Consider the following 121,896-nt stretch of genomic DNA (forward strand, 5'->3'; position numbering starts at 1 on the left):
CATCTGGCTGTGATCCTTACGGACACACCTTAAGGTGCTTTCAAGTATAAACACCTGTTCTCTAAATCTTCTCCATCCTCTTCTACAGGATTATTGTGTGTTGCAATGCTTTAATGAATCTTTAAATCTCCTCCTAGGCTGTTTTCTACAAGGTTCAGCGATTTAGGCTTTTCCTTTTGAAGAAGATAAAACCGAAACACAGCACTCTAGAAAACTGGGAAAGATTAGTCAAGAATAAATTAGGCATGTGTGGCAAAAAATAACAAAATCTTAAGGGCAGACAAAAAGAAAAAGGGTTTTACTTTAGGCAATGTTTAAGGATCCTTTACAATCTTATAGGGATCCCAAAATAGTATGGTTTTAGGACCGTTGGATTAATCCAAAAGGGGATGAGTGGTCACATTAGTTATGTCTCTGTTAATTTAAATGCAAAACTGAATACAGTTTCTGTCCAAAGTAACAGAACATGGATACTGTTTGGGTGAAGGTCCTGAGCTAAAGATGTGCCTTCAATCTGATCAAATAAAATAACTGATTTGGTGAAAGAAAATTACTGAGTTCACAGAAGCACTGCAAATCTGCACGGTAAATAGCATATGGTAATTCTTTTTTTAGCAAAATGGTTTGAAATGGGGTCCTGCATGACTTTTGGAAGGAAATATCAAAAGGGTTTCAAGTAGCCCTTATGGGCTAAGGAAAGGTGAGCCTAATGAGAGGCGACAGCAGGAAAAGGGGGCAAAGGGGATCTTGTCGAAAATATGATGGAGATGGGTAGGTCCTTTCCAGCCTCAAGAGTGAATTGGGGCACTACTCCCATCAACCTTCAATTTGTCTTGCTTCTTTCCTTCTCCATCAGAATGGGCGATCGCAGAGGATACAATAAGTTTGGTGGTAAGTGACAAACTTTTTAAGGAACTTCAGGGGTTTAAAAAGAGCCTGGTCAAAAAGGGAGGAGTGGGTGTCTGGTCGTGTCACAGAAAAACCTTTTATTTTGTAATAGAATACACTGAAAAGAATGTGGTAACCACTTGGTGTGTGTGGTCAACAACTATACTTCAATAGATTTGGCAACAGCATGCTCATTATATTATTATGACGGTTAAGGAAGAAATATAAACTTAACTGAAAACTATCGTGGTAAAAAATATATATTAAAGGGATATTTAACTTAAAAATTAGAATTCTGTAATTCACTTACCCTCCTGTTTAAATTACATTTTCTTCTGTGGATTATTTTTAGGTGAATTATTTTTTGTAACTTCAATGTTTCAACAAACACTTTCTCATTAATGTCGCTACACACAAGAGAAAATATTCCCAATATAAGGAACAAATAAGTAATATTTAGTGATTTTCAGTGTTTAAAATTGTTGGAATATTTTGAGCAGATTCTAAAATATGGTGAAAAATGGTCCAAAAGCTTGTGACTCCAAATGGATTGTTGCGGTTCTTCTGTTTATGCACTTTTATCAAAAAGCGGCTTACAATGCAATTAAGGTATTGCATTTTTGTTAATCAATATGTGCTTCTGTAATATGTGCTCCCTATGAATCGAACTAGGCACCATTCTTTAGATATGCAAAAACAAAACAAAAAATCAGTTGTGTTCTAAAAAATACTTTTTCAATGCTTGCACCTACTGTGCCAGTATTGTTTTGTGATGGCTGGACAGTAAAAGTGATGTGCACATAACTTTATCAGCTGTACTGCATGTAATGCCTCCAGAAGTCCGGGAGCATGTTTATATTAAAACATTAATCAAACCTAAATGAAAAAAATCCTGTACCGTTTGCTGATCTTAATTTTGCGTGCCCAGGTGTTTTTTTGTTTGTTTGTTTTTTTTAAACACTCAAGCAATAGTATTGTTGGAATTTAAATTTTCTCTGTCTATTGCACCCAAATTCTAGTTTGAGGACTTTTGCTTTATAAAAAAAAAAAAAAAAGGTGGATTCAGGTGGCCCACAGCTATTTCTGGAGGAATAATTCAACACACAAAAAAAGAAAATGATTTAAAACAACAGTAATGGAGACCTGGAGATGTAAGGAGTCAACATTACATAGCATATTCACAATTTATATGTACCACATTTTCATAATTGTTTGAAATGCTGGAAACCATTGTCAAGTTACTTCTTGGATTTCACACATCAGCTTTGCCTCTAACTTGACAAGGGGCTTAGTCAACCACGGACACAGGAATCATCTCAAAATGGCTTTTACTTTCAATAAAGTTGCTTGTGTTCTCTACAGTGTTTCTAGCTGGTAACTACGTCAGATGTCATCTTAAGGTATAATAAGGTGTTGAAACTAATCTGGCTATCTCAAATTTGAAATGAAGCTAGATACAGTGAAAATTGTCATGGGTTTGCATGGAAGGAGTATTTGCTGAAGATGGCAGTTTGTATGGTGAACCTATGTGATTTCCAGCTAAACTTTGGGGTTAAAGAACATCTGTTAATTTCTAATAACCATTTGGGTTTCAGTATTATTCTTGTTTATGTCTTTGGAATAGACTGGTGAAATGTTTAAGATGGTTGATCTTTGTAATCTCTTGATCACATCATTGGTGTTGGTAACTATTATAATGGTTTGCCAAATTACTTGCCGTTATATAAAAGTTATGAATAATGGTTGCTTAACCTGGGAAAATCTAATATCTAGATGTACTCACAGAGCAAAAGCAATGACAAACCAGTGTCAGACCGTTTGGTAATCTGCCTTTGTGAATGAGAACCTTATCATATGGTCTATGAACATATGGTCATTGATGTAATGTGTCCTAATATCACGTATTACTGTGATATTCAAAATGGAGATAGTCCGCATTAAAAAGGGTTAATGAAAAGTTGCATTCAGTGGCATTTTAAAGTGGAATATTAAAAGTTGTCCTTATTAGCTATGAATGTTTTGAAGTTGATCAAATACCTATAACTAATAAACATGACAAGACCCCCCCCCCTCAAAAAACAAACAAAAAAACAGCCACTCTTTTTTCAAAGCAAAGATTAGGCACATATTGCATGGTTTGCCGCTTTCCAGAAAATGTGAGCCAAAAAGCCAGTACATGGAGTTGTCTGATATGTATTTCAGATACCCTATGAGTATAAATAAAGCTACAATCAACAGTATGAGAAGAAAGAGTCTCTCACTTGAATGCTTGAAATTATTAAAATGTTGTCAGTTTTGAAAATGTGTAGTGTTTGGCTGATGCTTGCAGTGTTCCTCTCTCAAATATCCTGCTACACTTTCGCTTCAGGCCCTGTTTTTTATATTTGGAGCATACATTATATAGAACTGATGGTACAGAAGTATATGACCCCAAAAAGGAAAGTCAAAGGATTATGAGTTCTGTGTGTATAAACTCTGTGTTTGTGTACACTCGTAATATTAAAGACTGTTCCTTTCACTTCAAAGGGCCTAGGGATCATGGAGCTGGGGGGCCCAATAGTAAGTCATATACGGAAACTAAACTAATCATTTATAACTTGCATTATTAGACTTTTTATTTTATTTTATTCAAGCCTGATTATAAACTTCATTTTTTTTTTACAGTGCAGGAGCAGGATATGTAAAGCATTATATGCTATAGCAAATCTCAACTGGCAGCTTTAACAATGTGTATTGTGAGTTTAGTGCTATATAAATAAATGTCACTTCAAATTTATATTTTCTAAACTTTTATCTTGTGTGTGGGCAGAACTTGTGGTAATTTGAACTTCTCATGGCGAAATGAGTGTAATCAGTGCAAAGCTCCAAAACCGGAAGGAAGTGGAGGAGGAATGATACCGATGGGAGGTAAAGAGAAACATTTCTGCAAAAAAGAACAAGATGCTGCAGTAGTTTGTGACTTGAGTGAACTCAGACAGTGGCTTGCTGCTTTAATGCATCTGTTTTTGTAGATGGTTTTGGTGGAGACCAAGGTAGAGGTGGTTTCCGCGGCTGTGATGGTGATCGGGGGGGCTTCAGAGGAGGGAGGGGAGGGGACTGCGGAGGATTTGGACCCGGCAAGATGGACTCGAGGTGATTACTGAATTACTGATGATGATTCACATGATTCACATTCTAACACATCTTAAAATCTTATTTAGTAAAAAAAATATTTTCAGTATACTGTACAATGTTCAATAGTGAAAATGTATTTCAGCGCTTATGTTATGTGTTTTTCAGAGGTGAGCACAGACATTACCACAGAGACCGGCCTTACTAATGGGAAATTCTCTTTTGTCCAAATAAGCCTTTAATTCAGTGTGGGACCAGTATTTACTTCACTTCAACATGTATTACTTTGTTGCTCATGTTTTGTGTTGTATGTTGTTAAAATTATCATTTTTAAGTTCTGGTAATGTTATATTTTTGTTTCATTCTCTCTATATTCTGATATTCTTAATCATGAAATGTTTGTTCATGCTTTCTGAATTTGTTGGCGTTTCGGTCAGTTGAAATATTTGTGTAATTTATTAAAATGTACTTTCTTTGACTTTTTTTTTTTTTAACTGGTTTAAAATGAAAAATGTTTGAAAAATAGCTAACTTGTGAAGTGGCATTACTTTATTTCAATATCTTTTCATCCACATTTCCAAGCCAAATCATGGCTTGGAAATGTGGAAGCCATGATTTAAACTCCGACATCCAACTTGCACCCAAGAAGTCTCTTAGGTTGCCAACAAAAGCACAGATAAGAGAAATAAATTGTTCTTACCTACCATTATGTTTACTACCTTAGTGTAAAAAAAATACCCTCCAATTTTATTTAGGAATAATAAACTATTGATAAATGTGGTTTAATTACTTAAGATTGTAGCAGCACCACCTGCTGTCCTCTAACGTATAGGTGTTTCTGAATTTGTGGATAGAATTAGAATTAGATTTATAAATAACATATGTGCAACATCTTCTAGATTTGTTGTTTTTACTGTTTAATAAAGAAAACATTATTATAAATTTGTCATAAAATTGTTATGTATTTGAACACATTCTTGCTATACAGGTGCTTCTCAAATCAGAATGTCAAGGAAAAGTTTATTTCAGTAATTCAACTCAAAATGTGAAACTCGTATTAAATAAATTAAATGCACACAAACTGAAGTAGTTTAGGTCTATAGTTCTTTTAATTGTGATTTTGGCTCACATGTAACAAAAACCCACAAATTAAACAAATCTCAAACTAGAATACTTCATAAGACCAATAAAAAAACATTTTTAGTGAATTGGCCTTCTGGAAAGTATATTCATTTACGGAACATGTAATCAATACTTGGTAGGGGCTTCTTTTGCTTCAATTCAATTACAGCCTCGATTCGACATGGCATGGAGGTGATCAGTTTGTGGCACTACTGAGGTGGTATGAAAGCCCAGGTTTCTTTGACAGTGGCCTTCAGCTCATCTGCATTTTTTGGTCTCTTGTTTCTCATCTTCCTCTTCACAATAACCCATAGATTCTCTATGGGGTTCAGGTCTGGTGAGTTTGCTGACCAGTCAAGCACACAAACACCATGGTCATTTAACCAACTTTTGGTGCTTTTGGCAGTGTGGGCAGGTGCCAAATCCTGCTGGAAAAGGAAATCAGCATCTTCAAAAAGCTGGTCAGCAGAAGGAAGCATGGAGTGCTCCAAAATTTAATTGGTTTTGAAAAAACACAACGGACCAACACCAGCAGATGACATTGCACCCCAAATCATCACAGACTGTGGAAACCTAACACTGGACTTCAAGCAACTTGGGCTATGGTTTTCAAGTGAAATACAAAATTTGCTCTCACCTGAAAAGAGGACTTTGGACCACTGGGAAACAGTCCAGTTCTTCTTCTCCTTAGCCCAGGTAAGAAGCCTCTGACGTTTTCTGTGGTTCAGCAAATTCCTTCACACGTCTGTGTGTGGTGGCTCTTGATGACTTGACCCCAGCTTTAATCCATTCCTTGTGTAGTTCACTGAAATTCTTGAATCAATTTTGCTTGACAATCTTCATAAAGCTGCGGTTCTCTCAATCAGTTGTGCATCTTTTTCTTCCACACTTTTTCCTTCCACTCAACTTTTTGTTAACATGCTTTGATACAGCACTCTGTCAGATTCTTTGAAAATGAATGTTTGTGGTTTACCCTCCTTATGAAGGGTGTCAATGATTGTCTTCTGGACAACCGTCAGATCACCAGTATTTCCCATGATTGTGTAGCCTAGTGAACCAAACCGAAAGACCATTTGAAGGCTCAGGAAACCTTTGGAGGTGTTTTGAGATGATAAGCTGATTGGCATGTCACCATATTCTAATTTTGTTGAGATAGTGAATTTGTGGGTTTTTGTTAAATGTGAGCCAAAATCATCACAATTAAAAGAACCAAATACTAAAACCACTTCAGTCTGTGTGTATTGAATTTATTTAATACAAGAGTTTAACAATTCGAATTGAACTACTGAAATAAATGAACTTTTCCACGACATTCTATTTTATTGAGATGCACCTGTGTGAACCTAAGTACACGCAGCAATATCAAGTTCGCACTTCGATGACGTAAAATTAATCGAAAATGCACATTCGCCAAAAATAAGTCACTGACTCTTACATTCCTCATAAATATGTTGAGCTGTTCTAAAAAAGTAAAGTCGGGAAAATATTTTAATGTGAATTTTATGAAACTAATAACCACAATCTATTTTTAACATTATGTGTTAAATATTGCATAGTAAAGGGAAATAGCCGGGAATTATGTGGAAAGTGCGAGTGCCAATGCAACGGTTATTATTTCTAGTGACTGATGGCGAGCAGGCGAGGCTCTCAGGTTAGTTACGCGATGGCCGCTTACTGTATTATGTTATTCTTTTTACTATATTTAATTTTCTGGCGAAATCTGAAGACGTTTGCCGCATCGATATTGCACCGGAATACAAGCGACGCCGTTTTAGACCGGATTTAGGGCCCATACTTTAAAACGGAGCTAGATTTTAACTAAGGATCGTCTGTTTCCCCGTCCGATACAGGCCTAGCTGTAGCGAGCTAGCGGGCAATCCTCCTCGAGACGCGCGCGCCGTTGCGTGAGTCTCCATGCACACCGTGTGGGAATATTTCTGTTTAGTATTGGGAATGGGTCTAAATTTGTTTACTAGAATTCGTTAGTATTTGCCATGTATTCTACTGTCACATCGTTTTGAAGTTGAACTTGCGCTGTGAGCAGCTAGCAGCTTCAGTGTTTATGATGTTAGCTTGTTGTTGTTGTTGCTAGTCGATATGTCAGATAGTACAAAATACACAATATCTGCAGTGCCTTTTGTTTATTACTCCGTAAAACACAGCGGAGAGCCGTGCTTTTATTTTCCACGCTTTGTGTGTGATAAATGGGACATTTTAAGTTGAATATATCATATTTTTCTAACTCTGATATAAGTGACGCAAAAATCAGCTTGTCAGGTTGATGATAAAAAAATACAGCCCACTAAATAGAAACATCTTTGTGTGCGTGTTTTTATTTTTATAAACAAAGTGAAAACTTTCCTTGTGGAACTGTATCTGTCACGCTGTTTGCTTTTATTGTTTTGATGATTACAATGTAAGGTTTTAGAGATGGACAGTTGATAGTTGAAATGCATGAGCCTTAAGTGAAAAGCTTTTCTTACTATACTTTCAGCATGAGTCATTGAGCATTAAGAGCATCTGCACAACATCTTGCTATGGTCTCTTTCTCTGCAGTGATAGCATGGATCCGGATTGTGGGGCGGACTCTCAGCAAACTCTCAGTCTGCAGTGGAAGAGCTATAAGCTCGTACAAGACCCTGCTATCCGACGGGTTACTCAGAAAATTTACAGATATGATGGGATTCACTTTAGTCAAACGGTATGGACGTACATATACACCTAACGGTCAAACAGACCGTAGTTACACTTTTGTGTGTGCATACTTGATGTAAAGTCTGTGTGTTCTGCTTGTTTTTAGGATTCAGGATTCCCGCCTGTGGGGGACTTGCGTGATCCAAGACCCCGCAGAATCTGGTCTAGACACACAGAGCTGTCACTGCCAGTTCCCAAATTCAAGGTATGCCTCTCTTTGTTTATAATTTCAACTTATTATGCTGCTTTTCTGGTGAACTCTTTGTATTAGTCTATTTCTCTGTTTTACATGCTAAAACATTTCCTCACGTTCTTTTCGCTCTTCATAGTTGGACGAGTATTACGTAGGTCCTATACCACTTAAGGAAGTGACGTTTGCGAGGTTGAATGATAACATCAAAGAGCCGTTCCTGGCAGAGATGTGCGCTAAGTTCGGTGAAGTCGAGGAAATGGAGATTCTGTTTCATCCCAAGACACGGAAGCACTTGGGCTTGGCCCGCGTCCTCTTCACCAGCACTAGAGGGGCCAAAGACACTGTCAAACACCTGCACAATACTTCTGTCATGGGAAACATTGTCCATGTCCAGCTAGATATCAAAGGTGTTTTTCTGTTTGATTTTTTTGACATCTCTTTATTTCTTGCATGTATGAAACATAATGATAATGAAACTGTAATGGATAAGTCGGAAATTTCCAGTATTGCAATTAAAAGTGCCACTCTAGTTGGATTTCTATTGTGTGTTTTCTAGGCCAACAGAGGATGAAGTACTATGACTTGATCGTGGGTGGCTCATACACCCCTCAGACAGTGCCAACTGGAGGCAAAGCTCTCACCGAAAAATTTCAGCCCCCTGCCCCGACTCAGCCAGATACAGTGAGTACCAAACAAACCTTAGCTCAGCCGTACTGGAAATAATGCTTTGATCACCTATAAGTGTGTTTGGTTACCAGACAAAGTCTCTTGGTGTCCTTGAAGAGCAATGGCCTTCCTTGGATTGAGTTGTACCCACTAGTGGACCACAAAATGTCTAAAAGTAAAAGAGCCATTAAGCCTTGCACAAAGCATTGAGATTTTCCAAATGCAGATGAAAACTGTTTGTGTCTGTAGATGGTGGCTGCTGGCATTGAGACTCTACTGGCGTTGGGGCTCATTATCAGTTGGCCATTTTTTTCATATGTCATGTTTGTGACATGTTTTTCCCGTTTACAAGCATTATGATGTTTAGTGACCAATCTTGTTTCCCCTCGCTTATCTGTAGGAATTTTGGATTGCTTGTGATGATTGCTTACGTTTCCCTCAAGGGGACAATTATGTAGCCACACCCTTGTAATAATAAAAATATGAGCTATAGGGGATTTTATAAAACATTTTTTGTCTTAATTTGAAAAAAAGTTATTTTTATAGCCATTTTCCTAAATATTAACTGGGCCAGTCACAGTTCAGGGCCTTATATTTAATATAACTGTGGCCCTGTTTAGCACACGATTTAATGTATTTTTATTAGGAATGCAGCAGTATTGAAAGTAGGGCTGCACAATTGATCAAATTTCTAATCGTGATTACAGTTATGGATGCCACAATTACGTAATCATTCAAGTCCATTTATGTTATTCTGTGTGGCTAAGATGTTTTTTTTTTTCTTACGTCATCTTAAGGGTTTTTCTAATTTTATTTTCAGTATTACACTATAATACCATTTATGTATATATATTAGGGCTGTCAAAAATAGCGCGTTAACGACGTTAATTAGTTGTTTGTCATTAATTACATCAAATTTTTTAACGCATTTCACGGAAGCGCAGTGTGACAAATTATTCAGGTCAGGAAAGTCTCGTCGATCTCAGCGAAAACAGCGGCGAGCCCCGCGACGAAAACACAGAAGAAGCTTAAGGTTTTACCCCAGTTACTCTCAAATACATTCATGCCAAGCTCGATAAACAGAGACGACTTTGGTGATAAGCTGGAGCTTCTTCCTGTTATAGCGTCCTGCGTTTCACACTGCGCATGCGCAGAACGCCTACATGCAATGCAGCGAAAATTACAGCTGTTTGGGAAAGCATATGCATTTTTACTTGGTTTTACTGGCACTTGAAGCCTTCAGAACGTGAAAATATCGATCCTAAAGTATTGTGGCAGAGCAAATGAACACCTCCTAAAAACAAGAGTGCCCAGAGTGCAGAGGGCGCATGTTTGTGTTTCTGAGTTCATTCTTTCGAGTTTCTCTATGCATAATTTCATAGATATGTGGCTATATTTAACCACTGGTTCCCCTAAAACTCTTACACTATCTGTAGTTAAATGGCTTGGTTTGATATAGTGCTCAGGTAAATTTGATCTAAGTAAATGTTAAACTTTTGAAATTCAGAAAAAAAGAACCACATATTGATGAATCAATACATGAAAATTATGTATTTGTGTCCTGTTATTTATCTTTTGGTATGCATTTCAGAAAAAAAAAATTGGTTAGGATTCAGGTGTAATTGCAAATAGTGATTAATCCACTGAAAATTCTGATTAATTTGATTAAAAATTTTAATCATTTGACAGCCCTAATATATATATATTTTTTTATAACTTAACCTGTTAACTGTCACTCATGTTTTTGAAGATAGACATAAATGTGCATGATACAAACATAATTTTTTATAATTCATGACTGAAAACATTTTGTAACATGAATTTGATGTACCATTTACATGGTAATGCAATGTCTGACCTTTCCAACGATATATAGTTTGTCAAGATTAGATTAGATTTGATTGTAATATAGTATAGTCAACGTAGGTGTCCCGTATACGGGACGGGGTGACAATTAACAGGTTAAAGAAGAAAAAAATCCGATGTATAGTTGACATTTTAAGCTTTAATACTAAAGAAAAGCACTAAAAGTTTTTCAGCTTGTTTATTTTCATATAATAATACAGTATGCCGTTGCATCAAACGCATAAACATGTATAAACATCATTCAGTGTAAATTGTCATAATCGTAATTAATAATCACAATTTCAAGGGAATAATCGACAGTTATGATTTTTGTGATTAATGGCTGAGATCAATTCATGTGAAAACTACATACATACACTATTAACCAATACCGATAATTGGAAAAATATAACTGATAATGTGTATCACAAATTTTTATTTTTACCCTCTCTGAATGAATAATTCTATGTCTTTTCTTCTTTTGTTAGTCGTCTGATATCCGGCGGAGACTCTCCACAGACCAGATGTCAGCTCCTGCTGCACCTCTAAACTCTGGCAGCACCACCCCATGTTCTGTGGACACTGGATTAGGAGACCAGCGCGTAGACACCCCTCCATCCTCATTGGGAGGAGCCTTTACGCCGGGTTCCTCTGCTTCTTCACAGGGCGGTGGCACCCCTTACACCCCTCGCTCTGGAACCTCTTTCTCCCAGGACTCGGGATACTCTGTGGGCAGGTTGGCTCCGGATTTACATAAAACCTTGATTAGAAGTTGCTCTGTTAAGTTTCTTTAACGATTTGGGAAAATATCCTTTTGTTTCAGGCACGGTGGCTATAGCAGCACTCAGAGTTATCCCCAGCAGGATATGCTTCCATCTTCCTCCTGCTCCTCTTCTGCAGTCTCCTCATCATCAGGATTCAAGCCCCCTCGCTTTCATGAAGACTCAAATGTTCCCCCTCTGCAAGAACCCTCTGTGTTCCACAGGGGTCGGCCGGGATATCCTCCATCAGCCCCCTTTAGACCTAACGAACCTCCTTATCCGTATCCCAGTGTTGGAGGTTCAGGGATGCCCATGCCGCTGCATCCACCCATGCCACCTCCAGGGCCTCTGTTTGAGCCACCTCCGCTGTCCGATAGAGAGAGAGACCGAGATAGAGAAAGGGGACACAGGGATAGGGATCGGGAGAGAGACTCAGGCGGGCGCTATGGAGGCGGGATAAGCTCCCGACGTTCTTCTTACCACTTCCAACAGGATACAAACTCCTCGTCAACCTCCAAATCCTTCCATTCACATCACTTGCATCATGCTGATCGGCGGGAGGAAAGGGATGGCAGGGGCCACCGGCGCGACAGCTCAGGCTCCCGCACGGGAGATCACGGAAGGCATCGGAACCACCATCACTCACACAACCACCACAGCAGCAGTGGAGGCGGATCGAGTCGGCGGAGGAGCAGCAGAGATCGGGAATGGGAGCGAGACAGAGAAGGAGAATATAACAGCTCTGATCCACGTTACGGAGGCCACTCAAACTCCAGCCACCACTCATCCAACAGCCTCTCCCCTCCCTCTGCCACCTCTTATGGAGGATACTCATCGTCTAAAGATCTGTCCCCCTACGACATAACTTCTTCCTCCCGGCTTGAGCCCTCGCCAGCTTTCCGTCCACAGCAGAGTGCAGGCGAGAGTAGTTTTGGGATGGGAGGAGGCATGGACAATGACTTCCGTGCTCATTCTCACCACATGCCTCTGGCACCACCGCCACCACCTCCTCCCCTCCCGCCGGCCTCCGTCATCGCAGCCGCTGTTGCGGAAACGCTCAGCTCTCTTGACTTTGGTCAGGACAGTCCCGTCCGAGAAGAACAGTGGACCAAACCCAAACGCTACCCCAGCACCCCACCCCATCCTCCTCGGACACCTCCAACCTCCTCGCCACCTCATGCCTCAATCCCATCATCCTCCACCTCCCCATCCTCCACCTCCCTGCCTCACCACCTCCCTTCTTCAACAGCATCCCTCTCTCCGCCTCCTCCACAGCGTGACTCCTCCCCGGAGCCTGACTCCACCAATGAGAGCCTGCCATTCATGCATCACAGTAGCAGCTTGGATTCACGTATTGAGATGTTGCTGAAGGAACAAAAAGCCAAGTTTTCCTTCCTTGCCTCAGATGATGAGGACGACGAGAAGGAGGAGGACCGAGAGAAAGGAAAAACAGAAAATGGGGGAAACAGACTCCGAGAGGAGAATGGTGAAAGGCCTAGTCATAAGAGACAGGGAGAGAAGGAAGGAGGCCCTCAGAGGAGGAGAGGAGAGAAAGATGGACGCCGCAACAGGGGCAAAAGGCAAGGTGGTGTTGTGGGTGAAGGCAGGAAAACGCCTCCGGAGGTGGCCTCTTCTACTCCCACTATCCACAGTTTAGTGCCAGAGTCTCTACAGGGCCAAATGCCGCCGCCGCAGGAGGAGCACATAACCTCTGACTCACACAGGGCACCACACACACCACCCACCTACAATGGAGAAGCACAGGTGAGCCCTTCTGGTTACATGTTACATGTAAAACAACGGTAGGTGCTATCATTTGTAATTCGAATCTGCTTGTTATTTTTGGTGTTATGGGCCACCTTTTCCAGGTCCCAAAAGATCCCAAAAGAACTCCACAAACGGCACATATATTTAATCATGTTTTTTTGTGGTACTATCAAAAAAGAAAAGATATCTTGTTAAAATTTTGATGACTGGGACATCGTTAACCTGAAGACTGTAGTGTACACCAGAAGTAAAAAATAAATTGAGGTGTTTGTTATAGATGAAGAGTGCTCATAAATGACTGTTGAGAGTATTCTCACTTAAAATGGAGTAGAGGCTTGGAAAGAGTGACAAAGCCACAAACGTCAAGCCTCAACCAGTAAATAGCAGCTAATTATTCAAAAGTCTCGCACATCCACAAGAAGCTTACATTTGCGTTGAACATTATGGTAGATATATTAGTGCTAAATTACAAAATGTTCTGAGATGTTCACACTCTAAGATTCATGATTAATTTATTTGGCAGTGCTCAGCAACGAAAGATAAGGGAAGCATTCCATCCCCTCTTTTTTAAAAGCTGATATGCCTATTTATTTCACTATTATAACTATGCACTATTATTAAATGGTTAGTTGTATTTGCATTAGGATTGTTTTTCTGCTGTTCTTGACCCTATCAGAACAGACCTGTTATCCATTATCATTAATATAGATGTTCACTGTTGATATAAAGCAGTATTATGTGCATTAATATCTTCATGACTTCCTTAAAAGGGTTAATTAGTTCACCCAGAATATGTTGTATATCATTTAATATATCATTGTATTTCATTTAATCACTTTAGTTTGGTTCCAAAACCAGAAGACTTCAATTTATCTTTAAAACAAATAAAATTTATGTTGATGATGATGGCTCTGGACATTTTTACTCTGTATGGATTGATCTAATAGCCCGTCCCGCAGCAGAAATATGAATGTTGGGGTTTGTCTGATACACTAATTCAAACACATAATGCTAACAGTGTTTTTAACATCTATAGCTGTGTTTACATGGGCCCTAATAATCCTGTAATAGGACCAGAAGCACAATCAGAATAAAAAGTCACATGTAACCATGTCAATTGGATTGAATTGGCCAGATCCGATTTAAATTTTGATCTAAGTGTAAGGAGTGGTAAGGATGACATGTAAACACTTGATTGGAATGAAAACTTGAATCTGGCAAGTACTGCGCAAGTGCAGTGATGTAAAAATAGTATAATGACGCTCGGAAAGAGTTGTTCTTCCTGTTAAATAAAGTGTCATAAATGAGTGCCACCTGATTCTAAAATTCACTCTTCACTTAGTGTCTGTTAAGGGGAGCAGGACAACAACCACCAGTCATTGTTTAGGACTCATGCTGGTCATTGCCTAGTTAGGACCCGAAAAAGATAAATATCAAGTGTGCTTTTTAAAACGGTATGCGACATTCATGCAGTGTGCGCGTGTCAAAAGATTAAATCCGAGCAGAAGCTTGTGACATAAACATCAACCTGACCACGTTATTTAACATTCATGTAAAAACTGCGTGCAGATTTGTCAGTCAGAATGAATTTATTCCAGTGGAAGCAAAAGGTGTCCATGTAAACGTAGCAAGTGTCTCAATGCGTTTCTTTTGAGAGATACTACAATCAAATACACTGAAACGGAATTATATTCATGACAAACCATCTCGTTAAATCAACTGAAAATCCTTGGAATGAAATCCTATCTAGTTGCTTGAGTATGGTTGATATTTAAAAATATCTTCATTTGTGTTCCAAAGACAAACAATATTCTTAAGGTTTTGGAATGCATGAGGGTGAGCAAATGATGCTGGAATTAGAAATCTTGGTGAACTATCACAGTTGAACTCGCATTTTATTTTTATAAACGTTAGTAATTCTGACATGACGTAAATGATCCAGTAAGTTAACAGAAGTTAAACATGCTTTTGCTCTTTTTCATGCTCTGGTAGACTTTGACACGTACAATTCTGTAGCTCAGTGGTTCTCCTTTCCAGTCCTGGGGACCCACTGCAAACCCCGTGGGTTTAACTTGTATTCTCCACTCCCTCTTCTCTCCAGCCTTCTCCTCACTCCTCCGGGGAAGATATGGAAATATCCGATGAAGATGACAATGCCATCACCACAGCAACCCCCCATCCCGCTGCCTCTTCGTCCTCTTCACCGGCCACCACCTCACAATCTGCCCTCCCCTCCCAAACCCCAGATCCCTCGGCGAGTCCTGCCCCGGACACCAGCCAGCACTTTAGTGCCACCATGCCACCTCTGCCCATGCCATCATACCCTCCCCACCTCCCTCCTCCACCTCTTCCCGGCTTCTCCCTGCAGCCTCCGCCACCCCCTGGCATACCACCTCCGCTTCCTCACATGGAGCTGCACCCAGAGTACCCTCCTCCCCTGCCACATCACATGTACGACTACGCCAGCTCCATGGAGCTCATGAGCCAGTACTGCGGAGGAGCACCCATGTCATTCCAGATGCAGACACACATGCTCAGTCGTCTCCACCAGATGCGAATGGCCTCCTCCAACAGCTCTACGGCACCCACTGGAGAAGTCCCGCCCGCCTCTGAATATCCCCCATCATTTCACCTCCATTCAATACCCCTTACGCATGCACCTCCGCACCACCCACACCACCCATACATGGACCAAGACGGGAATGTTGCCACCCACTATGACCAAGACCACCGCTACATCCCCTCTCACTTACCATACGCCTACCCAGACCCCCACGCCGCACAGCTTCCGCACCATCACGCCATCCCACCGCCCCACAGCCCCTGGCCGCCTCACCTCCTGCCCCAGCAGTTTCCTTCCCACTATCCTCCACCTGGCTTCGGCACAGTGTCTGGCGTAGATGGAGAGCTGTACGGAGTGGCAGGTGACCAGATGGCCGTAGTAGGCCACAACCCCTACGAGTCAGTAGTTCAGCAGGTACTGGCAGCTTTGATCGAGGAGATGAAGAACATCATGCAGAGGGACCTGAACCGCAAGATGGTGGAGAATGTCGCCTTTGGCACCTTCGACGAGTGGTGGGACCGCAAGGAACAGAAAGCTAAGGTAACGTCATAGAGCTTTCTGTGTGGTTTTTGTGAATGACCTTCAGTGTTCATGAACTGTACCACCTCTTGCTCTCGTTTGCTCAGCCATTCCAGACAGCCATGCGGGGAGTTGCAGTGGTGCGCGAGGAGGACAAGAAGGAAGAGAAGACGAGCAACCGACCCCGGGAGCCGCTCATGTCTCTGGTGGACTGGGCCAAGAGTGGAGGCATGGAGGGTTTCTCCCTGCGGGGGGCCTTGTGTTTGCCTTCTTTTAAGGTGCTTGATCTTATTTCCCACCTATATAACATCTCAAAACTGTTTCCAACATTTGCGAGTTATTTCACCCCCTAGAGGCCATCGTAAGGGAACTTTCATAATGGTCCTAAAGCAAATTGATCTTTATCCTTCATTAAGGGTTGGGTGATAAACAATATCACATTGCAATTGCCATGAAAATTTATGTTGATAAGCTCTGGACATTTTTACTCTATATGGATCTAACAGCCTGTCCCAGAGCTGAAATATGGAAGTCACAGTTTTGTCTGATACTCAGACACACATATGATTCTAACAGTGTTTTAAGCATCTGTGCCTCAATATTTGAGGACATGGACACACAACTTAATTTCCACAGCTGTTCTGAGATTCATTCAGAGAAATTTCTGTTTCATTTTAGAAAAACTTTGCATTAAATACTTAATTATAGTCACAAGAAACCATCAAAATAAAAGTTTTGTTTGACTTGAAGAAATTATAACTGAAACCTAAATATTTTCATTTAATTTGCATTAAGACTGGTGCACTTCATTACCGTGATTTGAAATAATCTCATATGAAAATGGTGTTACTAATGAGGAATGTGTTGTTCAGGTGAAGAGGAAGGAGCCTCAGGAACTTGTCGAGGGTGGTGAGCTGAAGAGAGCTAGGCCTTCCACTCCACCCGATGAGGAAGATGAGGGTACGACTCTAATGCTGTTTTAGAGCTGGATTAATGACATTAGTGTAATTCTCTCAAATGTTCTGTTTCTGACGTTTACTTAATTGTACTTCTATAACCTCTATATATATTCTTCCTTTGCTAACTATTCTTTTTCTCTCGCTCTCTCTCAGACTCGTATCAGGGGAAATCTGCTGACACTGCTGCAGGAAGAACAGAGGAGAGGCGTGTGGCAGACAGAGGAGCAGCCAGGAGAAGGAGCAGAGCCAAGGCGCGCAAGCCATACGATCTGGACAGCGAGGGAGAAGAAACATCAGATGGTTCCTCCTCTGAGAAGGTTGGTTTCTTTACCATTCTGTCTGTCTTTTGTGTGAGTCTGTGTCGTAGTGGGCACAGTCTGGTTTGGAGCATTCTATTACTCCTTTATAACTCAAGCTTCATTTGCCCTGCACGAGAGGATTGCAGAGGCTGATGGTTTTTATTTTTTTTATTAGTGCTAGAACTTACACTTATTTAAAATTTGTTCAATTTAATTTGTGGTTCACATGGCTCCTTGAAATCCTTGAAAGTTTGTGAATATGATTTTTTTTTTAAGGCCTTGGAAAGTTTTGAAAATAAACATACATTGATACAGGTCCTTGAAAGTGCTTGAATTTATTTTGTGCAAGAAGTTTTCTGGAAAAAAATCCATATTATTCTGTTAGGTCCGCTAATGTTATTTCGCCAACAGTTCGTGGCCTATACATATACGCTTGCTTGATTTACATTAGTTACGCACATTTACGCATTACGTTAAGTGTTTCGCAAGTGAGGTACTTTGTGTTGTACATTGCCATGACATTAGAGTGACCATATATCCTTTTTTTTCATGGACATTTCCTTTTTGGACTACAAAAAAATGAGTCTGGCCGGGATTTCTGAATTGCCCAAAATGTCAGGAGTTGGGCTTTTGGTTTCTACAGTCGCCAGTGCATTTTTTTTGTATCTCCGAGGGACTGATTTCTTAATCCCGCTCCCACTGAATTTCTGACCATTATTGCCCGCTCCCGTGATTTTTGTGTCCAATCCCTCTCGCTCCCTGCAAACATATTGCATAATTTTTGCACATCAGGGAGCCGCTATTAATACATTTAAATCCCTTTTGAATCAGCCATCTCTCTCTCCTCAACCCATGAACAGTCGAATCTGACTCCTGCAGCTTGTGTTGACTGCAGGTTTTTTTTTTCTATGACTACTTTTCAATTGTTAATGGGTTGATTTTTCCCATAGGTTAAAGGTTTGAATTGTTGCTTAATTACATTTGATTAAAATGCTTGTATTGAAACATTTTGCATTCTGCTTATGATAAAACTGTGCTAGATGTTAAGTTTTGTGAAAGAGGGCCACTGGTAGGAAGCTTTTTAGCTGTGTTTATGATCAATATGCATAACAGTGACTAAATTATGTATTTTAGGTATGGAAATTAAATTTTCAGTTTTGATATTTGAGATCTGGTCATTGTATTACTTTGGGTACTACTTTAACCACTAACCAACCACACCCCAGCCCTCCCCTCCCCTCCGTCCCGCCTACACCCACTGTCCTCTTTTTGGAAAACTAAAATATGGTCACCCTACATGGCGTTCATGCGTGCACAAAACTACAAGGATGGTACCATTATGTTTCACAGACACACACGGAAATTAATGTTAAATTGCTTTGCTTGTTAAGATAATGTAAACCCCTGAGGCAAGAAAAACTGAAAGTATATTCTCTCACTTGAAATTTGTCCCCACATTAAGTCTTTGAATTTGAGGGTACTGGACCTGGAAAGTCCTTGAAAGGTCCTTGAATTTGAAGTTAAAGGGTTAGTTCATCGAAAAATGAAAATTATGTCATTAGTAACTCACTCTCATGTCATTCCAAACCAGTGAGACCTCTGTTTATATTCTGAACACATTTTAAGATATTTTAGATTTAGTCCCAGAGCTGTCAGTCCCTCCATTGAAACTGTGTGTACAGTATACTGTCCATGTCCAGAAAGGTAAGAAAAACATCATCAAAGTAGTCCATGTGACATCAGAGGGTCAGTTACAATTTTTTGAAGCATCAAAAATACATTTAGGTCCAAAAAATAAAGTCTGAATAAAGTTGTTATTTTTGGACCAAAATGTATTTGTCATTATTGACACAATTTTCAGTTTTGGGTGAACTTACCCTTTAATCTAGGTGTGGGAACCCTGTTAATTTTTTTGGTAATCCAATACTTACATTTTATTTTCTAATTTATTCCAGTTAAATAAAAAAAAAAAAAAACCTTTAGTTAATGATAAAAGCACTGTTTAAAATTATAACTGAATATTCAGAATGAAAAATATATATATAAATTGAATAATGGTAATATTTAATTCTTTATATATATGTGTGTGTGTGTGTATGTATATATATATATATATATATATATATATATATATATATATATAATTTTACAAAGAATAAAATAACATGCATAACATCTCTGGAATTGTTTCCATATCTACAAATTTAAATATTTCTCTGTTCATGAGTGACAGATCAGTGTTAATTTAAATCGTTACAAAATATGGTACAATGTCATCAATATTTGATGTGAATAATATTTTTTTATTTCTTGTCACAATGCAATGTGTGATACCTATAAAGCAATAATTCTATCAAGGTGAAAATATGATTTTTTTTGCAGAATATGTAATACTTGTTATTTCAACGAATAATGGCTAGATGGCAGCATTTCTTTTCAAATTTCTGTGTAGCAAGTCTCATAACTCCCAACAGATGAGTGCAAACATGTTATTATGAATGGTGTTTCCTCATTGTTTTATGTTTAGGAGGAGGATGAAGACAGTGACAAAGTGGATGAGTCAGAAGGTATGAAGCTGTCTTGTTTTTTTTTGAACTGTGCTTATTAATTTGAGTCCTTGTTGCTATGTGCTCTTTATTTTAATTTATTTTCTCTGTTTCTCATGTTTTAAGATGAAGCCCTTAGCGCAGACAGTGATGATGAAAGCATTTCCTCCTCCTCTTCTGAGAGCTCATCTGCATCATCCTCAGCATCATCCTCTTCCTCCGATGAGGAAGATGAAGAAGACGGTGAACAGGCCGCTGAGAGTGAGTCCTTGGACACAATGGATGAATCTACGATGGACAGCGTGCCGGCTATAGATGCAGAGAAGGATGGAAGGTACATCCCTCTTCGAGAACTGATAGTGTGAAGAAAGTTGTGTCTTCACAGATATGTTGACATGCATTATGTCTGTGTCTTACAGGGACAAAGCAAGCATTGACCAATCATCAGTGATTGCTGCAGAGATCAAACAAGGTCAGTTAAAGATCCTTTCCCCCCCAAAAAAAAAAACATTTTAGGGAACCAATAATGAAAATTGTTATCACTTAGGCCCAATTCCATTTGGCGGGCTGTCTGGCCCTTCCCCCTACATTTTCAAACAAAAGAGAATCAAGACAGCGCTACCTCTTCAATTGAACACCGTAGGGGAAGTGTATGGTTGATGGGTAAAAATGGGGTGGGGCCTTACTCACCACCTTACTCTCATGTCATTCCAAACCTGTTTGACTTCCTGTATTCTGCTGAACACAAAATATATTTTGAAGAATAACGATAACCAAACAGTTTCGTTTCCCATTGACTTCGATTGTATTTTTCGGCCATATAATGGAAGTCAATGGAAACCAAAAAATCTTCTTTTGTGTTCCACAGAATTAAGTCAAACAGGTTTGAAATGACGTTAGGTTGAGTAAGTAAGAACCAAATTGAGTGGACTATCCTGTTAATGAGCTTAAGTTTAAACTTCCTTATTTTTTTATTTTTTTTAAAGTGTGATGTTTTGTTCACTTGATTCTTTTTCACTTCCAGAAGAAGAGAAAACGGTCACAGCTGTGCCTCAGTCTTCTCCATATCCCCGTCCTCCTTCACCCATTCTCCTCCTTCCCCCACTCAAGAAACGGCGCAAAACTGTTTCTTTCTCAATGGAAGAGCATGAGGTTAAACCCTCCATTCTGTCATCATCTTCACCCTCTCCATCTCCCACTCCTGTCTCACAAGCCTCAGATGTTCCTACTTCCGCTTCTCCCAGAAGCACGCCCACATCAACTGCTCCAGCCGGCTCCTCCAAGCCCATCCCGATGCTCCTGCCGTTTGCTTCTCGTCCCAGCGAGAGTAACACCCTTTCCTCCCCTGCTTCCCCTTCTTCCGTTCTTACCGTTCCTCCACCGGTGCGTTCCCTGCGGCCTGATGAACCCAAAAAAGGTCCAGGTCTCCCTTCATCCCCACAAACTCTCACTGCCAAAACCTCCTCCAAACGTGGCAAAGACTCTCCCAGAACACCCCCAGCACCCGTCTGCCTCACTGTCCAGAACCTTCCGCTGGACCATGCCTCCTTGGTCAAAGTGGCCTACGAGGACCCCATCCATATTTCAACCACACAGAAGGGTCGTGCACGTGGTCGCCCTCGGACACTCAGCCAGTCGGCTTCCGCCCCTCACCTGCATCCCGCTCTGGAGGAAGAGGAGGATGAAGAGGAGCTGGAGCAGCGGCTGAAACTCAGGGAGCAGCTGGGAGTGTCCAGCCTGCTGCAGCTGGCCTCTGCCCCCAAGCCTGACCTGTCGGTGCTGGCTGATGTGGCACTGAAAATGGACCCGGAGGCAGATATTGACTCTGAAGAAACTGAGACCTCCGATGAGGCAGAGGAGCACAAGCTTGAGGAGGAAGAAGGCGACTTCTTCGCCCCGCACCCACGCCAACCACTCCTGGATCCAGAGGGTCTGTTCATCCTGCAGGAGCACAACTATTCTAAAACTCCTGCTCCTCTGCACCTCACATCTCCGCAAAAGAGGACGAAACATGACCCCACAGTCCTGCTCCCTGCCGACCTCAACCAGCACGGTGTTCAGGAAGCCCCTGAAGAGGTCATCGGGGATGCTCTAGCCGCAAGAGGAGAGGCCCCAGAACTATACGAGGACCTTTCTGAGATGGGCCTGCTGTGCGACTCCAGGGACACGGCTGAGACGCAGACCAAGACAATCGGGCCACCGCACAAGAGGAGAGGATCGATTAGCAAAGAGACGGAGATGGAAGAGAAGGGGAAAGGGAAGAGCAAGAAGAGAAGTAGGAAGGACAAAGAAAATGAGGAACTGCAAATCTCCAAGAAGCAGAAGGAGAAACAGATCAAGAAACAGAGGAAAAGGAAGTTAGAGGTTTGTGCTTCTGTCTGGTTCTCATTAAAAAATTTGAATTCACCCTTAAGCATCAATTACAGTAGTTGTACATTTTTTAAAAACATTTTAGAAATGTTCCACTAACAAGCCACTACTTCTCAACATGTAGTGATACTTTTTTTTTTAATTCTAAAACTCCAATGAATTATCTTTTATAAACGCCTTTTAAACCTCTGCAGCAGTTCAGTTTACCACTTTTTGAATGATAAATACAGCTTGGATTGTAAAACAATTATAATCCGAAGTGTATATGTTATAATTTATTATAGAATGTTTAGATGAGGGGAACCGACCTACCAGAATGTTTAAGATATCGCACTTATTAAAACACCTGTTTCATCAGCTTCTTAGTTTGTTGAATAGGGAGACTAAAACATTTTGTCAGTGAGCCCCAAGGACTGTGTTTGAGAAGCACTGATATAAGATAAACAATACTGTTCAAATGTGTATGGTCAGTAAGAAAAAAGTCTCTTATGCTCACCAAGTCTCCATTTGTATGATTAATCGAGGAAGTATAGTCAATCAAAATATTACAATACTCACGTGTATCGATATTTTCTTACACCCCTAATATTCGTGCAGTGTGCACATGTCAAAAGATCAAATGTCTACACACTCCGTTCAGATTCCTCAGTCAGAAATAAAACTAAGTGCTCAAGACCATAGCCAGTGTCATATGATCCTTTAGAAAACATTCTTAAATACTTTAGTATTATAGAAACACTTAATATTTTTATCAGTGTTTAAAACAGTTGTGCTGCTTAATATTTATGTGGAAACTGATAAAAAAGATTTCAGGATTCTTTGATTCAATAGAAAGTTCAAAAATGTAACATTCTAAATGTCTCGACTGTCAAACAATTGAATGCATCCTTGCTAAATAGTAGCATTAATTGATTTTTAAAAAACTTACTGATCCCAAACATTTTAGCAGGACTGTAATGCCTCTCAAATGTGTGTTTTGTTAGTAGCTTTTAGTGTAACTAATGTTTTTTAAAGGGTTGCTTGACTGTAATTTTAGGTTTAAATAACTTAAAGCTTGAAAAGCTCATTTCACTGGTCCTTGCAACATCTTAGATTGTTTGTATATATATATTTTCTCAAAGGTCTATATCCTAGTTGAATGCCACTGAGTATTTTCAGTGTAGCACTGTTGAAGTAATTTGACCACGCTGGAATGTTTCAGGCTGTTGCGATATGACAGTTTCTCCTACAAACCCACAGAGCTTGAACTGCTTCCAACAGTTCTGCATTGTTGGGCAATACTGTTAAGTTTGTCAAATAGTGGCAGAATATCCCCCATTTGGTCTGCATTTTGTGTGCATTTTGTCAGTTTGCTTACATTTTCCTAACATACTCTATTGTCAGGAATATGAAGAAGTTGTGGATGTGGAACAGTTGGAGTCTGGTGAGCTTTCCAGTTCCAGCTCAGACTCAGGAGACTCTGACTTCGGTCTGGAGAGATCGCTGGAGTTTGAAAAGGAAGAGGTTAGAAAGAGCGAACGACTTTTCCTGCAGGAAGCTGGCCTGACCCCCTCGACTCAGCGACGGCCCAAACACATGCCCACACCAGCTCCCGCACCATGCCTCTCTTACAAAAACCGTAGCGAGTTTGAGCAGATGACCATCCTGTATGACATCTGGAACACAGGCCTGGACCAGGAAGATTTGAGGCTCCTGAAGAGCACCTATGAGAAACTGTTGCAAGATGATCACGGCACGGACTGGCTCAACGACACACACTGGGTCCCTCATACCAATATCCTTACAGCTACCTCAGAATTTAAATGCATGGTTTATACCAGCAAACCGGTGCTTCTATTATTAATGCAGCAGCCAACAGTATTATCAGTACTGCAATACCAAATTTAAAGAGTAAACAAGTGTATAAGCGTACAACTTTACACATTGATGCTGCTTTAAAAGTGCATTTTTCCCAAGGTTTGCTCCCTTAACCTCTTGCCTCTACTCACCAACATCCCTGACCCCCGGCGAAAGAAGAAGACCGCAGATAGGCAGCTAAGAGAGCACGTCACAGGCTGTGCTCGTAGTGAAGGCTACTATGCCATCAGCCGCAAGGAGAAAGACGTCTACCTTGAGCTAGACCAGCCTGTGACTGTCCAGGAAGCTGGAGACTATGATACTGCAGTAGGTTCACCTTATGGTTTAACTCAAATGTGTGTGGCACTTGTAACTGAAGTCTTGTTTGTTTGTTTTTTTATTGTGAAGACGTGAGATTTAAATGAACATACTGTAGTTAAAATATTTTTGACTGAATTAAATTACTTTGTTCAGCATGAATATGGGAGAAAGTTTGGGTCAGTAGTTGGTATCCATCTGAGCAGCTCTCTCTCTCTCTGTCTGTCATAGGGCTCGAATCGTGTGCTCTCAGAAAGGCGCTCCGAGCAGCGGCGTCTCCTCAGTGCTATTGGCACTCCAGCAGTGATGGACTCGGACCTGTTGAAATTGAACCAGCTGAAGGTAAAGTTCTTTAGTTCATTGACACAACCTTGACCTCGATCATACGATCAACACTTTTATTACATTGACCTCACAACTCCTTCAGTTCCTTGAACTCCCCTCAGCTTGTTTTCAGTTGTAGTAATTGATAGCGTTCTGTTCAGGGTTTAATGTAAGTGCAATGCCCGTGTAGTGGATGGCATCTGTGGGCACATTGCCCTGACATGTCTATTTGTAGTATAATTCATACTCCCCCCAATCAGATCAGTAAAGTCTACTGACTCCTGTGTCAGTGACCCTGACTGGCTGAGCCTTATCAGTGGTTCTATCTGTTGCTATGATTGACAAGATAAAAGATAAAAGGTGTTCCTTTAAAAGCAGGTCTTATCTTTGGATCGCATTGTTCTTTGATGAAAGAATGAATTAATACACTTCATATGTTAGAAAAGGGCAGACATAGGTCTCGTTGGTTTATTATACAGCAGGTGTGGAGGTACTTCACACAAAGGCTTCATATGGGCTGGAAAAAAGAAGTATGTTTATACAACAATGTTTAGACTGATAGGAATGCTCCAGCCCAGGGACATCTTGTGTTAATCAGTATTTTCTGTCATCATTTAACCACCCTCATGTCATTCCAGTAAGATCATTCAGGAAGATTTTTTGTGTATGTGTTTATATTGTATCATATTTGGTCTAGGAAGCATTAAATGGATCAAAAGTAACAGTAAAGAGATTTATAATGTTATAAAATATTTATATATAAAACTTTGTTCATTAAAAAATCCAGAAAAAAAGGTAAATTTCCATAAAAATATCAAGCAGCCAATGTTTTCTACATTGATAATACTTTTTTCTTGAGCAGCAAATCAGCATATTAAGAATGATTTATGAAGGATCATGTGACCCTGAAGACTGAAGTCATGCTGCTGAAAATTTGCCCTGGCAGGAAAACATTAAGTTTTTTAAATATATACATTTTTCAAATTAGAATATTTAAATACTACTTTTCTTAACCTGTATTTTTGCATTTTATTAAATAAATGCAGCCTTTGAGAGCAAAGGCTGCTTTTTTTTAAAAAACATTCAAAAATCTTACTGACCCAAAACTTGTGAACAGCAGTATAAAAGATAATGAAAAGATGTGTGCATAATCCAAATTTAAATCCATCGGTCTTATTTAGAATGTTAATAGCCAAAATATTATCTTAACCATGGTTATTCATTCTGAAAATGGCCAAAAATGGGGTTAATGTTCATATGGTATTCTTGTGCTTTTAAACATAGTCAGTCCTATTGGTGTTTACATGTCTTCATGCTTGTAATTCATCTGCTTCCAGTTTCGTAAGAAGCAACTGAGGTTTGGCCGCAGCCGTATCCATGAATGGGGCCTGTTTGCCATGGAACCTATCGCTGCAGATGAGATGGTCATTGAATATGTGGGACAGAGTATCAGACAGGTAAGCCTTCAAGCTGAAGGATAAGTTACATCTATTAAATGGTCTATACCAGGAAGTGAGTTTGGTTCCTCTTGAGGAAAACATACTTGTTTATTTGTTGGAGGTAATTGTGTGATTGTTGCACCATTTGTAGATGGTTGCTGATAATCGGGAGAAGCGATATGCCCAAGAAGGCATCGGGAGCAGCTACCTATTCCGTGTCGATCATGACACTATTATTGACGCCACCAAGTGTGGCAACTTGGCTCGGTTTATTAACCACTGCTGCACGGTAAGTACCCTGCTAGTGTTGCATACGTATCCATTTATATAAACCCACCATCAGTTTTGCATTAAACTGAAGGTGATCTAGGTTAAAGGAACACTCCGACTTTTTGGAACTTTAGCTTATTCACATTATCCCCCAGAGTTAGATAAGTCCATACATACCTTTTTCATTTCTCTGCGTTCTGTAAGTGTTGACGCACCCACCACTAGCCTAGCTTAGCACAAAGACTCGATGTAAATGGATTATTATTAGTATTATTACCAACTTCTCAGTGTTATTGGTAGGTTTTTTACAGAAACACTAAATGACCAACAATATCTTAAGCCCTACTAACAGTTCTAAGTTCAGTAAAAATTACAAATATGCATTCATACATGGTTACCAAATTGTATTTCTAATTACTGAAGTTCAATGCTTGACTGACTGATGTTAAGAGTTTACTTTTAAATATTTAAAAAGCTGTGCCATTTTACAAACATAAGCTTTATGAGGAATGAGGAACACGCTCAATTTCTACCTTATTGAAAGTAAAAGTGACTGACATACAGCCAACTGTGGTGACCCATACTCTGAATTCTTGCTCTGCATTTAACCCAATCCAAAGTGCACACACACATAGTAGTGAACACACACACACCGTGAACACACACACAGCAGTGGCCAACCATTTACGCTGCGGCGCCCGGGGAGCAGTTGTGGGTTCGGTGCCTTGCTCAAGAGCTTCTCAGTCATGGTATTCTCAGTCAGCCACAGACTTAAATTCGCAACCTTTGTATTACGATTCCAAATCTCTTACTAAAACATAACTTCTCTTTATCTGTGCCAGTGACCATTCCCTTAGCTGTTCCAAACATCTTTCATGCTGACCCTTGTCCATGAGATAGTCCTTATTGTCAAGTCCTGTTATAAATATGAATGTTCACAGATTGTTCACATATCTGCAGATTTTTGTCCTCCATTTAATGTGCTTTCCTGCAGCTGCTGGATGTTCTTATTTAGTTCTGATAAGACTTGTGTAAAGTCTGGTCTGGTCTTTACATAGTTTGTAAAAGTGAAGAAAAAGGCAAATTTTTTTTCTCCTTCTAGATGTGAATGGAATTTGTGTTTGCATCATAATGGTGACCATCACCTTCAGCAACAGAAAATGAGCTCACACATAGAGCAGGATTCTTCAACTAAAATTGCTTGTAGTCCAGTAATAAACACACTCCTCACCAGCCGAGGTCTGGACAATTCTAGACCTAAAAACATGAATTGATCATTTTGCCAGACCAGTATATCTGCAGGATATTTAAAGTCAAAATTAAGACTTTTTTAAGACCTGCATTAATAAAATTTAAAATGACTGTAAAAAGCATGATTTCCAGTTCGGAAACATGTTTTCACATAAAGCAAAAGTTTTATAAAATGATAAATTGTACATTTAAGCCTTTTAAAGCATTTTTTTTTTTTTTTTAAGAAAATGGAGTCAAAAGTATCAATTATTATTTTCATTTAAATTACCAATAAATAATTATATTAAATAACATACAAATATGTTACTGTTTTAATTGTTTACATTTTTATAATGTATTGTCAATCCACCAGTTCACATTTACAGTGTGTTTGTAATGTTAAAGCATGCATTGATTTTCACATCGGTCTGAAGGAAAACCGCAGATGGGCTGATTGAAATGACAAATTCATTCTTTGCAAGCAGGAGGCGCTTTTAGAATAATAGAAATACAGCTGTTTCCCTGGAAAGCACATCAGCAAGCTGATTTTGAAACTTGCAGTGCTCATATTTAGCCAATGAAATCATTGCCTTTTGAAGTTTAATCCTCACACTAAGCCGTATTAAAATAAGTACTCCTGAAAACATAATTTTATTAGAATCATCGATTTTATTAGAAAATAGCGTTTAGCATTTATTTATTTCATTATGTCAAAAGGCTTCGCGGTCCGGATGGACGCATCTTGCGTTCCGCATTCACACTGTAGTCCACCTGTTGGAGACCCCTGCCATAGAGCAGAACAGAACTGCATCATATAAATTACCCAACTCTCCTATGGGAGAGAATGTAATTCAGGAAGCCCATATATGTTCTGCATCTCATTGATGGTTTCATGTACTATCTCACAGCCCAACTGCTATGCCAAAGTGATCACCATTGAGTCCCAGAAGAAGATCGTCATATACTCCAAGCAGCCCATCGGTGTGAATGAGGAGATCACATATGATTACAAGTTCCCCATTGAAGAGAACAAAATCCCATGTCTGTGTGGCACGGAGAACTGCAGAGGAACCCTCAACTAAAAGTTTCCAAGACCTTCCCTTGATACATGACTTGCCAATCAACTTCCCTGGCCCACAAGCTACCCTTCTCGGCGCACAACAATGTAGGTAGTGTATGATGGGAGAACATCAGACTCTTTGAAAAGCTTCTATACAGGCACAGATGTGTCGAGATGTTTAATCAGATGTTTGGCCCAGGGTGATTGGGATCTCAGCACTGCCGCAACACCTCCAGTTCCACCTGTTAAGTTTTTTTTTTTTTTTCTTCTACCCTGACTCTTATCTAATTTTGTTCCTCCTGGTGCAGCTGTGTTGGATGGTGTTGTTTTGCCAAGGTCTATGCTTTGAAGTTTTTCAACAACTACACACACATATTCCGCTCACTTATGCACAACGTTTGACAGAGGCAAACACCCTTAAAATCTGGGTCTTTTTCCAAGAGCAAGGGACTTTTCACCCCTGCTGTGAGAGAGAGAGTAATCATTTTAGTTTATTATTTATTGTCCCTGTTCTGATGCCTGTCTGTTAATTTAGATCAGAGCTGTTGCTGCACCTTTTTCTGATTATCTGCATAGTCACTTGCCTGATTTTTTTTTTTTTTAAGTTGTTTTGGTGCACATGTTTCTCTCAGAACTGAAGCAACCTTAATTAAAAATGCCTCCTTCTTTTCCATCATAAAGCGCTGGTATTCTCTAACTTTACAAATGAAAATGTTCTAGTATTGTAAGTTGTTACATTGTACATTAACTATTTTATTTTTTTACAAATTAGATGTTACAATGCCAGTACACTGTAAAAACTGTTATTCTGGAGATTATCATGTACCTGCCATCATTTTAATACACCCCTCATATGAACTGATACCACTTTCGTTCATAGTTTTTAGCAATACGAGGAGGACAGGACAGAGAAGGTTGTCTTTTTGGTGTGCTGAAATATATGTGCATTGATATTTTAGCAAAATAATGGAAATATTGATATTTCTTTTGGCATTGATATTATTGTAGCCAACTGAAGAATTGTGAAGGAATGGGACACGTTGTGAGACAAAGCACGCTATTGCGGGGCTTGTAACTACTCTGCTTAGGAGAATATGATCATAAAATGTATATTTCCTCATAGCGCATTTGTCGAAAGATCCAGAATCCAAAAATTGATGTGAATACTTCACCACAAAAAGGATGTCCCAATTCCTCTGAGAGATGTGCATGTGCAGAGATGCTGTTCCTTCTGTTCTGTCCTTTTCGTATTACTCTGTAATCTCTCTCTCTCTCTGCTCTGCCATATAGTGGACGTGACATTTCATCTTTGCTCCCTTTTTTCCTCACCTTGTCAGAGGACATTGCCAGCATTGTGTTCCTTTCAGAGGAAGACCTGTAAAATATGTAGATCTACCGCAGTCGTTCAGTAAAAACTGATCCACAGAAGTGTAACCATAAAAACAAAACGAAAAGGACAAAAAAGATAAAGAATTACATGTAAATAATGTAGAGGTGTTTGTTTCTCGTAGAAACACACTGGTTCTAGTCTGTAAATATGTTCATCCTTTTCCTACTTCCCATTGCAAGAAAATAATTGTACATACCTATCATTCAGTTATCTTATTTGTTTTCATTTGATTTAAAGTTTTAATATTATTTGCAATATTTCTCTTGTATTAATGCGTTGGACCCTTTATTAATGGTGCATTAAAATATTTTTTACAAAATAATTGATGTTCAGTGTTTTTTTCCTCCACCGTTCAGAACAGGTTGAAATCTAACGTGTTTGTGTGGGTGCATGGGTTGGCAAATGACAGGCCGTCACAGCACCCCTTGAAATTTCAAGCTATTTTAGATGTGACTGCTGCTGTTTGTATTTTTATACTGTAGTTACACGAAATATGACCTATCCAGCTTTAATACATTCAGGCATGAGCACTGCTGTGGCATCTGCTGATTGAAAATGAATCGCGAAAAAAAAGGCCTGTCTAAGGTAAAAAAAAATAATTGCTGAGATTTTTGTTTATATTAATAAGATATTTGCCACTGCAACATAACCTAACACTGAAGCTGACTATTATTTGTTTCACAATCCACTTACATCACTCCAATGAAATTCAATGCAACAGCATTTTAATGCAGTCTGATGGCATTCTCCACTTTGTTAACCGTTAAAAGTCCGTGACATCTGTTAACCAGTTCAGTATTTTCCCCAACACTTTATCTCCTGCACAGAATGCATTGTGCACTAAACTGAAGTTTAAGCTTTCAGTCTGCATCATGGCTCCTGGCCAGCGTTCCAGAGGGATTTAGTTGGATGAGCATTATCTCTTTTTCTGTTGACGGGCAATAGAAGATAAAGGACTGAGAAGGAGTGAGTAGCATTTCTAAACTTTATAAAATGCCTTCAGATTTATATAGATTTGGGCTATTGTTAGAAATAATAGACTCTAAATATACTGTAGATGTTTAGGATGTATATGTTTGTGGTTTTATGGATGCAAACTTATTTTATTTTGATCCTCTAAAGGCAGTATTAATAACCTCTCTCTATTTCTTCCTCTCCTTTAATGTGTTCCTGTATTCGAGCTGTCAAATGTGAGGCGGAAGCATGCAGCTTGCAGAGAGGAAGACACGCACCACCTCTCAATAATGACAGGAAATTAAAAAAACAAGGCTGAGCTCACTTGATTCATTGAAGAAATGAGGATGTTTACTGAGGTAAGGGGTTATTTCATAGTAGCTTAGGAATGGATTTGTTTGGTATTGACCACCTGCTTATGACGAAATTTTCCATTGCTGAAGATGAACTTATTTTTAAGACATTTAAGCAAAGATATAGGAACAAAGAGAGAGTGAGGATACAATTCGGTTAAAATATTAAGGATGTATTTATTTTGGATTACAAGTAGTTATTTTTAGTGTACAGAAGTTGTCCGACCCACTGTGCGAAACGTGTGGCTGCTGCTTCGAGTAAATTCTATTGCTGTGAAGGATGCTGCGGAACAGTAGCCGCAGTCTCCGTGGGTCATCAGTCTGTGACTGCTGGAACAACCTATTTTTCTGTGAGGCAGGGACGCGAGGGGACTGTTTTAGCTTTCACGGAAACTGAAACACTATACCGCTGAGCTGAAACATTGTGCTCATTCTGAAGAGGAAATCTGAGAGCGGGTAATGATGCGGCGTTAAGTGTTGTTTTGGCGGTGAACGACAGGACATGTCGACACAAATAGAGCATTCATTCATTCAAATCATTCGTCTCTTCGTGTGTGTGACGTCATTTCAGGTCAGTGTAGTACGTAAGCGTCGCAGATTAAAGGGACGGTCTCGCGCATACCCTCTAATAATAATGTTGTATATTGTAATATAACTTGTCGTGCAAATTAAATATTTTTCTCTTGGTATGATCATATGAAGTAAATAACGTCGATCTGTCAGTACAAGATGCGCACAAGCTCGAGCAAGTTTTTATGATTTTTCTTGCAAAATGGTTCAAGCGCAAATTTTGACGTTCGTTTAAAAGAAGACAACCAAAGGTAAGATATTTCCTTGATTCTAGTGCAAAGGCATTCCCCTGAAAAAACTGAACTGTGTATGACTGAGGGACGATACTGAGATCTGACATTATCCTGTATATCTGTGACTTTGTGAAATAAAAATAAACTTATTTGAATGGAATCCATGTAGAAGAATGCCCCTATAATCCAAGTTATAAAAATCAGTTTTTCTACGAATCTACTGAGCCAGTGATTCAACTATCCAGTCATAAAGATTTTTTTTTTTTTTTTTTTTTTTTTTTTTTTGCCGTTTTGAACATCGTTTGAGTTAAATGATTCAGTGAATCTTTATTAAATCAGGGAATTGCTGCCATCTACTGCTGGTTTAATTGTCCTATTTATAAATCATAGTTCATTTCAATATAAAAAATAAAGTTAACATTTTATTAAATATAAATTTCAAATTACACATTTTGTAATCATTGTGTAAAGTTAGCTACAGGGCCCCAGGCCCAACAAATAAATACTTGACCATACCATCCCTTTGAATTATTATTATTATTATTATTTACAATTCAACCTCTACATATACAGTTGTGTTCAAAAGTTTACATACAGTTTGCAGTATCTGCAAAATGTTATATATTTGACCAAAATAAGATCATACAAAATGCATGTTATTTAGTTCTGACTATTATAATATATTTCACTTAAAAGACTTTCTATAAATAAAACTCTCTCTCTCCCTCTCCCCCTCTCCATACATATATGTATGTGTGTGTGTGTGTGTGTGTGTGTGTGTGTGTTTATTTATATATATATATATATATATATATATATATATATATATATATATATATATATATATATATATATATATATATATATATATAGAATACTTAAGTGATTACTTTAATTTGCAAAGCTGTTGCTTAGTAAATTAAAACCCTAAAAAAAATCCAGTGATGCCTTAAATTGACCTTTTACACATTTCTGTGTTTCTCAGCAGCGGAAGTCGTCATGGTTGGGTTAACTTGAAGAGCAGTGAATTGGAGAGTACCACTAATTTTTTCAGCTCAAGTCAAGTTTGCAAATCCTCTTGCTTAAATGTCCTTTAATCTACAGTTTCCTCTCATGCCGTGTTAAAGATTATGCAAGAAGAAGCAGTTTTAAAAGTGCTGGTAGGGTTATTTCTTTATCTAGTGAAACTTATTTAATTTCATTATTGGTGACTTCTCACTCCTAAAGTTGTCACATGTTCTGTTTTAACAGCTTAAATTGCATTTTATATTGGTTAAATGGTCCTGTCCTTGACTGGAGATTGTTTCTGTGATTTAAAGTTATGATCATTATCACATAGTCACATACACTTTGTGATTTAGCAAGTTACTGTGCAGAATGTTTTGTCCTATCTGTGTCAAAGCACTTTATAGATGTGTCTAACATTTCTGTCATACTGAAACAAAACTGACTCACTTTGGTTTTTCCAGACATGTTACAACACCATTACAGTATCGGAACAAATCACTCTTAATTTTGAGTTTTAAGTTTTGAGTCATATTATGGGCTTGTAATATGTTATCTGAGATTTGTTTAGAGCTTTACCTGAATAGTAGACTAAATGTGATGGTGGATGAGTGACCATGCACAAAAAACACACAAAAATAATTAGCACCAGTGGGATGGATAAGCTCCAGGTTTTCGTCAGTATTTGTTTTTTTGTGCATATTAGAGTCATCAATATTTACGTAACAGACATACGTTTTTTTAACACTGAAAGGTTGAGACATAGAAAAATCTATCAAAGTGTTAGAGAAATGTATAAGCTAGGGCCTGTAACTAATCATAAATTATTGAACTAGTTTTTTTTTTTGAGGCCTGAAAAGACCAAATAATAATAATAATAATAATTAAAGATATTTAAGAAAAATTATGAATAAGGTGTATTATTATTATTTCTCAGACTAAACTGCCGCACATTTCTGTGAAAATGCAATATATTATGTCAAATAACAAAACTAAATTGAAACTGTAAGACAAATCCTAAATCAAATAAATATTCTCCAATGACAGAAAGATTTTCCCTGTGCTCTTTCCTAGATTGTTTAACAGCAGCGATTCAGCGTTTCCATGGTTACCGCAGTAAACAAAGCAGCGCAGTTTAATGAGCATTATTAAACAGATGCGAGATAAAAAAAAAATCAAAACTTTTCTGCAGACAAACAAACAGTATCCCTAAGAGATATAAACCCCAACCTGCAAGTGTATCGCGTTTAATTTAACATATCAACCCACTTGAATCGTAAAATATTTTCATCGCTTTTACACCCGGTTCGGGATGCATCGTTATATCTCTAACAGCTGAGTTATAATAATTTAGGGTTTGTGTTAGCTAATGACGTCCCTGCTAGGAGGAGTGTTCATATAAGTGTTCATATAAGCAGTCAGACTGTCATACATGAGTTTATGTCTCCACAGTAGTATCTTGTAATTGAGGAGATGTGGTGATTCTGAGCTTGTGCGGTTTAACTCACGTTATACAGATTGTTTTTAAGGCAGGACTTGTTTGTCTGTTCTGTTTCGTTCGCAGAGAGGACCAGCAGACACTGACGGATAAACACTTCAGTCAATACCAGGAGACGATTCAACGAAGTAATACTATGTCTGATGAGAAGTCGAAGTTAACTTACGTGATAACCGGAGGATGCGGTTTTCTCGGGCAGCACCTGTTGAGGGTTTTGCTGGAGAAGGAAGAAAATATCAAGGAGATAAGGCTTTTCGATAAAAACATTTCCCAGAGTCTACAAAGTCACAGTACTGGTAAGAAACACTTGAAACTAACTGTTCTTTCTATGATTAAGAGTTTGTTAGTTCACACAGTCATTTGAAATGGTTTTATAGCAATTGTAACGCTCACCCGCTGACTTAACGTTACCCGTTCATTGCGTACGTGCATGTTTTTTGAAGAACGCCCTGGGTCATCATAACCAGATGTTCCTTCATTACGTTTCTCACTTGTTCTAGTTTATTTAGGTAAAGTTCAACAGTACATATGAATCATCGAGGACGTTATTATGTAATGTTTTTTTTATTTTTATGTAATTAACATTTCAATTACATATCACATGATTTATTGTTTTTGTGATAACATTCTGTGATGTAAAAGAAATTTGAAACATTTTTGGAATAAAATCACCCACTCGTTTATACTGCTGCATCATTTTTTATCTAACATGTATTGTTGAATATGTTGACCAAGTACAAAGAATATTGCCTGGAAAGTACATATACCTTGATCGTTCTTTGTTTTCTCCATCATGCATCATATTTCATGTCAAGATGCTCTTTCATTCTCTGTAACCAAGTGCTTGTGTTGTAAATGACGCCACGAAACTGAGATGACTGAGAAAAACTGTAGAGACACTGAGTAATCTCTCGTTTTAACATCATATAGATGGAAATTGTTTGCATATTCTTTCTTTAGATTATCATACTATGAAAAATGTAATATTTTAAAGTTCCCAACATTAAAGAAACGCCCTATATTTTAAATAGTTCCTGAAAATACGCCTTTATTCGTGATGTTTCAAAGTATAGGATGTAGTTCCTGTAAGTGGCCAAGGGAAACATCTGCTGATGTATCTATGACTTCAGTAACGGGAAAGATCATTTTATGACAAAGGAAATGGAAAGGCTCATTCATGTTATTACATAGCCTTGACTTTATTGACGTATGTTTGGGCTTGGTTCAGTTGGTAAGGACAGGCAACACCAGTCATTTCCATCCAGTCTCTTCCTTTCCACTCACCAGGATGCTCTTTACAATGGTATTTTGGGATCTTATGCACTGTATTCACCAGCCCTCACTCATTATGCTATTGTGGATAAATCGATCTCTCATTTTCAGCAGTCATGTAGCTCTAGCTGAAGCACAATTTCCTGCACAATATAGTTATGCGACGTCAGCCACAGGAATAGATGCATGAGGGAGGTTAGACTTTGAATTTGGTTATAGCTGGATCTAATTTGTGTGTCAAATGTTTTTTATTAGCCAGAGCTTTGTTGGCTCTTTTATCTAATGGATCTCATACAACGAGTATCCATAGTCCTGGCCAAATGTATTCTAGTCCTCACATACTTTCTAGTTATCCAGTGGGCTAATGGGGGAATGATGCTTGAAATTGACTACAGCTTGGCAAGTGGTCAAAGTCCAAATGTCATCAGAAAGAGGTTAGAAACTTATCAGAAGTGAACATTGACCTACTTGCACACTGCTCTAGTAAGAGGTTAGTTTTTTGTATATGACTGATTTTGTGTGACTACCTGGAAAGCTTGTGCTCATAGGCAGACCTTCATATGTTATTTTATGGCTCAGTTAATTAACCATCACAAAGATGAGAGGGATCCTGGAGGCGCATTTGAACATCTGCGGTGCACAGCAGCTGATACCCTGTCACAGTAATTGTTGTTTGTCTTGTGTAGTGGTTCACAAACCTGTCATTCTGTGGAGTTGTTAAATGCATATTTAAGGAAACTTAAGAGATCCGACATACAAGATGGCAAATCTTTGCAGAGCTGTTATGTATGACCGTGTTCATTGTTTGAAAAAATAAAATAATTGAATAAGTGAGAATGAGAACAATGCATTTTTTGTTTACAAGGACGAGGGTGTTGCTTCCACCAAGTAGATAGAGTTTATTGTTTTAGATAGTTGTGTCATTGTAATCAAAATATCACTTGATCCTTGAATTTATATCTGGAAGCTGCCCAAGGTAAATCATAGAGATAACGGGATGGAAGTGACCTTGGTTACACTCACACTCGCTCATTCACTGATACATGAAGCACACATACCCTGCACACATTGTTGTGCTACAGAGGAGACAGATTGAAATCTTTTTTTATTATTTGCACTGGTAGTCACATCAGTTCTTAGCTGCCTATCTTTTTCAATGCCAACTACCTTATTTGACATAAAAAAAACCTTATAAAGATATTCCTGCATAACAAAAATATAACAACTCATACTTTTAACAAGATATATTATCTCTTTGTCTTTTATTCACAGAGCATGTGAAAGTGGTGGGGATACAAGGTGATATAACCGATTATAGGAGCGTACATCATGCCTTTCAGGGAGCAGACCTGGTTTTCCACGCAGCTAGTTTGGTTGATGTTTGGTATAAGGTCCCTGAGAATGCTATCTATGCTGTCAATGTACAAGGTAAGTGAACAAAAGAGATAGATAACAATGACTTTGTAGAAGTGAAATCTTTTTTATTGATTTTTTTTTTTTTTTTTGACGAACTGAATTATTGATTATTTGATGAACAGAAAGGTTAAAGATTTGCATAAAAAAAAAGATTTTAGAAAACTTGAACACACCCTTTCTTGAAAAAAAATGATGTATTTCTTTTAAAAACAGTAGGGTTTTTTTTTTTTTGACTGCTAGAGTAAATGTCAGTGGGTTGTTTTGGTTACTGCCCTGTTTTTCTTTGGTGATATTTTCAGTAACCTTCCAGAAATGCATCATTTACTCTCAAACAATGCGGGAATTCATGTATTTTTTTAGTGCATGAAGTGAGCATAATAAGATCAAAATATGCGTTTTTTAACTATTGTACAAGAAAACCTCTTGCTAGTCTGTACAGATCATGTGGCTTTATGAGAAATAGAGCATTTGCAGTTTACCTCATGAAGCTTATCAAAAAGGTCATCTCTAGATTTGAAAAAAGTCTGACATTATGAATGCATTCAGCATCACCACCTGCATGAGTGAAAACGTCTGGACTATCACAGATATGATTATTTGTTTATGTGTTCAGATCAGTCTTATTTCTTTCATGGTTTCATCCGCATGTTTTCAGTTTTTTGTGGTAGTAGACCTTACTGGTTAAGGGTTCCTAACATGTCTATTAGGTCTTTGCCAATAGAGCCTTAATAGATACAGACAAACCCACAGGATACAGATGAAAACAAGAGCAGGAGATTATGTATTTTTCATACTGGAATGTTCCTTTAGTGTGGATTCTGCCCTATCACATCATTTTTTCCATTGCTCTCACATTTACATTCCACATTACTTCTCTAGAAATCTCCTCTTTGAATACCACTGAATGGGTCTGGATAATAATTTGGTTACCTTTTTTTTTTAACTTCAGAAAGCATTTGAATAGCTGATGGGTTTCTCATTCAATCTATCTGGTTCTTCCTGCTGTATCACAACATTACTTGGAAGTTAGGCGTTACTGTGTCATCAGTTACAAACTACTGTATTTTCCGGTCTATAAGTCGCACTTTTTTTCATATTTTGGCTGGTCCTGCGACTTGTAGTCAGGTGCGACTAATTTATCAAAATTAATTTGACATGAACCGAGAGAAATGAACAAAGAGAAAACATTATCATCTACAGCCTCGTGAGGGCGCTCTATTCTGCCCTATGCTCCTGTAGACTACACTGAGCAGCATAGAGCGCCCTCTTGCAGCTGTAGACGGTAATGTTTTCTCTTGGTGCTTGGTTCTAAATAAATGCGACTTATAGACCAGTGCGACTTATGTTTTTTTTCCTCGTCATGACGTATTTTTGGACTGATGCGAATTATACTCATATGCGACTTATAGTCCGAAAATTACGGTAAAACGATTTTCATTAATATCAGTTAAAGCAACACAAACAGCTTCGTTTTAGGTCTTGCATTTCCTTTGGTAAAGTTCCTGTTTTCCTCACCTTTTAGTTTGTTTGTCTTTTTTCTTTTTGGATGTTCTCCTTCAGGGACAGAGAATGTAATAAATGCATGTGTGGAAATCGGTATTCAGTATCTGATCTATACAAGCTCCATGGAGGTGGTTGGTCCAAATGTAAAAGGAGATACTTTTATCAGGTAAGTGTCTTTATTTAAAGCTTTTTAATATATGTAAGAAGTATTTATTAAGTGATATGTTTTTGTAGCAGCTCGAATAGTTCCTGTATCAAATGAAGGCCCGCCTTCTGGACGAGATGTGCTGTGATTGGTTAGCTGGGCCAGTGTGTGATGTGATTAGCACATCTCTTGTACACCTCAACCAGGTCTCGTCCCATTCGTTGATCTTTGTGATATCACAAAATCCTGAAAAAATGCGTTGTAGTGCTAACGCGTCATTCGTTGTAGTTTTCGAAAAGTGATTTCTGTTAAATAAAATATCTCCTTTTGAAGTGGGGTTTGAGCTTTGTAGCTTTGCAGATATTTTTTATGCTCAAACAGCAACAATATAGACTGACTAAAGTTGAAAAAGTGTTAAATAAAAAAAAGTAAAGAATATAGTTATGTTTAGTAGGAATATACACATCAGATATGCATGAGTAGACGTATTCTAGTAATAACCAATTAGTAAATTTTTTATGAATAAGTACATATATTAGTACTCCATGTACGATATTAATACATATTAATATAAACTGATGTGTTTCAAAGAACTTTACAGTTCTCACTTAGGATGCACTTTGTACACACTCCCTAACTCACAAAATACACAGTGAAATCTTAAATTCACGTAACTCACCTAATACCCAGTACACTGATATAATAATAATTTAATTAATTACCTTTTATATATGTGCTTTTTTTCTTTTCTATGCACTCGATGTGCTCTACTTTGTGACGGGGGTATCTCATCGTCCACCGCCAATTAACCAGGTTATAAAGTCTCATAGTGAATATTTCCCAAAAAGACGGTATAAAGTAAATTTTCACTGTCTTATGAACTATAAAAGTAAAACCTTAAGACAATTTCAATAAACAGAATATTAACAAAGTGGGCGCAGTCATACACACAAACACACTCACTCAACCCCCTGGTGCAGGCCTGAGGCAACTCATCAACTTTGCTGTAAATATACTATACTGTATAAGCTTCCCTGATAAGGGGATTACACCTTAAATATTCTCTAAAAATAAATGATTAAGTGTTTAAAGCATGTAGTTGTCATGGAGAGAATGTGTGATAGAACTGAAAGGGTTTGCACATGTGGAATGCATTCTGACACGACAGCAGAATTCCACTACGTAGACAACGTTCCATCTTGATGGAATACCAGGCCACATTCTAGGAATGTTATTCCCCCATCTATCAAAAGTGTCTTATATATAGAGAGAGTTTCTGTTTCTGCTGTTTACCTGTTAGTCACATGATTGACAAGTAACAATCCTGTGTCTCAAAGCACATCTTCTGAACTTATGTGTCATCTGATGTTCCAATCTCTGAATTATCAGTTGGCAGATTTGTAAATAGTCAGCCAAGATGAAATCTGGTGATTTTTTTTTTTCTCCTCCCATATTTTTTGAAAGGATCTCATGAATTTTGTATGTTATGATGTTAAAATATGGTTTTAAAAGTACTACGCTGTTATTAGCATAATACATTTAGCCAAAATATGTAATAAACAAGCATGCAAGGGGCAGAGAGTGTGTAGGACTTTGTGAATGTTCTGTTGTGGTTTGGCCTAGTAATCAACAAAAGAAAAATGTGTCACTCAGTCATATCAGTGTAGTTTCACATCTGATTTTGCTGTCTTGCCTAACTTAAATCAAAAAAGCACACAGAGCAAAGGTTGAAACATTTCCATTACTGCCACGTGCTAGAAACATTACAGTTTTCCTTAGAGAGTGACTAACACGCATGCAAGTTTTTGAGATTTTTTTTCCCCCCTCAAATGGAATTATTTTCCTATCTTTTTGGAAACATAATAACAAACACGCACATATGCACATTGAAAAGTAATTATTTAAAAATAATCAAGATTATATTTCAGCCGTCCTTTCTATCCCCCTTTCTATCTCCTTTCTATCTCCTTTCTATCTCCTTTTCTCCATAGTCCCTGTTGAGTGCAGTGGAGCTTTGATATTTAATATGATTGCTAAACATCAGTTGCTTGCCATGGGTAATATCTATCTACGGTCATGAAAATAAAAATTGTTTTTGCTGGAAAGTATTTGCTTTCATAGGCAACTATTTAAAAGAAAAAAAATTGCATTCTGATGAAAGCCTCTAAAAATGTGTTGCAATATCTGTGTTTCTTTTACATTGTTTAATGCTACAGTAAAATTAAACAAAATATTTATATAAATGATTGTCATTAATAATAAACTCCAACCCAACTCAAACCCCAAATTATACCTTAAAATAACTACTACTAATACAAACATACTCAAATTCAAATATTTTACTAAACATTTTAGTTTTACACTCACTCTGCAAGGACAAACAGGGATAGGGGTCAACTTTGTTTAAATCTGTTATGTTTCCGCCAGCTCGAGATATAATGTAATTTGTGCATGCATTTCACATTTTTTCTGTGCAAGCTGTAAGAATGCATACATGTCTACTCATTTAGAGATAGAGGAAATACAAAGAGAGTGATCATTGTGGGTATGAGTTTGGATATAAACTTCACAGCACTTGTTGGGTCAAGCACTTGATTTCAGAAAAGGATCTGGGTTAGTCTTCCACATAATACTTCCTGTGTATTAGTAGCTCTGCCACCTATTACTAAACTATCTTTAATTTGCCCAGATTTTAACTGTTGGTGTTGTTCTTCCTTAACACAGAGGAAATGAGGATACTCCATATAATATATTCCATGAGATGCCCTACCCTAAGACCAAAGCTGCAGCTGAGAAAATGGTGCTGGAAGCCAATGGCACAAAGGTACAACACAGTCTTGTGGACTGCAACAATAACACATTGATTAAGAAAGGACCCTGACTTTTCCATTTTACAATGTTTAGTCGCATTGAGTTGTACAACAGATATTTACAAGCATACAGAGTTTTGTGGAGGAAGCTTTCCATTTTTTAGCCTTAATAAAACTGTTTTCTATCTTTAGAAACATGTAGGACGTGAGATGATTAAATGGCCGTTTTTTTTTTTTTTTTTTACTACTACATTCAGGAGATGACCACTACACTTTTGCAATTTTGCAAATCTAGCAAGCTACTTCACGTTGTCTGCAAATAATTTGTAATTTAAAAAGAAAATTATTTTATTCTTTCTAGCATTTATACATAAGCTAAATTTTTAGTTTGATAAAACAGACATTTCATTACTGACATTTCGATGAAATTGTAACTCATGTTTCTCATTTACAATGGCCTATTTGCTCTTTGCCAACTTTGCACAACACTTCACCAACCCAAACCCATGGGAAATGAACATCACATACCATTCAAGTTGGAAGCCTTAAATTATGGCTGGATGGATTTAGTTACTCCTTTGCTCTTGGTGTTTCAACATGCCATGCATTCCTTGATGTTTCCAAACACTATAATTCTTCAGAATGCTGTTGATGTATCTTCTGCATCTGAGTGACATGTAATGTAATAAAAAGACAAACTATTTGCTTTTCTACTGTAATCAATTATTGATTTCTTTCTCTCTTCTTTGTCCCACTCTTCATGATTAGGTAAAGGGAGGGAACACTCTCTACACATGCTCTCTACGGCCAACAGGTATCTACGGGGAACAGCATCAGCTCATGAAGGACTTCTATCTGAATGGGGTTCGTACAGGTGGTTGGATGATCAAGGGAGTTCCACGGAACACAGAGCATGGACGAGTCTATGCAGGTAACCAGCTAAAACCAGTAACCATGGCAACAGTGGAACAGAAAATCTTTTTTATTAATTGAATTTGACACCATCTAGTGTTTCTGGCAGCCAATCACAAACAGACGGCGAATCAGTCGGCGTATATAAAGTAAATGAGTCAATCACACTTTCGATCACAGTTTATAGAACTGAAGCAAGTAAAGCTGTCATCGTATGCCTTTAGGGTGTTTAATACACAAGTAGGAAAAGGGGTCTTGAGAGGGGGTTCTCACATGTCTGTCTGATCACTTTTCTATTTCCCCTTTTCCTCATGGTTTGTTGTTTTGATATATTTTACCATTACAGAGGAAAGATAAATAAATGAAATTATTTTCATATAACTGTTATTTCTTGTAGCCTACTTACTAACCAGTGGTGAAATGTTACTAATTACATTTACTCAAGTTCTGTACTTAAGTACAAATTCAAGGTACTTGTACTTGAGAATGTCCATATAATGCAACTTCATACTTTTATTGCACTACATTTTAGAGGCAAATATGTTACTTTTTTATTTCAGTACAGTTTTAGATTACAATTTTTCATATCCCACATGTCCATATTTGGTGACTTTCAGATAAACCGAAGGTTGAAGTGCTCCTTTATGGGACATTTAAAGGAACAATAAGAATCAAAATAGAAACAAACAAACAAAAAAGTATAAACATATTAACAGTGTTTGGAATAACGGCGTTTAAAAGAACGGCGTTAGGTAACGACGTTATTTTTTCAGTAACGCTGTAATCTAACTAATTACTTTTCCCATCGTTACAACGCCGTTAACGTTACTGAACATTAAATGCGGTGCGTTACTATGCATTGATTTAATAAACTATGCAATCCGAACGCACCCCTGGCTCACACAGTTACTTTTTGGAATAAGTAGTGAGTAACTATAACTAATTACTTTTTTAAAGTAACGTTCCCAACACTGCATATTAATACTACACAAAAGGGTAGTCTTTCAACTTTTCCATGCTAAACTTTAATTCCCAACTTTAGTAAATGTGTTTTTTCCATACCAAGATAGGTGAGAAAAGGGTCCCATATCTTATAGAAATTGAAACGTTTGTTGGTGGACTTCGAGGGCAACTCTGCAGACTGAGAAGGGCGGAAAGCTCTCTGAAACGGAGGAAAGAGAAGGCGGTAAAGTGGGCTCAGTTCATAAAGGACCCATACGGGTTTACCAAAACCCTGCTGGGGGAAGCAAGATCTGGAAGATTGACCAGCCCTAAGGAAGTTGTAGAGGAGTTCCTGAAGGAGAGCCACAGTGACGCCCTCAGGAACCAGGCCTGTGGGGTACACCCAAAGATCAGCAGAACTGCTGAAACTCCTGAGGAAGAGCTTGATACCAGTGAACCAACATGGAGAGAAGTCCAGGACATTGTGCAGAAAGCCCATTCAGCATCTGCCCCAGGACCAAGCGGTATACCTTATAAAGTATACAAGAGATGCCCGATGCTCCTCCACAGGTTATGGAAACTGTTGCGAAGGATATGGACTCTTCGGACATCAGTCAGTTCCAAACCATCTCTCTCCTAAGTGTCGAATGCAAGGTATTCTTTTCTATCCTGGCAAAAAGGATGAAATACCTGCATGGTGAAGAATAGATGTCGATACATCAGTCCAGAAGGGTGGCATTCCAGTTTTCTCCGGGTGCTTGGAACATATTGGCATCTCAATTAGCTGTTCAGGGAGGCCAAGGGGAGCAAAAGAAATCAAACAGTTGTCTGGCTCGACTTGGCTAACGCATATGGTTCAATCCCACATGGCCTCATTAATACAGCTATGGGACACTACCATATCCCCTGCCACACCAGGGGTATAATTACCAGCTACTTTGGAGGATTCAAACTACGGTTCAAAACTGCCCACTTGCGCTTAGGATCTGGAAAAGGGAATCGAGACAGGCTGCATCATCTACCCCATTCTGTTTGTCATGGGAATTAACCTGCTCATAACAGCTTCAGAAAAGGAATCCAGAGGGCCATCAATGGAGTGTGGCATCCGCCAACCTCCAATAAGAGGTTTTATGAATGACCTTACTACCATGTCCAAGCAAGATGGATCTTGAAGGCTCTTGAAGATGGAGCAACTTGGGCTCGAATGAAATTCAAACCAAGGAAATCAAGAAGTATGGTGATTAGAAATGGGAAAGTGACCAGCAAGTTCCAGCTGCAACTACAGGGGGAGATGATACCATCAATTGAGCAAAATCCAATTAAGTGCCTAGGGAAATGGTACGACGCATCCCTGACCGACAGATGCAATGTTTTTCCCAAGACAGAGAAACAGGCAGATGCATGGCTGAGTAAGATTGAGGGGTCAGGATTACCAGGAAAGTTCAAGGCCTGGCTCTCCCAGCACGGCCTGCTACCATGGCTTATGTAGCTACTGACAATCTACGAAGTACCTATGACAGCAGTGGAAGGAGTCGAGAGGCGAGTGAACAAATACCTTTGCAAGTGGCTTGGAATCCCACCAAGCTTCATGTCAGTAGGGCTATACACCAGGTCTGGTCAGGTACAGCTGCCCCTATCATCAGTGCCGGCTTGTGATGATGTACCAACTCTACTGATGAAAAAGTCAGAAGAGCAGGTGTCACTACGAGATCAGGACGCAAGTGGGTACACATCAGTGGAGCAAGCCGAAAGTGCATTGAAGCTGAAGGACATCATCGGGAACCCATGTGTAGGGAGGCAAGGATTCAAATCCACCCACTTCCAGCAGCCCTTTCATATCTACTTCCTGCTCACCAACAAACCTCCACAGATGGGGTATGAGGGAGGACCCATCGTGTAGGCTATGCGGAGGGAGAGGAACAATGGCGCTCCTACTGGCAGGATGCAAAACAGCCCTTAGCCAAGGAAGATACAGGTGGCGCCATGACAAGGTTCTCTGTGCATTGGCTGACATCTTGGAGCGGGAGAGGCAGAAAAAGCGCCAGACCAGTACAAGTCCAAGGACATGCATTCAGTTCATCAGAGAAGGGGAGAAACCAACAGCCCCCAAGAAGATCAAAAAGAGCCTCTTGCAAGCAGCACAATCCTGGGAGATGGAGTGGGGGTGCCAAACAAACTGTCTCTTTCTGAATATAGCGGATCTACACCCCACTCATCATTAACGGAACCCCAGTGGAGAGAGTGAGCAGCTTCAAATACCTTGGTGTACACATTTCTGAGGACCTGACCTGGACTAACCACATTCAAGCTCAAGTTAAAAAAGCCAGACAACGAATGTACCATCTGAAACTCTTGAGAAAATTAAAGGTTTCCCCTGGAATCCTGAAAACTTTCTGTATCTGGGCTATAGAAAATGTTGACTCATTGTGGTATGGAAAAAGCTCAGCGCAGGATCGTAAAGCCCTGCAAAGAGTAGTGACCTCAGCTAAGCACATCTCCAGAACATCTCTCCCCTCTCTGCACATTAAACACATTAAACACACTGCACTTTAGAGACGCTGGTAGTGTAGGGTTACCTAATAACTCTGCACACTGCACTTTTTTAAGATAACAACTATGCAACTCATCCTCACTGCACATTGTTTACATCTCTGCCAGCTGTGTAGCAGTTTCTTTGGAGCATCTCTACATATCATCTATGTATTGTAATATATTGTGTACATTTCATTATTTGAATTTAATTATCTGTTTTTATTATTATTTTTCTGTATATTTCATTATTTGCATTTAATTTTCACTTTTTTGTTGTTGTTGCACAGACCAAAAAAAAGTAAGCCAGACCTCACTGTAACTGCCTGTTGCATGTCATATAACTTGTACGTGACAAATAAAAGCTTGAATTGAATCTTGAATCTATTATGTACACAAACAATTGTAGGAGTACTTGTCCAGTGAGATATTTAATCAAATTTGCAGATGATAGTGCACTAGTTACTCTCTTTGAAGGGGATGAGGACAATCATGAACCCTTTTTAAATGAATTTGTTTCTTGGTGTGATGTATTAAATGTCAGTTTAAATGTTTTAGTTGATTTGTTTCAATACTGATACTTAAAAAACAGTCCTCAGCAAGTGCAGATTCAGAGGGTAGAAGAGTATAAATACCTTGGAGTTGTTTTAGATCACAAATTGAGGTGGGATAAATGGACTGATGCTGTGAACAAAAAGGTGCCAGAAAAGACGGTGCAAAGATGGTGTCATTTAGTGTAAGCCCTCCAAGTTTTATAACACTTATCGAAAGTGAACTGACCTTTTGTATTATTTGTTGGTTCAGGAGTGTTTCGGTGAAACAAAAGTGTTTGTTGTTCAGGAACATTTATACTGCGATTAAATTACATGGTATTCCTATGATGGGTTTACAACAAATTTATCAAACTAGATGTCTTAAATGTCTTAAATATTATCTGATAATAGGCACCCACTGTATGATTTGAGCTTTCTGTCCCTGACACAAGTTTAAGTACATTATCTTTAAATTATGAATATGCCATTTTGGTAAGGGTCATAGGTGGGTCTTAAATACCTAAAAGGACTCTTCTCATCTGGGCTGCTGTTAAAGTCTGCTGGAGGCTATGCCTCTCAATTACTTAACCCCTGCAATCACAATTAGATAAAACATCCAAGGTTGAGCTACAGCACATCACCAGAAGTGAACAATACATTCATGCAGAGAAAACAAATTTCTACATATGATTTATTTTAACATATAGTAACCAATGGAACTGTAAACCAAGTATGCATAGGTGTAGTGGACACATGATGCATTATTATTATTATTATTATTATTATTATTATTATTATTATTATTATTATTATTATCTCTGAATCTGAAAAAACTGTTTCACAGGACAGGTCTTAGTCTAAGACGGAAGTTTTTAAACATTTCATTTTATTGCCACAGAGCCCCAGTTATAATCATCTCCATGCAAGGGTAGCCTTCATAAAAAGGAAAGCACATATTTTTGTGAAAAAAAGTAAATTATAAACAAGTGTACATTGTCTGGAAAATTTCTGTGTATCTTTTTATGACCATAAGATTACTTTTAAAACATAAATAAAACAAACCATGATATAGAATAGAATCAGTTAATTGTGATTTAATTTTTTTTTTTTATCTGGTCTTGAGAGAGAATTTTGCATTTTTTATATTTGATATAATAATAATAATCCTATTATTATTAATTTAAATATATATATTTTGGGGCTTAAAGCTGCGGTAGGTAATTTTTGACGCTCTAGCGGTTAATAAACAGAACTGCTTGCGTCTTGCAGAAGAACATCGTAGCCGGAACTACTTCTCTCTGTTTATGTCTATGAAGAATCACAAAGGTACTGGGTTACTCCGCCGCGGTATCCCCGAAGCAATCTAAAATAGTCTGAATATAAACACTTATTATAGGTGCAGCCTAGTGATTCAGGACAAGCCAAAAACACGGTTTGGAAAATAGATTCATGGTGTACTCGCTTATTATATACATTTTTCTACATTTTGAACACAAACAAAGTTACGGACTGCAGCTCTGATTGGTTGTTTCTTACCGGGAGCGGTCTGTAACTGCAAATGGCAATAGGACCACTGGGAGGAGCTTGATTTTTTTCATAGATTATCTGTCTCTTAATCTACTGTCAGGACATAATGACAGGTTTAACAAATATGTAAAAAATATATTTTTTTTTACGAAAGTTACCTACTGCAGCTTTAATTCTTTCTGTAGTCCCTCTTAGTACTCTTGGATTTATTAAAAGAAAAATATCAGTACCTAAAACGTGAAATTATCTGTGCTGTTTATATATTTATGTAATGGCTTTAATTGCTATAATAACTTTAAGTTGTTTGAGACTCTGCCCTGTCTCTTGAATAACTTGAATGTGTTTTTGTGCATGCAGGGAATGTGGCATGGATGCATTTGCTAGCAGCACGTGCTCTACAAGAACATCCCGATAGACTGGGTGGGGAATTTTATTTCTGCTATGACGACTCACCGTATAAGAGCTACGATGACTTCAACATGCAGTTCTTGTCGGCCTTCAACTTTCGCTCATTGCGTCTTCCAGTGTGTTTGCTGTGGTTCATAGCGTGGATGAACGACCTGATACGCTGGCTCCTGAAGCCGTTCTACAACTACACACCACTTCTCAATGGATACACACTCGCTGTGGCCCGCACATCCTTCACTGTCAGCACAGACAAGGCGTTTCGTCACTTTCAGTACCAGCCGCTGTACAGCTGGGAGGAGTGCCTGATCCGCACACAGAGCTGGGTCAACACCTTCCCTTTAGAAACCAGCACGAAGGACACCTAACAGCTGCTTCAGTGTCATGAGGACACTGTTTATAAACACATCTGTGGCCAAATATGAAAAATGGGAGGTTTTATGACTCTGTGTCATGACTTTTCAACTGATGATGAATATTTGAATGCTGTATTGCAGTATTCAGTGTGTTTTTACATAAGTAGACTTAATCATAAAATCACAGCTGTCATCTGTCATAGTTGATCTATCTATTACATGAATCATATTTTAATCATTGATGTTATAGTAACAGCTGTGGACATAATCATTACATTAAATACAAGCACTTTCATGCAAAATGCACAAGTGAGGCTATTTTGAGTAATCTAGCGATGCAAACCGTATTGTTTCTCTTGATCTAGTAGTCGAAGCACAAGTGTTTGAGCTGAATGTACTTTATCAGTGTTATATAATCCACCACATATGTGTATATTTATTCATTTCTTTTTCAAATGATTTCACAGAAGCATTTGATGTTTAACTTCTTCAGACAATTCTGTGCTGATGAACACATGCTTTTAAAGTAATTATTTGTTTGTAAGAAACATATTTAATTGTTCGTAAGAAACATATTTTTTCTGTTAACAGAGTTCAAAATAAATGAAAATACTCTATACAAGTTCTGAGCTTTCTAAACTCTTTTTTTTTAACGCGCACAGTGTCCAAGGAAAATATTTAGCTTTCAATACATTGGATCTTTCAGTTTGATAACTTCAGTGATTGAGAAGAATAAAAACTATGGCTGTCAATAGAATAAAATAATTGTGATTAATCTCATGATCTCTAACTAGTTCTTAAGCAAAAGGAAAACTTGAGGCTAATTTCATTCATTTAATTTATTAAATTTTCCATGTATTTACACTTTATACTAATATTAGACCTGTATTGTATCCTAGCACGTTTGGAAACAACGTAATTGCAGTAAACCCCCTGACCCCCCTTTTGAGCTCCAAACCACATTAGGAATTTATTACAGTGACTAACAAAACCCACTCTCATTCTCCTGAAAACTCAGATCTTCCATCACTGCCCGGACAAGAGCTCACCATGAGGCCAGATTTTCCACATCAGCTTCTATTGTTGTAAACAAGAGGTATCATAGCAATCCTTTTGCATATGAGATTTCTATCGGTTTTAAGTTGGAAAATATTATTTTTTCTGTGTGTGTTCCACAGATGAAAGAAACTCATCCAGGTTTTCTGTGACATGAGGGAGAAATAAAAGATGACAGTATTTTCATTTTTGTGTGGACTACTCCCTTGAGTGTATATAGAAACTTTACAAGGGCAGGGAAAAGTAGAAACCTTGAAAGATCAGAAAAAAACAAGGGTGTTCCCAGCTGGCTTCAGTTCAGGGGAATGCCCTTCAAATGAGCATGAGTATGACTATGGGACTATGGGAGTTCCTTATAACAAGAGCCTCCATAGTGACAGTATTTATTCTTATGTAATGGATGAGAAGAATTTCAGTTTAACACAACAACGCTAACTTTAACTAACTAAAACTAAGTTTAACCTCGAGTGAAATACTTTACTCGTTATATTTGAAAATTAATTTACTTTCTTGTGTTGAACATAAAAGAAGATATCATATAACGATATAATCAAACAGTTGGTGGTTGCCTTTGACTTCCACAGTAGGAAAATAAAATACTATGGAAGTCAGTGGGAACCAACTGTTTGATTACCAGCAATCTCCAAATATCTTCTTTCATGTTCAACATAAGAAAGCAACTCATACAGGTTTGGAACGACATGAGGGTGAGTAAATGACAAAAAAATCCCTTTAAGCGACAGATGCAAACTGTATGCCCACTGCGACATCTAGTGGTTAATTTTATCAAATTAACTCCGAGTAATTCACACCGTTTAATAAATTTCATAAACGAGGCAACATTTCGCTCAGTTTCCACTCACCCAAAAGATTTAAAATGTTTAATCAAAATGTGAAGACCAGACGTCTCTCTCTCTCTCTCTCTCTCTCTCTCTCTCTCTCTCTCGCTAATACAATGTTTCTAAATTACCTTTATATACGATTCCAACTTGTTTCCTTTTCCTTACACCTGATCTGTAAACATAGTTTTGCTCAGTAAAATTGGCCCCTTTTAACCCTTGCATACTCAAGAACATGCTTCAGGTTGGTAAATGGTGAAATTTAACTAGATATGATTAATAATAATCGCTTCACTGTATTGTCAATACTCTCGTCATTATATACAGGTGCTGGTCATATAATAAGAATATCATCGAAAAGTTGATTTATTTCACTAATTCCATTCAAAAAGTCAAACTTGTATATTATATTCATTCATTACACACGGACTGATATATTTCAAATGTTTATTTCTTTTAATTTTGATGATTATAACTTACAACTAAGGAAAATCCCAAATTCAGTATCTCAGAAAATAGAATATTGTGAAAAGGTTCAATATTGAAGACACCAATCAGCTAATTATCTCAAAACAACTGCAAAGGCCTTTAAATGGTCTCTCAGTCTAATTCTGTAGGCTAAACAATCACGGGGAAGACTGCTGCATGACAGTTGTCCAAAAGACGACCATTGACACCTTTCACAAGGAGGGCAAGACACAAAAGTTAATTGCAAAAGAGTCTGGCTGTTCACAGAGCTCTGTGTCCAAGCACATTAATAGAGAGGTGAAGGAAAGGAAAAGATGTGGTAGAAAAAAAGTGTGACCAACTTTATAGAGATGCAGGTTTCATTTTCCAACAGGACTTGGCACCTGCACACAGTGCTAAAGCTACCAGTACCTGGTTTAAGGACCATGGTATCCCTGTTCTTAATTGGCCAGCAAACTCACCTGACCTTCGTTAGACCATGAAAATCTATGGGGTATTGTAAAGAGGAAGATGCGATATGCCAGACCCAACAATGCAGAAGAACTGAAGGCTACTATCACAGCAACCTGGGCTCTCATAACACCTGAGCAGTGCCACAGACTGATCGACTCCATGCCACACCGCATTGCTGCAGTAATTCAGGCAAAAGGAGCCCCAACTAAGTATTGACTGCTGTACATGGTCATATTTTTCATGTTCATACTTTTCAGCTGGCCAAGACTACTAAAAATCCTTTCTTTGTGTTGGTCTTAAGTAATATTCTAATCTTTTGCGATACTGAATTTGGGATTTTCCTTAGTTGTCAGTTATAATCATCAAAATTAAAATAAATAAACATTTGAAAAATATCAAATGTGTGTAAAGAATGAATATAATATACAAGTTTCACTTTTTGAATGGAATTAGTGAAATCAACTTTTTGATGATATTATAATTATATGACCAGCACCTGTATGTATGAATTTATTATTGTTATTATGGCTTTAATATATATAAAAAAAAAAAAAAAACCAAGACTTTTTTACACGTTACATGTAACCTACTTACCAATACCTGTAAATCCTAATCCCAAGAAGCCTGTTATTAATATTACTTAGTAGTTATTTGTGTAATTACCCTGTAACAAAGCCACCTTAAAATAAATTGTACCAAAAGAACAATTATTATTTAATTAGTTTATACACTATATACAGTTTTTATATTTATTTGTTATTGTCAATAATGTTTCCCTTATGTTAATTTTCCTAGGATATATAGCTTATTAAAAGATAAAATTGCTCTCAGGGATGAAGAATATCCATTGTTAGTGTTTTTATTTATTTATTTATTTTATTAATGCTCAAAACATTATACAGACAATAACAATGAGAAGTAAAATAAAACAGAGAGAATAGACACAATAGGAATTAAATACAGTGATGTAAATAAAAATACTCACGCTTCTTGAAAACTACAAGTCGTTAAATAAAAAATAAATAAATAAAATAAATAAATAAAAAATTTAACTTGTTAAAGCATTTCATTCAATTTCAACACGAGTGTTTTGCATTGACCTGGCTGGGCGTCTTTGCGTCATTCCAACCACCGCGTTCACGCCTTGCGTCCCGGGTGCGCGCACGTCGCTGTCACTCGGAGTTGGTTGGTTGTAGGAAATGCAGACACGGCGAGATGTCAGCAGGGCCGTGTTTATCTCTTCCAGCCAAGGATGATACCCGTTTGACATTTCAGATGGTTTCCTAACTTTTTTTAAAACGCAACGCACAAGTGAACTCAATGCCAACAGTGATACGGATTTGTTTGCGCGCGGATGAGTGGGAAGCACGTACGGAGCGGCACTGTTTAGCTAGCACCGTTAGCCCAGCAGCACACCGCCCTCCACACTCAGACCCCCAACCGTACTTTAGGCTTTATCATTAGAACTTTTCTACCGGCCCAGCGGCTTACCTCGCTCGCGCCCTTGCATCCGTTCAGCAGCGGGGGGGCGGTCACGGTAACCGGAGCAGACAGGAGCCCCCCCGGGACGGACGGACGGACGGACAGATCCCACAGCGGCGGGTGAGTCTGAATAATAAGGATGAGGATGATAATGAGCACACTCGTCTCTTTTATCTCTTCTCATATGGAACAGATGTGACAAAACAGATGAACACCGTTAAAAGCTAGTCCGCCGTAAACCGGGAAGTTGAGCTGATCGGTTACTGTAGACTCGAGCTAGCAAGTTAGCAGGCCACATTCAACAGCTAAATATATTACATTAAGTTACAATAAAAAATAAAAAAACTTCTCAATTTCATACACATTTTATGAACCATAAGAGTGAATCGCGTATCTCAGCACAATACGGGCACGTGTGTTGAGAGGATGTTGCGTGACAGATCAGACAGCAGCTTTAGGATAAACTTGGCAGTCACATATCCAGCGTCAGGTGCTATATGCTCACTTCATGACCTTGTGTGTTTTATGACTGTGGTCTTGCGTTTAAAGTCATTATGTATTTTGTGTATATGTTGGCCCTTTTAAACGGAGGTTTCACGGGATCCGGTAGCGAATTATTGTCCATTCACCTCACATGTGGTTAATTACATCACAGCATTCAGTTCATACTTTTACATCATTGCCTTTTTAAAACCTGGCACTGAAAGCTCACATGTGTGGTTTGTTTACAACTCATTCGTCCTCACACTTTAGATATTATTAGGCTTGGAGACCCGGAACGAACACAGTTGCCGTGTATGGGTGGAGTCCCACAAAGTAAGCATTGTCCAATTCATGAACGATTCCTTCTTTCGAATAGAATCTTTTTAGTGAATCGATTGAACCGATACGAATGAGTCATTCCCGATTTGGTCTTTTTAGTCGGTCCGAGCTGTTCGCGAGTCAACAGTTTACTGACTGGACAGACTGACTCCAAGAGTGTTTGGAGGATTTGACTGTTGAGGGAAGAAAAAAATACATTAAGAATCAAACAGCAGCTTAAATGTTACAAATGTATGACAGGTTTATCATCACATTACGTTTTTCAGCCAGAATGTAAATAAATATTGGCCAATGAAAATTATCATTTATATTTAGTTACCAAATTAACTTGGTCTTTTTGAGCTGACTCTATAGGAGCATGATTAATTACACTGTGTCAAATGATATGTTTTTGCACCCGGTTAAAAATAAAATAAATAAAGATTTGTTAGAATTAGTAAGGTTTTCTTTCTTTACCACAAAAATAAAGAAAAAAAACAACAACTCCTGATGAGTTTTGCATTGAGGTTTATTAATAGCTGGTTATGAGATAATGCTTTATAACACACTACTTTCTGTGAATGTGAATGTTCCATCAGCTTTTTTTTTTTTTACCTTCACACATGAGCTGTGAGTCCAGACCAACTGAGCTGTCTGCCTAGAAGGCGTTTGAGCTTCACAGGCGTGTTCGAATGTTCAGCCACTGTGTTTCTGTCAAGGAACCACTTCCTTTTCATCTCCTGTCAGCATCTGTACTCAGACACATTTATATATAGATCATGCGGAAGTCTAAGAGGCAGATCTTAGTGTAAGAGGAAATAGTGGTACCCTGTTCCTATGTATCTAAACTGGACCTGTTTTACTAGTGCAGCTTTACACTTTAATCAAATCATCACTGTAGTTTGTCTGCGTCTTCAGAATTCACTAAAATCTGAATGGCTGCATCTGTACATACCTTCGAGAAGCCTAAGATCTGGTGACCAGAACCTTTTTTTAATTACCCGTCTGTTTTCATTGGCCTATTAGGTTTTATATTCCTGCCTATTATATTTTCTATTTGCCTTTTATTTGGTTCTGGTTCTTTGCTTTAGTCTGTTTTGTGTGTTCTCAATACTTTTATGATGCTGCTTCTCTTGTGAAGCACTTCGGTCAGTCTTGTGGTTGTTTTGAATGTGCTATACAAATAAAGTAACCTTGAAACTGTAAATGAGACTCTTTGTGAAACAGTTGACCATTGTCTTTACTGAACAATACAAAGGTCCTCTGAATGTTTCTTACTCTTGAGGATATGGTTAAATACAATGCGTCATGTCACATGTTGTTACCTTTCATTTATTTGAATTCTTAATTTAAGTATAGACAAGTTGTTTATGTGGTATAACTTTTGCATAAATGGCTAGTTGTTTCATGTTCATCATCTGCTGTATTGTAATTTTTATTTTGTTTCTTCAGAATCTATAAAAACGTAACTTTTAATGTGGTCAAAGTGACTGTTTAAAGGTAGACTACTAATCAGTCAGATTTTTATTTTAATGTAATATTTATTTAATTTTTATTAATTCAGTTAAACTGATTAAGACCAATTTAATACTCAGCAAGGAGCATTGGAAGTGAAAAAGTTGCTTAATAATAATAATGTTACAAAAGTCCATTGTAAGTGCAATATATTTCTAAATATTTACCTTATAATATAATATATACCTTTAATATAGATAATAAATGGTAAAACAAATATAGAATCTACTGTGTTCCCCACAATCTTCACAGTACCTTGCAAATCACAAATGAATTTAGTCTTTGATTTGGATGAGAGCTGCTCTGTCCGAACAGATTGCACTATATTTTCACTGTTTTATTTTTATTTAATTTTTTTTAAATCATTTTCTAACTGTTTTTAAATGTTTTAATCATTTTAAAAGTTTTAAAATTGCTTGTTTTATTTTTGTTAAGTTTGTCTTCATGATTATTTTACTTTCTTTTATGTAAAGCACTTTGAATTACCATTGTGTACGAAATGTGCTATATAAATAAACTTGTCTTGCCTTGCTCTCCAAACTGCATTTCTTTTGTGGTTTTACTTGAGATTAGATAAATGTACAGTCTCCCACCACATGCAGCTCTTCTCACACAGGATTTACATCCTTCTGGAGAGTATAAAGGCGGACTTATGGTTATTGTGAAAAAGAGATGTGGCGGAGGCAGAAGTTTTGATCAGGCCTGTGAAAAAGTGAGCAGGCACTAATGGATAGAGTCTGACTTAATATCCAGGCCATTTCAATCTTCTTTTCTTTCATCCTATTGAAAAATAAACTGTGGAACACAGTAGAAGACATGCATAGTAAAACTACCATGTCTCCATCACAGTCACAAATGTCATTCACAACAGCCCCAGATTACAACCCGCTGCTCGAACTATAAGGTTAGAAGCTGTGTAGAGAGAATCCCTTAGGCCAGGTCGCTAATGCACGTCTGCTCAACTGATACGAATATGAAACACAGACGTGAACTTTCTATCAGCTGTGGCTTAAGTCACAGAACATCGACAAACTGTAGCTGTAACCTGTGCACATAAAACCTGAGAAGCAGTTAGAACGAAAATTATTTATTCCAAAACAGAAGTCGTTTATCTGTATATTTTCATTTTCATTTCATCAGTCTACATTGAATTAATACAGTAAATACAGTTTACTGATTAAATGAAACAGAAGTCATTTGTCTGTACATTTTAATTTTTCTTTCATCTGTCTACAGCAAATGTACAAAGATAGCTTATTCAAGGCGCCGTATTTCCTCATCATATTTCCTCAGACATATTAGATATATTAAAAGTGTATCAATTATTTAATTCAGAAATGGCATGTTTCAGATTTTTTTAAATTTGTTAATGCATTATTTACTTTAATAGGCCTATGTATTTGAGAAAAAGTGCAGTTAGTCACCGGCGTCAGTTGCAAATATGATAAAAATAAAATAGTCTTTGTGAGGATAGCAGCTGGTCTTAAATTCTTTAGACACTACACACATGAACGACTTCAAACAACGACTGAAAACACAGACTGAGACCAAATTAAATTCATAATTGGCCTGACAGGGGTGTGTTCCCAGCTTTACAGAGTGAACCAAGTCAGAGCTTTGATATATATTCATAAAAAAAAAAACCTTGCATAATTAAGTAAAAAGTACTTTTAAATATCATAAGCCTGCAAGAACTCATTAAGAATTATGCAGAACCACATTTTATTTATTTTAATATTTAAGATGTTATAATAATTTTAATTGTGTTAAAATAGATTTAAAAAATATTTAACAAATATTATATTTGCATATTCATAGTAGATGCAAATTTCCTATGATATCATGCTGATCTATAATCATGAGCCTGTTCATCATAGTGGGCGGGCCTATGCCCTTCAGGCCGGTCTGCTGGCTACGCCCCTGAATCAGAGGCTCACAGATCGTTTTAGGCAGCACCTCTTTAGTTGAATGCTTTATAGGTGTGTTATGTTATTATTTTGGTGTAAAACAAATGAGAAAATTGTTTCTTTGGAGAGCTATGATGTGAGACATGCTTGTGGATTTTCACAGAGGATTTATTTTAGAAACAATTCCACATGAGTAGAATTTCCTGCAAACTGTCACATCTAAACACCTGCATCATTGCAAACCGTTTACGAATTGGGTTCATGCTTTTTAATGATATCCCAGTGTTTGTTCTTATTCCTGTCCTCTAAGGAATAATTACTGACTATATCATTCTTGTTTCTCTTTTGATCAGTTGTATCGGTGAGGAGCAGCCATGGCTGAAATCACCGCCCTCACTCCCTCTCCTCCCGGTATGGCTGACCCTCCAGTCCCTGCTCCCACCAGCCCACAGCCTCTCCCCTCTGAAACTCCCATCCCAAAATCATCTCTCTATGGGGACCGAGCCGTGATGGGGAACCCAACATTACAGGCAAGCGGAAAAATCTCTTCTTCTAGGGAGAGCACACCAGTCAAAAACAGTGGCGCTCTCGATTCAGCAGCATCAGTGAGTGCTGCTGGGCCTCCTGCAGAGGTACTAGCTGCTCCAGATGGAGAGAGAAATGGGAAAAATGATTTAATCGACCAAACGGAGCGACACAGTGAAGCACAGGAGCAACAGATGCCATCATCGCCTGAACTTAACCCCAGTCCTAATCTCTATCCCAACGTTCAAGTCAGCCAGACCTCCAGTCCTGTTCCCCCCGTGGACATTCCTCCACAGTTTACACCTCCTGTTCCCATCTCCAATCCGGCCCCCTCTTCACAAGACTTAGAAGCACAAACAGTCCCCCAGCCCGAGTCGGCCCAGAACCCCGAACCTAACTCTCCCAGCACTGAGCCCCCTTGCACACCCTCCAGGGCTGAGCCCCCAGCTGTACTGGTGCAGGAGTCCAGTGGGTCCTGGGTTCTGCCCTCCTCTTACTCGCGACCAGCCCCGGACACGCTCAGCTACCTGGAGTCAGCCAGCCTAATGTCCGGCACGCTGGAGTCTCTGTCGGGGCTCGGCGATGATGGCAGCTCTTTTGGATCAGACTCCGAGGTCAACGGTCCAGTGAAGCGTACTGATAAATATGGCTTCCTGGGAGGAACACAGTATAGTGAGGGCAGGTGGGTGTGTGTGTGTGTGTGTTTGTGTGTGAACTGAATGACTCAAAACCACATTCTCACATGCTATTTTTATGGTTTCCTTATTAGCACTTCGAGCAAAGAGATACCGCTTCAGTTTATAAGAGCATTTGACATATTTCAGCATGTGAATATTTGTGTATTTTCCACTGTAAAAATGTACACCTTTCCTGTAAACATATCGATATTTTCAGGATTGGAGTTTCGACTATACAGAGCAGTCAACTTAAATAATTCTGAGATTAATAGTTTTTAATAATTTTATTTAAAATTAATAAAGTTAATGTTACTCAAATTAACATGGAACACTTCACAAACCATTTTTCTTTCACAATCTGATGTGTTTTCAAGTGATTCAGGATGCTCATCTGATTACAGCAATACTGTTTTACTGTATTTGACCATTAAGTTTCCTAAGGACCAGACTAGTTTTGTGATCTAACCCTGTCTTCCAACTTGCATTTCTAGTTTAAGCTTCAGTAGCAAGAATAGTTTTAACGCCTGTTTGCACCAAGAACAGTAACTTTAGTAACAACTATAAAAATAACTACATTAGCATCCGCAATAATGCACAACAACTTTCTGTTTATTTTAAGTATATGCTGCGGTTATGTTCTTTGCCATTATAAATGCCCATGCTCTTTAACATCAGCTGGAATCTGATTGGTCAATGTTTTTTTATTGCCCATCAGCTGGAAAAAGTAGTTCTGAAAGTGCTCTAACCAGTGTGCCGTTATCATTGAGTTGGTGAGGTTGACTTCCCTTCTCATGAAATTAAGCTATTATTAGATTATTTAACATTATAGTTACAGTTCTTCCTAGTTTGTGAACTGGCCTTAAGAGTTTGTAAATTTGACTCATTTTTAGATCAAATTAAACTGCAAAACTATCACTCTTTTTCACAGTTCATCATCACTGCAAGTATTCCAAGAAATCTAGTTTCCAGTTTTTTTTTAAGATATAAGATTTTTAAAATAATATTGATTTAATGCATTAGTAAAATAAAGTAGGTAAATTTTGATATTTATTTTATACTGTCATTTATATGTATACATAAAATTGAAAGTGATATATTTTGTAATTGTTCATTATTCACATTCTTGTGCCTGGCTCTAGTTCATTCCTTGGTTTGATGAATCAGAATAAGCATGTATAATAGATGTGAATGAGGGGGTAATTGGCAGCACCTGATGTGAATGCTGCTGGGATATTAATAATTAATGTCTACAACAGAGAGCAGGATGAGCATTTGGTGCATTCTTCCTGTACCCTCCTCTCTAGCTCGCTCTCCGTGTCCTTCATGTGTTTGTTGTGAGTGACTCAGATCGTGCTGAGAGGGCTCGTCTGACTCAGAGTGCACTGACTGTCTCACTTTTTGTCTCCCTCTTCCCCTGACTGTCTCTGCTTTATCTCTAGTACTGACTAATTCTGCTAAAATGGGCACGAACACTGTCGTTTACATTTGAACGTTTCCTTTTTTTATTCCTGTTCAGCATTAACTTATTAACCACCACATGTTTTTCCAGCTATTTCAAATTGGTCGGTGAGGGTTAGCCTTAAATTAGACTTTCTCATTTGGTCTGTGTACTGTGAATTAGTTTTCTGCTATATATCATTATTATTATTATTCTTATTTTGTAAGCCATTGTATCAATCAGACATAGCTAAACAAATCTAAAAGCCTGTTTACTAAAAGTCTCACATTTGCTACATATTTGCTATATATATATATATATATATATATATATATATATATATATATATATATATATTTATTTATTATTATTATTTTTTTTTTTTTATATATATATTATTTTAGGGTATTTCCTTGTTTGTCAAACTGGTAAAGCAATATGTCCAAATTCATATTTGTTACCTCATTTTAGAAGATATCTCTATTTTTTATTAGTTGTATTAAATTCAGTACGTCTAAACAGTGTAGCTATTTTCAGAGACATTATTTCTTGCCTTTAAGATACTGACTTGTTCACAAAGTTTTTAGATTTATACTTAAGAAGTCAAGTGAAGGCTGACGTTAACTGTTAAGTCAAGAAATTGTTTTGTACTAAAAGGTTTCCCAAATAGTGTAAATACTGGCTCTGTGCTGTTATTAAAGCTGTGTGCTGTGTCTGAGCATCACGACCAACACCAAATAATGACATTGGCTTACTTTTTTTACAGTGATAGGCTAGAATGACAGTGTCTGTCTTTATAAAACATTATTATTTTTGCAGTTCTGTTTGATGGCACAGAAATAGCATATTTCGCCTTTAAGTAGCACTCAAATCCAAGCCTCAGATTGGAGTTTCTATCTCTGGTGTCACTACGGTGCAGTGTTATATTTGTATAATTTGGTAGACATAAATTCTCAACAAAGCTACAAAGCTCTTTGGCATTATTATTTCACCAATAAGAGAAGATTTCAGGGGTTTCTGATTAGTTTTACAGCTGTCTGTTTTAGACTCAATAGTAACCCTCTCAGGTTTTGAGCCATTTGTAAGCTCGACATTATCTCAGGGCATGAGTGGGTGTTTATAGGTTTATTTGTTGTGTGTGGTGTATGTGTTTATGAATCCCTCTCTGTGTTGAAGTGAGGCGGAGATCGCTGTGGCCGTGGCGAGGCAGAGAGAGATGAAATGGTTGGACATGTTCAGAAACTGGGACAAATGGGTATCACGACGCTTTCAAAAGGTCTGTTTCTCACTTTAAGTGTCATGGAAGGCATAACTGACTAGGAATAGGAAATGCTGTGCATTTGAAGGTTTATACATGTTGAGTTATGTTTTCTTTCTGCTGCAGGTGAAAATGCGCTGCAGGAAAGGAATCCCCTCTTCACTCCGATCTAAAGCCTGGCAGCTGCTCTCCAACAGCCAGGAGCTCCTCGATTCCAATCCGGGAAAGTTTGATGTACGCTCAGGTTTGATACATCTTCTGTGAAGACAGTCGTGGTGCTAAATCAACTTCCTCCAAGTTCATATGCTGCTGCACTTTATTACACTGTCAAGAAGAGTAGTCAAACAATCTGGAGCTCTGTCTCACCTTTTAAATCTTCTTGTATGTACTTAACATGTCATGTAAATCTCAGTTTATCTGCTCAGCACACTCTTCTTTTCCTTTTTTTTTTTTTTATACACTTTCTTATATTTGTTTCACTTTTCTTGTCTCTCAGGAGTTGGAGCAAGAGCAGGGAGATCCGAAGTGGTTGGACATCATAGAGAAGGACTTGCACAGGCAGTTCCCATTCCACGAGATGTTTGCTGCTCGGGGAGGACATGGGTAAATGCAGATGAGGGTTTTATCAAGGGAAAGGGCAATCTAAGGCTTTTATTTAGAACATTGCACAATCTGAGAAACTGAAGGAAGGGATTTTGTCCCTCTTTGTTTTTAGTCTATTATCTGTATTATCTGTCTGTATTCACTGCGTAGTGTGCATACTGATACCAGATAGCCTTTGTTTCATACTTCCCAACGCTTTTACTTCACCTCTGCTTCTAATTTTTTCTTTAATGTATTTGGGGATATATCTATGCCTAATATCTAAGCAAATTATGTTTTTCCCAATTCAAACAGTATACCAATGAATAGTTATAATAATAATAGTATTATCTTTTACATGTATACCACAGAAATAAATATCAGCAGTTTTTATCCAGACTTCCATTAATCAGTTCATTTTACCTAATGTCTGTGTGTCTGTCTCTGTGTGTGTGTGTGTGTGTGTGTGTTCTCAGGCAGCAGGATCTGTACCGTATACTGAAGGCCTACACCGTCTATCGACCAGAGGAGGGTTACTGTCAGGCCCAGGCACCAGTGGCAGCCGTGCTGCTCATGCACATGCCGGCTGAGGTAAGACAGGCTTTAACAAAGCTGTCTATTTTGCTCTGCTAGGATGTTTTTCTTTAAAAACAACAGCAGGGAAAGAAATTATGACTTACTGGAATATCACAGGATATAAAACTGTCACCATCTTCACTGTCATTTTCTTCTAGCAAGCCTTCTGGTGCCTGGTGCAAATCTGTGAGAAATACTTGCCTGGATACTACAGTGCTGGGTTGGTGAGTACTCATAGCGACTCTTTTCTGGATCAGAGAAGAGGGTTCTTTTTTTTTTAACTCTTCTTTCTTCTCTTCTCCTGTCCCTCAGGAAGCCATTCAGCTGGACGGAGAGATTTTTTTCTCTCTTTTGAGGAGAGTTTGTCCCATGGCTTACCGGCACCTGAAGAAATTTAAGATCGACCCCATCTTGTACATGACAGAGTGGTTTATGTGCATTTTCTCCCGAACACTGCCTTGGTCTTGTGTCCTGCATGTCTGGGACATGTTCTTCTGTGAAGGTCAGTCAGACACATTAGAGAATAAAAGCACCTGCGATAAGTATGGAGTTAAAAATCGTTATGTTTGTGCAAATTACTTCTCTATGTTTAAATTGAATATGACTTCAAATTATGAAATAATATAATATAATGGTAATGTTTTTTTAAAGGTTTTGAAAGAGATCTTTTATGCCTACTAAGGCTGCATTTATTGGAGCTTAAATATCGTGAAATATTATTACAATTTAAAACAGCCATTTATTTTTGTCTTGTTTATTCCTGTAACTTATAAACAATTTATTCCTGTGATGACAGCTGAATTTTCAGCAGCAATTACTCCTGTCTTCGGTGTCCCATAATCTTTCATTCACTCTAATATGTTGATTTGATGCTTAAGAAAAACTTCTTATTTTAAATATTTTTATGCGAACCGTGATGCATTTTTCTTTCAGGATTCTATGAAAAGAAACAGAAAGTGAAATCAAGTTCAGAACAGCATTTATTTGAGAGAGAAATCTTCTGTGACATCATAAATGAACTTTTAAACTCTGGTACATCCTTGCATGTAAAGAAACGTGTGTGTGTGTTGTTTGTCAGGAGTGAAGATTGTGTTCCGGGTGGGTCTGGTGCTACTCAAGCAGATGTTGGGGTCTGTGGATAAGCTCCGGGAGCTGCAGGGCATGTACGAGACCATGGAGCGACTGAGGAACATCCCACCTGAATCTATCAGAGAGGAAGTTCTGGTGCAAGAGGTGCGCGCTCTTACGAGAGAACACGCTATAGAGAAGTAGCAGTAGAACATGCCATATCCTTCCTCATACTCTCTCTCTACTCTGTTTTCAGGTGGTCTCTCTGTCTGTGACGGAGTCCCTCATTGAGAGTGAGTGCCGTGTTCAGGTGCGCAAGTGGCGGGTATCTCGTGGAGAGTTGACTCACCAACCGGGCCGCCGTTTGCACGGAACACGGGCCATCTTTGAGCAGAAACAGCGAGCTGCTGCGATCAGCTCTGGCGGCAGCCTGTCGTTCCTGGCGAGTCACATCCCTCCCCCTGGACCCTTACGTGCATCATCAAGCCTCCTGTCGCTTGCTGGTCTTAGAAAGTCCAAGATGCCATTCCACTCACATAACAAGAAGGGCTCTGCTTCTGGCAGATTTGGCCAGGATTTCGTCCCACTGCAGCCCCTCGGGGACGAAACCCATGCAGTGGCCTCAAAACCTCCTGTGCCACCTGCCTCTAACGCTGGAGCCAGTGGGCGGCCACCAGTGCCGCATGGGCCCAGTCCGCTAGTTACAGCATCATCTACTACCACGCCACCGGCTCCAACCGCACACGCGTCCAGCGCACAGATGCTCCAGCCGTCACCTAAAGTCGTCTCTGAACAGATCACCCCCACAATCCCATCACCCACCGCGAACAACGCCCCATTACCACCTTGCCCAGAAACCGCAAAAACGGGAGTGGAGGAAGATGGGAAAAAGAAAAAGAAAACCAAGGAGGACAAGAAGCGAGAGAAAGAGGAGGAGAGGCAAAAATTACGGGAGAAGAAAGAGAAGGAGAAAACAGAGAAAGAAAAGATGAAGAAGGAGAAAGGCGAGAAAGAGAAGAAAAAGGAGAAGGGGGGTAAGAAAAAAGACAAAGGGGGAGGAGCAGAGCCTGAGGAAAAGAACGGAGCCGCAGCAGCAAAAGATTTGGCCTAATTCCTGCCCCGTCGTTCACTCGGCAAGAGGAAGGTGTGAGAATGGTAAAAAAAAAAAAAAAAAAAGAGGACAAGGAATCAAAACGGCTGCAGACTGGTACAGAGAGTGAGAGCGTGGAATGTCCATTTCATCTCTAGTACTGATTTCACAAGGAAAACCGGATCACGGCATCTGCCCCACGTCTCTCATCATCTCGTCTGCACTGTGCTTTCACCCAATGACCAAACAGGAAGCATTTATTACTTAGCCTTTTTATTGTTGCTTTTTTGGAGGTGGATATCTGATTGATGAGATCAGCTATATAATTAGTAGTCAATTCTGTCGTACTGTGTGCCATGGTGTACATAGACCCCTAGCACCATCTGTGCCAGTCCAGCCCCACAATCCCCCTCTGTCCATCACCTGAGAGCTTACTCAACCAGAATACCCGAATAAAACTGTTCTGTGGCGAGAAAAGCATGGCGGTCACTGGTAATAACTTATCTCTGAGTGTTCTGGAGGACCTATTTATTCATTGTTCTGTTGATTGTTAGTGTGTGTTGGTTTGTTCTTGTATGTCTGTGCCTTGGCAGTGTAATGAAGCTCTCGTCTTTCTTCTCTCTTTTCAGTCTCTCAAGGGAGCTCGTCCTTAAAGTCGCACACTTCTCAGAGGAATTAATAAATGTTGGGGAGTGGAGGAGATAAGTTGAACTGACTGGGGGGGGGGGGGGGAATTAATAGCCACTTTTAATTCCCCATTTAAAGAAGTAAATTTGAATATTTAAGTTAACATAATTATTAAAAAGAAATTCAAACTGTTCATGATAAGTGAACCTGTCTATCTCCGCTCAAAGACACGGCCTCACCCAAAAATTCCTTTTGACGTCGAGCTTATTTGTTGTTTTTCTATCTTCTTTTTCAAATAAATTTGCATCACATAAACTGCAGTAAACGTTAAATTCTGCAAAGCGTGACAGTCACTCCAGATATCTGTGTTTTTTTTTTTATGTTAATTATCTTGATGTTGATATGGATGTAGAGTTTAGACTAGGATTTTAATAAATTGATGCACTGAGACCTGTTGATTTTCACCACTAACCTTGATCGGTTCATTAATGTAGGGCAGTCGCTAATCCAGCTCACACAACTCTTGAAGTCTGCGCCTTGTTGGATGGGAACGGTTTGGTGCAGCACCGTAGCATTAACCTTTGACCTTTGAAGCTCTTGGCTTCAGGCTGTAATATTGTGATGTTTAAACTATTAATTGAATTGGATGAAATCATATACTATATTATAGCTTCTATTAGTCTTGGTTTGAATTAGATTTTTTATTTTTCTACGCAAGTATGCACTGCAGAGGCCTGGTAGACTGGAACGGCAGTGAGCTTGGTTTGAGGAGAGCGATGCATTTAATCACAGGATTTATTTTTATTTTATTGTTAAGCGCTGAAAATAATTTTTGCACATTTTTCTGCCAACATCCTGGAGAACAAAAACAAGCAGTTATTTATTTTAGACATGTTATAATCACTAGCTTGTCTAATAGTACTGCAGTATTTGTGTTACGGGAGATGGCGACTTCATACTGATTATTATTTCATTCTGATCTTTTATTATTATTATTATGCCCCATTGAAGGGGGAAGTGATCCCAAAGAGTTGGGAGAGAAAAGGAATGCATCAATAAAATGTATTCTAGGCATTGTTGTGTTAATAAAACATGTAAAATACAACCCTTAACACAAGCTTCTCCCGAACAGTGTTACTGTTGATGTGACGTGAACACTGAAGTGAATTAAACTCCAAAGTAATCCACTGACCCCTCAGTATTTTTAATTATTGTGATACATTCACCAGGTGACTGGACCATACTTACTAAACTCCTACTTGATATAAAGTATTTTCTTTCAAGACAGAAGAGACCTGAAGTGGTTTCTAGGTTGCAGATGGTAGCCAAATACTCATGTCAATGTTTTAATGGTGTCTCCTGTGTTTACTGAACTTGTTCAGTCTCGACTGCAGGGGGTCAAACCAATACCACACAGGGTTTCAGGGATACCCTTCCTGACCTCAGTGGGCTTTGCTTCGTCTAAAGGCACCACTGTTCAAATGGAAAACAAGCAAATGATGTCTATGCAAATGTTATGTTCCTAACTATGGCACAGTGTAGATGTTGACATTTATGTTGTGGCCAGCAGGTGGCTCAGGCTCCCTTCACTGTTGACAGCAGCACTGGATATGTTGAAGGAAAGGTGTCTTGTTTTAAGTTCCAAGCACTAGCATAGACCTGGTTTTTGTGCCTGTCAGGCCACATTCACTAACACCATCTGGTCTCTATTGCCACCCGAGAGTGCGACAGGTGGACTTGAAACGGTTCGGACGCTGTGCTCACCAATGATTAATGCAAGGCCATCCAGTGTTGCTTTACTAACACTCTTGAGACAGCTGGGTCAGGGTTTAAAGTAGTTTGCCTTGTCTTAATTTATGCATTGGTGAATAAGACCCAATGTATGCTGTAGGATTGTTGTAAAAATCATTTGAAATCATTTTCGTTTTAATGTATTTAGGTTCGTTCTCTCATCCTGTCCTTTGTATGTCTCCTGCTTGTTTTTATGTTTACATGACACCATTTACAGTTGAGAATGAAATGAATTCATAGATGAAGACAGTTGTTCTAAAACTGCAGAGGAGGAAGTTCACAGTGTATTTAATAATTACAGTTATGAAGAACAATAAATCGTAATGTATTAAAATCTCCCTCGCGTGTGTTTCTTTCTGTTCATGTAATGAGTTATTTTAAGTGACGTGGGACTATTTTGATACAGTGAATTCATCACCTCACGACGAAACTGAGGTTTTGTGTCACGTCCGGGTTACATGATTCACACGTCATGTGCTTGGATATATATCTAAAGGGTTCTTCCCCTTATGAGTGTTAACCTTATGTGGAAATGTGCCTAATGCAGTAATTGCTCGTATGACACTCACTCCAAGTGAGAGTAACGTAAAGCGATAAACCCTGACAAGGTGGTCTTGTATAACGTTGTTGTTTTTTTGCTGCGTTGTCTGATTGATTGTGCATTACAAGCCTTAACCAATAAATACAGTATTGTTCAAAATAATAGCAGTACAATGTGACTAACCAGAATAATCAAGGTTTTTCGTATATTTTTTTATTGCTACGTGGCAAACAAGTTACCAGTAGGTTCAGTAGATTCTCAGAAAACAAATGAGACCCAGCATTCATGATATGCACGCTCTTAAGGCTGTGCAATTGGGCAATTAGTTGAATTAGTTGAAAGGGGTGTGTTCAAAAAAATAGCAGTGTGGCATTCAATCACTGAGGTCATCAATTTTGTGAAGAAACAGGTGTGAATCAGGTGGCCCCTATTTAAGGATGAAGCCAACACTTGTTGAACATGCATTTGAAAGCTGAGGAAAATGGGTCGTTCAAGACATTGTTCAGAAGAACAGCGTACTTTGATTAAAAAGTTGATTAGAGAGGGGAAAACCTATAAAGAGGTGCAAAAAATGATAGGCTGTTCAGCTAAAATGATCTCCAATGCCTTAAAATGGAGAGCAAAACCAGAGAGACGTGGAAGAAAACGGAAGACAACCATCAAAATGGATAGAAGAATAACCAGAATGGCAAAGGCTCAGCCAATGATCACCTCCAGGATGATCAAATACAGTCTGGAGTTACCTGTAAGTACTGTGACAGTTAGAAGACGTCTGTGTGAAGCTAATCTATTTTCAAGAATCCCCCGCAAAGTCCCTCTGTTAAAAAAAAGGCATGTGCAGAAGAGGTTACAATTTGCCAAAGAACACATCAACTGGCCTAAAGAGAAATGGAGGAACATTTTTGTGGACTGATGAGAGTAAAATTGTTCTTTTTGGGTCCAAGGGCCACAGGCAGTTTGTGAGACGACCCCCAAACTCTGAATTCAAGCCACAGTACACAGTGAAGACAGTGAAGCATGGAGGTGCAAGCATCATGATATGGGCATGTTTCTCCTACTATGGTGTTGGGCCTATTTATCGCATACCAGGGATCATGGATCAGTTTGCATATGTTAAAATACTTGAAGAGGTCATGTTGCCCTATGCTGAAGAGGACATGCCCTTGAAATGGTTGTTTCAACAAGACAATGACCCAAAACACACTAGTAAACGGGCAAAGTCTTGGTTCCAAACCAACAAAATTAATGTTATGGAGTGGCCAGCCCAATATCCAGACCTTAATCCAATTGAGAACTTGTGGGGTGCTGTTTCTGAAGCAAAACCAAGAAATGTGAATGAATTGTGGAATGTTGTTAAAGAATCATGGAGTGGAATAACAGCTGAGAGGTGCCACAAGTTGGTTGACTCCATGCCACACAGATGTCAAGCAGTTTTAAAAAACTGTGGTCATACAACTAAATATTAGTTTAGTGATTCACAGGATTGCTAAATCCCAGAAAAAAAAAATGTTTGTACAAAATAGTTTTGAGTTTGTACAGTCAAAGGTAGACACTGCTATTTTTTTGAACACACCCCTTTCAACTAATTGCCCAATTGCACAGCCTTAAGAGCGTGCATATCATGAATGCTGGGTCTTGTTTGTTTTCTGACAATCTACTGAACCTACTGGTAACTTGTTTGCCACGTAGCAATAAAAAATATACTAAAAACCTTGATTATTCTGGTTAGTCACATTGTACTGCTATTATTTTGAACAAAACTGTAAATATGCTTGAGAAGGTAATAAAACAAATCAGTTTTTGATTTAAGACCTTTAATATCTACGTCAACTTGTAGTTTGGCCTCTTAGTTTTTAATTAATAAAGGTATAAAACTAATTGTAATGGTTTAAATGTTCAATCAGAATTTAACAGTTTTAAACAAATGCTTTTCTGGTCAAATTGGAACATTTTTCTCTGTCAGTAATTAGAAAACGAGCAGTTAATGCTTAAAATATTAAAAAACCTCTTTGAAGCATGTGAAAGTGAAGGTGATAGTGACGGAGCGGCTTAGCTGTGCTATTATTGCCGTTGTAGAACTGTCATTGTCCAGCAGATAGCTTTATCATGCTCTCAGTATGTTCTTCTACTGCTGGTCACCCTTGTGATTTACTGCATCATAGCCCTGCAGTCTTATGTAATCTTCCTTAACTTATATTACCATCTCTATTCTCTGTTTTATCCCACCTGTCACACATAGCCAGCAGACACAGCATTACAAAAAGATGTTTTATTCACAGTTTGTGTCTTTTTATTGGTTACAGAAGAGTTTCTGACAGAGCAAAGCTGGCCGAGATGCAGAAAGCAAAAGGTTAGATAAAAAAAAAAAAAAACATGGACAGAGAAATAGCAAAGAGGAGGGGAGAGAGGGAGTGAAGAGGATGTGTTTTCTTTCCTCTGCAGTCCCCATTCTCCTCTCTATTGACAGTCTGTCTCTCTCTCTCTGTGATGAGCTTGCCATCACTTTTAGGAGGCAAAGCTCTCTCTTGGTACAAAACCCTCATTTTGTCTTTCTTTTTAGTGAACTGTCAAGCGAAAGAAACAAAAATGATGACTGTTTCCTCTATTATAGAGTGAGATCACTCAATCTTGCCTCATTTCCCTCATTGAGCACTCTTCCGCATTTATCTAGAGAGAGAGTTCAGCCACAAGCTATAGAAGTCTTCAACCCTCAAACAGCAGAAGATGCTGCAACTTTCATGCATGAGAGGTGGTCATGGGTAATGAGTGAGAAACAGAGAGAAAGAGAGAGCATGTGAGAGATACAGTATTGATGTTCATTTTATTGAAAACAATCCCTTGTCCCCACTTGACGGACACTGTGGTCATGAGCCTCTCCGCCCTCCCAATTCAGCCTCAGCGAGACAAGTCTTTGGAGAGATGGAGAGAGTAAGTGCTTGAGAGTAACAAAGAGGATGGAAAGGAAGAAAGGGAGGAAGAAACACAAAGTAAGAGAAGGAGGACAGAGAACAGACTGGGAGAGTAAAGCAGTGAGGGATGCACGTTCATCTCTTCATTTTCTGTCTTGTCTCCACGAGCGTTTACTCCTCCTTCTCCTCTCCGTGTGTGATGACGTAGCAGATGTTCTTGTAGTCAACATTGCCAGCAACATCTGGGGGGAAGGCGGCCCACAGATTCTTCATCTGATGGATGACGAACAAAGAATTAAGATTAAATAAATATTAACCAGTTCTCATTTTAGAGATTTAATCTGATCCAGAAAAATTGATTAAAGTTGCAATGAAACAGAAATAGTGACAGGTCTTTTATGCATTGTGACATACATCCAAGGGAAAAGGATAATTGAAGAAGAAATAATTGTGGGCGGGGACTTGAATTTATTGAACTAACTTATTGGAAGGATTAATAACATGCGTTTAGAAAATAGATGAATGGCCATTTCGTGCTGATTTAACACTATGAAGAGCATCATGTGATCTCACCTCCTCTGCAGAGAACCTATCGCACTGAGTGGTCAGAAGCTCCTCAAGGCTGGGAAGAGAGATAACGAATAGCAGTTAGACATGGAAACATTTTGCACATAGAAATAAAAAGTGAGTTAATATATGCTTACAATTGCTTCTTGATGAAGCCGGTGCCCTCTGGGTCCAGCACCTTGAAGGCAGACACAATGACGTCTTCGGGGTCAGCACCTTTTTAGAGACAATGGAAGCAAGTTACACTGACTGAATACAACAATGATTGGTAAACTGAAGGGAAAACAGCCAGAGAAAGGGCCTTTTGCATACCCTTCAGCTTCTCTCCGAACATGGTGAGGAAAACGGTGAAGTTGATTGGGCCGCTGGCTTCCTTGATCATGGCCTCCAGCTCCTCATTCTTCACGTTCAGCTGGCCTGCAGAGAGACAAGGACGGTCAGCACACATGCATGGATATATTTACAAAGGACACAAGATTACACAAGACATAAACTCACCCATTGAGGCCAACACGTCCCTAAGGTCGTCTTTGCTGATGATACCGTCTCTGTTCTGGTCAATGATTGTGAAAGCCTACACGTGCAGGACAGAAAAAAAAAAGACAAGCACATTTTTACAGGAGTTTGTGGTTTATGAAAATGAGCTTGCTCTTAGTTGTAAACAAATGACTAAAGAGTCTATTTAACAAGAAATTTTCCCCTTGTATCTTTTTTCTCTTCCCTGACAGTAAATCTCTTATCAGTAACATGAAACTCAAGAAGGGGCTTGAAGAGCAGCAGCTGCTAACTCCCACCTGGCCCCCACAGAGACCCTTGCTGATCCTTCTTTCCATCTGGGATACGTGTCAAGTCGATCTCAACTGTAATGTCAGACATTCCTGAAGAGGCACTTGAGAAGGCTGCATCATTTATTAATAAACCATTCAAACCACTTCATATCCTTACATAGCTCAGTCACACACTAGCCTGATGCTAATTCCAGTCACCTCACCCATTTAGCATGTGCGTACATACTTTTTAACTTAGTGTCTGAGATAACGATATTAATTTAGAATAATCACAATGTTTAAGAACCGAAATTATGGTCAACTGGTACATTTTTTCTGGTCTTTTGTGCATTATTTGTCATTTCAAGGTCCACTTTTCCATTTTCCTTTCTCTTTTCTCTTTTTTTTTCCATATAATTCACATGATCTCTTTCTGTTCTTCTAGCATGCACTATGATCTTCAGCTGCCATCAGAAAAGAAATGTTATATATATATTTTTTTGGGGGGGATATTAGCGGACAAGACAAAAAGACAAGATTATTATATATATATATTATATATATAAATTACTTAAAAATATGACGTCTATTTAGTACCAATGTATCTGACACAGGTAAATTGGTATGTTTGTTGTATTGTGTTAAAAATTAAGCCAATCCTGTAATGAAAGTGTAAGTACAGGTGAACATGATAAGATCTGATTTTTTTTTTTACCTCTTTGTACTCCTGAATCTGGCTCTGCTCAAACATGGAGAAGACGTTGGAGGAACCCTCTCCTCCTCCTGCCCTCCTCTTGGCCTTCTTGGGTGCCTAGAAAGAAAGAGAAAAAATTTTCTACATTAAGTACAGTAGAATAGTGCGTATTATGTGCATAATTTGAAAAACGGAAAATCAGACACTCACATTGCAGTGCCACATATAGCTTATAGACACACGACTCTCATTCGTAATACATGTTTACATATTTATTGTTAATAAAACCCTGTTAACCCACATTGTAATAAAACACACATTTTTTTTTACATGTGATATACATCCAAATAATGACCTGTGCAAAGGTCTTTCCTCACTGATTAACAAAACCATATTCATTAGCTTTATCATATTATGCTTTCTGAAACTTGCAATATTCTATATTTTCTTAATTTTACATCTCACATAAACTTATTAAATAAATTAATGAATTCCATATTTCATGGCAAGAGAAAACAAAACCACTCAGATTAATGGTTTATAACTGCTGGTCCTGGTTCCAACAGCACAGGTTCAGAAAGAACGGCTTCAGAAAAAAAATGCCCAGTTTATCAAATCCTGTTAAAGTCCACAGTTCAATTATCCAAGAATCAGGCGCTGATTCAAAATGCAAGCTCTCTTCCATTCAACCCTGCTGAGACTGAGGCATTATGTCCTTGGCTCATATGTGTCCACCTAGATGGTGTGGCCAGGTAACATCTAAGCTTCAGGCTACTCACCATGCTGAGACGGTATGTGTGAAGTCTAAGAAGCTCAAGAAGTGAAGACTGAAGGCGCGTATTGACTTGTTCCTGTGCGGCTTATATACTGCCGAAGGCCCCTTGCTAAATATAGAGCCATCCTTAAGTGTGGCTTGGGAAAAAGACAGAGGGAAGAAATAGGGACAGGGAAAACTATGAAAGGGGAGAGAGATGAGCTAGGGGTAAAGTGATGAAGGAACACAGGGTGGGATGCACTATCGTCTTACAGTGCTCAGAAATAGCTACTGGAGTCTTGGAACTGGATGAATCTGATACTGATGGCAGCGGTCTGCGTATCTCACGTAGACTAATAAGGACATGGAGACGTATGGGACTCTTTGAACTTCGCACAATCACATAACTCAAGCAATCTGAACTCGACTCCCACCCCATTTAGATTAGTGGAGGATCAATATTTGGTTTTCAGTGTTACACCTGAATCCTGGGGTTGGGATGGGGGAGGTTGGATTCATAGATACTGATTGATGTAAATCCTGAGATTTTAGGAGCTAATGATTATCTTGTTCATATATGTGTACATGCCCATGTCTGATATATAAGAGATTGTGGTGGCGTCTTAACCCTTGCTGTCTTGTCACCTCTTTCCAAATCAGTGCTAATCAAAAATAGGTTTTAATGCCTTTCCTAGTATAGTGATACCATAAGATTTGTGTCCAAGTCCCCTCACCCACCTCACCCGCCACATGGCCATGCCCAAATTCAGCACTCTCTCCCTGGAGCTCTTTGACCTCGCTCGGTCACTCTGCAGTCACTGTAAGACGCAGTTTGTGATGGTACAAGGGAGGCTGCTCTGTGTATGGGCACTTCATTATCGTCTTTTCTTTCAGTTTGAGATGATCAGCAGCACAATGTAGCCCACAGAGGGTTTGGTATGGGACACGCGTGAGGGGAAATCTGAGGCTTAATACAGGTTCTTTTGGAAAGGCGGGGGCAACAGACAGCTGGGAGTGACCAAAATAGCAAAACAAACTTGTCTGCTCCTTGCGCTCTCCTTTTCTTCTCTGTTTAATCCATCAGTCACTTCCTTGTCCACTTCTAGCACTCCCAAGAGTTTGTTTTGCATTATTTTCCTCATTTAGGCTCATTTGATACCTGGTGAGTCTGTCCTTTACATGTCTTGTTCCCCTTTCTAGATCTTGCCTGGATCTTTCATTGTTCAATTTAAGCAATCTGTAGAAATTGATAAGATTAAGGTAATAATAAACTTGAAAAGGAAATGCATACATATAAATAATTTAATATTCTTGTATTCCCATACACTGATAATTCTTCCAGTCGTTGGAAAAGCAGCTGAACGATTAGACTGGTTCTCAAATTAGAGATGGTATAGCCTATGCTATATTGATACACCCCTCCTCTAACTATATATGGTGGAACAGCATTCAAAGAGTATGAGAGATCAACAGAGAGGGAAGGAAAGCCTGGGTCAGAGGAAGAGTAGGCCTTGATATGAGATATTTCATGTCAGAATGATTTTCTTAAGTTCATTGTAGACAATTTTCAAGACAATTTGTCTGACTGATGACCAATCAGGTTGTGTATACTGTACATCTGTGATTTAGCATCTTCATAGTGTAGGTCACTGTGTCAGTCATCTTTGTTTTGTTTATGGACTGTCAAAGTGTACATGTCTATACGTACAGGACATGTTACATGTAACGTGATCTTCTCTGACATGTATCTTCAAAGCTGTTTATCATGGCAGAGATGACTGGAATCCGGAGGAGGTGAAAAAGGCCACATGGTCGCTGTAGGGGTTTGACATACCTGAAGTCTGCAGTGTGCCGAGGTTATGGTTGAAATGAGGAGCTTCATGTTGCATCCTACACTTAAGGAGTCTGTAGTTTTTTTGTTGTCAAAGCTTTGATGTATGTCACAGAATCCACATAAAACTTCATAACGTGAATTCATGAATCATTATACAACCCAAAATATCTGGCGATGAAGAGATGATTTTGTCCACATTAAAATAAATAAAATAAGATCTTGACAGAACAATTTATTAGGACTTTTATTCTAATCTGATTGATACAATAAAACACAAGTTCACAATACAGGTTGAGTAAAATAAAATGTATACTAACAACACTAACATCAAACAACCCTACTATTTTTTTTCTTACTGATGCTGTGCAATATTTTTTTTGAGTGCTAAAATACACTCAAAATATAACTTATTATTAAATTAAACCTGTTTTACAGAGTTGATTATAATTTACATTAGAGAAGGGGTGGGGAACGTTGATCCTGGAGGGCCTGTGTCCCTGCAGAGTTTAGCTCCAACCCTGAGAAAAAACTTACCTGTATCCTGAAGACCTTGATATCATCCATATATAATTACACATAAGACATGACATTACATAATAAAATATCAGTTGTAAAGCAACTAGTGACCCTGTGAATGAAGCATGGCTGAATAAAAGGTAGTAATACTGTTGGGTGAAATGCAGTGCCCTCTGGTGACCTACAGTATAGAGCTGCATTTCTGAAATGCTTACTGCATACAAACTTTACAGTTTATTTTTATGTTTACTGTTATGACTGCAATATAAAACGGTTGCTTTTTAAATAACGTGTTAAATGTTCCAAATGTGTTGAGTGAAGTAGAAACTAAAAGAAAAAAGGCACATCTACATCCCCAAAGAATTGAGACGTTGAGAAAGAGGAAGAATAGAAAGAAGAAGCCTCCTGAACTGTGGGAATTAAGTTCTGTAAGGCAGAACTAAACAGCCACTTGTGTTGCCCTCTTCACAAAATCACATTAGTGATTAGGCTCCCTCAATACCTAATAATAAATTAAAAATGAATTATTGTCCAGCATTCACAGCTCTACAACTAATATGTAATCTCCAATCAAATTTCATTTGAAGGTATATGAAATACTTTGGATCCAATAAGACATTTTGCTACTGTAAATGTCTGCACATAGTTAGATTAAAAGATGGGGGTGACGCTACTGGTGGTTTGGGTCTCTTTTATAACAGTTCAAGCTAGAAGGAACTAGGCTGAGAGACCACAGAGAGGAAATGAGAAATGCACAAGATCAGTGTCAGACAGTGCTAATCTGCATCCCTTCATAACATTAAAAAGACAGCAGGATTCTACTACTGCAGTATTACATTTACTGCATCCTTAATACATTCACCAGTCTGCTGTTTTAGGACAAGATTTACTATTAAGACGACAATATGAACTACTGCATATATGCGATAGGTCAAGATACTACTCTAGCCAAGGTCAATGAGGTCTTCCTCAATGTATCCCACTTCCTCACGCTTCTTCTTCAGCCAATCAGCTCTTAGTTGCTTAATCTCATTTCCATAGTGCTCATGCAGTTTACTAAACTCCTCCAAAGGATCAAAGCCCACAACAGGCCACTCCCCATAAGATGGTGCCGGACCATTTAAGGGTGTGACATGAGCATTTCTCTTGGGCCAGAGCTTTGGAGATCGCTTACTGGTAGTCTTGAATTGAATAGGAGGGGCATGAAGACTAGAGCTGGTGGGAGTGTTTGGCATAGACGGAGGTGGTACAGAACTGGTGCTGTAGCTCCGCCCATCTCTGGGCACTATGGAAGTCCCATGTATGAAATAGGGTTGTCCTGGGTTCCAGGAAGCCATTATATTATTGGGTGTAGAAGTCACTTCAGAGGTCTGGATGGAATCACAAAGACCTTTGTCTCTTTTAGCTTCTGTTTTGTTAAGAGCATGAAAAAATACAATCAGACATGTTAATTGTGTTCAAGCCAGTAGACACAGAAAGCACATTTACATAAACGCACCTTCGTAGCGTCTCTCCAGGTCTCTGACGATCATGGAAAGGTAGATGTGACTGGCGCAGAACAGCGCACCGATCCAGCTCTCCTGGCTGGGATGGTCATCAGCGGCTAGTCTATACGTGCGGAGGCCTGGTCCAGTGAACACCAAAGAGAAACAGAACTGACCATCTGTCTCACACGCCTGCACCAGGCAACCCTCCAGAACAATCACTCCCAACAGGTTACGATCGCCTGGACGCTCCTGATAAAACAGCAGATTCCCCTTCAACACAAACCAGCGGCGCAGGTACGTGGTGTTCCTCTCTCTCTGCAGAATAAGGAAGTCATTGCAATTACGACTTGTTTAAAGAGGGAGAACATTATCTAGAATGTACAGGACAGAGAAACACTGGAGATGACGAACGGTGAAAAATATTTTGTAATGCACAGCAGAATGATATATTCTGAACCTGAATTAATGTCACTAATGAAGAAATGCTTTTAATAAGTGTCTATCAAATAAGTGTAACCCCCGTTCCAGATTTGTGGTCAAATTTACAGATATGAGGGTGATATATTTTTAGTTTGTTCTGTAATATTGGTAATTGAACAGATTATTATTAGAGATCATTTAAAATAACCATTTTATTAAGGTATCATATAGTCCTGCTTGCCACTATTATATTTACTTTTAGCATTATATTTGAAATTATACAGTAACCTAAACATTTACATTTTCCAATTTGAATTGAACAGGTAAATCACTGTTCCTAAGCACTTTCTTAAGCACCGTAAACAAATCTGACAGACATCGTAAACAACTCGGACAATCACAACACTCTCGAAACTGCTTAAAATGCTTCAGCTTTTCCAAACAAGCATTCTAGATTAATTTAATATTATACGGGTAAATTGACATATCCAGCTACCTACCTTTTTGTAGAGGTATCCCTCTTTATCTACAGGTGAAGGGCAGGACAGGTAGTGGGTTAGAATCTTTTCATGGATCTTCATCACAACGCCACCTGGCGTGCAGCCGTGTCCTGGCGCGAACACCGGGCGAGCGAGCTTTACAACAACAGAAATTATTAAAACCGATTAAAACCCATGGATAAATAATATTTGACATTGTCATTCTTTTTTATTAGATTTTTATTTATTATTTGTAGAAAAAAATGAAACGCGTACATGTATTTCTCAGTAATTATGAAATCATGCGTGAATAACTTGTCTATCCGGTTCTCGCGGTATCTGTTAGTATTGTTGCTAGTCAGCCACAAATATATTGCCACGTAAACACGGTGTCATTCTTGAAGCAGCAATTTGCGCTTTGTAAAAGAATAATCAAACGTTTGTGACGGGAACAGTGACGTACCGACAGACAGGTGCAACAACTTACTTTTGCCAATGTCTTTCCGTTGATTTTATCGTGGATCACATACAACCTTAGTGGCAAAACATCACTTCAGGGCACGCTCCCCAATCCCGGCAAATCGCATAAAGAACAGAATGATATCAGAAGTTTCGTATTACCAGCGCGCGCACTCACGCCGGACTCGCAAGTGTTTAAATATAAAGTACGCGAGCCACTTCCTGGTAACAAAAGCCGATGCCCTATTCTCTTTAGACTTCATGATGAAATAGCAGCAACATGCGCGTTCACACAGCCCCGATTAATGAATTTATGCATGGAAAAAAAAGAGGAAAGTATACACTTACAAATATATAAAAACTGATACTCTGCATATTACTGAGTCATGTTTCTAATTCAGGCTCTCATCGAATATAGAAAATATATGACGTGCGTTTTTTTTTTTCACAGTTCCTACTGTTCTGCTTCTCAAGTGCACCTTTTTGTAGTGAGCTTTCATAGAGACGCATTATGTTTACAATAAAGAGTTTTTTCTCTATCCAATGTTCCAGGGAAGCATACACACCAGTGTTAACTACATAAATAATAATAACAGAACAATAATTTGGAAGCTTAAAACAAGAGGTTTTTGTAAAATGTCCAAGCAGGTCAAGTGATGGACGTGAGGTCGCTGAAGTGGGCGTCATTGAACAGCCTCGGCTCCGGGGGGCGATAGAGCCTCGGACAGAAGCTTACGAATGACGCGGTTCCGGGTTTTTTTTTAGTAGTTTGCTTGAATGGCGCAGCGGGGAGAATAACATTCAGGTAACTAAATATTCTACCTTATTGCTGTTGGTTTATAGTTGACCTGTCTGTTAAGCGTCTGTCTCGGTCGAGCTGAAGTTTTAGATGGCTCATGCGTTAGCTAACGTTAGCTAGCACACGCACCGCACGGACGCGCGCAGCAATTAGCTTGGCGCATTGCGCAGCAGTGGTGTAAATACTTTTAAATGTGATACCAAATTTAGTTTGTATTCAGTTGTTATATATGGTGGAGGTTTTGTAAAATGTGCATTAAGTATAGGCCTAATGCTTTAATATAAAATTTTAGATGGAGTTTACTATGTGGCCACACGGTTATGTACACTCTAGTCTCCTGTGAAGTCTCTCTGTCTTTAAATTCAGAACCACTCCATATGTACAGGTTTCAATAATTTAATGTGTTATGGAGTATTAGCATTATGTTAAGAGCATTAAAATTCAACAGTACACCGTGCACACATCTTATGCCTCTTTTAGCATGTCGAAAAGGAAAGTGACATTTGAGGATGGAGATGGGGAGATCACTTTGGAAGATGCTCCAAAGAAGAAGGTCGGCTTCTTATAACTCTATATATTTTAATAGATTTTGTCAAAGTGTCCTGTTATTATCATGCATATTGTTATTCTGATGTAACAGATTTTGCAGTACTGTGAATTGCCTCATGTTCTGTTCTGCTTTATCCCGATGTCTTTTTACAGATTGTCGATGGTGTGAGTGGCCCAGGATCCAGATTTAAGGAGAAACACTCTTTGGACAGTGATGAGGAGGATGAAGGAGATGTTGGAGAAAATAGCAGCAAATATGACATCCTTGCCAGTGACGATGTGGATGGTGTGTGAATAATAATTTGGCCTCAGGCAGATTATGAAATAAATGTTATATGCACTCTTCCTCTTGACCTCTTTAGTGTCTCTCTGTTAGATTGTTTAAAAGGCTGAGAAATGCCACTGGATTCGGTAAAAGCTAGATTGCTTGTATTATATGTCTGTTTTACAGTAGATAAAATAATATTTCTCTTGCACATTCTTTGTGTTTTACAGGCCAGGAAATGGCAACCATTGACTATGATGAGGGTGTACGCATCACCCCATTTAATCTCACGGAGGAAATGCAGGAGGGACACTTTGATTCAGAGGGAAACTATTTTGTCAACAAAGAGAAAGATATCAGAGACAACTGGCTGGACAATATCGACTGGGTACAATTTATTGCACAAATTTTGAGAAATAGTTGATAAGTTTAAGCTTAAGTTCACATTTTTGAGAAATGTTTTCCTCAAACATACTATCTCTTCACACAGGTGAAGATAAAAGAGCAGCCTGTGAAAAAGAAGAAAGGCCTTGCCGCTAAGCGGAAGAGAAGAATTGGTGATGAAGACGAAGCAGAAGAGGAGATAAAGCGGGAGGAGCAGCGGAAAGACAGTGAAGAAGATGATGAGGAAGAGGAGGAGAAAGGACCTGCAGAAGACCCTCTGGCTGCATACAGCCATCATCAGCTCACAGAATCCGTCATTGAGCTGATGCTGCCAGGAGAAACAGTGGCTGCTGCTCTGAGAAGACTTGGCGGTCTTGGAGGACGCAAGAAGAAAGGAAGACTGAGAGAAGGAGAGGAGGAGAAAAAAGAGACTATGAACAGAGATTCTGATAAACTAGACAAACTGACCGCATTGGCAGATAGACTAGTGGGGATTGGAGATTTTGAAATTTATCAGCAGACGTATGAAAAACTGGCCTACAAGCTGAAGGGGTTGACTCGAGGAAAGGCAGCCAAAACGCTAGAGGAGGAAAAAGATGAGCTAGACATGTTCGGCGAGGACTTTGATGAGCAGCATGGTGCAGACAAAGATGAGGATAAAGACAACACCAGAGGTAAGTGATAGGACAATGATGTGTTTTTTAAAGGTAGCGTGATTAGGTGCAATTTAAATATGAACTCTTATTTGTAGTAGTGTAGCAATCTTTTTTCACGGTCATAAATAATGAGTCTGGAAAATTTTACTGCCAGTTGTCTTTCCTGATTATTTGATTCATGGCTGACCCCTTAGAAATCATATATTTTGTGTTTATTTCTAGTGATTGATGAGGTCATGTGGGAATACAAATGGGACAATGAAGAAAACTCTGAGCTCTATGGGCCCTTCAGCAGCCAACAGATGCAGGTAAGACACACACACACACACACACATGCTATTTTTATATTAAATGGTTTTAAAAATGTAAACACTGACAGATTCAGTAATGCTCTTTTGTTTGGAGTGGTCTGACATAGGCAATTGACTGAAATGGCTGTATCTTTTATTCCAGGACTGGGTAGACGAGGGCTACTTTAAGGATGGAGTGTACTGTAGGAAGATTGGCCAAGAACACGCCCCCTTCTACAACTCAAAGAGAATAGACTTTGAACTCTATACATGATCTGTTGATGAATTGTGCTCCAGATTTTATTTGATTTCTTCTGCCCATCTGAGAGGGCTTCTCTGAATAATTGTTTACTCTTCAATAATCTTTAACTTTGTTTTATGTACACTCATACACTAGAATGTGTTCCTGTGTTTGATACAAGATGTGTTTTAAAATAAAAGACTTTATGGCTGGATCCAACCTGGTGTTCTGGATAAATGTTACAGCTATTGTGACCGGATTTTTAAAGAGAGACTAGTTTGCTACAAACCATATTCAAAACGCAAACCGCGGGGCGCTACATATGCCAATAAAACTATAGGTGCGTTCCGTTCGACCGTAAGTGTACTGCGAAGTGGACTTCACAGGGTATTCCGCCAACTTAAGTGAGATTCCAATCCGAAGGGAGCGCACATGTTCAGTTCGAAGGGCACTGAGCACGGCACAGGGAATAAGGGAACATCGATACATCACTAAACAGGAAGTGGAGAGCGATTATCCTCCAACTGTCATTAAGCGCAGCACGTCATCACCAGTCAGAACGGCCGTCTGCGCTGTCTTCGTTCATATTCATTACGGATTGTAAAAAGATATGATAATGTAAAAGTGGCTAGAAGCAGACAAGGCTCTGCAATTTTTCTTTATTTTACTTTATTTACCTTAGTGTTTACTATACGGTGGTGCGCAGGAAGAAGGCGCACGAGACCGCTATGCAATTATATGACCATTTATTAAAAACAGATATAGGCTATACAGTTAACCAAATAAAAGTTATTTTCATATTTGCATGACAGCAGGGCTTCAATTCTGTTAATAGTCAAGTAATAGCAGCAATTGTCAATTAAAGTGTATAATAAACATACGTTTTTCATTATATAGTACTCATTTATTTTTTATTGTATAGTGTACATATTTTAAATGTGATTGTAAATAAAAATTTAAATATGAATGTAGTCTTATATATTTATATCATAACCTGCGCGACCCCATCGGTGATTTTCTTTGATTACGTTTGCAGGGCGTTTCAAATGAGCGGTTATTGTCAGTGAAGTCCACTTCAACTGAAATACCGTGCTCAGGGAGTAGGGAGCAGTGAACACTGCTTAGGGACCCTGTCGAATGGAACGCACCTTATGAAAGTTCCTAACTGGCCAGTACGAAAACTAACTGGCCAGTACGTTGACGCTGCACGTTTACAATTGGCTGAAATGTTAGACCCCACCCGAGGGGCGGGACATTCTCATACTTTGCTAGGTTTTGATTGGTTCTTCGACAGACCGGGAACACACTTGTACCGATTGATAGGTCTGAACTGTCTCTGGTCTGAACCGTCACCGTCCGGCATGGAAATGTCACTCAAACATCGTTTTAGAAACAACGGCTAAAGGAGATGCTTTCACAGCCTCACCGCACGTTTCCCCTCAAACGATTTTAGGTTAGTGTGCAGTTTTTGTCATTTACATCTGAAGTACAAGATAGTAAAATTCCCTTTTAATTCGATGAATTTGACGGGTTTGTGCGCAGATAACAGCGTAGCTCAGTTAGCCGTTTTTTACGTCGACGACGTAACGTTACACAAAACCACACCAGTGTCTGGAAACTTATATTTCTAATAAAGCGGCTGCTGAGCAACATAATTAATGACTGTAACTCCCCAATATTTAATATGGTTTCGTCTTTTGTGTTTTGAGAATTTAGCTGGGCATCTGTTTGACTGCGGTTATAGTTTGTTTTTCTGCTGAAGTGTGTGTGAGATACGAGGCTGTTTGATCTTTTCTCGGTACAGCAGAGCTGAATGCACGGCTAGCTATAACCACTGATATATATAGATCAGTGGCTATAACACATTAAAAAGACGAGGAAATTTGTAATACTTCTGTTCTACACTAAGTTTGGTCTTCAGGCAAAATACTAGAAAACAAATTCCACCGATTTTCAGCGCAGTGCTGCCTGTTAGGAAAGACTGTTAGTGAGCTCAACGATTTGATGAGTAAACGTTAGTTTGCAAGTTAATTTTTTTTTTTCGCGAGTTACTATCAATAAATGTGTGGCCCTGACAACAGAACTGCAATATTATTTTCTCACCGTACACGGCATCACTGTGATATGGAGTTAGAATTGTGTCTTTATTACATGCGAGAAAATAAAAGATCTGAGAGAAAAAAAAAAGTTTGAGAGAAAAAGTTATCACACTGATAGCAAAAAAACATTTCATGAGAGAAAAAAGAATATTTGAGAGAAAAAGTTTTCATGCCAATAGCAAAAAATAATAATATTTGAGACTAAAAAAAGTTTTGAGAGAAAGTATTTTCTCATAGAACATAAAAAAATATACATTTGAAATTTTTTTAATTATTTCTGAGAAAAAAAATCTCTCTCAAAATACTTTGAAAAAAACTCTCAAATATATATTTTTTGCTATCAGTGTGAAAATATTTTCTCTCTAAAAAAAAGTGTTTCTCTCGAAACGCTTTTCTTTGCTCTTGATGCAATTTCTTGCTCTTGTGTCAGGATTTTGCTTTCACTGTGAGAATTGTGTCATGGGCGGGGCCACGTTCCTATTGGCCAGTCGGGTGAGCATCGTCTTGTCTTGGGAGTCGAACTGAATCATTACACCATTGTTCGGTTCACCTGCATAGATGCCGCCTCTGCCTTATGGCTGGTTAAGTTGAGCACGGACACTACAATGTTTGGGTAAGATGATGACACACTGCTGGCTGAGCAAGTTCAGTATCACTGAAGATGAAACATTAAAAAATAGCACTCATATTCATGAATTTATGTGTATTATATTATTTGCTTGCTAATCGCCAGTGCTTTAAGTGGCCCAAAAGAGGTGCCGGTACTCTATTATAGCATATATATATATATATATATATATATATATATATATATATATATATATATATATATATATATATATATATATATATATATGTTTTTTTATGACTCCCCTCATCCCCATTGTAAAAAGAAAAAAACTTAAAAAAAACAATGACAGTTGTAACAGTGCATAAATCAGACCTTAACTCTAATGAGCTTAAACTTATTTTTGTTCACAGTGCCCGAACTGTCAATCACTCCTGTACGCGTGCATCACTGACTGTCCTCATCGCAGCTGCAGCAACTTGCGCTCTCTTCATCAAGCTTTAAAACAAAAAGGGGACAAAACGGTCGTATTGTCTTCGTGCATATGGATTAATTAGATAAATAAATAAATAAATTCGTGCCTAGCCGCCTACGGTATTTTTGTTTAGAACTTAGAGAAAAGATGCTGCAGCCAATGAGCAGCCGGTGGGAGCTGATTGAAGGACGACTCAACCTCCGCAGACAGTTTTCAATGTTTATCAGACAATAACTACTCAAGATTTTGCTTTAGTATAATTTTCGGGACAATTAGGGCCAGATTCGGGATTCTGGACAACAGTTTAGATTTCGGGACTGTCCCGAATTTTTCGGGATGTCTGGTCACCCTTCCTGAAAGAGCTGCTGCATTACTTCATTAGCTTGCGTCTGCCCTGCAGATATAACACACAGACTTGGTAAAGAGTCAGCAAGCGAGTCATCTGATTCTGACCGTGCTGTTCTTATAATAATCAGAGTCTGAAGCCAGGAAAGCATCAGTGTTGTTCACTGACTTTGAATATCACAGAACTGAGCGAGCGCGTGTCACACGTTATCTCCGGCCACGCTGAGTTGTAAATGACAGCGGGAAAAGCGACGCAATCGCATGCGCTTTCATAAGTGAAACTCAAGGGTTTATGGGTAATGTAGTCTCCGCTCTCGGTGAGACGAATTAGGAAGCTTGCATTGTGAAGGGCGCTCTGAAAGGCGGCAGCGCAGGCTAAAGATTAAAGCCTCTATTGAAACAGATGTCTAAATGAGCGTACCGGTACGTTAAAAGCACGTTCTGGGCGCACGGAGTGGTGGTGGTACGCTCAAGAGCTATATTTGGAAGTGGCGGTACTGAGTACCGGTGTGTACCGGCCCACTTAAAGCACTGCTAATCGCTAGTAAAGCTAACCAGCCATCATGCTAGGTAAACTTGCAAACTCACCTGGCTTATACTATGTTTAAATCAAATGCCAAATTAATGTTTTGATTTAGATAGTTTCACGCCTTATTTAGTGAGTAGTGAGCAGTGATTGATATACCGTTTGAAAGTGTCCCACCTAGTTTTGTTTAAAATAGTCTTTGTATGGTTGTTGCACTACATGTTTAGCTACACTGCATGTATAGCTCGCAAACTCAGCTACACGGGGCTTATTCTAAATATTTTTTACCATCTAGCCGAAGTCTAGAGCTGACAAGGTAAATTGTACGTACCGGTACGCTCATTTAGACATCTGTTTCAATAGAGGCTTTAATCTTTAGCCTTCGCTGCCGCCTTTCAGAGCGCCCTTCACAATGCAAGCTTCATAATTCGTCTTCTTCTTCTTCTTCTTTTCATTTTTTGGCAGATTGCAACCATGACTTTTAAAGGTGCATACCGCCACCTACTGTATCAGAGTATGTAACATGAGCTATATCCATTGGTACTAGTTTATATCAAAAAAAAAAAATAAATAAAAAAAAAAATAAAAAAAAAACACTAAATAAAAATTCTATATCCTATTGTATATCCCTATATTTTTTAGATATTGTATAACTGCTTTCTGTGTATCCTTTACCCCATCTCCTGTTGTGCCTAATAAACCTTCAAGGTTCCACTTCCTTCCTGTCTGACTGATCTTTTGTTTTAGCCTCATCCTCTCATCTCTATATTTCTTACAATATAGCAATACATGTTCTACATCTTCCTTGGACCTACATTCCAAACATTCATCTGATGGACTTTTGCCCATTAAAAACAGTGTTTTATTTAACCCTGTGTGATCAAACCTTAGCCTGGTTAAAACACTCTCCTCTCTTCTGTTACTTCTATTCACACCCTGAGCATTAATAGATTTTTGCAAGCTGTAATATTTCCTTCCACTTTTATCCACATCCCACCTATCCTGCCATTTCTTTAACATTTCTTTTTTAATTATCGCCTTAGCTTCTCCTTTTCCAAGAGGTATATTTATGACATTATTCATCTTAGTTGATTTTTTGGCTATATTGTCTGCTCCCTCATTCCCTTGTACACCTGTGTGGGCAGGTACCCAGCAGAATCTCACATCTATCCGTAGTCTCTGTAATCTAAATAAACTTTGTTGAATTTCTAGCATTAGATCTTCTCTATTAGATTTCATATTTTGAATACTATAAAGAGCTGCTACAGAGTCAACACAACACACCACTCTGTCTGGTTTTACTTCCTCAACCCACTGCAGTCCTACAATAATCGCCATCATCTCTGCCGTGTACACTGATGCCTGATCGGGTAATCTTTTCCCAATGCTTATATTCATTGTTGGTATATATATTCCTATTCCTACCTTGTCCTCTTCATCTTTAGATCCGTCTGTATACATATCTAAATAACTGTAATATTTGTTCCTTATGTACTGACTTGCCATATGTCCTTTCCTACTCTCTTCCCATTCATTTTTTAATTCCAATATATTTAAGTCTATCTCAGTTCTTGGAAATAACCAAATAGGTATATTACTGATAGGTGTAGGGGAGTTAAACCATATATTATTTACTCTATATTCCTCTGACTTAGTCTTTATTACCCATCCAAAACCATTACCTTTAAAAGAACTATACTCCCAACATTCCTGAATAATGCTCTTAGCATGGTTCTCAAACCCACATCCACTTAAGCGACTCCAGTATGTAAGCATGATTTTATCTCTTCTCAGGTCTGAGGGCACTTCTCCTAACTCAACCTGTATTGCTTTAATTGGTGTTGATCTCATTACACCTGCACAGATCCTCAATGCTTTATTACTAACTCTATCTAACTTCAATAAATGGGTTTTAGCTGTTGCTCCATAAACATAACATCCATAATCAATTGTTGCCCTCATTAGAACATAATTCGTCTCACCGAGAGCGGAGACTATATTACCCATAAACCCTTGAGTTTCACTAGTGAAAAGCGCATGCGATTGCGTCGCTTTTCCCGCTGTCATTTACAACTCAGCGTGGCCGGAGATAACGTGTGATACGCGCTCGCTCAGTTCTGTGATATTCAAAGTCAGTGAACAACACTGATGCTTTCCTGGCTTCAGACTCTGATTATTATAAGAACAGCACGGTTAGAATCAGATGACTCGCTTGCTGACTCCTTACCAAGACTGTGTGATATCTTTGCAGGGCAGCCGCAAGCTAATGAAGTAATGCAGCAGCTCTTTCAGGAAGGGTGACCAGACATCCCGAAAAATTCGGGACAGTCCCGAAATCTAAACTGTTGTCCAGAATCCCGAATCTGGCCCTAATTGTCCCGAAAATTATACTAAAGCAAAATCTTGAGTAGTTATTGTCTGATAAACATTGAAAACTGTCTGCGGAGGTTGAGTCGTCCTTCAATCAGCTCCCACCGGCTGCTCATTGGCTGCAGCATCTTTTCTCTAAGTTCTAAACAAAAATACCGTAGGCGGCTAGGCACGAATTTATTTATTTATTTATCTAATTAATCCATATGCACGAAGACAATACGACCGTTTTGTCCCCTTTTTGTTTTAAAGCTTGATGAAGAGAGCGCAAGTTGCTGCAGCTGCGATGAGGACAGTCAGTGATGCACGCGTACAGGAGTGATTGACAGTTCGGGCACTGTGAACAAAAATAAGTTTAAGCTCATTAGAGTTAAGGTCTGATTTACTCACTGTTACAACTGTCATTGTTTTTTTTATGTTTTTTTCTTTTTACAATGGGGATGAGGGGAGTCATAAAAAAAAAACATATATATATATATATATATATATATATATATATATATATATATATATATATATATATATATATATATATATATATATGCTATAATAGAGTACCGGCACCTCTTTTGGGCCACTTAAAGCACTGGCGATTAGCAAGCAAATAATATAATACACATAAATTCATGAATATGAGTGCTATTTTTTAATGTTTCATCTTCAGTGATACTGAACTTGCTCAGCCAGCAGTGTGTCATCATCTTACCCAAACATTGTAGTGTCCGTGCTCAACTTAACCAGCCATAAGGCAGAGGCGGCATCTATGCAGGTGAACCGAACAATGGTGTAATGATTCAGTTCGACTCCCAAGACAAGACGATGCTCACCCGACTGGCCAATAGGAACGTGGCCCCGCCCATGACACAATTCTCACAGTGAAAGCAAAATCCTGACACAAGAGCAAGAAATTGCATCAAGAGCAAAGAAAAGCGTTTCGAGAGAAACACTTTTTTTTAGAGAGAAAATATTTTCACACTGATAGCAAAAAATATATATTTGAGAGTTTTTTTCAAAGTATTTTGAGAGAGATTTTTTTTTCTCAGAAATAATTAAAAAAATTTCAAATGTATATTTTTTTATGTTCTATGAGAAAATACTTTCTCTCAAAACTTTTTTTAGTCTCAAATATTATTATTTTTTGCTATTGGCATGAAAACTTTTTCTCTCAAATATTCTTTTTTCTCTCATGAAATGTTTTTTTGCTATCAGTGTGATAACTTTTTCTCTCAAACTTTTTTTTTTCTCTCAGATCTTTTATTTTCTCGCATGTAATAAAGACACAATTCTAACTCCATACTGTGACAACTGAAAGGGTTTCGATTTCGGTTTGTTGTTGTTGTTGTTGTTGTTGTTACTACTGAATGTGAATAACGGTTCTAATTCTGTTTATAGTATTTTTGTTACGAGACGGTTGTGTTGATTTGTCTGTCCTATTGCTCAGTGAGAGATTGAGAAGTCAGCAGGTGAAATGAAATCTTACACGCTGTTCAGTTCTGGTGTATTCACACACACCTGTTACTACATCATTCTGTGATCGTGAACGAGTACATTTTATAAGATATTTTATATATAGATAGACAGATACCTATAGATAGATAAAAATCAATTCAGAGTTTGAACCCCCACCCCAGCTTACCCCTGAGATTTTAAAATATATATATATATATATATATATATATATATATATATATATATATATAATTTAATTTTACATTTTGATTTAATTAATTATAAGCTTTTCATTAAACTCATAAACCCTTATCCTTTGGTAAACCTTGACATCATTTAATGCGTGTCATGTTGTTAGTAGGCCTAATAACAGATGAAATATATTTTCTTACTCTATATTTTATATATTTTCTTACTCTATATATATTTTCTTAAATCAATGTGATAAACAAGTTTGGTCAAAAGTAATCAAAAAGTAGTCTAATTATATTTCCTAAAATGTGTAATGTAATTACATAACTAAAAATGTATCATGTAATGTTAGTCAGTACTGGATTACAGTCTGTAAGTAATCCGCCCATCTCTCTCTCTCTCTCTCTCTCTCTCTCTCTCTCTCTCTCTCTGTCTATACACACACATGCACGTGACAATATTATTACAATAAGGTTACAATACTACCTACTTCTCACACAGGTACAAAAAATGCAATGTAAATTCATAAAAACTATCATCAAAACATTATTTTGTAATATATATCTTCTTGAGACTTGGCAGAATCAGTCATATTTTTTTTTGACCCTCATGTCATTTCAAACCTTTTTTTAAAATGTTTTAAATTTTATTTTATTTTTTTACACAATGAAAGTCGATGGGCTACGTTGTTATTTGGTTGTTCCACTGAAGAAAGACGGTCATACAGGTACAGGTTTGGAACGATATGAGTGAGAGTAAAATGATAAAATAATTTAACATACTTTTAATAATTAATTCATTAATCACTATCCCTCTAATTATTTAATCAATATTTTGGTTTTTAGTATACTAGGTAATATTGAAGAGCAGATGATAAAGTATTTATCACAGGCATTTATTATTATTTTTTTTAACTTTAAAAAATGTTTAATTTTTTAAGTTAATATGTGGATTTGTAATCATATAATTGGACATGCTTTGCTTATGCATACCTTGTCTTTACTATACACACTGTTTACCCTCAAACTTCAGTTTCAACCCTCAGTATTTATTATTGTATGCAATAGTCAATAGTCTTGAATAGTCAAGTGTTTGTACTAGAGCTGCACGATTAATCGTTAAAAGATCGCGATCTCGATTCAGACACCCTCTCGATCTCATTTCTAAAAGACAACGATTCCCCGAGTCTGTTAAACCTTTGACAAAGTCTTACCGGATCATTCAAATCCGTGCGCGCACTGCCGCTGACACAGAGAGAGCTCTTACCATGTTTGGTTAAGAAACATCTTCACAAACAGTCTTTTCAACTACACAGTATTATATCTGTCTTACAGTCATTTATATTATCACAGAAATACTGGGATAAAGTTCATAGTTTAAATATAAACATTGATGTCTATATGGCAGCGATCAAAATATAACAAATCCCCTTTTGAAAGTACTGCGCTTTAAATAACGTTTGTGTCGATTGCATTGTTTCACCAATAGGTGGCGACAAGTGTCTTAATTTATTTGTCAATGAATTAATTTTTCATTCAAGAGAATCGTTCAAAAACGCTGATTCATCCAGAAATGAAACAAGTGTAGTAGGTTTATGAGTGAGTCGTTGAATCAGTGATCTAAACAACTTTTTCATCATTCTATTATTAAAAAAACTGGGGTTTTAAATATATTATATATACACTACCAGTCAAAAGTTTTTGAACCATAAGATGTGTAATGTTTTTTTAAAGTCTTTTCTGCTCACCAAACTATATTTATCTGATCCAAAGTACAGCAAAAACAGTAAAGTTTTGAAATATTTTTACCATTTAAAATAACTGCTTTCACTTCAATGTATTTTAAAATGTAATTTATTTCTGTGGTGTGCAGCTGTATTTTCAGCATCATTACTCCAGTCTTCAGTGTCAGAATTCATTCTAATATGCTGTTTTGCCGTTCAAAAAAACATTATTATTATTATTATTATTATTATTATGTTGAAAACAGATGAGTAGATTTTTTTCAGGTTTCTTTGATAGAAAGTACAGAAGAACAATAATTGTGTGTAATAGAAATATTTTGTTATAAATGCCTTTGTCACACTTGATCAATTTAAAGAATCCTTGCAAAATAAAATAATTAATTTATATACTTGTGATAATGATAATGTTAATAGTAATAATAATAATAAAGAATCGTAGGAGAATCGTGATCTCTATATGAGATCAAAAAATCGTGATTCTCAATTTATCCAGAATCGTGCAGCCCTAGTTTGTACTGGTTCCTGCTAGGGATATGCAGTTAATGTGAATAACTGTATAATGTAGATATAAATTAACTTATATATTAAAAAAAACAAACTATCATTTAGTTGACCCTATTTTTTTTCTATCCTTTTGTGAATCCTTGTTGAATTCTAGTGACTGGAACTTGTGTTTATTGAAGAAGTGAAGTGGTTAACTAATGCTAATGCTTGTTCCACAGTGATGAGGCTCAGTCAACACAACCTCAGCATTTGAGCTCCTCATCATACAAGATGAAAACCTTATGGTAATTTCATGTTGTTTTTGTCATCCCTCAGCACTCCCTTCACTGTTCTCCTTGTTAACTGCAACACAACTTAATGTGTTACTATTATAAGAGTAATATGAAGGTGTCAGGGAGGGAAGACAGATTAACTGTGGCACACATTTGAAAGACATTCAGAGAAATAAGAAAAATGAAAAAGGGGAGAAGATTGTAGACAGTGGGTTGTGAAGTCAAAAGGGGTGTTTCACCTTATCATTTAGTTCTGCCACTCACTAGTCAACACACTGGATCTGTGATCACATGATTCCAGTAATGCTTGATCTCTACGTGGTGACCGGAGGAGGAACATTTCTCATTGCCCAAACTTTCCTAGTAATTATTACATTGCAGTGTAAGTCATTTATGTTGTTTAACATCAACTAAATATATTTGGAAGCACACAAAAGCAAAAAGTGAACCATAGGTATGGGAAATATGGGAGAAGTCTTTCTATGAAGTTAATTAAATTCACTTACTTTAATATCCGATGTTACTGACTTTTGAGTTTGTTGTTAAAAAAAACACAACCTTTCTTTTTCTCCATGTGAAATATACTTTGTAAAATAATGTATAAGCCTTTTAATATTGATCAGCTATGAACTCTTAGGTGTATGCTTATTTTCTGTTCTTTTTTTTAAATTGCGAGTTTATTTAAAAAAGGTTTAATAGTTAAATTCCTAGTGAATAACTACCATAGCCATAATCCTGAATTGTTCAGCAATAACTGCACACCAGTGAAACTTTGCATGGGTTATGACCTCTCAGTAACTATAAGATTTTAGTAGTTTTATATTATTCTGTCATTTTTAAATGTAATTTTGTTCAGAATACTATAAGGATGAGTAGTTTCTCCATTTAGATACACATTTTTACTTTCATATTTTTATTTTTTTTAATTTATTTTTTTATTCTCTTTTGCTGCAAAATCAGTCTTCAAGTTTTTCTATAATTAATATTTTCTTTGATATTTTAACTTTTTATTATTAATAAAAAAAATGATTGCAAAACCTTTTTGTCTTAATCCATTTCTCTTTTTCTCTTGTTTTCAGACCAGCTCTGGAGTCGAGGCTGAGATGGAGGAGCAATATTCAGAGTGAGAGATGCTGGGTCAGACAGAAAATTAAGATCTGTAACCTTAGCCAGCAAACATGCTTTAAATGTCTTTTGTTTCTTTATTTTAGAGGTGAAAACCACAAGCTGGTATCGGCCTGTATAAGCTCCCAGTTAGGAGATGGCAGCCCCGCAAAGGAGCAAAGCCATGACCAGAAGCCAATGGAGAGGGAGTCCCCAGAGAGCCCTTCAGCAATAAAAAGATGGGAGTTTGGCCCACTTCTACAGTCATTCAAATCCAAGATGGCTAGCTTAACTGAGCTTGTCATGACCCCTGTTCGGCTTTTTAAGCCCAGAGACTCTCTATCCTTGATCACACTTCCTGATAGCCATGAACAGTTGATAGAGTCAAATGCTGAAAAGGCAGAGACTGATAAATGTAGAAATGGATTGTTTCCAAAAAGGCCTTCTTCGGAAAAGGTGCAATGCAGCACTGCTCCAAAACGCAGCAGAGTTGCACAGAGATGGAATTTTTGTACAGTTTCAACAAGTGACAACCTTGAATCAGTATTGGATCATATTCAAATGCACGGCGAGATTTCACCAAATGAAGAAACTCAGATAGACAGTCCTTCAAGCCAGTCACAAACCATCCTTCAGGATGGGACACGTAATGCCAGTCCTTGTAAAGCACAGAGTCCTCACCTCAGGACTAGACCAAATCTGTCCACAGAGAAACTTTTGAATTCTGTAAGTGCCATTTGTGTGTCCGAGCAATCCAATGTTCAAACGGATCCGCTGATCGTTCTGCATCATCTGTCAGGTAAGAGACAGACCCGAAGCACTGACACAGCCTGTGGACATAGTCATGAGTCCTACTTTTCAGAAGAGGAATCAAACCTCTTGAAACCTGAATATAAAAGTAGCACAAACAAAACTTGTGCAAACACGCCCGATGCTGGAGTCTCTTTTAGCGCTTCCTGTGATTTTGATTTGATAGATAAAGACACAAGCACAGTTGGCAGGGAAGACTCTTTTTCACGTATGGCCACAAGGAAAAGCCCTAGAAAGAAACATCTGTCAGGGTTGGCTGGACCCCCTTCCACTGAACTGGCTTCTTTTGTGAAAACAAAAGGATCAAAGACTTTGGAAGTGGGGATGAAGGAATCACAATTAGAAAACAGTACGGAGTGGACACAGCACTTGGCTGAAATATCAGACCCTCCAGAGACCACTACTGTCAGGGAAGTGAAGCCAAAGAGATGCAGAAAAGCTCTTCAGACAAACAAAGACTTGGAGGCCAGGGGGAAATGTGATGTACAGAATGCTAAAGAGAGAAGACCTGCGAGGAATAAAAAGGTAAAAAACAATGGCATCACTCTGGAAGTAAACCAGGACGAAGAAATATTTGTTCAGGTTAGGAAAAAGAGGAGAGGGTTTTCTGCAATGCAACCACTCCAAGACTCAAATGTGTCTGTTGGTACTAATAATGCTGCAGATGGTGAGATGAGAAATTCTGTCAAAACCTCAGATCAAATGGGACAGGATAAGATAAGTCGTTTGAGAAAAAATGTCAAATGTAGGATGTTACTGACCTCTAGCAATGAAGATGATGCCACTGAAACTACATCCTCTCAAAATGGCATACATAATGTCCTGATTGACAAGACAATGAATGCTCCATCAGAACGTCAACCTATGCAGTCACAAGAGCCTGAGGTGACCACTGAAACTCGAAAAACAAGACGGCATCTTAAAAGTACAGGTGTTTTGTTGCAGAGGAGAAACATTCATTTGCCCAAGCACAAGTTTGAGGACTGCGTGACTTCAGTGGTTGATCCAGCAGGGCCTGATAAACCTTCGAAAATAACACTACTGCCGAGTGAACTGTCTGTTGTTGCAGCTGAGAAGCAGGAGACATGTATTTCTGGACTGAAAGCAGAAGAAGAAATACAGGAGATTTTGCCACCTGTTTCAACAGCTCAGGTGGATTCAGAACGAAAACTAAGCAGACCCACAAAGAATTTAATCCGACCAAGAAGAAAAGAAATTTCCGTTGCAAAAAGGATAGGTGCTGTTGGGGGTAACAATGAAGCGGAGAGCATAGAAAAGACAACGGAAGCTGTTCCAGTACTACCGTTTTCAGGTAGCGGTCCCAACCGCCTCCTGCGCAGCTACTCCTGTCCTGAAATCTCGTCCCTAGGATTCAGTGACTGTCATTTCCCCCAGTCCCACACGCATGCCTTAAGCACTACCTCACCCAGCAGAAAGAGCTCACCCACACCACTGCCCATCCACCTTCACTCTCCGTCCAAGCGCACTCGCCGGCACACTGTCTGCAGTGTGGAGATTGAGCGTGAAATTGCCCCTTTGTGTCTCCGTAAGGAGGTGTACCCCTCTTCCCCTTATTCTCCCTCCTCCTCCCTCACAGCCCTTGCCTCGTGTTTTTTGTCCAGTCCTTTAGCGTTCTTGTCTAAAAGCTCAAGCCAAGGGCATAGTTATAGTAGCGCCACCAGCTCTGGCAGTGTTTCAGCTCCCTCCAGTTTTAACACATCATCATCAGCACCGTCCTCTTTCAGTCCCCCCTTTTCTTCCACCCTCCCGTCCTGTCATGCTTTAAACGGCCCCTCCCCTGTCACTCCCAGCCCTGTGACACCTTCCACCTCTGTGTCATCAATCTGCAGGTAATTTATCAAATTCCCAGCCTCTGAATCGGAGTATACTTGATTGTTATTACCTGTTGTTGTATAATCTAGCATGTGGATGATCTCAGATATTTTCCCATAAGATGATGTTATAAAGATGCAAGACATCAGTTAATATCCTACTTTTTCTTCCTTCAAATGTGTTTTCACAAAGTTCTGTGGAAGGAGACAGTCGAGTGCTTCAAATGGAGTGTGAGGAGTCAATAGATGAAGAGAGTTCACACTTTGACCTTAAACTCTCTGCGGCCTTCTCAGAGGAGAAAGCATTATCAGACTCTGAAATCAAGGTGCGGTTTTTCTCTTAGATTTGATTTGTGTATCATGATTTGTGTATGTATCATTTTTCTCAATCCTAATTGCATCTTCCCTCTGTGTAAACAGACCGAGATCAAGGATGGCCAGCGTGGAAAGGTGTCCTCAATTCGTATCCGTAAAAAGATTCCAAAGCCTCAGAATAATCTCACACCTATGGGCCTTCCTAAGGTCATCAGGTGTGTATGCACAGAGAAGGTTATAGGCTCGCTCATATCTATCTGTGTCTGTACTTCATCACAGCAAAGATACATGTCTTGTTTTGTGTTTCACAGAATAAAGAAGAAGGATTTCAGCTTGGAAGAGATCTACACAAATAAAAACTTCAGCAAGCCTCCTGATGGGTGAGACATTTTCCAAATGATTTATTTCTGGAGAATTGAGTTACTCACCCATTTATCATCTTAATAGGGGTTATGCGCACCACACTTCTGTATTATGTTAACCGGGTCTCATCACTTCCGGTTCGAGCATTTTGCATATGCTGTGTTAAATTTGAAGCAGTTTTAGTCAAGATGCCTTCAAAGTAGATACCATTGATGATCATAACTAATGTCCATCACATGCGGACTGATATCTAAATATTTTTTCATTTTATTCTTTTCACTAATATTTGGATATAAAAATTTAATAAAATATCAATAATAAAAATAGCTAGCTAGTTAAACAGATTATCTTAAAAGTCCATAGACATTGCTATAATTTAATACAGTGTTAGCACGTTTTCCAACAAGCGTAAGTGATGAGACATGTTTTCTGGCTTTGATCAGGTGACGTTCAACATATACCAGTATTATTGTTTCTCAATCTATTTATTAATCGAACTGACAGAAGATGGAGGATAAAAATGAAGTTCTTTGCACTCCTTTCAGACTGGTTTCATTTCTTAATTTTATCATCCTTTCTTTATTTGACACTATTTTACCTAACCTTTAGGATTTCTCAGAGACACTGGGGGCAGACAGAATATCCCAATAGCCTAGTTTTAATGCAGCTTTAAAGCTAGCAGTGTGTTCTTGTGCTGCCAAAGTAAAAATGTGGGGTAATGCATAAACTTTCTCAAAGTCCTTTTAGGCAAGTCGTGCCACTTGGCTGCCATCTTGGCAGCTGTTTCAGACTGACAAGACCAGGCTCCTATCTAAATGAATGGGCATAGAGTCAGAACTGCACTTTCACTGGTCACCGGGACATAAAAACTGCATGTATAGAAACAGCAGTAAAATGTGATAAAAATTGCTGAACATTTTTGATGACTTTTCCCCAAAATTGTAGTTATACTTTTACTATGCGTGCGCAAGGGTTCCTCAACTGTGCACATACGTCAGTGGAACCAGACGATAGGCTTAAATGTTTCCCGGCTTGACTGTTAAAAGCAGAGTATTGGCTTTCCAGCGGGAGGGGCGGGACATGTGCATCCAACCGCCATCTTCGCCGTTACAGGTTTTCCTTATATAGTTGTATTGAGGATTGAGGAAGTGGCATGTCTCTTATAAATTGTCTCTGGCTTTATCTTCTTCTGTTTAACTATGCTAATTATTTAAGTTTTACTTCATGCTATATATCACAGTTTGATATGCATATCACCAGTGACTTAATATATATTTTTGAACTTGAGAAGTTTCTGTCCCTTCATTCAACTGAAAAAAAAAAACATATGAATCAAACGATTTACTCTTAAGTCTTGTGAAGAGATTTGATCGCTCTATATGTTGAATAGATTTTAGGCTTTCAATCTAAACAGTGATCAATGCACATATATGGACCATATTACATATGGTAAACAAGGAAGCTCAAACATTTGTGCAAGACACACGAGAACCAATGACATTCGTTCTTTCATGTAACAATCACAATTTGTGTTTCTGTGTGTAATGATGATGATGTGTGATGTGCTCTATGTATGTGTGTTGTGAATAAATCCTAAAATAAACCTGTTCATCAAACAGTGTTCGCATCTCTTTACAAGACTTGGATTAAACGGCACAATTCATATGGATTCATTTTATGACACCTTTATGATCTATTTTGTTTTTGTTACCTGGACTTTCAGTTGAGGGACAGAAATCTCTCAAGTCTCATTAAAAATATCTTCATCTGTGTTTCAAGTCTTATGGGTTTGGAACAATATGAAATTGAGTAAATGATGACAGAATTTTCATATTTATGTGAACTATCGCATGCAGTTAGGTTTTGAGATTTCAGCGGGGTGTTTTCTTTCTCTTTTGAACTCTGATCAATGAAGTGACTTTTACAAATTCTTTTCAGACGTTTGGAAACCATATTTGAGGTGCCTCTTCACCGGCGTGATGGCTCTCAGGCTGTCCTGGGCCAAAAAAAGGTGAAGCGCTTTGTCGAATTCCCTGAATTGGGTGTTGCCAGGAAGCCCAAGAAACCTCTGGTTGGTGTACTGGCGGGGGGCGGAGCCCAGAGGAACGCTGGGTTCAGTAGAACCAGACGAGGGGTCGGGGTCTCTTCCAGAGCGGAGGATGGCCTCACCCTGCAGCAGATGGAGTCCCTCCTTTGCTCCAAGCTTCAGGAGTTGGACACCTGGATGGCACTGCAGCAGGTTTTGGGATGAGGCAGAGCTCTTAATTGTTCTGTCCCCAACAATGGCCTTTGTGTGTATTCTGTTAAAATGAACTGTAAATTTGTCAAAGTAGCAATAAATAGACTTGCAGAAGCTGTAACATGTTTTTGATTACTTATGTTATGTATATCTGATGTGACCAGCAACAACTCCGTTTTGTATTTTTATAAGCATTCAAATAAAGTACTTGTTTACAATAATCAGTGGCATACGTTTAAGATATCTCTAATTCCTCACAAAGTAAGAGTCACCAGGTCACTATTAAACATTCCTCTCTCAGTATATTCCTCTTTTAAAACACTTCTTTGGTTTAAATGAATGCCTTATTAATACACTCCCAGGATGGCCTGTGCGTTTCATTATAAGGGAGACTGCACAAAGGCGTTAGAAGTGACAGCACTGAATACAGGAGTTACCAGAGAGATGAAAGTTTGCATTGTTCAGTTTGAAATTATGCTTTATACTTGGGTTCTCATCTAGAAGATTAATGCATTCTGTGCTTTTACTCGGGCACTCCAAATCTAGTCCATTCACTTAATTTAGGCTTTTGTTCATCTTTGATGTAGTGATTTATAATACTGTTTGTGATGTTTGAACATGTTGAATGATGAGTATATATACTTGTTTGATAGATGTCTGCATTCTGTATTTATAATAGAATCGGATTGAACTATTTTGTATTTTAGTGTTTTGTCGAGTTGTAAGAAGTTCACAATGAGCAGCTGCGTTTTGACTGACACATTTTATTACAAAGCCTGAAATACATGCGTGTACAAAACATCAGAAGCACAAAGTATTGAAACAGTACGACTTATTCACAAAAACAGAATGTTAATAATGTAACCACATCCATATCTCACCATTTGAATGTTATGCTCTCTGTGAGTGTCTCAGTGTTTCATTTCCAATTGGCATTAAGAGCATAAATAAAATCAGCTTGCTGAAGTGTAGAAGTAGCTTCTGTCTGGACAGTGCTGATGGTTTTATGCATGGCTCCATCTCATGCATGTAACAAATTCCTGAAAGTTGCTGTACCATTTATAACTACCTGCATTGGCTTAATTGACTTAATCCAATTATATTCTAGGTAGGAAGCTGTGAACCTTTGATCCAGCACCTCTCAAAACACACAGTGAATGTAAATAATGACCATTATTGAATAACTTATTGCCATCAGTTTACATTTTTGGATGGTCTAGATTTCCAATGTGAGCGATGAAAGAGTCTTTTTCTGCTCTCTCAGAGTTCATTACATACTTAACTGTAGAAAAGCTTCTTCAGTGTCAATCTATGAAGGTTAAAACATAGGACAGAAATCCCAGCAGCAATGGAAAGATGAGAATTAAAATTACCCAGACTACAATGGAGCCAATACCCCATTTACACGCCTTTTTTGAGTATTTCTTAACCATCTCTCGTGTTTCTGGACTATCTTCATTTTGAAGTTTTTTTCTTGTCTCTCGGGCCTGGGGAAAAAATGAAAAAAGGTGTCAGATTTCAACTTTTTAGATTCTTAGATTATGTTAGTGCATGTTCTTAAGTTTCATGGTACGCTTTTGTTTCATTGCGTCTCGTCTTTGCCAACAGTATCTATTTTACTGGCAACAGATCTTAGCTGAGAGTCTTTGACGTTATGTAGGATAAGTATATAAGATAAGAACAAACAAAACTGTTAATAATTAAATAAGCTTCTCAGGAAGTGTTTATTTTCATTTCACACCTTGAGTTTGTCTGCAATCAGAACTTTGATTGCATGGGTGGGTTACTAAATTAAAACAATTCCTATTTAAGTTTAAAAAGGAGTTTCATTTTACATCGAGCGAAGTACTTATTGCAATATTAGTGCTGTAATACAATTGTACTGCACTGATATTTCAATAATATTAATCGTAGTTACCTTGACTGAGTACATAAAGGACATAATTCCAAGACAGGAAAGGCCACATATGATGCTGCAAATGGCTAATTTGCGATGGTCTTTGTCCGTACAGATGTCCTGACAGAGGACACTGCACACATTAGCCCTCGGCTCAGGCTGTTCAAGTAAAGCATCCTCAACTCTCACTTCTTGTAGTTCGTTCTCACACATTTCTGTTCAAAGTAACAGATATCAGTGTAAATATAGGGGAGTCAGCATGGACGTAACGGCACATCACTGTATTTTGATGAATTTGCAGTGTACTTTATACTACAATGGATACAGTAGAGTTCAAGTTCTGTCTGAATCAAGTTTTAAATATCTACCAGTGAATTTGTGAGCCACGCATTTGGCAGCTGGTTTAACTGGTTCCTTAAAGTGATTTAAAAAAAAAAAAATCATAATAAATGTAATAAAAGATTTATATATATATTTTATATATATATATATATATATACCAAAAGTGCAAGAATAAATGTATATTAGAACAATATAAAAGGGGTTTTCCAACACCCTCTTAAAGCCTTTAAGGTGAAGTTAGTATCTATTATCTCTTATTGTGCCGGGGCTTGAAAAACAGGTATGAACAGAGACAGTTATACTGACAGTAGCTGGCATCAGTGATTACAGATCTCACTTGATAGTTCTGGTTAAACTATCATTATAAATCGAAATCTCAGCAACGTAAAGACTGCCTCCAGAAAGAAGGCAATCTTTCTAAAGGAAGCAGCGAATCAAAAACATGCCAGTTGAAACTAAAGATCTCAGTACTTACAGACTTGCCCAGACTTGATCTTGAGGGAAGAAGGTTCCAAAATTCCTCAGTTTCACCAGAAATCCTAAATACGTCTGATGTTTTGTCTTGGGGAAAAATAAAAAAATGGCTAGTGTACTGTACTCTGCTAATAACTCTTTCAGATATGTAGTGACAGAAGTTCTAGTGTCCTTCCACAAAGATGTCACATGTCGTTGTCACTACTTGACTCGTGAAAACTTCCTATCCAAACTTCTTCTCACTGTCAGTTATCTGTTAAATATGAAGTACAGCTTCATCAGCTCCAGTTTCGACCTTTGAGGAGGCAGACAGAGTGAGAAAGAAATGCTTTACAACACTGACAGAATGAAACACCACACCTCCAACACTTTCTTTTACGTCGCCTCCCACTTTTTTCTTATCCATTCACATTCTTTAGGTCTTACGTTTATCTGTATTTACCACACCTTGTTGCCCCGTGAATCATGAATAGCTTTTGCAGACTTTGTAACACAGAAGCTTTGACTTCATGACACTATTATATTACTCATTTTCTCCGTCACAGTTTCTGTCTTGCTTTATTTATGCAATCACAATCTCATAAGAATCTAGTTTGTGAGAAGTAAGCCGAGGTCCCTTCAGGGCTTGTGTCTGTAAACAGAGATTGCATCTGTTAGATCTCTTAATTGTATATAAGTGTTGGACAGCTGCGTTATTTACAGACTGCCGTGTTTCATGAATATCATTTGACAGATTAAGGACTGTTTCTGATTTTCTTTCTTTTGAAAAAACATTAAGCCTGGTGATTATTTTAAATGGAGAAAAAAACAATTTCATTAGTTAGATTTCAGAGGTTTAGATTCAGCTGCCATGTTCAAGGCCATGTGCAGGTATCACTTGATACATCAACTAATTTACATCCCACGTGTCTAAATATGGAGAATATGTTTTTTATTCTCTCTCTAGAATGAAAAAGATTTATTTACATCAGTGGTTTTCATCCTTACTGATTCCAAGTTTCCAAGTTTTATTCACTTGATGAGAATAAAAAAAACATGCTAGTGGAACATGATCATTTTTTTAAGAGCTGGGCATACATACTAATACTAATATATATATATATATTAAATGTCCATGGAATTTTAAGATTTGATTCATTTTATATGACTTGCTCAATTCTAAAAAAAGAGCTTTTTTATAATTGGACTATTTCACATCTACATTATGTAATAAAATAATATTTTTGTTGTTGTTTTAGCTTATTTTAATTCTTTATTTAAATTATTTTAAGTCATCTTGAGAAGTTTACTGGGGCCCTCTGGTTCAAGCTAGCTAATAAAGAACTAATAAAAGCAGCTGTAATACATAGTACAATTGAGTTTGTGCTGTGGCAATCTTTTGACATACCTCATAGCACTTCACCTTCTGCTAGAATGATTGCCACTTATCCAAAGAATCACACACACACACACACACACACACACACACATGCTTTTTTTTTTTGTGAAAAGTGGGGACATCCCATAGGTGTAATGGTTGTTATACTGTACAAACTGTATATTCTATCGCCCTTCACCAACCCTAAACCTAACCCTCACAAGAAACTTTGTGCATTTTTACTTTCTCAAAAAAACTCATTCTGTATGATTTATAAGTGTTTTGAAAAATGGGGACATGGGTTATGTCCTGATAAGTCACCCTCTCCTTGTAATACCTGTGTCTTACCCATGTCATTATACAGAGTTGTGTCCTGATATGTCACAAAAACAAGAGCACACACACACACACATACACACAGGCTTGTGAAGGTCAACTATTCTGGGATATTAACAGCCAGACAGACTCTGAGGTCAGGAGAGGCCAGACATCTTAAGAAACAAACACTGATCAATTCTCTCCAACTTGTTTTCCTTGTTAATTTAATTAAAATAAAGAAAGAAGAAAAATAACAGCTGCATGAATTTATAAAGAACAACATATTCATTTACAAACAAAATTAATCAAAATGTAATATTTACAAAAATATTTAAATAAATCATTGTGTATGACATAACCAGGTAAATGAGGAAATTAAGAGATTACTACAGGCTTTATAGACAGTCATACACAGAGAATCTGTGTATTTAATTGAATAACAACTAACAAAAACAGTAATATAACACATAGGCTATATAGAGAGGATCACAGTGTTTTTAACTATTCTAAATTACATTCATTATAGCATCAAAAAAGAAGGAGAAAAAACTACAGGGGATAACTTACAAGTAATTTCCATAAGAAAAGGATTCACCAATCCTATATATCCTGTTTGCTTTTCTTTTGATTGAATCACTCAAATTAAACATTTTACAGTAGCCAGGGGGTGAACACAAAGAAAAAGTAATACAAAATTACAATGGGAAAAAAAATACATAAAAATATGGAAATGTTTACATACATAATACACTTAATAGCTTTCTTGTTTATCATATTGTAAATAGATTTTAGCTATTGCTTAATTCTGATTTCAGATAGGGGGAGTTATTTGGGTTCGGGCTATGCTCCGGACCCCTTCCCCAGGACAGACCGCCAAAATATGCCTACTATTCTTGTGAACTTTATTTGTGATTAAATATTTATGAGGTAATTTCCAGATTTTATGCCATATCAAACCATCAACACATCTGTTCCAGAAAGTTACAACAGGAGGTCTAGACACGACATCTCTTTGAAAAAGGGGCCGAACCTGTCGATTATTGTGTTTAATTTAGTGGAAATTGCAGCCCCTCATTTCCCTCCTTTTTCACTCTTAATTGTCTGCATTGCTGTAATATTTAAGGTAAAATCTCACCAGCATCTTCCTCTAAATCTGAAATCAGCTTGACAGTAAATATCTATGCATATTCCTCTATTTCTGTCATCCCAGTCCATTGTAGGAGTTGCCGGTGGAGCAACAAGAGCTGCCTTAACTGTCCATCAAGCTCGCAGAATCTACATGGCTGATATCTCCACCAAAGATGGGAGCCAGGTTTTTACACTTACTCTCATATGCTCCTCATGTGTCCGTGGTTTCAGGTATCAGTGTATCATTTCTCTGATTTTTTTTTTTTCCTGACAAGGAAACCCTGGAGAACCTGGCAGGACTGCGGGTCAGCCTTGCACTCATCCCGCTTGTAACAGATAACCCATCCTCTTTGCAGCACTTAGAAAGAAGGACCGTTCCCATAAAGTTGGGTGTGAAGCTTGGAGACATTGTTCAAGAGTGTGTTTATCTGCTCTTATTTTCATTCATTAAATCAAAACGTGTTGTTGTGAAAACAGTATTGAATATTAAAATGATTTATTTTGACTTAAAGGCCATCTGCAGCTGGCATTGAACAACAGCAAACCGTATCTCATTGGAATCAAAAATGGTACGAAAAACTCCCCAATCCTGCTTTATAAACAGACGTTAGACATAATAACATGATCTGAAAAGATATTGGGGAATTTATGCCTAGCTATTACTCCGACAGAACAGCACTGACACATTTATGAGCTGCATTGTTTACCAGGTACAGTCTGTGTTTTTCTGGGAAGCGATGCTTCAGTGCATGATGAAATCATGGCAGCATGTCAGGCCTTGTGTCTTCGTGCTGTGCTGCAGGATGTGTCCTCTCTGAGTGAAGCACTCAAGCAGCTCTCATACACTAAGGGTAAGCAATTGTTAAATTATGGTAAAAGAAAGACCTTGATTTCATATTTATCTTTAGATGTGTTGTACTGGTTACGCTTGCTTATCAGGGGATGGTAGCCTCTGTCAGGTTAGACACCATGTTAATATTAACAAAGATGAAAGCAAGGCTGTCTTTAAGGGTAGCAGTTTTGTCAGCTGAATTGTCAGTATGTTTTTAAACAACAGCACAAACCCTCAAATGCACTGTTCTTCTGTCCCTCACAGCCTTGTTTTCACTTCTGTCAAAAATGAACTATGGCGCCACCCTTGGGTCTCTGACACGGTTTTATTTTCCAAACCCATGGGAGTTAGTTTCACAGAGTCATAAGACATTTTTCAGACATTCCTAAAAGTTATAGGTATATTATACCATTAAATTTTTCATTGAAAGACAAAAAAAATATTTTTTTGTAACTTTTGTTTGTCAGAACTGGATCAAGCAAAGTGGCAAACAGACTGGACACTATTGGACTGGAATGAATGGCGTGTGGAATGGAGCAAAAAGAGAAGCTGAAGTGAATTATGAAAGAAGTGGATTATGGATGTTTTGGTTTCCACTGGTATTCACTTTGAAAAATCTGTCAGTTTTAAATGATTTGCAAGAGCTCAGCTGCACAGCTGAAAGAGTGCAGATTTATACACTTTACACACACACACACACACACAAAAACATTGCTTTAAATACAACATTCAAAACAAGAATTTTCCCACAAATCATGTACTTTCATTTGAAATATTTTTGATAATACAGTATGCATTTATCAGATTTCAAATACATCATGGATATTGGAAACAGCTGGCAACATATATCAAAAGTGGGAGACAACAGTCTCAATGGACTAAGTGACTATAAAGTTTTTTTTCAGATATGAATAAGCAATGATTTTGTTGGAGGATCCAAAGTCAACATGTTAAGATAACTGCTGCTCAGAGCACTGCTCCATAATGAACCTTCCTCAAGTGTCTTCTGAGGTTCTCTGTTCGGTTGAATCTCCGTCCACAGAGCGAACAGTTATATGGCCGTTCTCCTGTATGAATGCGCTCGTGCTTTTTCAGATCTGCTAAACGACTGAACCTGAACTTGCAGCACTTGCACACAAAAGGTCTCTCGTTTGAATGGCACACAAAGTGTGCTCCGAGGCTGGAGGGCGTCGCAAACGTCTTACCGCACACGTGGCAGCTGTGCAGGATCTCCCTGCTCTCACTGACACTGGGAGTGGTGTGAATGCCCCCCGATTGGACCATATTCTCTACCCGTGACCTAAGAATGTGTTTGGAAGCAGAATTGAGTAAATTACTAGGTTGGTTATAATGGACAACGTTGTTGAAAAAAGAAGAATCAGGCAGCTGGTTGTGTTCATTTGCTTGAGGAACATCTTGCACAGGAAGCACAGGAGCTTGTGTTGTCACATTGTCTGTCTCTTCTGTACCAGAACGTGCCAGAGGCTCTGGTTTAGATTCCTCTTTGATTCTGTTTGAGTTCAGTGGTGACTGAGCGCTGCTGGCTGCTGGACTCTCTCTGCTGCCAGGTAAAGGCTTTGGGTTTCTTCTTGGAGGGCTACTCTTTACTCTGGAGAGGGGTCTTTGGTTCTTTAAAGAATAGTCACAGGGTCCTTGCAGAGAATGATGTCTGTTGTCTGCATTAATCTCATCTAAAACCAGCTTTATATGAACAGGACTGTCACTCAGACATTGTGGCTGCTCTGGCTGCTTGCTCACAGTTGAATCTCCATGATAAATTAGATCTTCCTGCGCATGATCCTCCCCTGAACACGGCTCATCAATGGGAAAGGGGACTTTCAGGACTTCATCTAAAAATATAAAAAAAGATGATTGAAAACGTTTACATATAAGTAAGCAGACAACTTATTCTATAACTACAAGCTCTTGGTAATCTCACTGGAATCCCCAGTCGTCCTATCCTGGAGTTCTCTGAGCTTCTGCTGGAGGTTCTGATTCTCCAGGCGCGCTCTGGCAGACTCTTTCTGATACTCGAACACAGCCTGACCCATGAGCTGCAACGCTTCCTGCACAGCAGCAGTGAGGAGCTCAGCTACATTCGTGACGAGGAACTCCATCTGGGACATTTTGATGGGACCTGCTCAAAAAGAAAACAAGCTTCTGTTATTATTTAGTTAACCTGATTTTGTTCCAAACCTGATTCATTTTCTTTCTTCATAAAATAAAACATTCTGAGAAATCTGTCATTGTTTTGTCCATTGTCCGTACACTGAAAATCAAAGGTCACCAAAACACCAACGAAGCATAGTGTGTTCCACAGAAGAAAGGTTTGGAAAGACATGTCGGTGAGTAAATAATGACAGAATGTTCACTTTTGGGTGAACTCTCTCTTTAATGAAATGCGATGTTGTGCACATGACTGCATCTTATCATAACGATGAATATAATAATACAGTGACTAAATTAATTACATTTCATTTCTAAAAAACTTAGGTTAACCGTGTCTTAATGTGACGTGCATTTTAACAAACCCCTCTTTGCGCGCTGGTCACTCAACACATTTTATAATTATTATTATTATTATTTCTAATAAAAATTAATGTTTGGGATTGCATTATAATTATATCACAATTAAAATGCCACAATAACACCTACCTCTCTGTTCTCAACCACAAAGACAATATAATGAAACTGTAATCTCAACAAAGCACACTGTGAACTAACGTCCGTAAAATAAGAGGTTTCTCATGATACTTGTATCTTCATGCTGGACTGTAAATAGTCGTTTTTCTTTCAGGAAATGTCAAGGGTGACTTGTCATCATGACGTTTCTAGTGGGCGTGTTGTGGAAACGCATGTTGGTGACGTACTACTTCCTTTGCTACGCGTGACCTGCTTCCTGTGTACGCTGCCAAATATTCATTTGCGCATGAACTGTTTACAATCCTGTTTTTACAGTCTATGGTTACAACTAGTAAATCTGTGTATGGTTAATCACATGAAGCGTATACATTTTTTTTTACAATATTATTTTTATAATACAATTATACAACTTGAATTGGACTAGTCTCAGCCTCATGTTCGTTCCAAACCATTTCGAACAGATTTTTATTTATTTATTAGTAGTAAAAATGTTAAATAAGAAACAAAGACATGAAGGTTTGGAACGACATGAGGCCGTTCCTCTTCAAGTTTTATTTTACTGAAACAATATGCTTCAAGTGATTAACTTTACACTGATATGTTGTAGTTAATCGGTTGTAGCCAGAGAAACAGAGTAAGCAGGTAACGTTATCCCGTTATGAATATTTTGCAGGAAACAGGAAACAGTTCCAACATTCACAGTATCTGCTTTTGTGTTTTGTGTGGGTGTTTAAAGATGAGATAATTCCCATATTTAGATTAACTTACTTTAAGGAAGTCTGGAGTCCATTTTTATATTATTTCTACCCCATTAACTCACTGAACGTCATCGTTTTAAACAGTGACCGAATTTATTTCAGAGTGCAGAGTATCTAGTGCAACACATGCTACTGACAGATCGTAGTACAGTCTGTTAAATTTAGTTTACAAGGTCATCATGGTAATTCTAAGAGCTGGTTTAAGATATTCTGGCTGCTCACAAATGCTATAAACTAAGAGAAGCTTACACTTAATAGTTTTCGTGTATAGGCGTTTGAAAAAAACATTCCATGAAGATGAAGGGTTATTCACATTTACTGCAATGGGTTAGTCTCACTTGTGCTAATAAAATACTCTTTCACTTAGTGCAATGACTTTGGCTAATGTCAAATAGGGTTGGGAATACATATATGGATCATAGGAAAAAAAAAGAAGCTCTTTAGTTCACAAAACTAACAAATATTTAACAGTCAAATAGTCATTTCTCTAAAACAGAGATGCAGATGCAAAAAAACAACAGCAGTAAAAACAATTGCCATTTGAGTATCGGATACTGGTACTAGTCTAATAGGACAGCTAAATTCTGGAATACACTACACAAGTTTTAAAACCTGAACAAATTTTACAAAAACTAGGCATCATACACTTACAGACTTTGTAAATAGTCACAAAGGAAAACTGTGTCTGTGAGCATCATACATTACGTGATTCTCTATGAAATCTGTCAACTCAAATCTGCAGACTGGCTCTGACTTTCAGCAACCAGCGTCAACTCCTCCAGACTTTAAATTGGTGGAAAATCTGGGCAAAAATTGTGTAGTGTATTCCAGGCTTAAGGTAACTCAAAATGTTCTAACTGAACCATGTGACACAGGACGCAGTTAGGATTGCAGCCCTACTTCTAGCTTTCTGTAACAAAGAAAACGTCTCTGGTTACTTGCATTACCCATGTTCTCTGAATAGCGAACGAGATGCTGCAAAGCTATGGGAACGCCCCTTGGGTGTGTGGATTGTCTGAAGCCCATATAGAATCACACCAATTCACTGGATAATGACCACCTCAACGTCACTATGTCACAGACTCTAAAACTAGCGACCGCAGCATCTACTCCTCAGGTTTCCTGCCGAAGAAGTCCTGTCGGCAGTGTGAGGAGTTTGGCAGCAAACACAGTCTCGTTTCCTATTCAACATTCAACATTTCCTATTGAGAACATGGGTAACTCAAAATGTTCTCTTTCACAGGTTTACTAAACACTGCGTAGCTACACGTATGACCAGGCGAAAACCTTCCAGTCTCTCTCGTGAAACCAACACAGAGGTGACTAAAACTGTAATCCATCGACTGGCCGCTAGACTCCCCATGTTAAAATGCCCAACTTAACAGCAGAAAAAAACATTTACATCCAGGTTCAAATAGTTTTGGTTTTGTTCTATATTGCTAATTTTGCCCTTCATGACAACTCTGAGGGGGGTGAATTTATTTTATAATTTATTCGTTTAAATTATATTAAGCCTTAAAGTTCTGCATAATTAAGGGCGTGGCCACTTGAGTGACAGGTGGATTGCCGCTACGGTCACCACCATCGAGCTAGCTGGGCATGGTTTGAGCATCCAGCTCCCGCATCTTTGAGCTTCAAGAACACTCTTCAGAAATCTACGGTTGACGTCACGGATACTATGTCCATGTTTAATACCACCTGCAAGATGGGAGAAAAACCTTTGTTGTGGAGAAAACCTTCTCCTTCTCCAAGAAAAGCTTCTGGAGTCAGAACTTAGAGGACTGAGACTCGCGCGGTTCGTCCAGGTACTCAATATTAAGTTTTTCGGTAGCGTGCGCTAACATATCTACTAGCTCAGTATAGGCCTGCAGAAGGCAGCACCTCCTAGACGCTTGGCAGGACACTGTCGACTAAAGTGGGCCTGAAATCCTCCTAGATGGATGCAACAGTGTACAAAATGTAAACTAGCAAAGAGTTTTGAGACTGAGATTCACACAAAAATTACAGTTGGAAGCGCTGTAAAAGCACCTTACATGTGATACCCATACATTTATCAAACTTACTGTGCAATCTTGTTGCTCGCGATAAGACAAGAGCACGTTAGCTGGCAGTGACAAACATAACACTTCACTGAGAGGAGAAACAAGGTTTCACTGAATGCAGTCAGTGAAGTACAAAAGGGAAACTCAAAGATATAAGCTGAAACATGAGCCAGATAAATGGCTTCTGAAGAGCTAAACAACTGCTTCTGAACGAAATAAATCTGAGGAGCAGATAGCGCGGTCGCTAGTGTTAGAGTGGGTGACGTAGTGACATTGATGTGGTGTCCACACCATCAGCCAATGAATTGGCATGATTCCATTCAAGCTTCAGACAATCTGCACACCCAAGAGGCATTCCCAAAGCGTCATAGCTATGTATTGTTGTGTGAACCTATGAAAGAGAACACCTTCCTATGTGTTGAACTATTCTAGTAGTGACCAAGACCAGCTAAGCTACAGCAAACAGTGAAGAGCATGCAGATTAATGTCTTAGGTTCCTTTGGGTGGGCTCCACTTCAAGGACGTAGGGTCAATAGTCTTGCTGCTTCCACGTTTTTCCTCTTTGGTTTTCCAATCATCAATCAGATCCTAAAAATCATTCAACCATTTAAATGAATTAAAACACAAAATTAAATCAAACCTGTAATTACTGTTAATGTTAATATGCTGCTAAAATGACTACATCCATTACATTACAATAACAGTTACCTGTCTTTTTAGAATCAGATGCTTCCCTTTCCAGTACTTCAGCATCTGGAGTGACTGTAAAGTGCTGACAATGTCTACAGGGTTGACCGCTGTTTCTTGGCTGATTTCTGCTCCCAAGTGTCAATATATGACAAAGAATGAAAACAGTTATTCATAATATTAAATGTTACAATCATAAATGGGAACAGGAAGACAAAACAACATTAACCACTGTTCAAAAGTTTATGGTCTGTAAGATGTTTTTACTGTTTTTGTCTCTTATGCTCACCAAGGCTGCATATTTATTTGTTCACAAATACTGTAAATATTGTGAAATATTATTACAATTTAAAATAACTGTTTTCTATTTGAATATATTGTAAATCTAATTTATTTACTCCAGTCTTTAGTGTCAGAAATCATTCTAATATGTTGATTTGCTGCTCAAGAAACATTTCTTTCTTCGATGAAAGAAAATAATACAAAATAAATCTTTTGTAAAATTATAAATGTCTTTACACCACCTTTGATCAATTTAATGCATCTTTGCTGGATAAAATAAGTATTTTTTAAATAATTACTGTAATAAAAAAAAATCTTACTAACCTTAAAAAAAGAAGTAACATTTAAAAGAAGTGAACATAACACTGAGTACCTTTAATGGAGATCTCTTTGCCCTGAAATTTGTGCAGGTAGCGAAGGAGCACTTCTTTCCAGTAACTCCTGTAACTGATGAGTCCCAGGTCAGAGAGAGGCCGTTCAGGGGAGCCAACCTTCTCCTCTACTTTGGACAGCAAATAACCTGCGCAGACACAAGCCATTCACACATTTACATCTTCAAGTCTTCCATTAATTTCAGCATCAAAAAGTGCACATGACCACATAGTTTAAAAAGAGCTATTCTATGTCCTTAAGGTTTTGTTTTTATATAAAGTGACATGGCATAATTTACATGTTCTACAGTTAGAACTGTAACTTTAACATCACCTTTTCCAATCTTATTTAAGCTTAACAGTAATGACAAATAACAGCTATAAAAAGTACACAAATGATCTAAATCTACTGAACTCACTGAAATCAATCAGCATCTTGCCATAACCCTGCCTCATAAACTGTGGCATGGTCAGGATGCAGGAGACATTGTAGTTCAGGAATGAATTCTTTTCCTAAACCCAGATATGTATTTTGATTACCACAAAATAATCACTTGCAAAGTAACTGAAGCTTAAGGTGCACTGGAGTGACTAACAAGAGTACCTTGGAGAAGTATCCTACAAGATGGCAGCCCGTATTGTCAGCTTCGGTCATCACATAAAAGAGGAACGGCTCCACATCGTAATACAAAGTTTTGTGGTCCAGGAAGAGTTTGGCAAGGAGGCACAGGTTTTGACAATAAATCTACAAAAGGCAAATGACAGTGTCAAAGCAGAATCAGATACTGATTGCAAATTACTGACCTCCAGATTTTTAAATCAAAGCCAATTCAAAGTTGTCACAGAAAATCAAGAGTCCTTTTGGATTGTCTTTGTTCTTGCCTTGTTCTTCTTGCCGTCCACTTCAAAAACAGATATAGCCCCTTTTCTGTAAATCTCATCACCTGGTGGATGTTTCCACACACATTTGGCCTGATTGAAAGTTAAATAAGAAAGAGATGCATGTGTGAATGCAAAAACACTCAGCTATCAAATTTTATGATTCGAGGTAGGGTTGCACAAGTAATTGAATTTCTGATCGCGATTATGTTGTTTTAGTATAACATTATAATACCACTAAAAGTTTTTCAGTTCAAGTGTTTTCAACTTGTTTATTTTCATACAAATATACGGTATGCAGTTGCATCAAACAATGGTACAAACATCATTCAATATAAATTGTGATGATAGTAATAATAACTGAACATGCTGAAAGAGTTACCATGTGACGACGCAGAATGGTCTGACTCTTCATGTATTTGAGGCAGAACTCGCACATGTAGAGACGGCCGAGGCGGGCGTACTCTTCAGGGTACGGCGAGTGGTACCAGGTGTCCAACTCGTAGCGGCCGAACACAATGGTCTTTATCATGTTGCCGCCCTCCGTCACCTGACCCTGCAGCCGGAGTTTTTCCTGCAATGACCAATGAAGGGTGGGAGAAACACAGGTCTGATTGGAGGGAGCGACGACAGAGTTTAGAAGAAAAAAATCCTGAAGCCTACCGCAGAAGATTTATTCATGAATGAGGAGGTTGAGGACGAGATCGAGAGATACACTACTGCTGAAAAGTTTGGGGACAGTATGATTTTTAATAAAGAAAGTAAGTTCTAAATGCAGCCTTGGTAAACATGCAAGACTTTTTTTTTTTAAACTTTCAAAAAAATAATACTGATCCTCAAACTTTTGAATGGAGGTGTACATTTTCAGAGACTGTACTAATAAATAAACAGAAGACAATGTAGAAGTTTAGAAGTTAAACTAACAGTAAAGATCGAAATGAGCTGGAGAAAATAAGAAGGTAAATTAAGGTCTACTCAAGATTATTTATTTCTCTTATTGGAACAGTTCAACCAAAAATAACAATGCTGTTATTATTCACTTGATTGATTTTCAGTCAAGCTCTAAAAGATGACACTATCCAGGTCTGGATAGTCAGGGTTAGTAAATGTCAGAATGTATTATTATTATTTTTGGAGCTGTTCCTTTAAGGTAGGGCAGTTAAAGTGTGTTGCTTAAAACTCTGAGTAACACCCATATGCAACTGATGAGAGAGTGGCAGCAGTGTGGAGGCTACAGTGCAAGAGAGTCCGGCGTAGGCCCATCACATACTCCAGAATGCAGTGGTGAGAAGGCTCAGCCCACCAAAATCTTTACAGATCATGAAAGAGAGAAAAAGGGAGAAAAGGAGGGGAAAAAATGAGATGGGTCTCCTCTCTTACAAGATCATCCAAGGCACGTGCCTGGGCTTTTCTGAATAGCTCTAGGTCATAGTCACTTGTGATGTTCTCCAGCAGAGGCTCACGACTGCTGCCATGGGTCTGTCTGTGCTCCTGGAGAGAGTCAAACGATGAGAGCTCAGAAACACATTCATTTATCTGCTAAGGGTTGCTGTAATTCTTTCTGCAGATATGGAGACTCACTGTATACTTGTCTTTTTGCTCTTTAATTGGACCAGAGTTTCTCTTCCTCCTCATCTCCGTCACCTTTTCTTTATACCGCAGCTGTCGCTCCATTTGGGCCTAGATGTGAGGTAACTCAGAGAATGTGAGTGCGAGTTGAGGCTATTTAATTAACGTATTTTTACTGCACATAAAATCAGAAAGCAGCTCTTGGAGACTGTCATTCATCGGTGGCCAAGAGGGAGGATGTTAAATACCTGGTGGTGTGTTGTTTTACCTGTTGCCGAGCCGAATGGCGGTTCTCATCCTGCCGCTGTGACAGCGTCCGCTCCTCCACGTGTTTGTCTCGAGAGCTTCCCTTCACCTGAGTAAAAGGTTGAATTTGAAGGTAAACCTTGTCGTTTAAGCAAAATACAATTTGGCTAAAGGTTTAGTCCAAATGACACACATAAGCATTACCTTACACTCATCTGCTGAAAGGTTATGGTACAGTGGACATCCAGATACTGAAAAGTGCCTTTCATGTTTCCCTGTTAAATGTCCTGAAGGAGGAATGAAGGTTTTGAAAATTTGAGCATTTAAATAAACCTGAACACAAAACAGTCTTGCCAGAAGACAAGTAAAGCCACTATTAATACACTAATACACCAAATCAGCATGTCAGAATGATTTCTGAAGGATCATGTGACACCGAAGACTGTAAGAGTAATCATGCTGAAAATTCAGCTTTGCATCACAGAAATAAATTGCAATAAGTGAAAATAGAAAACAGTTATTTTAAATCATAGTGATATTTCACCATTTTAACATTTTTTACTGTGTTTTTGATCAAATAAATGCAGCCTTGGTGAACATAACAAACTTTTTCTTTAGAAACATAAAAACAATCTGGCCAACTCCAAACATTTGAACGGTAGTTTAGATATTCTTATAACAACCAAATAAAGGACCTGGAATCTAATTACCAAGTGAATTACAACCAGGTGTTGGGCATTTCATGTTAAAGTTGTAGCTCTCATGAAAGCGTCGTCGTTTGGGCCGGTGAGCAAGGCTGGATTCTTTCAGAGACAGCTCCTTTGCCAGACTCTCATCATGAGACACGTTTGGGCTGGACATGTCAATGTCAGACTCAGAGGAAGGAGCATTGCCGGTGGGCGTCCTGGGTGGGGACTCATCATGGTCTGCACTTTCCTTCAGGTCTGGATGACCAACACAACAGAAAACAGGACTGTATAAAATCTAAGAATGGAATAAGGAATATATCATTACATCAATAAAATGAAAATGGCAATAGTGTAACTACAGAGGAAAGGAAGAAAATTCAATAAACACAAGTGGAGGTTAAAGTGAAGGTGTAGCTAACCACATACTATACTAACCAGATCTCTCAAAGGATGAGATTAAAGTGTCAATCACGTCAGTAATCGCTAGTATAAAACGTTTTGGTATCAGTGATGATCATTCATGTTAACAGATGCACTTAATAATTATAAAATGTTGACTGTTGCTGTAATTCGTGACAAAAAGCTGTATGCTTCTGAACTGGAACGCAAGTTTGTTTTATTGATGCTTGAGCCAACACATTGTCAAAAACAAATTGAACAGATTTAACTATATTAGGGTGTATATGTTCACACAAATAGATAGTGTTACCTATACATTCAAATGATAGCAAACTACAACAGCAAAAGTAGGCGAAAGCCACAGAATATGAGATGAATTATTATGAAAGTCTAATGCATCACTTCAAATAATAAAATTTTACAACAACAAAAAAAAATAATGATGTACACAACCGTTTAAAAGGTCAGTAAGATTTTTTAACATGCTTTTGAAAGAAGACTTGCTCACCAAGGCTGCATTTATTTGATCAAAATACAGTAAAAGCAGTAATATTGTGAAATATTATAATCATTTTAAATAACTGTTTTCTATTTGAATATTTTAAAATGCATTTTATTCCTGTGATGTCAAAGTTGGATTTTCAGCAGTCATTACTTCAGTCTTCAGTGTCACATGAACCTTCAGAAATCATTCTGATTTGCTGATTTGGTGTTCAAGAAACATTTCTTATTATTATCAATGATGAAAACAGTTAGGCTGCTTCGAAAGAACAGTAAAAAAATACTTACTGACCTTTGGAATGGTTAACATGCTATATGAACTGAGGAAAATCTGTGACTTGTCATAAAGACAAAAACTTATGAAGAGAAGCACATGCGAGCAGAGCAAAGCATGGAGATACTCAAATGAGGGAAGGGTTTTCTCCTCCTACCCCTCTCTGAGATTTCCCCATGCTGCTCCGTGTCTGAGCCAGAAGAGCGACTCTGCCGCAAGGGGTATTTCTTGGGTAAGACTGACACCCCCTGCTGTTGACTGCGAGTCACGCGACGGGTGGAATAGTTCACCACCTCCTCTGAAACTGGGGCAGACGGGTTCCCCACAGGACTGGAATCTAGAAACAAAGCTCTCAGGTTTGTTCGTTCACTCTTTAGTTTACTGTTCTTCATCCATCATCCTTCTTACCTATCAACCCATCACCTCGGGTTTAAATTATTGTTTATTTTGGGTCAAAAATCACATGATAATTTCATTACTCCTACAACCCAAAGTTCCAAAGCTATTGTCTTCCTCATTATTAGTAAATCATACTTTTACTGAAGTAGCGTGTCTTACCTTGTGAGTTGCGGCTGAGCCGTAGTGAGGAGCGAGTGAGACGGGTGTTTCTCACTGCGTGGGCATCACTCTCTGAGCTGTCTGTGTGCTCCGCAGAGAAGTCTGAATCCTCTGTACCTTCAGAGCTACTGCCCGCGTTTCTCTTAAGTGTCAAAAACATCAAAACCCGGTTTGGTCTCTAAATACAAATGTTATCTTGGTCACACTTTACAATGAGGTCCCATTAGTAAGCATTAACTATTAACATTCACTAACAATACGGATAACATGTAGCATGTATTGATTGTTGTTAATGTTTGTTAATACAAATGCAACTGTTCAGTGTTAGTTCATCTCATCTCAGACTGAATTTAAACAGATTCAACTTTTGATTTTAATAATGTATTAGTAAATGTTGAAATTAACATGAACTAAGTTTAATAAATGCTTCAGAAGTATTTTTAGTCTATCTTTTAGTTAATCTTACCTAGTATAATCTAAGGTTAACCAATGGAACCTTATTGTATACTGTTACAGCCATCTTTTTTATTGATATACACATAGTGAAACAAATGAGAAAAATGTACTTTTAAAAGGATTTTTTTTATGAAAAATCACTCCAGACAACACTGTTAATTAGAGTAATTTGACTGTAACAAAAATCAGATAGTGCCTGACCTGTGAAAATTACCCTGGTGACTCCTTCCTTTTGTTTCTTATTTGTGACCCTGGAGCAAAAACCAGTCTTAAGTCACTGGGGTATATTTGTAGCATTAGCCAAAAATACATTGTATGGGTCAAAATGATCTATTTTTCCTTTATGCCAAAAATCAGTAGGATATTAAGCAAAGATCTTGTTCCATGAAGACATTTTGCTAATTTCCTACTGTAAATATAATAAAACTTAATTTTTGATTAGTAATATGCATTGCTAAGAACTTCATTTGGAAAACTTCAAAGGCGCTTTTCTCAATATTTTGAATTTTTTGCACCCTCATTTTCCAGATTTTCAAATAGTTCAATCTCTGCCAAATATAGTCTTTAAAATATGTCCTAAAAATTGACCCTTAAGACTGGTTTTGTGGTCGAGGGTCACATTTTAATTACACAGAACCAGGGGTCCCAGAAGGTGCTGCAAGGGGTTCGCTATTTGCATTATGATCTGCATTATATAATGTCATAATTTTTATTCAATAATGTGGAACTACTAATAAAGTGTTGCTGAGAAATCTTTTTTTACACTGTGGTCACCGGTTTGCCTGAAATAAAACATTTTTAACAAGGTTAATATAAATATGGGTGTACAATGAACCGAATTAGAAAAAAAACCGTCATGGTCAATGATGCTTTTAACACCCTTGTAGCTAATTTCAGGACCTCCCTCACTCACTCCCTATTATCTCCTGACAGTAAATATTGCTTTATCAGCATGTATGAAAACAGGACGTGATATTAGATCATTACAATTGATTGGGGAAAAAGACCACAGCTTTTTTCCCTTGTGTCACAAAAACAAATGTCCGAATTGAAGGCACAATAAATATAAACTAATTTTGTATGCGCTTCCTACATACTTGAAACCACGCATTATGTAATCACACCGATCGTTAACTTTAGTTTTGGCTAGCGTCTGCACATTGCACACATTAACAATTTAACTAGTTATTTGGTTATGATGACTGCAACTACTGGATCTCGAGTTTGTGTGAAACGAGCAGGTGAAGGCTGGTTACACATGAACACGCAGGTGCGAGATGCTGAGACTATATAGTCATGTACGCAGCTGGCCTGTAGGATGCGATCATACCTTCCGCCGCGGCATCGCGCTTCTCCTGCAGCCGGGTCTCTGGGTTCAGTTTCTGCTGGATTTATTACTGCGGTCTGATCGACTAAACCTAGCGAAGGCTGCTTAAGTGATGCATCCCTGTGGAAGTGAGGGAAACATTAGTTTGGTACAAGGAAACACTGTTTCATCACTGACAGTCGCGGGTAACGACGGCGCTCGTCTGTTTACACTCTTCACTTCCGGTACAAAATCCTACTGTAAAGGTCTCACGGAAAATGATAAACACGAGGAAGTTACCATTCTTTTTAAAAGACATGGATGATTTATTTATGGTTACCCTATTTTTAGCTGATCACAAATGGTTTTGCAGTAAAACACAAATAAGAGCAAGTGTTGTGCAGTTCCTGTGGTAATAGTTCTGTCGCTAGATGGCGCCACTAATGTCACTGATGTCATTTAATTAGGCCTATTTGAAGCATTTCATCATCTAGTTTGAATTTTAGGAAGGTTTCTGACGTCCATTTTTTTAAAATACATTGTGTTTTTCATAAAATAATTACAAAAGATGAACCCTTAGGTGAATTACAATAGATTATACAATACAATAATTTTTAAACTCTAGAGAGACAGCAATGTTTTTAGACATTGTTATAATTAGTTTTCCCCGTTATTATGTCAATAGTTCAAGCTCAATAAAATCATTAAAAGTAAATAAATAAGCCCTTTGATTAATAATGTTTTTCAGCATAGGTTTCTTTTTGAAAATCAGTGTCTGTAGGCACACTGAACAACATTTGCCAATTATAGAGGGGCATGTTGTCACATTATATGGGGTAAGTTATAACAGCTAAACCTGCCATTGAACAGTCTATTATAAGATTTTGAGCTAAATTTAAAGTGTTAAAATTATAAAACACAAACAATTTATCACAGCATAAATATGAAAGGTAACACAAAAATATCAAGCAATAGTGTCATCACTGAATCCTCAATGAACTGACTTTAGCTGATTTAAAAATGACTCTTTGTTATTGTCCACTTGCATTGTTGACAAACTATTTTTTTATAGTTCTTTTTAAAAAAAAATATTTGATTGTTTGACACTGTAAAGCTGCTTTGACACAATCAGTATTGTATAAAGCACTTACTTGACTAGTGTTGCCCAACAAATATTATATAAAACGCTATATCATACGTACATTCTGACAGAAAACTATATAGTTAATGAGATTTAGCTCTTTGATCTCTTTCCACTGTTACAGTTAAACTATTTAATATATCAAATAATATTTTACATTAATTATATATATACATAAAGCGTTGGATAATCCTAACGATATCTCTGAATGTCTCAGTTTGCATAAATTAAAAATCAAAACATATAAAGTAATCTTTGGTTTTCCAAAATAATAAATAGGTCTGCCACTTTAGACACAAAGGTAAACCAGCTTTGGGCATGTCCATAATGTGTCTGCAGGTAGACCGTACTGCTGATGCCATAACCATACAAGACTTCCATTAATACTGTCGGTCTGTTGTAAAACAATACAATATTACAGATCCTCACTCATGTTCTCGGTCTTTGGGTAACGTTGTGAGTCTTATCAGGCACAAGTCACTATTTGTAAAATGAATCTCTTCATTTTGTTTTCAGTTGTCTTGAATCCAGATTGTCATCGCAGTGACGACTTGCAGGAGTTCAGGCTGCTCCTTTTATCCATCCACTCAGTTTCCTGGTCACTGGGCACCACCTGAGCTTTGGAATCTCAGGAGTAAATAGAGGGAAAAATGCTCTCCAAACATTAGTGTGGTCATTAAAGAGGGCCTGTGCCGTGCATGTGTGTGAAGTGGCTGGTTTTGGGTGCTAAATGTAGCTCGCCATTATTAGAAAGACACTCAATAGTTGAATGAGGTCATGTGCATGGCCACACAGGACTCTTGACTGTTCTCTAGGTTGTTTTATTAATATTTAAAATCTGTTTATTTATAAAATGTATTTATTAAGTGTTTATATATATATATATATATATATATATATATATATATATATATATATTTTTTTTTTTTTTTTACATTTATTCATTTAGCAGACGCTTTTATCCAAAGCGACTTACAGATGAAGACAGTGGAAGCAATCAAAAACAACAAAAAGAGCAATGATATATAAGTGCTATAACAAGTCTCAGTTAGGTTAACACAGTACACGTAGCATGGGATTTTAACTAATATAATAAATAAAAAGAAAACAGATAGAATAAAAAAATAACACATACACATACACACACATACATATACAATTGCTTAATAAATGAAAAGAAAATAGAATACAAAAAGATTAGAAAGGTAGTTAGATTTTTTAAAGAATAGAATTAGAATAGTGAGTGTTAAAGTTAGAGGGTCAAATAAAGATGGAAGAGATGTGTTTTAAACTGATTCTTGAAGATGGCTAAGGACTGCTCGGATTGAGTTGGGGAGGTCATTCCACCAGGAGGGAACATTTAATATAAAAGTCCGTAAAAGTGACTTTGTGCTTCTTTGGGATGGCACAATCAAGCGACATTCACTTGCAGAATGCAAGCTTCTAGAGGCCACATAAGTCTGAAGTAACGAATTTAGGTAAATGGGTGCAGAGCCAGTGGTAGTTTTTTAGGCAAACATCAATGCCTTGAATTTTATGCGAGCAGCTATTGGAAGCCAGTGCAAATTGATAAACAGAGGTGTGACGAGTATTCTTTTTGGCTCATTAAAAATTAATCTTGCTGCCGCGTTCTGAATTAATTG

At 38.2% G+C, this 121,896-nt stretch overlaps 9 protein-coding genes and 1 long non-coding RNA gene across 19 annotated transcripts; 5 read left to right on the forward strand and 5 right to left on the reverse strand.

The window, feature by feature from the left end:
• Positions 1-6,730: 6,730 nt before the first annotated feature.
• LOC127950214 (histone-lysine N-methyltransferase SETD1A) lies at positions 6,731-30,492 on the forward strand. 3 transcript variants are annotated; one of them, XM_052547293.1, is made up of 21 exons: positions 6,731-6,772; positions 7,678-7,822; positions 7,922-8,020; positions 8,145-8,415; positions 8,565-8,689; positions 11,008-11,255; positions 11,343-13,044; positions 15,149-16,150; positions 16,237-16,407; positions 17,002-17,089; positions 17,242-17,405; positions 19,915-19,954; positions 20,060-20,267; positions 20,353-20,405; positions 20,958-22,297; positions 23,687-24,077; positions 24,288-24,466; positions 24,689-24,799; positions 26,119-26,238; positions 26,372-26,509; positions 28,629-30,492. In XM_052547293.1, the coding sequence occupies exons 2-21, from the start codon at positions 7,685-7,687 to the stop codon at positions 28,800-28,802; spliced, it is 6,762 nt and encodes a 2,253-aa protein (XP_052403253.1). In that variant the 5' UTR covers positions 6,731-6,772; positions 7,678-7,684; the 3' UTR covers positions 28,803-30,492. The 3 variants fall into 3 exon arrangements, with proteins under 3 accessions (XP_052403253.1, XP_052403255.1, XP_052403254.1); XM_052547295.1 differs by lacking the exon at positions 6,731-6,772 and adding an exon at positions 6,812-7,025 and having other exon boundaries at positions 20,961-22,297; XM_052547294.1 differs by lacking the exon at positions 6,731-6,772 and adding an exon at positions 6,813-7,025.
• An 844-nt stretch (positions 30,493-31,336) lies between these two features.
• LOC127950363 (3 beta-hydroxysteroid dehydrogenase type 7) lies at positions 31,337-49,755 on the forward strand. Of its 3 annotated transcripts, none has more exons than XM_052547364.1 (8): positions 31,337-31,483; positions 33,266-33,440; positions 34,850-35,079; positions 37,328-37,483; positions 39,032-39,140; positions 41,844-41,943; positions 42,698-42,860; positions 48,730-49,755. In XM_052547364.1, exons 3-8 carry the CDS (start codon positions 34,920-34,922, stop codon positions 49,143-49,145), a joined length of 1,104 nt encoding a protein of 367 aa, XP_052403324.1. In that variant the 5' UTR covers positions 31,337-31,483; positions 33,266-33,440; positions 34,850-34,919; the 3' UTR covers positions 49,146-49,755. The 3 variants fall into 3 exon arrangements, with proteins under 3 accessions (XP_052403324.1, XP_052403342.1, XP_052403333.1); XM_052547373.1 differs by lacking the exon at positions 31,337-31,483 and adding an exon at positions 31,838-32,298; XM_052547382.1 differs by lacking the exon at positions 33,266-33,440.
• Positions 49,756-53,054: 3,299 nt separating this feature from the next.
• Positions 53,055-67,620, forward strand: LOC127950303 (TBC1 domain family member 10A-like). Its single transcript, XM_052547300.1, has 10 exons — positions 53,055-53,551; positions 58,008-58,861; positions 61,471-61,570; positions 61,679-61,786; positions 62,049-62,155; positions 62,611-62,725; positions 62,869-62,934; positions 63,023-63,212; positions 63,789-63,943; positions 64,035-67,620. Exons 2-10 carry the CDS (start codon positions 58,029-58,031, stop codon positions 64,887-64,889), a joined length of 2,529 nt encoding a protein of 842 aa, XP_052403260.1. The 5' UTR covers positions 53,055-53,551; positions 58,008-58,028; the 3' UTR covers positions 64,890-67,620.
• A 2,461-nt stretch (positions 67,621-70,081) lies between these two features.
• Positions 70,082-73,704, reverse strand: LOC127950398 (myosin regulatory light chain 11). Its single transcript, XM_052547426.1, has 7 exons — positions 73,544-73,704; positions 72,786-72,881; positions 71,802-71,877; positions 71,616-71,720; positions 71,441-71,519; positions 71,310-71,358; positions 70,082-71,009 (listed from the first exon to the last, which is right to left on the reverse strand). Exons 1-7 carry the CDS (start codon positions 73,544-73,546, stop codon positions 70,908-70,910), a joined length of 510 nt encoding a protein of 169 aa, XP_052403386.1. The 5' UTR covers positions 73,547-73,704; the 3' UTR covers positions 70,082-70,907.
• Positions 73,705-75,581: 1,877 nt separating this feature from the next.
• Positions 75,582-79,090, reverse strand: LOC127950396 (sesquipedalian-1). Its single transcript, XM_052547411.1, has 4 exons — positions 78,742-79,090; positions 78,276-78,410; positions 77,367-77,670; positions 75,582-77,276 (listed from the first exon to the last, which is right to left on the reverse strand). Exons 2-4 carry the CDS (start codon positions 78,354-78,356, stop codon positions 76,813-76,815), a joined length of 849 nt encoding a protein of 282 aa, XP_052403371.1. The 5' UTR covers positions 78,357-78,410; positions 78,742-79,090; the 3' UTR covers positions 75,582-76,812.
• Positions 79,091-79,377: 287 nt separating this feature from the next.
• Positions 79,378-82,111, forward strand: LOC127950357 (CD2 antigen cytoplasmic tail-binding protein 2). Its single transcript, XM_052547351.1, has 7 exons — positions 79,378-79,518; positions 79,993-80,065; positions 80,215-80,347; positions 80,557-80,714; positions 80,817-81,384; positions 81,589-81,674; positions 81,820-82,111. The coding sequence occupies exons 2-7, from the start codon at positions 79,994-79,996 to the stop codon at positions 81,928-81,930; spliced, it is 1,128 nt and encodes a 375-aa protein (XP_052403311.1). The 5' UTR covers positions 79,378-79,518; position 79,993; the 3' UTR covers positions 81,931-82,111.
• Positions 82,112-83,184: 1,073 nt separating this feature from the next.
• On the forward strand, positions 83,185-99,225 carry LOC127950250 (uncharacterized). 2 transcript variants are annotated; one of them, XM_052547296.1, is made up of 8 exons: positions 83,185-83,350; positions 92,388-92,453; positions 93,521-93,564; positions 93,653-96,205; positions 96,381-96,513; positions 96,608-96,717; positions 96,814-96,882; positions 98,804-99,225. In XM_052547296.1, the coding sequence occupies exons 2-8, from the start codon at positions 92,451-92,453 to the stop codon at positions 99,114-99,116; spliced, it is 3,225 nt and encodes a 1,074-aa protein (XP_052403256.1). In that variant the 5' UTR covers positions 83,185-83,350; positions 92,388-92,450; the 3' UTR covers positions 99,117-99,225. The 2 variants fall into 2 exon arrangements, with proteins under 2 accessions (XP_052403256.1, XP_052403257.1); XM_052547297.1 differs by lacking the exon at positions 92,388-92,453 and having other exon boundaries at positions 83,208-83,350.
• Positions 99,226-99,848: 623 nt separating this feature from the next.
• On the reverse strand, positions 99,849-102,149 carry LOC127950406 (uncharacterized). The gene is made up of 3 exons (XR_008152461.1): positions 101,819-102,149; positions 101,023-101,216; positions 99,849-100,591 (listed from the first exon to the last, which is right to left on the reverse strand). It is a non-coding gene; the product is annotated as an uncharacterized LOC127950406 (long non-coding RNA).
• Positions 102,150-105,099: 2,950 nt separating this feature from the next.
• LOC127950380 (zinc finger protein 524) lies at positions 105,100-108,322 on the reverse strand. The gene is made up of 3 exons (XM_052547393.1): positions 108,108-108,322; positions 107,392-107,589; positions 105,100-107,302 (listed from the first exon to the last, which is right to left on the reverse strand). Exons 2-3 carry the CDS (start codon positions 107,576-107,578, stop codon positions 106,419-106,421), a joined length of 1,071 nt encoding a protein of 356 aa, XP_052403353.1. The 5' UTR covers positions 107,579-107,589; positions 108,108-108,322; the 3' UTR covers positions 105,100-106,418.
• Positions 108,323-108,927: 605 nt separating this feature from the next.
• LOC127950335 (histone acetyltransferase KAT7-like) lies at positions 108,928-119,375 on the reverse strand. Of its 5 annotated transcripts, none has more exons than XM_052547311.1 (15): positions 119,137-119,374; positions 117,351-117,528; positions 116,950-117,129; positions 115,640-115,873; positions 115,134-115,216; positions 114,952-115,038; positions 114,696-114,794; positions 114,516-114,605; positions 113,497-113,688; positions 113,118-113,207; positions 112,840-112,980; positions 112,655-112,748; positions 112,238-112,384; positions 111,604-111,710; positions 108,928-111,483 (listed from the first exon to the last, which is right to left on the reverse strand). In XM_052547311.1, the coding sequence occupies exons 1-15, from the start codon at positions 119,149-119,151 to the stop codon at positions 111,385-111,387; spliced, it is 1,836 nt and encodes a 611-aa protein (XP_052403271.1). In that variant the 5' UTR covers positions 119,152-119,374; the 3' UTR covers positions 108,928-111,384. The 5 variants fall into 5 exon arrangements, with proteins under 5 accessions (XP_052403271.1, XP_052403265.1, XP_052403279.1 ...); XM_052547305.1 differs by having other exon boundaries at positions 114,495-114,605; XM_052547319.1 differs by having other exon boundaries at positions 114,495-114,605; positions 117,351-117,492; positions 119,137-119,373.
• Positions 119,376-121,896: the final 2,521 nt, after the last annotated feature.

This window comes from Carassius gibelio, chromosome A3, assembly GCF_023724105.1.
Source record: "Carassius gibelio isolate Cgi1373 ecotype wild population from Czech Republic chromosome A3, carGib1.2-hapl.c, whole genome shotgun sequence".
NCBI lineage: Eukaryota > Metazoa > Chordata > Actinopteri > Cypriniformes > Cyprinidae > Carassius > Carassius gibelio.

Excerpts from the sequence above, each read along its gene's own strand:
- LOC127950214 (XM_052547293.1), top strand. The coding sequence starts at position 7,685 with ATGGATCCGGATTGTGGGGCGGACTCTCAGCAAACTCTCAGTCTGCAG. Across the intron at positions 11,256-11,342 it reads TCGGGATACTCTGTGGGCAG|GCACGGTGGCTATAGCAGCA; the intron begins GTTGGCTCCGGA and ends CTTTTGTTTCAG. Across the intron at positions 19,955-20,059 it reads CAAAGTGGATGAGTCAGAAG|ATGAAGCCCTTAGCGCAGAC; the intron begins GTATGAAGCTGT and ends TCATGTTTTAAG.
- LOC127950363 (XM_052547364.1), top strand. The coding sequence starts at position 34,920 with ATGTCTGATGAGAAGTCGAAGTTAACTTACGTGATAACCGGAGGATGC. Across the intron at positions 39,141-41,843 it reads AAAGGAGATACTTTTATCAG|AGGAAATGAGGATACTCCAT; the intron begins GTAAGTGTCTTT and ends TCCTTAACACAG. Across the intron at positions 41,944-42,697 it reads TGGAAGCCAATGGCACAAAG|GTAAAGGGAGGGAACACTCT; the intron begins GTACAACACAGT and ends CTTCATGATTAG.
- LOC127950303 (XM_052547300.1), top strand. The coding sequence starts at position 58,029 with ATGGCTGAAATCACCGCCCTCACTCCCTCTCCTCCCGGTATGGCTGAC. Across the intron at positions 61,787-62,048 it reads CCAATCCGGGAAAGTTTGAT|GAGTTGGAGCAAGAGCAGGG; the intron begins GTACGCTCAGGT and ends CTTGTCTCTCAG. Across the intron at positions 62,935-63,022 it reads GATACTACAGTGCTGGGTTG|GAAGCCATTCAGCTGGACGG; the intron begins GTGAGTACTCAT and ends CCTGTCCCTCAG.
- LOC127950398 (XM_052547426.1), bottom strand. Across the intron at positions 71,878-72,785 it reads AGATTCAGGAGTACAAAGAG|GCTTTCACAATCATTGACCA; the intron begins GTAAAAAAAAAA and ends CTGCACGTGTAG. Across the intron at positions 71,721-71,801 it reads GGACGTGTTGGCCTCAATGG|GCCAGCTGAACGTGAAGAAT; the intron begins GTGAGTTTATGT and ends GTCTCTCTGCAG.
- LOC127950396 (XM_052547411.1), bottom strand. The coding sequence starts at position 78,356 with ATGAAGATCCATGAAAAGATTCTAACCCACTACCTGTCCTGCCCTTCA. Across the intron at positions 77,671-78,275 it reads AGGGATACCTCTACAAAAAG|AGAGAGAGGAACACCACGTA; the intron begins GTAGGTAGCTGG and ends CTTATTCTGCAG. Across the intron at positions 77,277-77,366 it reads CCTGGAGAGACGCTACGAAG|AAGCTAAAAGAGACAAAGGT; the intron begins GTGCGTTTATGT and ends TTAACAAAACAG.
- LOC127950357 (XM_052547351.1), top strand. The coding sequence starts at position 79,994 with ATGTCGAAAAGGAAAGTGACATTTGAGGATGGAGATGGGGAGATCACT. Across the intron at positions 81,385-81,588 it reads GGATAAAGACAACACCAGAG|TGATTGATGAGGTCATGTGG; the intron begins GTAAGTGATAGG and ends GTTTATTTCTAG. Across the intron at positions 81,675-81,819 it reads TCAGCAGCCAACAGATGCAG|GACTGGGTAGACGAGGGCTA; the intron begins GTAAGACACACA and ends CTTTTATTCCAG.
- LOC127950250 (XM_052547296.1), top strand. Across the intron at positions 93,565-93,652 it reads ATGGAGGAGCAATATTCAGA|AGGTGAAAACCACAAGCTGG; the intron begins GTGAGAGATGCT and ends TCTTTATTTTAG. Across the intron at positions 96,883-98,803 it reads TTCAGCAAGCCTCCTGATGG|ACGTTTGGAAACCATATTTG; the intron begins GTGAGACATTTT and ends AATTCTTTTCAG.
- LOC127950380 (XM_052547393.1), bottom strand. The coding sequence starts at position 107,578 with ATGTCCCAGATGGAGTTCCTCGTCACGAATGTAGCTGAGCTCCTCACT. Across the intron at positions 107,303-107,391 it reads TAGGACGACTGGGGATTCCA|ATGAAGTCCTGAAAGTCCCC; the intron begins GTGAGATTACCA and ends TTATATTTTTAG.
- LOC127950335 (XM_052547305.1), bottom strand. Across the intron at positions 112,385-112,654 it reads CAAGATGCTGATTGATTTCA|GTTATTTGCTGTCCAAAGTA; the intron begins GTGAGTTCAGTA and ends GTGTCTGCGCAG. Across the intron at positions 111,484-111,603 it reads ATCTGATTCTAAAAAGACAG|GATCTGATTGATGATTGGAA; the intron begins GTAACTGTTATT and ends AATGATTTTTAG.